Source organism: Balaenoptera physalus, assembly GCF_965194825.1.
Source record: "Balaenoptera physalus genome assembly, contig: HAP1_SCAFFOLD_1709, whole genome shotgun sequence".
Lineage (NCBI taxonomy): Eukaryota > Metazoa > Chordata > Mammalia > Artiodactyla > Balaenopteridae > Balaenoptera > Balaenoptera physalus.
Window position 1 is genome coordinate 8948 of NW_028125092.1, and position 127379 is coordinate 136326.

Consider the following 127379-nt stretch of genomic DNA (forward strand, 5'->3'; position numbering starts at 1 on the left):
AAATTGATGCCTAATAAGAACCTGCAGTATAAAACAAAGAAACAAACAAAACAACTAATACTAAACTTTCATTGGGTTATTTGTATGGAAATATGTTAATATAAATGTTTCAGACATTACATGAAATTTCTAAACATCTTATATGTTCTGGTATAATGTTATAAGTAATAATCCTAGTTATTACTTTAAAATGTATATCTCAGAAATAACTCATTTTCTTGTCAACTGCATTATTATGAACTTTCATCAAATCTTTAACTGCGGTCATTTTTAAGTCTTTTGTCATTTACAGACAGTTCTGGGTGTACTCTGATGCTTTTGCAAATATGTTCCTGTAAAAGGGTTTCATCTTCAAGAAATTCATGGAAAAGACTCTGACAAGTACAGGTTTCTGGTAACTGACTGTACTGCTGAACTGAATGAATAAGCATTTTCAGAACTCTAATGAAAAACTGATGAACTCATAAAAGTGCTAACAAAAGATCAAGATGGAAAAAAAGATTAATTACATGGGACTGAGTGAACTGATGAGGATGAGTATAATTTTTGTGACTTTCTGTCTGAATTAAAAAAAAAAAATCCCACAAGGACTCAGAGGCAAAGAATATACAAATCAATTTTCACTGCAAAGTAAAGGAGCTGTTACAGTGGAGGATTACTGGACTGAATGTCAATACTGTGACATAGTATGAGTGTGTTTCATGTTTGGTAATTGCAATCATTGTTGCTTTTGTTGTGGTCATCCATGTACAATGCTTGGTGTCAGTCTATTTATCTCTTGTAAAAATAAAATACAGTGTGTGTGTGTGAAAAAAAAAGAAAAGAAAAGAAAGGAGTCAAGAAGCTAATCTAGCGATACTGTATTTTGAAAATAGTCCTCGTGCAGCTGCTAACAGCTGCTTTCTAAGAATGTATTAGATGGATGATTTTCCATAAGGCCACCGAGACTACACAGTGGGAAAAGAATAGTCTCTTCAACAAATGGTGTTGGAAAACTGGATATCCACATGCAGAAGAATTAATTTGGACCATTACCTTTTACCATATACAAAATTAACTCAAAATGGATCAAAGATCCAAACAGAAGAGCTAAAATTATAAAACTCTTAGAAGAAAACATGGGGGGAAAGCTTCACGACATTGGATTTGGCAATGATTTCGTGGATATGACACCAACAGTATAGGCAACAAAAGCAAAAATAAATAAATTATACTATATCAGAATTTAAAACTCTGCTTCAAAGGACACAATCAACAGAGTTAAAAGACAACCTATGGAATAGGAGAAAATATTTGCAAATCATGATAAGTGATCAATATCCAGATTATATATGGAACTTCTAAAAGTCAACAACAAAGAAACCCAATTTAGAAATGGGTAAAGGGCTCGAATAGACAATTCTCCAGGGAGTATATATGAATGGCCAACAAGTATATGAAAAGATGCTTAATATCACTAATCATCAAAGAAATGCAAATCAAAACCACAATGAGATACTACTGCACACCTATTAGGATGGGTAGTATCAAAAGAACAGAAAATAACAATTGTTGGCAAGGATGCAGAGAAATTGGATCCCTTGTGCACTGCTGGTGGAAATATAAAATGGCACAGCCATTACGGAAAACAGTATGGAGGTTCCTAAAAAATTAAAAAGAGAATGACGATATGATACAGCAATCCCACTTCTGGGTGTATATCCAAAGGAATTCAAAGCAGGATCTCAGAGATATCTGCACACCCATGTTCATTGCAGCATTACTCACAATAATCAAGACACGTCCATCAGCAGATGAATGGATAAATATAATGTGATATATATACAATAGAATGTTATGCAGCCTTAAAAGAAGAAAATCCTGTCACATGCTATAACATAGGTGAATCTCCAGGACCTTGTGCTGAGTGAAATAAGCCAGTCACAAAAAGATAAGCACTGTATATTCCACCTACATGAAGTATCTGAAATAGTGAAAATCATAGAAACAAAGTAGAAAAGTGGCTGCCAACGGCTGGGGAGAGAAAGGAGGGGGAGTTCATGTTTATTGGGTATAGAGTTTCAGTGTTGCAAGATGAAGATGTTCTAGAGATCTGTTGTGCAACAGTGTGAACATACTTAACACTGCTGAACTGTATGCTTAAAAATTGGTTAAGATGGTAAATTGAATCTTCTGTGTTTATCACACACAAAAAAGAATGTGTAAGATGAAAAAACAACATTGCAACTCTGCAGTGGGTAGTCTAGGAGACATAGCTTGGAACAGAAAGATGGAACTATAACCTGCAGAAGCATACTCTAGCCCAGGCCGCACAGAGGAGGTGAGCGGCGGGCGGGCGAGCGAGAGAAACTTCATCTGCAGCTCCCTATCGCTCCCCATTCCTCACGTTACCGCCTGAACCATCCCCCACCCCCCACCCCCGTCTGTGGAAAAATTGTCTTCCATGACACCGGTCCCTGGTGGCAAAAAGGTTGGGGACCGCTGCCCTAGAGGACCCTCAAGGAGAAATGGATAATACAGAACACTAGAGAGCTTGAACACACATACTTAGCCCATGACAGACCATAGAAATGAAATTAAAAACAACAAAAAAAGCAGAGTTAGAGAAACATCTGGAAATAATGAGGTTGATGTGTATAAATGTTTGTATGCTTTTAAAAAACAACCTTTCAAATGCTCATAGAACATTTTTTTTTCAAACAGCTTTTTTAATATGTAATGCACATATATAATTCTCCCACTTAAAGTGTACCATTTAATGATTTTTACCCTATTCACAGATATGTGCAACCATCAACACAGTTGACTTTAGAACATTTGTATCACCTCAGAAAGAAACCCTATACCCCTTAGCTATCACCCCTCTATTTCCTCATCACCCACCTCCCCCCAAGCCCTAAGTCAACCACTGATCTACTTTGTCTCTATTATAAATTTTCCTATTCTAGACCTTAATACAAATTAAATGGAATCATTTAATGTGTGGACTTTTGTGACTGGCTTCTTTTAACTCAGCATGATGTTTTTGGGTTCATCCAAGTTAGGGCTTGTATCATTATTTTATTCCTTCTAATGGCTCAATAATATTTCATCGTATGTATGTATCACAGTTTGTTTATCTGTTTGTTGATGGACATTTGGTTGTTTCCACCTTTTGGCTACTATGAATAATGCTTTTATAAAATAATGATTTTATATTTATAAAATATAAATGCTTTTCTATTCATGTACAGGTTTTTATATGGACAGTATGTTTTCATTGGTCTTGGGTATGTACCCAGGAATGGAATTCCTAGATCATGTGATAACTATATTTCATCATCTGAGGAGTTGTCAGACTGTTTGCCAAAGTGGCTGCACCATTTTACATTCCCAGTAGCAATGTATGAGGATTTCAATTTCTCTACAAACTCACCAACACTTATTATCTGACTTTGTCATTGGATCTATTCTAGTGGATGTGAATTTGTATCTCATTTTGCTTTTGATTTGCATTTGCCTCATGATTATGATGTTGAACATCTTTCTGTGTGCTTATTGGCCAGTTGTGTGTTATCCTTGGAGAAATGCGTATTCAGATCCTGGCCTGGTTTTTATTTGGGCTATTTCTCTTTTTTACTGAGTTTTAAGAGTTCTATGTATTCTAGATACACATTCTTATCAAAATTTTGATTTTGATATATTCTCCCATTCTGTGAGTTAAAATTGGGAAGTATGAGTCCTCCAACATTACCTTATTTTTCATGATTGTCTTGGCTATTCTGGGTCCTTGACAATTCCATATGCTTGCAAAATTTCTACTAAGAAATCAGCTAGGATTCTGATAGGGATTGTGTTGAATTTGTGATCACTTTGGTGAGAATTGCTTTCTTAACAGTAAGTCCGTGGACTTGGGATGTTTGATTTAGATAGATATTTATTGATTTAGATATTTATTTAGATATTCTTTAATTTCTTGCAGTCATTTTTTGTAGCTTTCAGAGTAGAAGTTTTTCTCTTCTTATGTTAAATTTACATTAATATTTTAATTTTTTTGAGGCTGTTGTGAACAGAATGGTTTCCTTTTGCTTTTCTTTTTGTTTTTGGCTGTGCTGCTTGACTTGAGGGATCTTAGTTCCCCAACCAGGGATCTAACTTATGCCCTCTTGCAGTGGAATTGCAGAGTCCTAACCACTGGACTGCCAGAGAATTCCCCCAGAATGGTTTTCTTAATTTCATTTTCAGTTTGTTAATTGCAAGTATATCATAATACAATTGATTTTTTTAATATTTAACTTTTATCCTGCAACGATGCTGAACTCGTTTATTAGTTCTAAATGGTGAATGGGATTGTTTGCTTAATTTGTCTTTCTTAGCTTTCGTTGTTAGTATGTAGAAATGCAGCAGATTTCTGTGTATTAATTTCATATGCTGAAACTTTAGCGAATTCACTGATGAGCTCTAGTAGTTTTCTGGTAGCAGCTTTAGGATTTTATAGTATCATGTCATCTGTAAAAACTGACAGTTTTACTTCTTCTTTTCCAATTTGGATTCGTTTTATTTCTTTTTCTTCTCTGCTTGCTGTGACTAGGACCTTCAAAACTATGTTAAAAAAAAGTGGCGAGAGTGGACATCCTTGTCTTGTTCCTGATCTTAGGCGAAATGCTTTCAGCTTTTCACCATTGAGTATAATGTTAGCTGTGGGTTTGTCATATATGGCCTTTATTGTGTTGAGGTATGTTCTCTCTGTGCCCACTTTCTAGAGAGTTTTTATCATAAACGTGTGTTGAAATTTGTCAAAAGCTTTTTCTGCATCTATTGAGATGATCATATGGTTTTTTTTTTTAATAAATTTATTTTATTTATTTATTTTTGGCTGTGTTGGGTCTTCATTACTGTGTGCGGGCTTTCTCTAGTTGCAACGAGCGGGGGCTACTCTTTGTTGCGGTGTGCGGGCTTCTCATTGCGGTGGCTTCTCTTTGTTGCGGGGCACAGGCTCTAGGCGCACAGGCTTCAGTAGTTGTAGCACGCGGGCTCAGTAGTTGTGGCTCACAGGCTCTAGAGCACAGGCTCAGCAGTTGTGGCACATGGGCTTAGTTGCTTCACGGCATGTGGGATCTTCCGGGACCAGGGCTCGAATCCATGTCCCCTGCAATGGCAGGTGGATTCTTAACCATGGTGCCACCAGGGAAGCCTGATCGTATGGTTTTTATTCTTCAGTTTGTTAATGCGGTGTATCACACTGATTGATTTGCAGATATTGAAAAATCCTTGCATCCCTGGGATGAATCCCACGTGATCATGGTGTATGATCCTTTTAATTTATTAGTGGATTCGGTTTGCTGGTATTTTGTTGAGGATTTTTGCATCTATGTTCATCAGTGGTATTGGTCTGTAGTTTTCTTTTGTGTAATATCTTTGTCTGGTTTTGGAATCAGAGTGATGGTGGCCTCCTAGAATGAGTTCAGAAGTTTTCTTTCCTCTGCAAACTTTTGGAAGGGTTTCAGAAGGATGGGTGTTAACTCTTCTCAATGTTTGGTAGAATTCACCTGTGAAGCCATTTGGTCCTGGACTTTTCTTTGTTGGGAATTTTTAAATTGCTGATTCAATTTCAGTTCTGGTAATTGGTCTGTTCATATTTTCTGTGTCTTCCTGATTCAGTCTTGGGAGGTTGTACCTTTCTAAGAATTCATCAGTTCCTTCTAGGCTGTCCGTTTTATTGGCATGTAGTTGCTCATAGTAGTCTCTTATGATCCTTAGTATTTCTGTGGTGTCGGTTGTAACTTCTCCTTTTTCATTTCTGATTTTATTGATTGGGGCCCTCTCCCTTTTTTTCTTGATGAGTCTTCCTAAAGGTTTATCAATTTTGTTTATATTTTCAAAGAGCCAGCTTTTAGTTTCATTGATCTTTCCTATTGTTTTTTTAGTCTCTATTTCATTTATTTCTGCTCTGATATTTATGATTTCTTTCCTTCTACTAACTTTGGTTTTTATTTATTCTTCTTTCTCTACTTGCTTTAGATGTAAGTTTAGGTTGTTAATTTGAGATTTTTCTTGTTTCCTGAGGTAAGCCTGTATCACTATAAACTTCCCTCTTAGAACTGCTTTTTCTGCGTCCCATAGGTCTTGGATCATCGTGCTTTCGTTTTCATTTGTCTCTAGGTAGTTTTTGATTTCCTCTTTGATTTCTTCAGTGATCCATTGGTTGTTTAGTAGCATATTGTTTAGCCTCCACGTGTCTGTGCTTTTTGCAGTTTTTTTTTCTTGTAGGTGATTTCTAGTTCCATAGACTTGTGGTTGGAAAAGAAGCTTGATATGATTTCAGTTTTCTTAAATTTACCAAGGCTTGTTTTGTGGCCTAACATGTGATCTATCCTGGAGAATGTTCCATGTGCACTTGAAAAGAATGTGTATTCTGCTGCTTTTGGGTGGAATGCTCTATAAATATCAGTTAAGTCCCTTTGGTCTAATGTGTTATTTAAGGCCTGTGTTTCCCTATTGATTTTCTCTCTGGATGATCTGTCCATTGATGTAAGTCGGGTGTTAAAGTCCTTACTATTATTGTGCTGCTGTTGATTTCTCCTTTTATGTCTATTAATATTTTGCCTTATGTATTCAGGTGCTCCTATGTTGGGTGCATATATATTTACAGTTGTTATATCTTCTTCTTGGATTGATCCCTTGATCATTCTGTAGTGTCCTTGTCTCCTGTGACAGTTTTTATTTTAAAGTTGATTTCATCTAATATAAATATTGCTACTCTGGCTTTCCTTCGATTTTCATTTGTGTGGACTACCTTTTCCATCCCCTCACTTTTAGTCTGTATGTGTCTCTAGATCTGTAGTGAGTCTCTTGTAGGCAGCAAATACACGGGTCTTGTTCTTGTATCCATTCAGCCAGTTTGTGTCTTTTGGTTGGAGCATTCAGTCTGTTTACGTTTCAGGTAATTATCGATATGTATGTTCGTACTGTCATTTTGTTAATTGTTTTGGATTTGTTTCTGTAGGTCTTTTTTTCCCCCTTCTTTTGTTCTCTTCTCTTGTGATTTGATGACTATCTTCAGTGTTATGTTTGGATTCCTTTTTTGTGTATGTGTGTATCTGTTACAGATTTTTGGCTTGTGGTTACCTTGAGGTTATTGTATAGCAGTCTCTGTATATATATGTGTGATTCTTCTAAATTGCTGATGTCTTAATTTCAAATGCATTTGAAATTACCCTCCATGTGTACTCTCCTCCCCTCATGATTACTGTTTTTTATGTCATGTTTTACATCCAATTGTTTTGTGTATCCCTTAACTGCTTATCGTGGATACAGATGATTTTACTACTTTTGTCTTTTAATCTTCCTGCTAGCTTTGTTTGTGAATGATTTCCTACCTTTACTGTATGTTTACTGGTGAGCTTTTTTGTTCCATAATTTTCTTATATCTAGTTGTGGCCTTTTCTTTTGCACCTGGAGAAGTTGCTTTAACATTTGTTGTAAAGCTGGTTTAGTGGTGCTGAATTCTTTTAGCCTTTGCTTGTCTATACAGCTTTTGATTTCTCTGTCAAATCTGAACAAGAGCCTTGCTGAGTAGAGTATTCTTGGATGTAGGTTCTTCCCTTTCATCACTTTAAATATATCATGCCAGTCCCTTCCGACCTGCAGAGTGCCTGCTGAAAAGTCAGCTGACAGTCTTATGGGAGTTCCTTTGTATGTTACTTGTTGCTTTCCCCTTGCTGCTTTTAGTATTCTCTGTATCTTTAATTTTTGACATTTTGATTACAGCGTGTCTTGGTGTGTTCCTCTTTGGGTTATCCTGTATGGGATTTTCTGCGCTTCCTGGACTTGGATGACTATTTCCTTTCCCAGGTTAGGGAGGTTTTCAGCTATTATCTCTTCAAATATTTTCCCGGGCTCTTTCTCTCTTCTTCTGGGACCCCTGTAGTGTGAATATTAGTGCTCTTGATGTTGTCTCAGAGATCTTTTAAACCGTTCTCATTTCTTTTTTTTTTTAAATCTTTTTTCTGTTCAGTGGCAGTGATTTCCACTACTCTGTCTTCCAGCTCACTGATCCATTCTTCTGAATCCTTTAGTCTACTTTGATTCCTTGCACTGTATTTTTCATTTCAGTTACTGTATTCTTCATCTCTGGTTGTTCTTTATATTTTCTAACTCTTTTCTTAAAACTTATAACTTCTCGTTCTGTGCATCCATTCTCCTCCTGAGTTCTTTGATCATCTGTATGATCATTACTCTGAACTATTTCTTGGGTAGATTGCCTATTTCCACTTGACTTAGTTCTTCTTCTGGGATTTTATCTTGTTCCTTCATCTGAAACATATTGCTCTGCCATCTCATTTTGTCAATAAGTTACTATCTGTATTTTTATGTATGTAGTAGGTAAGTTACATCTCTCAACCTTGGAGAAGTGGCCCTCTGTAGGAGGCGTCCTGTGCATTTCAGCAGCGCACTCCCCTCTCGTTACCCAAGCTGTGTGCTCTAGGGGTTCACCCTAAGAGGGCTACTTGGGCCTTCTGTTGTGGTGGGCTAACTATGTGGGCAGTCTGGTAGGCCCCTAGTCTGGTTGGTTGCCAGGTCCTGCCTTGTGTGGATGCTGCTGGCTGCTGTTTAGCAGGGCCTGGTCACAACGTGGCTGGTTGCAGAATGCTAGGGGCCCCGGGGCTAATGCTGGCTCACTGGTGGGTGGAGTCAGGGTCCTGAAGACCCTAGGGTTATTGCCTACCCACTGGTAGTTGAAGCCAGATCATGGGGTTAGTGCTGGTCTACTGGCAGGCAGAGCTGGTCCCTGGAGTCCAGCTGCAGGGTCCTGGGATCCCAGAGCTCATTTCAGATTGTTGAGGGGGTGGTGTCGGTTCCTGACACAGTTGGGTACAGGGTCTGGAGTGTCCTGAAGGTTTCCTTGGCCTGCTAGTGGGCCAGTCCAAGGCCCAGCTGGTCCCAGGGTAGGCTCTGCATTGAGGAATCATAGTTTCCTTGCTTTTGGTGCCTGCATCCTGGTGAATGAGACTGGTCTAGAAGCGTGGCCTGGCTTCCTGGTGGGAGAGTCCTGTGCCTGTCTACTGGTGGGTGGTGCTGGATCTTGGCCCTCTGGTGGGCTGGGCCATGTCTAGGGGCTAGTCCAAAGGCAGCTGTGAGCTTTTTTGTCTTTAGGCAGCCTGTCTGCTAATGGGTGGAGCTGTGTCCTGACCCAGTTAGTTCTTTGGCCTGAGGCGTCCCAGCACTGTTGCCTGCAGGCTGTTGGGTGGGGCCGGGTTTTGGAGCTAATGAGCCAATATGTCATCCACCAACAGTATTCCCCAATATGTCTGCCACCAGTGTCTATGTCCCCAGGGTGAGCCGCAGCCACCCTCCCCCAACCCCTGCCGCTCCAGGAGACTCTCCAAGACCAGCAGGTAGGTCTGGCCCAGGCTCCTATCAAATTACTTCTTTGGCCCTGTGTCCCAGGGTATATGAGATTTCATGTGCACCCTTTAAGGGTGATATCTCTATTTTCCCCAGTCCTGAGGGGCTCCTGCAATTAAGCCTTTCTGGCCTTCAAAGCCAAATGCTCTGTGGGCTCATCTCAACAATGCCAGACCCCCAACCTGGGAGAACCTCTGGAATATATTTACTCTCCAGTTTTCGTTGCCTACATAGGGGTTATGGAATTTGATTATATTGTGAGTCTCCCCCTACTACCGGTTTTGTTGCTGTTCCTTCTTTATGTCTTTTGGTGTAGGAGATCTTTTCTGGTGGGTTCCAGTGTTTTGTGTATGTGTTTTTTTTTAATGGTTGCTCTGCGGATAGTTGTGATTTTGGTGTGCTTGTGAGAGGAGGTGAGCTCAAGGTCTTTTTACTCTGCCATCTTGCCCACTTTCCTCTATACCACATTTTCTTTTCTTTTGTTTTGTTTTAATTTTTATTGGAGTATAGTTGCTTTACAGTGTTGTGTTAGTTTCTACTGTACAGCAAAGTGAACCAGCTATACGTATATATATAGCCCCTCTTTTTTGGATTTCCTTCCCATTTAGGTCACCACAGAGCATTGAGTAGAATTCCCTGTGCTATATACAGTAGGTTCTCATCAGTTATCTATTTTATACATAGTATCAATAGTGTATATATGTCAGTCCCAATCTCCCAATTCCTCCCACCCCTCACACCACATTTTCTTTATCTATTCATCCATCAGTGGACACTTAGGTGGTTTCCATGTCTTGGCTATTTTAAATAATGCTGCAGTGAGCACAGATCTACGAATATCTCTCCAAGACCAAGCTTTCAATTGTTTTGTGTATAGACCCAGAAGCAGAATTGCTGGATCGTATGGTAGTTGCATTTTAACGCTTTGGGTAATCTCCATACTGATTTCCATAGTGGCAACACCAATTACATTCTCACTAACAGTGCACAGAAAAAGGAACCTTTAGCTCCATATCCTCACTAATGCTTGTTATTTCTTGTCTTTTTGATGATACCCGTTCTAACAGGTGTGAGGTGATATCTCATTGTGGTTTTGGTTTACATTTCCCTGATGATTATTGGTTCTGAGCATCTTTTCCTGTATTTGTTAGCCATTTGTATGTCTTCCTTACAAAAATATCTATTAAGATCCTGTGCCCATTTTTTAATTGGGTTGTTTGTTTGTTTGTTTTTATTTGAGTTGAATTCTTTGTCTATTTTGGATGTTAACCCCTTGTCAGATATGTCATTTGCAAATATCTTCTTCCATTCAGTAGTCTGATGGTTTCTTTTGCTGTGCAAAAGCCTTTCAGTTGGATGTACTCCTACTATTTACTTTTGCTTTTGTTGTCTTTGCTTTTGGCATCAAATTCAAAAAAGTATTGTTAACACCAGTGTCAAAGCTCTTACTGCCTATGTTTTCTTCTAGGAATTTTATGGTTTCAGACCTTACATTTAAATCTTCAATCCATTTAGAATTGATTTTTGTGTATGGTGTAAGATAACGTTTCAGTTTCATTCTTTTGCATGTGGCTATCGAGTTTTCCCAGTACCACTTATTGAAGAGACGATCCTTTCCCCATTGTATATTCTTGGCTGCTTTGTCATAAGGTAATTGACCTTACATGTGTGAGTTTATTTCTGGTCTCTCTATTCTTTTCCATTGATCTACATGTCTGTTTTTATGTCAGTACTATACCATTTTGATTACTGTAGCTTTGTAATATAGTTTGAAATCAGGAAGTGTGATGCCTACAGTTTTCTTCTACGTTTTTAAGATTGCTTTGGCTATTTGGAGTCTTTTGTGGTTACATACAAATTTTAGGATTGTTCAATTGTTGTGAAAAATGCCATTGGAATTTTGATAGGGATTGCATTGAATCTGTAGATTGTTTTGAGTAGTATGGACATTTTAACAATATTAATTCTTCCAATCTGTGAGCACAGAATATTTTCCCATTTGTTCATGTCTTTTTCAGCTTTTTTCATCAATGTTTTCAGTATACAGGTCTTTTACCTTCTTGGTTAAATTTATTCCTAGGTATTTTATTCTTTTGATGCAATTATGAACAGGATTGTTTTAATTTCTTATTCTGGCAGTTTATTATTAATGTATAGAAATGCAACAGATTTTTGTCTGTTAAATAATTTTGTATACTGCAACTTTACTGAATGTTTTAGTTGTAACAGTTTTTTTGGTGGCGTCTTTAGGGTTTTCTATATCTAAAACCATGTCATTTTCACATAGTGACAATTTTGCTTCTCTTCTGATTTGGGTGCCTTTTGTTTCTTTTTCTTGCCTAATTGCTCTGGCTAGAACTTCCAATACTGTGTTCAATAAACGTGATGCCGGTGGATATCCTTGTCTTGTTCCTGATCTTAGAGGAAATGCTTTCCATTTTTCACCATTGAGTATGTTAGCTATGGTGTTGTCAGAGATGGTCGTTGAGCTATGTTTCCTGTAGACCTACTTTGTTGAGAGTTTTTGTCATGAATGGATTTTGAGTTTTCTCAAATGCTTTTTCTACATCTATTGACTATATGATTTTTGTCCTTTATTTGGTTAGTGTCATGTACCACATTGATTGATTTGTAAGATGTTGAACCATCCTTGCATCCCTGGAATAAATCCCACTTGATCATAGTGTATAATCCTTTTAATATAGTATTGAATTTGGTGTGCTAATGTTTTGTTTGGTTTCTTTTTGCATCTATGTTCATCAGGGATATTGGCTTGTAATTTTCTTGTAGTGTATCTACACTGGGTATCTAGGTAACGTCTGGATAACAGGGTAATGTGGGCCTTATAAAATAAGTTTGGAAGTGTTCTCTCCTGTTCTGTTTATTGGAAGAGTTTGAGAATCTTTCATATTAATTCTTCCTTACATGTCCGGTAGAATTCAGCAGTGAAGCCACCTGGTCCTGGACTTTTGTTCATTGGGAGGTTTGAGAGTCTTTTTATCCTTTAGATATAAAAGCAGACTCCATGTATCCCACTATATTTTGGGGAAATTGTCTTAGGGATTCCCAGAGTATTTAGTGAAAATTCTGATTACCAATAATCTATAGAGAAGGTAAAATGGATCCCATAGTTACAAGTGATACTGTGTTTCATATGTATGTCTGTTTCTTCCATGACTTAGAACTCTAAAAATGTGTATGGAAACTGAATTAACGTTTACAATTATGGTTTATAGTTGTTAAGATGTTCTACATCTTAAAATGCCTATTTTGATATAGAATGACTGTCAAAATGTGAAGATGGAAGATGGTAAATTATATTAGGTGTATTTTACCACAATAAAAAAAATGGAGGGGGTGTGAAGATGGTTCAGAAAAAAAGAATTTTTCAAGGCTCTAAAACATATAAAGAGTTGGAGTTTTAAAAATTCCATCCATTTAATTACTGATGATAAAAATAAAGTCTCAGGTTTCTTAGCTGAAAATGAGATTAATAATACCTCTCTCTCAGTTTGATAAGAGGGGAAAGAAACAGATATAGAGCATATATCATAATAGCCCACACATAGCAAGCAGTAATACATAGCAGCTGCTGTTACAATCCCAAGAACCTAAATGCCCTCCTCAAGGTCATACAGCCAGTCTGTGGCAGAATCCAGCCCAGAATCTGGGTCTTTTGATCCTGAGTCTCTTAAACTATTACCATGCCAATCTGGCCACTAGGCACAAGGCATGAATCCTTTGTCCAGGCAGTGAATTTTCTGAATCTTTATATAGACCATTCTTTCCTTCAGTCTTTGTTTTGTATCTAAAGAATTAAATGTGAATACTATTTCTAAAGGGAATGCAAATATTTTGAAAGTCCTTCAAAATCTTTTTTTTTTTTTTTCGCCTTTTCAGAGTCCAGATGTCATTCAGAATTTGAAAATACCACCCATTCTGTCTTCAGGTCAGCTAAGTTTTACTTTCATCATCCAGTGCACCTACCAAGTGATCAAGATTTTTGCCATGAATCCTTAAGAAGAAGAGTGTTCATGAGGCATTCTTGGAAAGATTCCTTTCAGCATCATCCAGACAAACAAAGAGAACACACTTGTCTTCCTTCCTCTTATCAACATGTGGCAAAGACAAAGTCAGATTATACCAGAATAGAGAGCCTCAGTATCAATGTAAGCTTGGAAAACAAAGAAGTACAGCATACTACTAAAAGTCAGGCTAGAGATTTTCCAAAATATGACAAACAAGTTAATGACCTAAAAAGGGATCATAAGGCCACCCCAGAGTTAACAACTCAGCACACTGTGAGTTTAAATGAACTCTGGAACACGTATCAGGAGCGACAGAGGCAACAGAAACCTCCTGAGTTCAGTGCCAAGAAGGAACTTTCCTTGGTGGAGCGACTTGATCGTTTGGCTAAACTTCTTCAGCGTCCCATCACACATTCTCTCCAGCCCTCAGAAAGGACACAGCATGATAGCAAGGGGGAACAAGATGTTAAGGAATGGAGTGGTAGACAGCAACAGCAGAACAACAAGCTTCAGAAAAAGAAACGGTATAAAAGCCTGGAGAAATGCCGTAAAAACACAGGCGATCTTAAAAAAAAACAAGGTTCTTTCTACTCATCAAGCTGGGAGGGCCAATCAGATTACAATTGAACAGATTAAATTTGATAAATATATTCTGAGAAAACAGCCAGGTTTTCATTATATAAATAACACTTCTTCAGATTCTAGACACTCAGAGGAGAGTGAGCTGCTCACAGATACTGCCGCCAACATCCTTTCCATCACCACTTCTGTGGAATCAGATATATTGACCCAAACAGATAAGGAAGTGACTCTGCATGAGAGGGGCAGCTCTATTTCCACCATTGATACTGCCCGACTGACTGATCCATGCTTTTGGCCATGAAAGGGTTTGTTTGTCACCCAGGCGAATTAAACTAGACAGCAGCATCACCGACCATCAGAGGAGATACCTTGAGAAGCGGAGCGAGAAAAACAAGAAACCATTGAATACAGGTTACCCCCAAATTACTTCAGAGCACACCAGAAGCAAACACATCCAGCTACATGGCTACAGATTCCATCTGGCAATGTGACTGCATTTTTCATGGACTATTTAGTTAAGCTTTGCACACAGGTGAAAAATAGCCAATTGCCCTTTCCTCACTATAACATTTCTTACCAGCTGGAAAAGAGTGAGAAAGTGTAGTACAGTGCTGTTTGAGTCGTCATTCTTTTCATCAACACTCACTTACGAATTACCCTTTGGATGAAAGGCTTTGCTGCTAAATGCTTCAAAATCTGCAAAGTCTATACCTTTGGTACAGGGGAGCTTCAAGTTTAGAATGACCTCCATTCTGAACAATATTGCCTGGTTTTCTTGCCTGTTGGTTTTTGTTTATTCATTCCTCCCTGTCTTTTAAGAAATTCTGAGATGCTTTTAAGCGCGCACACACACACACGCAGACACATACATATATAAGTAATATGATATGATTGTTTTTTAAGTAAATGAAGAATTGGAATGATGGAAAATTAGACTGAAGCCAGGGAGGGGTGAGCTACAACATGATTTGAAAAATAAATACATGAAGAATTAAGAGTGACGGGAAGGCAAGTTGATACCTTGTGGATGTGGTTGCTAAAAATGAGCCACAAATTTTGCTTTATGTTTTCTAGCAATTAGTGTTGCTAGAATTTTGTGATCACTTACATAACTCTAATATAAAAGCAAGCGAAATTTTCAAAAGCATTACAGATATTTCTGGTACTGAGACTTCTTAAATTTCTCTCGTCTGTCCTCATAAAGAAGGCGTTGTGGTGTACCAAAATCCTCAACGGCGTCCTTACAGTACATTCTCAGTAACAACAATCATGTAAGGCTAATAGGGCCTTAGTTTAGGGAATTCCGTAAAGGCAGATTTCAAGGGGTCAGTAAATGCAGACCATTACTTTAACCCAAGATAAAATTGATTTGGAGAGGTGCTCTCCAAATAGGGATACTTGCAAAATGGTTCATTGGAGTATGAACCTTTTAAAATTTATATTTTTGTATATGTTTTACAGTGTATGAGTACAGCAATAATATATAATTTATAAATAAATATCTACTTTAGTAGTTTGTACTCAAAAATATTTTATCAGTGGGACCCCATGATCAAAACAATTTGGAGACCACTAGCTTAGCTGAAAGAAGGCACAAAACATTCAGACATTTAACCATAAATATTATTTCTCAATTGAGCTTTTGGTAGGTATTAAATGACAGTAATTACACATATAAATAGTACAATAAGACTCTTTTTTAAAGTAAGCCAAAAATTGGGACAGACACAGATTGAGGCTTTTTGTTCCATAGAGGAGGTAGGGGGAAAGGATGCAGATAGAGGGTTTTTTGGTGTGTGTACTAAAATACATAAACATAACACAGTTTACAGTTTTATCATTTTAAAGTATGCAGTTCAGTGGCGCTGAGTATATTCACAGTGTCTTACAACTATCACCACTATCTAGTTCCAGAGCTTTTTCATCACCCTAGTGGAAACCTCATACCCATTAAGCAGTTACTCTCTATTCCCCCTTCCTACCAGCCCCTGTCAATCACTAATCTACTTTTTGTCTCTGTGACCTTGCCTATTCTGGTTATTTCATTTAATTGGAATCATATCATATGTGGCCTTCGTGTCAGTCTTCTTTGACTCTAGAATAATCTTTCTGAGATTTATCCATGTCCCAGCATCTGTCAGTACTTCATTGCTTTTTATGGCTGAATAATATTTCATTATATGTTTAGACACATTTTATTTATGTGTTCATCCATTCATGAACATTTAGGTTGTTTCTACCTTTTGGCTATTGTGAATAGACCTGATATGAACATCTGTGTACAAGTTTTTATTTGAACAGCTACATACAGTTCTTTTGGGTATACACGTAAGAGTTGAAAATGCTGGGTCATTTGGTAGTTTTATTTGAAGCTTATTTAGGAACCATCAAACTGTTTTTCACAGTGGCCACACCATTTTACATTCCCAGCAACAATTTCTAAGGGTTCCAATTTCTCCACATTCACCAACACTCTTTGCTTACTTTTTTTTTTTTTTTTTTTTTTTTGCCATCCCAGTAGGTACAAAGTGGTATCTCACACTCATTGTCATTTTGATTGTGGTTTGTTTTGCCTTTCCCTTTGCATAATGACTAATGATGTTAAGTATCTTTTTATGTGCTTGTTGGCCATTTTAAAAATTTAATTAATTAATTAATTTTTGGCTGCATTTGGTCTTCGTTGCTGTGCATAGGCTTTCTCTAGTTGTGGCGAGCGGGGGCTACTCTTCGTTGTGGCGTGTGGGCTTCTCATTGCGGTGGCGTCTCTTGTTGCAAAGCACGAGCCCTAGGTGCGTGGGCTTCAGTAGTTGTGGCTTGCTGGCTCAGTAGTGGTGGCTCGTGGGCTCTAGAGCGCAGGCTCAGTAGTGTGGCGCCTGGGCTTAGTTGCTCCGTGGCATGTGGGATCTTCCTGGACCAGGGCTTGAACCCTGCGTTGTCAGGTGGATTCTTAACCACTGCGCCACCAGGGAAGTCCCTGCCCACTTTTTAATTAAGTTGTTTGGCCTTTTTGTTTTTGAGTTGTAAGAGTTCTTTATATATTCTGGATTGTGGAATCTTATCAGATGTGTAATTTGCAAATATTTGCTTCCACTCTCTGGGTTGTGTTTTCACTCACTACTGTTTTTTGAAGCACAGCAGTTTACTTTCAATGAAGCCCCAGTGTACCTATTTTTTCTTTTGTTGCTTGTGCTTTTGGTGTCATATTTAAGAAACCATTTGCCAAATCCAAAGTCATGAAGATTTGTCCGTATATTTTCTTTCAAGAATTTTATACTTTTAGTTCTTTCATTTGCATCTTGGATGTATATTGAGTTAATTTATTTATATGGTATGAGGTAGGGGTCAAACACTCTTTCCACATGGAATTGTCCCAAAATCAGCTGTTGAGACTGTTCTTTCTCCATTGAATGGTCTTGGCACCCTTGTCAAAAATCAGTTGACCATAGATGTGAGGGTTTATTTCTAGGCTCTCAGTTCTGTTCCATTGATCTATATGCTGATCTGTATGCCATTACTGCACTGATCTGGTTACTGGAGCTTTGTTGTAAGTTTTAAAATTGAGAAGTATGAGTCTTCCAACTTTGTTCTTTTTAAAGACTGTTTTGGCCAATCAGGGCCCTTGTGTCTCCATATGAATTTTAGGATCAGCTTTTTTTCATTTCTGCTGAAAAGGTTGTTGGGAATTTTATGTTAATTGCATTTAATATGTAGCTTGCTTTGGGGTTTATTGCCATCTTAACAACATTGTCTTCCAGCCGATGAACACAGGATGTTTTTCAATTTATTTAGGTCTTTAATTTCTTCCAGTAAGGTCTTGTAGTTGCCAATGTACAAGTGTTATACCTTCTTGTCTAAATTCATTCCTAAGTATTTGATTCTCGTGTTTTCTTTCTTTTTCTTTCTTATTTTTAATTGTGATAATATATGCATAACAAAATTTATCATCTTAACCATTTTTTCTTTGTAATTCTAGTTTATTTATTTTTCTTCCAGTTTTATTGATTTAATTGACATACAGCACTGTTTGTTTGAGTACAGCATAATGATTTGACTTACATACATCATGAAATGATTATCACAGTAAGTTTAGTGAACATCTATCATCTCATACAGATACAAAATTAAAGACATAGAAAAAAATATTTTCCTTGTGATGAGCACTCTTAGGATTTACTCTCTTAACCACTTTCATCTATAATATACAGCAGTGTTAGTTTTATTTATCGTGTTGTACGTTACATCCCTAAGAGTTGTTTACCTTATAACTGGAAGTTTGACTGCCCTCAACCAATTCCCACTCCCTCCCCCCACCCATTGCCTCTGTTAACCACAAATCTGATCTCTTTCTACGAGTTTGCTATCTTGTTTCTGAAGTATAATTAATCTACAACATTATGTTAGTTCCTGTGCACAAAATAGTGATTTGATATTTCTGTACGTTTCAAACACCACGGTAAGTCTAGTTACGATATGTCACTATGCAAAGATATTACATAGTTATTGACCGTATTCCCCACACTGTACACTTAATACCCGTGACTCATTTATTTTACAAATGGAAGTTTGGACTTCTTAATCTCCCTCACTTATTTCTTTCCTCCCTTCACCACCTCCCCTCTGACAACCACCTGTTTGTTTTCTATCTATAACTCTGTTTCTGTTTTGTTATGTTTGTTTGTTTTGGTTTTTAGATTTCACTTAGCATAATACCCTCTAGGTCCATCCATGTTGTTGCAAATGGCAAGATTTCATTCTTTTTATGGCTGAGCAATATTCCATTTCATAAATATATACACCACATTTTCTTTATCCATGGGCATTTAGGTTGCTTCCATATCTTGGCTATTGTAAATTATGCTGCAGTGACCATAGGGGTGTATATACCTTTTCGAATGAGTGTTTTTGTTTTCTTCAGAAAAATACCCATATGTTAATTGTTGGATCATGTGATAGTTCTGTTTTTAATTTTGTGAGGAGCCTCCAAACTGTTTTCCATAGTGGCTGCACCAATTTACATTCCCACCAACAGTGCACGAGTCTTCCCTTTTCTCTTCATCCTTGCCAGTACTTGTTGTATTTTGCTAATAGCCATTCTGACAAGTGGGAGGTGATATCTCATTGTGGTTTTGATTTTTATTTCCCTGATGATTAATAATGTTGAGCATCTTTTCATGTGCTTCTTGGCCATCTGTATGTCTTCTTTGCAAAAATGTCTATTCAGATCCTTTGCCCATTTTTAAAGATCAGGTTGTTTGGGTTTTTGATGTTGAGTTGTATGAGTTCTTTGTATATTCTGGGTATTAACCCCTTATCAGATAGATTGCTTGCAGATATCTTCTCCCATTCAGTAGATGATAGTTCCCTTCACTGTGGAATAGCTCTTTAGTTTGATGTAGTCCCATTTGTGTATTTTTGGTTTTGTTTCCCTTGCCTGAGGACACATATGCAAAAAAAAATTATTAAGATCAGTGTCAAAGAGCTCAGTGCCTATGTTTTCTTCAAGAAGCTTTGTCTCTTTTTTTGGTTGTGGTTTCAGTTCTTACATTTAAGTCTTTAATCCATTTTGAATTTGTTTTTGTGCATGGTGTAGTTTAATGGTATTAAATACATTCATATTGTTGTGCAGACATCACCGTCACCCATCTCTAGAACTCTTTTCATCTTGCAAAACTGAATTTCTACACTGACTCAAATAGCAACTCCCCATTCCACCTTATGCTCAAGCCCCTGGCAACCACCATTCTAAGAATTTGACTACTCTAGGTACCTCACGTAATTGGAATACAGTATTTGTCTTTAAGTAACAAGTTTACTTCACTTAGCATAATGTCCTCAAGGATCATCAGTGTTGTACCATCTGACAGGATTGTCTTTTTTTTTACGACTGAATGATACTGCGTTGTATGTACATACCACATTTTGTTTGTTCATTCATTCATCCATCCGTTAATAGATACTTGTGTTGCTTCCACCTTTAGACCATTGTGGATAATGCTGCTATGAACATGAGTGTACAAATATCCATTCAAGATCCTGCTTTCAATTTTGGGGGTTACATATCCAGAAGTGGAATGGCTGGATTATATGGTAGTTCTATTTGTAATTATTTGAGGAACCACCCTACTGTTTTCCACAGCAGCTGCCCATTTTACAGTCCCACCAACAGCACACAATGGTTCCACTTTTTCCACATCTTTGTCAACACTTGTTATTTTCTGTTTTTTTTTATAGTGGCATTCTAATGTGCATGAAGTGATATGTTTTTGATTTGCATTTCTTTCATGATTATATTGAGCATCTTTTTATATACTTCTTGGCCATTTGTATATCATCTTTGGAGAAATGTCTATTCAAGTACTTTGCCCATTCTTGAATCGCGTTATTTTTTGGTCATTGAGTTGTAGAAGTTCTTTACATATTCTGAGTATGAACCTCTTATCAGATATATGATTTATAAATTTTTCTCCCAATCAGTGGGTTGCCTTCTCACCTTTGTTGATTGTGTCCTTTGATGCCCAGAAATTTTTAATATTGATGTAGTCCCAATTGTCGAGTTTTGCTTTTGCTGCCTGTGCTTTTGGTGTCATATCTAAGAAGTCATTACCAAGTCCAATGCCATGAAGCTTTTCCCCAGTGTGTTCTTCCAAGAATGTTATGGTTTTAGGTCTTTAATCCATTTTGAGGTAATTTTTGTATACGATGTAAGATAAGGCTCCAACTTCATTCTCCCCCCCCCACCCCCCACCATTTCATTCTTTCTAAGAGCATGTGCATATCCAGTTTTCCCAGCACCATTTGTTAAGGAGACTGCTCTTTTCCTGTTGAATGGTCTTGGCCCCTTGTCAAGGGTCAGAGATCATTTGACCATGTGGCACAAAGGTTTATTTCTGGGCTCTCTATTCTAGTCCATTGATCTATTTATCTTTATGCCAGTATCACACTGTTATTGTATTACTGTTTTTTTTTTTTAAACAAATACTTTTTTAAAAATTTTTATTTATTCATTTATTTATTTATTCATTCATTTATGGCTGTGTTGGGTCTTCGTTTCTGTGCGAGGGCTTTCTCTAGTTGTGGCAAGTGGGGGCCACTCTTCATCATGGTGCGCGGGCCTCTCACTGTAGCGGCCTCTCTTGTTGCGGAGCACAGGCTCCAGACGCGCAGGCTCAGTAATTGTGGCTCACGGGCGTAGTTGCTCCGCGGCATGTGGGATCTTCCCAGACCAGGGCTCGAACCCGTGTCCCCTGCATTGGCAGGCAGATTCTCAACCACTGCGCCACCAGGGAAGCCCTGTATTACTGTTTTGAAATCAGGAAGTGTGAATCCTCCAACTTTGTTGTTCTCTTTCAAAATTGTTTTGGTTCTTCAGGGTTTCTTATCATTTTTAATGATTTCTTATTGTTTTCCATTTTTTTATTGCTATATGATTTTCTTTGAGTTGTTTTTTTGCTAACTTAGCAGCCATGTAATTAACAAATATGCTTAAGCCACTGTCTCAATGTACCACTCAGATATGAAATAGTATCTATTGACTCCATTATATGAAAAATTAAGAAACTGGTTGCACTTGCCCTACTTCTCCCCACTCTCCACCTACACACACTTCCCCCAACATAACAATATTCGTTAATTTTGTGAATGTTGTCTCAGTTCATTATGGTAGTATTACTACTGTATTGATTAGCTTTATTTTTAAGAAGTATAGCATTTTTCTTCCATGTTATAAGCAAAATCACCATTTTATGTGTTTTTTAAAGGGGGTCAATATCATCAGTCTTTTCAGTGTAACTGTTTGTGAGTTTATTAATTTAAATAATTTTATTGATTAGCTAGATTTTTCAACAGTTGTTCAGGAGTGAGCATCTCTTCAGTTCTTATAAATTTGAGATTATCATTCTGTAACCTTTGTATAGGAATAACAACTTGTTTGGGTACAAAACTTTTGAATAATAATCTTTAATTCAAAACTCAGTCAGATTTGCTCCCCCTTTCTGGACACATACAATTAATATTTCTGTGCCAGAGGCAACCCTAATATTTTTTCCCTATTGGATCCTGGATTGTTGTTGGGTTTTTAAAATTTAAGTTTTCTTACTTTCCCAGGGTATGTCTCAGCGTTGGTCAATCTCTATTGATTTTTTAAAAATAAAATTTACATACCTTACAATTCATTCTTGTAAAGTATACAATTCCGTGGTTTTCAGTATATTCAGAGGAGGTTATACAACTGTCACCACTAATTCCAGAACTTTTTGTCATACCAAAAAGAAACCCTGTGCCCCTTCACAGTCATTTCCTAGCCTTCAACCATTAATCTACTTTCTGTATCTATGGATTTGCCCATTGGGCACATTTTATATAAGCAAATCATGCAATATGTGGCCTTTTGTGTCTGGCTTCTTTTACTTAATATTTTCAAGGTCCATCCATTTTGTAGCAGGAATCAGTACTTGTTGTTTGTTATGAACAGTAACAAACAGTATTTCAAATACATATACAACATGTTTATTCATGAGTTGTTGGACATGTGGATTGTTTCTGCTTTTTTGGCCATTATGAAAAATGGTGCTGTAAACATTAATGTACAGGTTTTTGTGTGGACATGTTCCTTCAATTTTCTTACGTACATACCTAGGCGTAGAATTGCTGGATCATATGGTAACTCTGTTTAAGCTTCTGAGTAACTGCCAAAGTGTCTTCCAGAGTGGCTGCACCATTTTATATTCCCACCTGGATCATATTTCAGTTTGTCTACATCCTCATCAACACTTGTTGTCTGTCTTTTGAGAACAGCTATCTTAATGGGTGTGAAGAGGTATCTCACTTTTTAATGATTTTAATTTGCATTTCGCTAATGACTAAGATGTTGAGCATCTTTTCATATGCTTATTGGCCATTTGTTTACCTTTAGAGAAATGTCTATTCCAATCCTTTGCCCATTTTAAAATTGGCTTATTTGTCATTTTATTACTGAGTTCTGTTTCTTTGTCTATTCTGAATACAAATCCCTTATTAGGATATGTTTTGCAAACATGTTCTTTCATTCTGTGCCGTCCTTTTCACTTTCTTGATGATTTTACTTGTGGTACAAAAGTTTTAATTTTGACAAAGTACAATTTGTCTGTTTCTTCTTTTGTCACTTGTGCTTTTCATGTCATATCTAAAACTATTGTCTAACCCAAGGTTACAAAATATTGACTCTTTGTTTTCTTCTAAAAGTTTTATAATTTTAGTTCTTACTTTTAGTTCTATGATCATTTTTTAGTTAACTTTTGTATGTGGCATTGAGGTAGTACAGTTTTATTCTTTTGCCTGTGGATATCCAGTGTCTTAGTACCATTTGTTGCAAAGACTATTCTTTCTTCCATTGAATTGTCTGGGCACCCTTGGCAAAAATCAATTGATCATAAGAAAAAAAAAAATCAGAAAAATCAAAATAAACTTAAAAAATGAAAAAAAAGCGATTGATTATAAATGTAAGGGTTTATTCTAGACGATAAACCCTATTTTATTGATCTATATGTCACTCTTTATGCCACTACCACACTGTCTAACTAGTGTGACTCCTCCAACTTTGTTTTTTCTTTTTCAAGATTGTTTTATCTATTCTTAAGTCATAGGAATATTCAGATCAGCTTGTCAATTTCTGCCAAAAAGAAAAAAAAAGACAACTTGAATCTTGGGTAGGGATTGCATTGAAACTGTAGAAAAATTTAGGGAGTACTGCTGTCATAACGATATTAAATCTTCTAATCCATGAACTGGGGTGTTTTTCCATTTATTTAGGTCATCTTTAATTTCTTCAACGATGTTTGTGGGTTCCACTTCTTTGTAGTTTGGCACTTCTGTTGTTAAAAGTATCCCTGAGTATTTTATTCTTTTTGATACCAGTGTAACTAGTATTGGTTTCTTAAGTTCATTTTGGGAATTTTCCTTGTGGTACAGGAATATTACTGGTTTTTGTATGTATTTTGGTTCCTGCAACTTTGCTGAACTTGCTTATAAGTTTGAGTAATTTGTGTTTGTGTGTTCCTTAGTGTTTTCTATATAAAATATTGTGTCATTTGCAAATAGAGATAGTTTTCCTTCTTCTTTCCGATATCATGTCATTTATCTCTTTTTCTTCCCTAGTTGCCCTTGCTAGAACCTCCAGTACTGTGTTGAATAGAAGTGTTAAGAATGAGTATCCTTGTCTTGTTCCTGATTTTAAGGAGAAATCTTTCTGGTCATTAAGCATGATGTTAGCTGTGAGTTTTTTTTATAAATGCCCTTTATCAGGTTGAGGAACTTCTATTCCTGTTTTGTTGAGTGTTTTTATTATGGAAGGGTTTTGGGTTTTGCCATATGCTTGTTCTATGTATAGTGAAATGATCCTATGTTTTCTTTATGAAGATGGTGTGTTACGTTGATTGATAATCATATATTGAACCAACTTTGCCTTCTTGGGATAAATTCCTCTTGGTCTTAATGTATAATCAATCCCTCTTCTGTGTTGCTGGATTCAGTTTGCTAGTATTTTGTTGAGGATTTTCCTTCTATATTCATAAGGGGTATTGGTCTGTAGTTTTACTGTATCTTTGCCTTTTTTATCAGGGTAATAATCTCCTTATAGAAAGAATTGGGAAGTAATCCTTCTTCTCATTTTGTTTTGATGATGATGTTGTTTTTTGAGTTTGTGAATGGTTGTTGTTAATTCTACTTTAAATGTTTTTTAGAATTCACCAGTTTGGGCCTGGGCTTTTCTTTGGGGGGTGTTTTCTGATTACTGTCTCAGCCTCTGTCCTTATTATAGGTTTGTTCAGATTTTCTATTTTTGCTTGAGTCAGTTTTGCTAGGTTGTTTTTCTAGGAATTTGTCTATTTCATCTAGGTTACCTAATTTGTTGACATGTGATTGTTCATAATATTCCCTTATGATCCTTTTTAATTTCTGTGTGATTGGTAGTAACATCCCCTGGTTCATTCTTAATGTAAATGATTTGAGTTTTCCCCTTTTTGCCTTTGGTGAATTCTAGCTAAAGATTTGTCCATTTTTGTTGACCTTTTCCAAGAACCAACTTTTGATTTCTTTGATTTTTCTCTTTTTTTGATTCTCTGATTCATTTATTTTCATTCTAATCTATATAATTTCCTTCATTTTGCCTGCTTTGGGTTTTATTTGGTCTTCTTTTTCTGGTTTCTTAAGGTTGAAGGTGAGGTTATAGTTTCGAAATCTTTCTTCTTTTAATATGGACATTTACAGATACAAATATCTGTAAGCTCTGCCTTCACTGCATCCCAAAGGTTTTGGTATGTTTTGCTTTCATTTTCATTCATCTCAAAGTATTTTCTAATTGCCCTTGTGATTTCTTCTTTGAACATTGGTAGTTAAGAGTGTGTCATTTAATTTCTCTATATTTTTGAATTTCCCAAATTTCCTTATTGATTTCTAGTTTCATTCCATTGTGGTCAGAAAACATACTTTGTATAATTTGTAAATATATTGTGACTTGTTTTATGGCCTAGCACATGGTCTCTCCTGGAGAACATTATTATGTTCCCTCAGAAGAATGTGTATTCTGCTTCTGTTGGTTGGAGTATTATGTATATGTCTTTAGGTCTAGTTGGATTATAGTGTTGTTCAAGCCTTCTATTTCCTTATTGGTCTGTCGAGTTTTTCTACCCATTTTGAAAGTGTACTATTGCAGTCTCCAGCTATTACTATTGAATTGTCTATGTCTCCCTTCATTTCTGTCAGTTCTTTTCCTTTGGTACCTGTCCTTGGTTTTCCAACACATGGCAGACATTCATTAATTTTTGGATGAAGTGTGTGAATTTGTCAACTACCTTTTAGTCTCCCTGTATTGTCCTAGCTTATCTTGGATCCATTTCATTAAGTCCATGTTCTTTTTCAATTTTCTCTAGAGTGAGACTACAAATTCTTTATTGACTAAAATGGGTAAACCTTCGGGCAAAATAAATTCTTTCTCTTTCCCTTCTTTTTTTCCTTCCTTTCTTCCACTTGTTTCTTTATAAATTTATTTATTTTATTTATTTATTTTTGGCTGCGTTGGGCCTTCATTGCTGCACCCAGGCTTTCTCTAGTTGTGGTGAGCGAGGGCTACTCTTCATTGTGGTGCGGGAGCTTCTCATTGCCGTGGCTCCTCTTGTTGTGGCGCACGGGCTCTAGGCACGCAGGCTTCAGTAGTTGTGGCACGTGAGCTCAGTAGTTGTGGCTCACAGGCTCTAGAGCACAGGCTCAGTAATTGTGGCACCTTGGCTTTTTTGCTCCGTGGCATATGGGACCTTCCCAGACCAGGGCTCGAACCCGTGTCCCCTGCATTGGCAGGCGGATTCTTAACCACTGCGCCACCAGGGAAGCCCCCTTTCTTCCACTTTAATGCTATAGAATATTTTCATAAATCCTTCTCTTTTGTTTTCAGATGACCTTTGTCTCAAAACATTCTGTGGAAGCCATTTATTTGATCACAACCATTTATTTGATCACATTTGATGACCTTATTACCTATTTACAAGATACTGCTTGAGTCCCCTTCCTAGGACATGAACTTGAAGGCTCATTGTGTATGGCTTGTATTTCTTTTGCCCCTCAGAGTTTGGGAAAGGCAGAAAGATAGTAATTGATTCTAGGACTCTGGACAGCTACAGTAGGTGACATTTTTCTCTGCCATTGTTGTGAAACTCATAAATTGATGGCCACCTTATCAAGTGTGGAGGTGAGGAAAGTATCTTGTTCTATAGGACATGCCCTTGGGGTTTTGCTATTACACTACTGTAAAGTCACCTGGCAGCTGCTTTCATAGCATTGTTGTGTGGGCAGTGATATGGCTGAGGCCTTATTTTTTTCTAGCAAATCTTAGTAATAAAACTAAGATATTTAGACTTAAAAGGTTATTTCCCATCCCTTTTTCTGACTTCTTCCTGGCCAGAGCAGGCATACAGTAAACCATTCTGGCAAGGACATAAGGAGCTATTTTTTCACAGGGAACATGTCTCCAATTGGGACATTTATCTTTCTCCTGGGCCACTTATCACCTCAGTCCCTTTTCTGAGATACCAGTGGGATATTTTGAATTGTTGACTCACCTTTTACCCTTCTGCTGTATGGTCCTTTGTGTAGGAAGAGCTTTGTGGTGGCTCCTTATATTTATTCCCAGTTGTTTCTTTAGATATTATTTCTGGGATTTTGTGGTGTGAGTTGAGTCTGTTCCCTACATTCTGAATATTTTTTTACTTTTTAAATAAATTTGTTTATTTATGTAGTTAGTTATTTTGGCTGCGTTGGGTCTTTGTGCACGGGCTTTCTCTGGTTGTGGTGAGGGGGGGTTACTCTTCGTTGTGGTGCGCGGGCTTCTCATCGTGGTGGCTTCTCTTGTTGTGGAGCACGGGCTCTAGGCATGTGGGCTTCAGTAGTTGTGGCACATGGGCTCAGTAGTTATGGCTCGTGGGCTCTAGAGCGCAGGCTCAGTAGCTGTGGCACACGGGCTTAGTTGCTCCACGGCATGTGGGATCTTCCCTGACCAGGGCTCGAACCCATGTCCCCTGTCTTGGCAGGTGGATTCTCAACCACTGTGCCACCAGAGAAGCCCTGTTTCTTTTACTTTTTGATGTTTTTTGTTTGTGTCTCTCAGTTATGAAAGAAAAGGTTCATTAAGGTCTCTGTGCTGTCATATTTTCTAAAATCCATTATCTGTTTTCTCAGTTTTGTTTTCTCTCTCTCTTTTATATTCGATTTCTTCCTTTTCTGTAGGCTCCTTCCTCTCAGCTAGAACCATGCTTATGTCTCTCCTTATCATAGACTGGGGAGTGGAGGGCTTGCCTGTGGTTGATGCTTCTACCACTTTACATCTCTCTCTTCTCTTTATTACTAAATACTTTTGTCAAAAAAGATGTTTTATTACTTTTGAGTGTAAAAGTAAAAAGATAACTAAATATAAAGAGTTTAGATAATATATAAAATATAAAGACCTTGGAAATCACCCATAATTCTCACCATCCTGAAATAGTCGTGATTAACATTACAGATAAGCTTCCAGGTTTATATTTTATGATTCTCATACCTACTGCCTATCTTGGATCTATTTTATTAGGTCTGCAATCTAATGAAGCTAAATATCAAATGAAGAACTCCATGAGAGCATAAAATGAGAGCTTTTTTAATGTTTAATTAAATGTTTACCAGTGTTTCTTACACTTTTATAAAACAGGCCGATTTCATACCAGTCTTCACAATCATGTTCATATATGGAGAGAAACAACAGTCCAAAAAAATGAAATCATACTATGTATATTGTTTTGAAGCTCTGCACTTAGTATATCATAGACATCTTTCTATGCAGTAAATAAAGATTTATGTAGTCATTGTTAATAGCTTTATGGGTTCCATTGTATAAATATAATAGTTAGTTAGTTCCAAATGACAGATATTTAAGTTTTTTTGGAAATTTTCTTTATCATAATCCGCACTTCGATGGGTAGTCTTGTTACATCTTTCTGAATTTTTCAATTTCCTTGAGAAACATTTCTAAACATGGAATTTCTGGGTTACCAAGTAGGCACATTAAAAATGTTTAAGCCACACTACTAAATTGTCCTTCTGAAATGTTGATTCAATTATTTGTTCACCAGTAATGTGCAATAATATTTTGGTCAATACCTGCCAACAGCATTCTTGTTAATACTTGCCACATAGGCCAGAAATATGGTATCTATCCTGATCCACATTTCTTTAATCACACGGAGTTTTTAGTTTCTTTTGTGTGTTGATCGACCGTATTTCTTCTTTTTTGAACTGCCTATCTTATCTTTAACCCAGGTTTCCTTAGATATGCTAATGCTTTTTTTCCCTGAACATGTGTACCCAGGACATGTACATTTGAGGGGTTAAGAGTGAATATAAGGGAATAAGTGCAACTGCCTGCTTGTTCTTCCCTTCTTCCTTTGATTACACCTACTCTTTCTTTGACTCATTCTTTCTGTGCCTCTCTCTGCTGTGTCTATGCAGGCTGTCCCCAGGCTCTATAGTTCATGCTTTTCTCTTATTACAGTGTCTTTGCACCCTGTCTGCTTCTGTGTTCTTTCTCTCTGCCTCTGTGCACCCGCATTCTGTGCACTTGTGCTCTCCTCCACCCCACCCCATGCTGTCTCTTGTCTCACTGTCTCTGCTGTGTATCTCTCTTGTTCTTCTGCTTACTCCTTTTCTCCTCTCCTTCTCTCATGTTCTTGCTTGTGTTTGTCTCTGTGCTCTTTCTCTCTCTCCCTGTTTTTTCTTTCTTTCCCCCCCTCCCTTTCCCATCTTTTTCTCTCAATGTCTGGGTGTATACTGGGATCAAAGAAAAGGGATAGTTTACTACTGTCAGTACAAAAGAAGCCATATTTATCAGTTTTTGTTTACGGAGAAAAAGCTGAAGATGAATAATTTCTCTGTATTTTTGACCTCTCATTATTTCCAGTTGCCCACGTTTTCAGCAGTGGGGCAAATGAACAACACAAACTAACTACCAAACAAAGAGACCTCCATGAGAGAATAAAATGAGAGCTTTAGTAATATTTAATTAAATGTTTACCAGTGTTTCTTACATTTTTATAAAACAGGCTAATTTCGTATCACTCTTCACAATCACACATATATGGAGAGAAACAACAGTCCAAAGCAGTATCTTGGAACCCAAGGATAAATTTCATTATATGCTAAGAGGTAAAAAGCAAGATATAATATTTACATGTATTTATATGACTGGATCAAAATTAAATATTAGCAGATTATTTTAAGATTATGGGATTATACATTTTTTCTTTTTAATTTTTCATGTATTTTTTTAAACAAGCAGCACATCTTTTCTAATATGAAACCATAAAAATTTCTTTGTGACATTAATTAAAAAGTGACCTCAGCCAGACTGATCAAACATAAAACGTTAGTTATGAGCTGGAAGAGAGAATTCTCAAGTTTTCATTGTGTTCTAGTTTCTGCCTAAAGTACCTATTTGAACCTCCAATCTAGTCATAACAAATCCTTCTAGAAGCAGAGCGAAAGCATAGAATTAGTACGCAGTTTCTATGCCAAGATAAAGTTAAAAAATTTTTTTTAACTTCAGCTGCCAAGAGTTGAGTTAAGTATACTCCTAGGTTCATGGCCTCTCTTTTTAAAATTTCATTCCCAGATCCCATCCTCATTCCTGTCCTCCCATCGGAACTGGCCATGTTATGTAAATATCTTTTGGCTTACAAGAGTTCTTACAAAATATGTATTCTGTGTTGTCATGTATTTTCAACTTATATAAAAGGTATGTCATTATTTTTGTTATTTTCACTAAGCTTGTATTTTTAAGATTCATCACATTGCTATACATACATCTAATTCAGGTTTCTGATCACTGCATAGTACTCCATGGAGTGCATCTACCAATTTACCTATGCACTTTCCCTGTAATGGACACCCAGGTCGCCGTCAATTCCCAACAAGGCAAAACACCAGCAGTGCACATCCTTGTCCACATTGCCTTATGGACCTTGTGAGACTACCTTTGTTGCACAGACCCACAAGTGGAAATCTTGGATCATAAGCTATATGTATACTTAATTTTCTACATTAGTACCAAATTAATTTCCAGTCTATATTCCTCCCTGCAATGCATGAAAATTCCTATACTTCCACCTTTCTGCCAATAATTTATAGTTTTTCCGGATTAGAAATACAAGTTTCCATACCATGGAAAGGTAGGGTTTTTGGGTCATTTTTAATTAAATGTTACTTGTCTTGAGAATCTACCCTATCTCCACTCTGTAATTTCCAAGGGAAGAAAGAGTCTTTCAGACACTTCCAAAATTACTGCTGTGCTTTCAACCAGAGTGCATTCATATGTTCATCCAGACATAATTACAATATACAACGTGACAAAAGTACAAGAATGGGATATTTTCATTGTTTTTATCAGATTTTGACATATAACAGATAAAAGATATGGAAGATTTGAATAGCAATATTAAGAAGTTTGATTTAAAGTATCTATAGAAAACTTTATTCCCAAAACACAGCATCCACAGTTGTTCCAAATGCCCACGGAGTATTTACAAAAATTAACTGTACATTTAGGCAAAATGTTGATAAATCCGCAAAGTAGAACATTTCTAACTAAGCTTATATTCTCTAACCACAGTACAATAAGGTTGGAATTTAACAACTATAACTTTTTCCTTAAATAAACATTTTAAAACATTCTAAACTTCTGGGCTATAGGACAACTAAAAATTGAGATTATAGAATTTTTTTCATTAATGACAGTAAAAGCACATATCCAAAACTTACGGGATGTGACTAAATCTATATTGAGAGGAAAATGTATAGCCTTCAATGATATTTTAGTTCAACAAACTCAACTAGGAAATAATTGAAATAAGCATTCTATAAATGAGTCCCCAGAATTGATCGATTTAACCAAGATCTGGTTCTTTGAAAAAAAAAAACAGACCAAATCTCTGGTTATTCTGACCATGAGGAAAAGGATCAACACTAATAGTATGGAAGGGTATAACCACAGTCAAAGAAGTGTTTTTTTAAAAAAGATTACTGTATGCAACTTTAGGCTGATATATATTTTTTTTTCCTTTTTTTTTTTTTTTTAAATATGAATGGCTGGATTTTATTTATTTATTTATTTTATTTTTTTGGCTGTGTTGGGTCTTCGTTTCTACGCGAGGGCTTTCTCTAGTTGGGGCAAGCGGGGGCCACTCTTCGTCGCAGTGCGCGGGCTTTTCACTGTCGCGGCCTCTCTTGTTGCGAGGCACAGGCTCCAGACGCGCAGGCTCAGTAGTTGTGGCTCACGGGCCTAGTTGCTCTGCGGCATGTGGGATCCTCCCAGACCAGGGCTCGAACCCGTGTCCCCTGCATTGGCAGGCAGATTCTCAACCACTGCGCCACCAGGGAAGCCCTAGGCTGATATATTTTAAAACCTAAATTAGATGGGTGATTTTCTAAGAAAATATAAATGAACAGAATTGACCAAGAAGTTTTAAATCCTAAGTAGATCATTAATAATAGAAATTTAAAAGACTGTCAGTAATCTGTAGACCTCCCCACCTCTAACTATGTGCCCTCCAGGAATTTTGTACAAATATATGTGCCCACCAAAAGTATGAGAGGATGTGTTTCTTCATTCCTTTGCCAACTATGGGTAGTATCAGTCTTTTAAATATTTGCTAATCTAATGTGTGAAAAAACTCATTGCTTTAAGTTGCATTTTTTAAATATTAGGTTTCAGAGATTGCTCTTTACATTTCCTGTTTTGAGAATTAGCTGCTTATATCCTCTGAAGGATATAATTTACATGCCCATTTTTCTCTGAAGAATTTTTCTTATTAATTCTTGAGCATTATTTATATTGCATTAATAGTGTAATAGCATTGTTGTGTACTCAACTTCTTTCTTTTTTCCATGCTAAGAAAGATGTCCCCAACCGCAAGATTATAAAAAAGTATTCTCCTTTTTTTTTTTTTTTAATACTTATTTAGGGTGGAGGGCAATGCATTTAAACACTTAATCCACATGGAATTTATTTTGTGTGTCTAGATATAATTTTATTGCCAAATGTTTAGCTAATTGTCAGTAGAGATTTTTAAGTAAGAAAGTGATACTCATAAATTAATTTATGAGAAGAAACTAAGCTGGACTCTCGTCACTTGGACTTGGTAATTAATAGCCGTGGTTCTTTGGAAATTTCTACCCAAAGCAACTAAAATACTATGCAAACACCTTATCAAAATGGAGAGATTGGAAGAGGAAACTAATTCTGACTGAAATATGAAGGAGTTTTATTGATTAAAGTTGAAGTTAGATCAAAACATCCAAGTGAAAATATCTAAAAACATAGCTACGTATGACCTCATGAGTATGTCATGAGTGGAATAAAGATTTTAGAGCCATCCATGTAAAAAAGGTGATCATAATCCTCACAAATACTAAAGCTAAGAGGAAAGATTTCAGAGAATGCAGAGAAGAAAAGAGAGTGAGAGGGTCACTTCCAGACCATAATTTTTCAAACCTGATAGAAAATCCTTTGGGACTTAAGTCATCTAGCTCTACCACCCTCTACAAGATTTTAATGATCATTTGCTAACCTTCCAGTTTTTCCTGTATATTAATTGAGGACTTTAGCTCTTGATTTTCTTTCTTTTCTACCCCAAACCCAGCCACTATCTGGGAACCTTACCATCCTGTTAGTTTCTTGACCTCGGTTCTAATGACAAGTACTTCCATTACATTTTAACTCTACAGTCTCATGGCCATACTTTGAATTTTGGCATTATTCAGATTCGTTATGTCTCTGCAATCTTTACTCATTCATGTATGAAAAGAAATTTTCTGAGGACCATTCTGCAGGCGCAATGCATTTTTGATTTGAGGGGGAGGATATATTAGAGTTATCATCTACCACACTTGCAGAAATAATTGACCAGTTCTGATTTTCTGATGGTGACTAATAGACAGTTATCACCTTAGTTCCTGCTTTTAGAAGTTCTAATCTTGCCTTTCAGAATTAAATCTACGTCAAAATGTTATTTTGGGGGCAGACAAGCTAGTAAGTTTTGGTACTGAAACGCCAGTTGCCAGTTTGAACTGTGCATAGCTAAAAACTTTTCACAAGAAAAGACTGTCTTTTGGTGCCATCGACTGTATTTCTAATTTTGACTCTGTCTTATCAATGTGTATCTCTGGTCCTAAACTTTAGTGGTTATAAGTAAATTAGCATAAACCCATTTTTCTGAAAGAAAAGCATCTTTCGGCAGGCACCTTGCTGGCAGCAGGTCGGCAATAACAATCTTCATACATGAAGAATAGCTGTATACGGTGATGTAAGAAAATACAGCCTTTTTCCTATATTAGAGATGTTTTCCTAAGTTCAGTTTCCATCTAAGAAGTCATTATTTAATTGAAAAGCTTTCTCCCCCCCCCCCCCGGGTCTCTATGATGGTTTGTCTGATCAATGAACACGGGAATGAATTTCACCTAGATTTTAATTAAACTAAAAAGTACTACAAAAAGCCTGAAACATCTCTGAGATGGTGGCAGTTACTTTTCCCCCAGTTGTAATAAGGCATTAACAGGTGAGTTTACTCTCACAATAATAGAAATTATAACAGAAGAAGCCAGCCAGTGTGTATCTCCTTTCAAGACGCTCTGCAACAGAAAGCTTAAATCATGGTAGCTGATAATGTGAGTTGACTTGTAGTCACTTCAATCTTTATGTGTAAGCCCAGTTGCAGAGAACAGAGTGGGTTGATTCACATCCAGGCGCTCAGGGATGATGAGATCATTAGAGGAAATGCCTGAGACTCTCCCACGGACTAAGGAAAGTGGATTGTTGTGGTTTACCGACAGCATCTGTAAATGAATTCAGCAACAATTCTATGTTCTAGCCCATGGTGGGTCCTCAGCACAAATTGTCACACACAGTGCAGACCTGTGAATTGTGGTTACTGATTCAATCTGTGGAGGCCAAATTAGCGTGACGGCACGGTTCTGACGGTTTGCACTTAGCGCTAGCCGTAGTGTGTGTAGCGCTGCACCAAACGTACAATACCCAGCGCCCACATTTTTGTTCGGACTGTCCACTGTTAAATGGAAATGACGCTGTTGGTCACCTTCCATTGTTCTTGTACCCCTGATTCAGTAACAGAAGATGTAAGAACTGAGAGCCCGAGAAGCTTTTTTCTCCAAATAAGGCTTCATAATCGACATGTATTTCAGTTTGCGTACATGAATAAACACATTGTTATAGCTTTCTTGAGATCCTTAACATACCATAAAAGTCACCTATTTAAAGCGTACAGTTAAGTGTGTTTTAGTGTATTCACCGAGTTGTGCAACCATCACCCCAATTTAATTTTAAGACATTTTCAACACGTACCATAAGCACACTATGTACATTAGCAGTCACTCATTTCTCCCAATCTCCCACCGCTGCCCCAGCCCCTGCCCCGGCTGTGGTTACTAATCTGCTTTCTGTCTCTATAGATTTCATTATTCTGGACATTTCATGTAAATGGAATCATACAACATGTGATCTTTTGTGACTGGCTTCTTTCACTTAATATTTTCAGAGTTCATCTACATTGTAGCATGTATTCATTCCTTTTTATGACCAAATCATATTCCACTGTATGAATGCTCATATTTCACTTATCTATTCATCAGTTACTGGACATTTGCATTTCTTCCACTGCTTGGCTACTATTAACAAAGCTGCTGTGAACATCCATGTACAAGTTTTTGTGTGGACGTATTTTACATTTCTTTTGGGCATATGCCGACGAATGGATATACTCTGGATAATACGGTTAACTCTATATTTAACCATTTGAGGAACTACCAGACTGTTACGCAAAGTATTGTTACCATTTTGCATTCCTAGCAGCAATGTGTGAAGGTTCCCATTTCTCCACATCCTTGAAAACACTTGTTGTCGTCTGTCCTTTTGATTTTCACCATCCTAGAGGGCTAACTAGATACATTTTGTTGAGAAAGAATTTATTTTTAGACTATTTTCTATTTTTAAATGTTTACCGTTTTATAGGCAGGAATGAACTTAATCAGAAAGATTGAAACTAGAAGCAGAAACACACACACCAAGGCTCCTCATTTAATCCGATGTAAACGTGTGTGCTTTACACCCAGCGGTGCATACCATGTCCTCTGGAAGTGCCAGAGGTTCTCAGACTCGTTCTCGGAAGGGACCGTCAACACTCCCGCGGCCTCTGCTCCACAGGGTGCTCCAGCCTCTGCTTCAACAGCTCCACCACTCACTTGCCGCTCATTGGCAACTTGTTTCATTTGTCTAAGGCTCCAGCTGGCAAAGGTTTTAAAACTTAAAAAGATCCAAAATCTGCCTGTACTAGATTTCCTGGCTCTGCTTCCAGTTCTGCTCTCTGAAGGCACAAAAGAGACCTAATCTTCTACCTCTCAGGTCCCCACTTCCTTCCCTGAAGTATTTCCCCTCAGGTCTTCACTCTTTGAACCATTTCTCACAGGTCATCCTTTCTACTCCCCTTTCCTAAGTTGACAGCTTCTGGGTCTATTTGTTGACATCCTGTTTTTAAGCATGTCCCTTTGAACTAAGCATGTTGTGCTTCAGATGGTGACAGAGGATCTATCATCTTCCTTTCTGTAAGCTAGAACATTTCTATGGCCTTACATATGTTTTACTCCTATTGAACTCACCAAAGCCATTAAACCTTTATTGCCACACTCTTCCTTGTAAGTTTTTGTTTTGTTTATTCTCATTTCTTAAACTGATAATACATGGTACAAAATTAAAAATATATAAAGGAGTATTTGATAAAGTGTCTTCCCTCTCCCGTTTCCCAGGCACCCATCTTTCTTTTCCAGAGCTACTCAGTGTGACTTGTTCTTGCATATCTTTACAGAGATTTTTAAAACACTTTATAGAAGTTTAATTTACATACCATAAAATACATCCATTTTAAGTATACAATTCAATTATTTTTAGTAAATTTACAGAGCTGTGCAATCATCACCACAATCCAGTTTTAGAACACTTCTGTTACCCAGAAAAGTCCCTTATACCTGTTTGCAATCAATCCACATTCCCAGCCCCAGACAACCTCCAATCTGCCTTTTTCCTTTTCTGCACATTTCACGTAAATAGAATTATATAATATCTAGTCTTTGCATCTAGCTTCTTAGCATGATGTTTTCAAGATTCATCCTTGTTATAGTGTGTACCAGTACTCCTTTTTATTGCTGGTTAGTATTCCATTGTATAGCTCTACCACATTTTGTTTATCCCGTTGCCAGTTGTTGGACATTTGGATTGTTTCATTTTTTTTCTTTTTCGGATAACGTGAATCATGCTGCTATGAACATTTTTGTAAAAGTTTTTCTGTGGACATATGTTTTCATTTCTTTTGCATATATACGTAGGATTGGAATTGCTGGGTCATATGGTAAGTTTATGTTTAGCTTTTAAGAAAATGCCAAAGGGCAAGCCCCACAAACAGCAAGAAAGTTGAAGAATGAGGTCAGCATTCAAAAATGGGGTCACATCTACAGCTGGGAAGGGGTGTACAGACAGGTAGAATGTAGATCCTGAGCCTTTAATAAGCACTACATTGGCTCAGTGCTCTCTGTTTTTAGACTCTATATAAGAACACCTAGGGCTTCCCTGGTGGCGCCGTGGTTAAGAATCGGCCTGCCAAGGCAGGGGACACGGGTTCGAGGCCTAGTCAGGGAAGATCCCACATGCCGTGCAGCAACTAAGCGCATGTGCCACAGCTACGGAGCCTGCATTCTAGAGCCCGTGAGCCACAACTACTGAAGCCCACGCGCCTAGAGCCCATACTCCGCAACAAGAGAAGCCACCGCAATGAGACACCCGCACACCGCAACCAAGAGTAGCCCCCGCTAGCCGCAACTAGAGAAAGCCCGTGCACAGCAATGAAGACCCAGTGCAGCCAAAAAAACTAATACATAAAATAAATAAGTTCAAAAAATAAACAAATTAAAAAAAAAAAACAGTACACCTAATGCAGGTGGGAAGGTGGGAGGGACACTGTAAAGGTCATCTATGCTACATGTACAAGAACCCCGAGAGCACACCAATAGGTACCACATTTTTCACTGCTGTAGCCGAGCATTCCTCCTGTACTACCACACTGTAGCACTCCCTTCCCTGATCTACTGCTATAGTCTCTTTGGAAGGTGTTTCAGAACTCTTGTTATGAGAGTGCCAGTTGAACTGTCCTCACTTCCTTCATTTATACCAGGATATAAGACCTTGTGGTCCGAGATCCTGTCCAGAGCAAGCAGGCTAAGACTCTGTCTTTGTTTCTATATTTCATCAGAAAGGGCTCTACTCCCTCTCTTAGTTCATGGTGTGAAGTGTTCTTAGCCTCTCAGGAAAGTGGGGAGAATTGGAAGGACTCTACATGAGAATGCTAGGCTTTGTAAAACACTTCAGTTTTTTAAAAATAAGACTCATTTTGTATTGGACTTATAACAATCCTATGAAATACAAAGAAAGCCAAGAATCAGTGACATGAAATGATCACCAGTAAGAATTACAACAGTCACCGCTTATCTCGTAGCATAGGGCATTGTCCATGATCCTTAAGAAGAGTTACTAGAAATGCCTCGCCCATCCTGCCCCTAAACACCAACACAGCAATCATGTACCTTGAACGGTACATGATTGCTGTGTTGGAGTTTAGCGGGAGCATCTCACTTACCAGGGACTGACTTTTACCTTGATTTCTTTGTAGTGATGGAGACTTCCCAGGTGATGAAAAATTCCCTGGGATTGCAACCTCCAAGCCAGACATTTTGTGTGACACAAACTCAAGAACTCCCCAAGCCCTGAAGTAGCAGAAATATTCAGATACTTAAGAGTAACCCAACACCTGAACTTGGGGACATTTCAGTGACAGCTCCAGCCCAGAGTGCCAGTCGTCTCCTGGCCCTGTCTCCAGCTCCAAGCCAGGGACAAATAGAGAGTAAGAACGTGGATGATATTAAAACCAAGCTTTCAAAGATTCTGGATGCCTAACACATCCCAAAAGAAAACCAAGATCCTCCACTACTCCCTTTAGAAATCCCTGATATTCACCAGCCGCTGGCCTACACCGATCCCCTCGGCCAAGAGAAGCAGCCTGGATCTGAAAATGCTGATCTGGGAAAGAACAGCCTGAGTCGTGAGGACCTAGGGACGCTTGAAAATGGGATCGAATCTAGCAGTGGTTTTGCAGACATTACTACACTGGCGGAGGATATTCACCTTCCCCAGCTCTTTAGTTCTTGGAAAGATCTTGATCAATCCCAAGGTTCCAACGGGATCAAAGCCAAAGATACCAGAGCCTTTAAGGTGAATCAGGTGCAGGAAAAGCCAAGTGTCATAAAGGTTCCCTCTGATCAACCCAGGAAGAACAAACAGAAAGCCTCTGAGCCTATCAGTGGTGCTCCCAAGGCCAAAATCCAGCCAAAGAATCCAGAGTGCCTGTTAGGGGGAGAAGTGGTTATATGCAACGCTGCAGTCAGTGACAGGGCTCCTGTGAACACGGCCAAGCACTCTAAAGGCAAACCTCAGAAAGCTGCATCCAGAAAGATCAGCAAAACTGAGAGCCATGGGCAGGAAAAGACCAAAAGGACCAGAGGAAGAAACAAGGCTGAAGAGAACAAGCAGTCAGGGAACAAAGTCAAGGCAGAAGAGAAGCCAACTATTCCCGAGACGAAGCGAAAGAAACACCAAACTGAGCTTTCAAAAGCCTCGAACCTCCCTTGGCGTGCGCATGCTGGAGTCTGTGAAGGTTCTTCATGCGCTGGGGAAGAAGGATGATAAGAAAACTGGGCTCTCTTCCTGTCGGGTCTTGGGAAATTCAAGCAACCCCAAAGACCCCCAGCCACCCCCAGCTATCCAGCCATGGCGGCATACCCCACGTGAGGGTAAGAGTGCTGAGAAAACTCAAGTCGAAGCCCAGAAACCAGACAGCAGTGCTGAAACAGAGTGTCCATCTCCATTCCAGTATGAGCTGCCTCCTCCTGAGACGGTCAAGTTGATACCTCTGCCTTTTTCTGCCTGGGACAAGCCTCAAGCTCGACCCGCTCCTCAGAGGCCACAGTCTCTGGCCTCACATCGGCCTGCTGTGGCTTACCGTGCCCAGCCTGGTTCTACTGACTCAGCTCAACCTGCTGCAGTCAATTCATCCCAGCCAGCTCCTGCCTCTCTGCCAGGTCCTGCCAAACCAGCTCAGCCAACTGTGACCAACCCAACCCAACCGGCTTGGACCAACCATACCCAGCCTAGTGTCCCCTCAGTCTGCTGCTCCTAGGCCTGCACCCTACAAAACTTCATCTGGCGCTTCTCTCCAGCGCGAGCCTGTTCCCCCTGCTGTGACTAAGCGCCAGTCCCCACCCAAGCTCCAAACCCAACTTCTATGCCAAGACTTCAGCAAGCAACGAATTCCATGGAGGGAACCCAATGTGCCTGAGCCAGTCATGTCAAAGCCCATCGAACAAGAGCAGAGGCCAGAGCGAGAGGCCATGAAGAGGCGGGCTCAACAACGGGAGAATGCTGCCAGATACACCTCTTCGGGGAAGCTGCAATTTTTCACTGAGAGGGACAAAGAAATGGAAATTGCTGACTACTACGGATACGTCAGGTGACAGCTGCTAGGATTCTTGGTGCCACTTTGGCTACCAGCGGTTCTTCCATACATAGGTAAGATAGGTATAGAACTGAATAAGTGAATGGAATACCATTAATAGATGAGTAATAAACCTTTCGAATTTTGAGATGCTGCTAACTGGGGCGTGAGAAAGGAAGGCCTGAAAGTTGGATGGGAGAATGAAGGAAAGGGGTAAAAACTGAGGAAAGAGGAAGGAACTTGGCCCAGGTCTAGGAAGGCCAAAAGAGATGTATGGATTTAGGAAAGGAAGCAGGAGTGAGGATGAAATGGCAGAAGTAAAAAGCAGGGTCAGAGGTCTGGGTTGAAAGAACACAATTGGAGTAGAGTTGAAGGTGACAGGAGATGAGTCTAGGTTTACTAGGAGAAATAGAAACAAAGTCTCTCGGGGAGGTTGGCCTTAAGTCTCACAACCACCAGATAGGTATTTCAGAAAACAAGAGGTTCACGACACATCTCTGAAAGGTTTGAGTTGCCCTATTCAGGTGTGATTATAGTGGGGGAATAGGGAAATCTACCAGAGAAGTGGCTAGGGCTCAGAGTTATCCTAGGGGCAGCTGACGACAGGGGCAGAGCCAAGGGAACTGCTGCATCAGGAGGCCCACGAATAGGGCCTGGTATGTAAATCACGATGTACTCAACACCTAAGCACGAGGGGAGCGAATGCACTATTCAGTTAACCTTGGCAACGACGGGCAAGGCCGGTATTCCTGTGCCACTTCACTTACAGAGGTGCAGCAAAGGGCTGAGGTCACATCCCATGTGGAGGTACAAGGACTCAACTTGAGGCCCAAATGCCTCTGAAGTCCTCTGTATTTGCAGATGCCCGTAGGCGGCCAACCTGGCTTTCAGAGCACAGCATCCTGAGGTTACTGGTGGACGAGATCAAACTTCTGCACGCGCCTAAATATTAACTTGAGGGGCTTCCTCCATTGAGCAGGGCACGTGCCGCCTTTTGTAAACATCACCATCAACTGAAACGCATGAGAAAAAATCCGACGGAAGCGTCCACTCTCACGGGTGAGAGTGGTGGGGGCACGCGCACTGGGCAGCAGCTCCAACAGCCACAGGACGCAGGCGCCCAGGGGTTCAGAGGCTCCCTGGGAGGCCTCGTGGGGCAGCTCGAGGGAGTGACGATGGGAGAGAGCGGCAGGGGTGGGCGTGAAAAGGAATGCAGTGGGGAGAAGGGAGAGATGGAGACAGTGGATAGTGACTATGGGAAAACGGGCAATTTTCATTTTCAAAATTATTTTTTTGAGATGTCATTCACATGCCATAAAATTCACCTTCTGAAACTGCAAATTCAGTGTCATTTAGTACATCCACAAGCCTATGCAACCATCACCGGCATCTAACCCATCACGTTTTCATCACCCCAAAAAGAAGCCCCCTTAAGCATCAGCAGGCACTCTTCATCCCCTCTTCCTTCAGTCCTGGCAACCATTAATTTGCTTTCTGTCGCTATGGTTTTTGCCTTTTCTGGACATTTCATGAAATAATACAAATGTGACCGCTGTCTCTGGCTTCTTTCACTTAGCATAATGTTTTCAAGTTCGTCCATGTTGTAGCATGTGTTAGTACTTCATTCCTTTTTATGGCTGTATAATATTTCACATATACACCACATTTTAAAAATCCATTCATCCACTGATGGGCATTTGGGCTTTTTTCACTAATAATGTCCATTTTTTGAGAGTTTATTCTGTGCCAGGCAGCACCAGGCTAAGTTACTGACCTTACTTCACAGATAAAGAGGCTTGGAGAGTGTGAAGAGTTTGCCCAAGATTAAGAGCTAGCAATTGGGGGAACTGGGGTTTGAACTCAGGCAAACTTCACAGGTAATAGATTCACATGACAGAACACTAGAAAAGGTACACAAGGGTATTCAATGAAAAGTGACCCTTTTCCCCACGTTCCCCAGCCACACATTTCCCTCCTCAGAGACATCTGCTTTGGCCGTGCTGTGGATCCTTCCAGAGAAATATTTATACCCCAACATTTATGTATCACAATTTACTGACTAATCTGTCCCACTGATTTGAAATGTCACTTTTATGGTATAACAGATTCTTATACATACATATATATATATATATATATATATATATAAATGTATTTATTTATTTATTTTTGGCTGCTTTGGGTCTTTGTTGCTGTGCGCAGGCTTTCTCTAGTTGCGGCAAGCGGGCTTCTCATTGCGGTGGCTCCTCGTGTTGCCGAGCACGGGCTCTAGGCGCGTGGGCTTCAGTAGTTGTGGCACACAGGCTCAGTAGTTGTGTCTCACGGGCTTAGCTTCTCCACGGCATGTGGGATCTTCCTGGGCCAGGGATCGAACCCATATCCCCTGCATTGGCAGGAGGGTTCTTAACCACTGCACCACCAGGAAAGCCCCTTATACGTATTTACTCTTTTCAGAGCTGTCCTGACTCTTTTTTGCCTATCTGTTATGTTTGCCATTTCTCTAAAATTCTTTTTATCTTCTTTTAGATTTAAAAAAATTTTTTCCTCTTCTTGTTTGTTTCTCTTAAGGCATTATCCATTATGTTCATTCACTCGTATTATTTTATTTAATTTAATTAATTAACTTATTTATTTTTGGAGGTGTCGGGTATTAGTTGCAGCACGTGGGCTCTTTGTTGCAGTGCGTGGGCTCTTCCTTGCGGCTCGTGGGCTCTCCAGTTGTGGCGCGTGGGCTCCAGAGCACGTGGGCTCAGTAGTTGCGGCGTGCGGGCTTAGTTGCCCTGCAGCATGTGGGATCTCAGTTCCCCAACCAGGGACCGAACCTGCATCCCCTGCATTGCAAGGTGGATTCTTAACCACTGGACAACCAGGGAAGTCCCCACTCTTGTATTATTTTAAATTTAGTCCTCACTTCTGAAACTTTTTTCTTTTATTTTGAATTCTGTCTTGAGTTCTATCATCTTACCTAATTCTGGTTTATGCTGTTCTTTCATCTTTTTTTTATTATGGTAAAATATACATAAAACAAAATTTATTATTTCAACCATTTTCAAGTATACAATTCAGTGACATTAAATACATTCACAATGCTGTGCAACCATCACCACTGTGCAAATTCAAAATAATTATGTCAAAAGATTGAGCAGGACATCAGAAAGATGGAGGCAGCAGCATAGTTTCTGAATCTCTCCAAACCCTTTCATGGAAGAAGATCAACTAAAACCAAACACCCATAGGTGGCATTTATCAGCATTTACCATTTCCAGAACTTTTTCACCATCCCAAACAGAGACTCTATAGCCACTAAACAATAACTTCCCATTCCCTCCTCGATCCATGTTCTTTCATCTTTCGCATTGTTTTTCCTAACGTCTTTTAGCCTACTTTGAAATAATAGGTTACAGTTTTGATCTGTTTTGTGGACCTGTCTTTTCCAACTTGATTTTATTGTCTGAAGACATGCTATTCTGCTCCTTATTCTCTTTTTTCTTACACTACCTCTGTACGGGATTTGATCCCAATCCTTTTCTGTTACTGATTTTTGGGTGAAAAAAGTTTTACAGCACTTTGAAAAGGTGGTGCGAGGCCATGTGGAAACATGTTCTTCATGGCTGTTTCATCAATGCTTCACTTATACTGCTTTGGAATAACTGTTTTCCAGGAGGCATAAACCAGTGGGCTTTATCATTGGACAGAGTGCAGAGAAAGGACCCCACGAAAGCTGATCACCTTAGCAGAAATGACTTAGTTATGATTTCACCCAAGATTGGTCACAAACCAGCCTGGGAAACTCAAGGAACCAGAGACAAGGCATAATGCCATCTTTCCTTCTCTCTGCCTCAGCTCTCAAGGATTGGTCACCTCCATGTTATTAGTAACTATTATTTGGTTTCTGTTCATAATTACTATCAGAAGACACAGCACTTAGGGGCCTAATTACACTGCCCAGCTACGCACCATTCTTCTTCATTTTGGCTTCCTGTCCACCAGCAGGAACCTGATTTAGTTTTGTTCTCCCTTCACCACAGCCCAGTAATTTTTGTGCATGACTCTCAGTCTCACCAGAATCTGTATCTCTCACTCTGCCCCAACATTCCACCCCATCATTCGCTCCCTGAAGTGTACTCTAGAAATTTCGGTCAACTCGATATTTTACCACTGTTCACCATCTCTTATGAAACCAGAAGACGAGCAGCTTTCTTATGGAATGATGGAGAACTTGTAAAGATAAAACACCAGTCTGCAGGAGAAAGGGAAGAAGAGAATGATGGAAATCGTTTCTGGAAAACTAGTTTTACATTACGTTTTGTTTGTTCCTGGTAAAGAAACTGAAATCTTCTAAACATTAAAAAAAAAACTAAACCACTAAATTCAATAATACAGGAATATAACTTTTAAAAAAAATTTCTTTGGCTGCGTAGCACGTGGGATCTTAGCTCCCCAACTAGGGACTGAACCCAGGCCTGCTGCATTGGAAGCGCAGAGTCTTCACCACTGGACGACCAGGGAAGTCCCAGGAATATAACTTTTAAAGGAGAAGTTATAAACCCCTTGGTTACATGAACTGGAGATTTTTAGTGAGAAGTCATGTATTTTAAATGACTTGGAGCTTTAAAGGAAGGAAGGAAGGAAGAAAAAGGGACTTCCTTGGTGGGGCAGTGGATATAATATCAAAAGTAAATTAATTAATTAAATAAATTTAAAAAAGAAAAAAAATGCTGAAATCCACTGACTAATTATTCAGGCTATTATATCTTGCTATTTCCAGATACATCCCTTTATAAACTTTTGGTAAAAGGTTATCGTATATCAGAACAAATGAATTACAGACTTTTCTATTTTTCCAAAATTTGAGAAATTCCCTTACATTTCTCCCTTCAAATTTTATAACAAGGGAAAAGTAGTGACAACCCTTATACTTACATTCAATTGCATCATCTGGCCACATGCCTTCTACATCAATCAAATATCTACAAAACAACAAAATTCGAGTCATTTGTAAATAAAAAGGAAAGAAAATCAAGTTTTTACAAAAAAGGGTCCAATTGTGCTTTACAAATATAGATAGAAAAATCCTAAGAAAATATCAGCATATCTAATCAATAATTATTAAAGAATGATATATACCATGACTACAAAAAGGCTTTATTCCGGAGTTTCCCTGGTGGCGCAGTGTTGAGAATCTGCCTGCCAATGCACGGGACACGGATTCGAGCTCTGGTCTGGGAAGATCGCACATGCCCCGGAGCGACTGGGTCCGTGAGCCACAACTACTGAGCCTGCGCGTCTGGAGCCTGTGCTCTGCAACAAGAGAGGCCGCGATAGTGAGAGGCCCGCCCACCGCGATGAACAGTGGCCCCCGCTTGCCGCAACTAGGGAAAGCGCTCGCATAGAAACAAAGACCCAACACAGCCAAAAAAAAAAAAAAAAAAAAAAAAAAAAAAGGCTTTATTCCAAGGACCAAGGATGCAAGGATAACGCAACTTTAGAAAATCTATTAATATAGTTATTTACATTAATACAACAATTTAATTAATAAATGAAAGAGAATAAAATACAGGACCAAACTGGCAGATGTTAAAAAGTTATCTGATAACATACAACGGGTCAGTTTCGGTCAAAATGCTTTGTACACTAAAAACAGGAGACTTAATATGACAGAGTATTCATCAAGAACCAACAAATAACAAAAGACAAATTAGGACAAATATTAACATCATATCTAAAAAAACCCCATCTAACCAACCATAGGAGCCAGAAACTTAGGCATCACCATCACTGACAGCTATTTCTCCCTCACCCTCATCCTCAACCCACCACCAGTGCTGACAATGATACTGCCTACATACCTCTAGAATCTGTCCACATCTTTCCACCAAAATGACCACCATACCCTGGTCCAAGCCACCATTATGCCCAATTTCTACACAAGTCTCCTAACTTGTTTCCTCGCTTCCACTCTTTCTCCCTGCAGTGTATTCTCCACTCGGTAGCAAAACGATAGGTTGAAAATGCAACTGGGTATGTTCCACACACTCACCTTCAACAAAAAAAAGTTCAATGGTTTTCTATTACTCTTCAAGTCTGAAACCTTAAACATAAGCCTGCACGATCGAGCTCCTACCCACACTTGCAGCTCCATTATAATGACATGCTCCCCCAACGGCCCCACCTTCCTGGCCAGTTCCTCCAACACAGCATATGCTTTCCTCTTATAGGGTCTTTTGCTATTCCTTATGCTCAGAAATCTCTCCCCAACGTCCCTATCGGGTTAATACCTACTCATCCTTCAGATATCAGCTGAAACATCCCTAAACCTTCTCTAATCTCCATGATGAGATCAAATCCTCCCTAAAATATGCTCTCATGGTACCATGTCCCTCTCCTTGGCACTTGTCAGAGTTGTAATTCTACATGCAGAGTGTGATACTTGAATATCTATTCCCTCTCTGGACTGCTAGAATTCACAAAGGGCAGGTCAAGTCTCCTCACTCACAAAATTTCTCAAGTCTTTTTGCTAGCACCCAGCACAGTGCTTAAACATAACAGATGCTCAATAAGTATTTCCTGCACGAACAACCATACATTGGTACAGTGTAGCAACACCCACAAAAAGCATAAGGGCATAAACTCCTTGATGCAGAAGTCCCATTCTGAGTGAAGTTAACTGAGACAAAGCATATATATTCAAAGATGTTCACACAGGAATGTTCATTACTTTGACGTTTTATAATATCAAAAACTTCTGACTTGTACATGTTCATCAGTAAGCAAAGGAACAATGCAGCCTTAAAAAAATAATAAATAAACCAATCAACAGACAAAGGATTAATCTCCAAAATATATAAATAGGTCATGCAGCTCACTATTAAAAACACAAACAACCCAATCAAAAAATGGGCAGAAGACCTAAATAGACATTTCTCCAAAGAAGACATACAGATGGCCAAGAGGCACACGAAAAGCTGCTCAACATCACTAATTATTAAAGAAATGCAAATCAAAACTACAATGAGGTATCACCTCACACCGCTTAGAATGGGCATCATCAGAGAATCTACAAACAGCAAATGCTGGAGAGGATGTGAGGAAAGGGAACCCTCTTGCACTGCTGGTGGGAATGTAAACTGATACAGCCACTATGGAGAACAGTATGCAGGTTCCTTAAAAACTAAAAATAGAATTACCATATGACCCAGCAATCCCACTACTGGGCATATACCCAGAGAAAACCATAATTCAAAAAGACATATGCACCCCAATGTTCACTGCAGCACTATTCGCAATAGCTAGGTCACGGAAGCAACCTAAACGCCCATCGACAGATGCACGGACAAAGAAGATGTGGTACGCATATACAATGGAATATTACTCAGCGATAAAAAAGAACGAACTTGGGTCATTTGTAGAGACGTGGATGGACCTAGAGACTGTCATACAGAGTGAAGTAAGTCAGAAAGAGAAAAACAAATATTATATATTAATGCATATATGTGGAATCTAGAAAAGTGGTACAGAAGAACCGGTTTGCAAGGCAGAAATAGAGACACAGATGTAGAGAACAAACGTATGGACATCAAGGGGGGAAAGCGGGGCAGGGCGGGGGCCGGTGGTGGTGAGATGAATTGGGAGATTGGGATTGACATATATACACTAATATGTATAAAACAGATAACTAATAAGAACCTGCTGTATAAAAAATAAATAAATTTTAAAAATTCAAAAATAAATAAATAAATAAACTAATTAATTAAAAAAAAAAAAAAAAAAAAAAGAATGAGGTTGGGAGACTGTCAAAACAGCACACAGATCACACACTCAAGTCCCGGAAGATGGGGAACTGCCTTAAGTCCCCCACTTCGGATGACATCTCCCTGCCTCACAAGTCTCAGTCCGACTGGGCTAGCTTTGGCAAGGGGACGGAGCTGGATCAGGAGCTGCTGCTGCCATATCTGGATCAAGTTCCAGTTTTGGTCTCTCATCCAACACCTAGTCAGACTCGCCTAGCACCTCAGCTGAGAGGAGCAAATTAGGATAGCTCAAAGAATAGGCCTCATACAGCATCAGCCTGAAGGAGTTTATGACCCTGGAAGAAACGGATCAGAAAAAAGGATCCGGGGGACTTCCCTGGTGGTGCAGCGGCTAAAGACTCCACACTCCCAATGCAGGGGGCCCGGGTTCGTTCCCTGGTCAGGGAACTAGATCCCACATCCATGCCGCAACTAAGAGTTTGCATGCCACAACTAAGGAGCCCACCGACTGCAATTAAGACCCGGCGCAACCAAATAAATGAATAAATAAAATAAAACAAATATTTAAAAAACAGATCGGGGAGTGTGTGATCTGTATGATGCACTTTGTTTATGAGAACCCAATTTGATTTCTGCTGTGTATGCAGATCACCTGGGCTGTACAGATGACTGGCTGATGAGATCCTTCACGTGCCCCTCCTGCATGGAGACAGTTGATGCAGCACTGCTTTTGTCCTACGAGACTAACTGAGCCAGTGTCTCTCACCTGACTTCAAGTGAACCATCATTTTTGGTGGTTTTGATCTTTTGTCGTTGAGCCCAAAGAGCCAGGGATTAGGAATTAAGATCATGCATGAAAGTTTCCTAAAAATTCCTGAACGGCTGCAGATGTTGGGGAAAAGCACGTGATATTTTAGAAATTTAGGGGGAAAAAGTAGGATGGTATTTTTATGTAAAGCCTTCACCCCGTGTTGAAAAATATAATTGTTATTTAGATCTTGTTATTCCTCCAGTACATAGGAATTGTGTAAAGTGTTACAGCAGCTATATATGTTTCAATTGTGTGTCAAAGATTAGGATAAAGATAGTGGTTGTTTTTCCTAAGTGAGATAACTTTCTTCTTCCCCCTACCCAAATTCTTTTCTGAAGTTGCTGGCATTTGGGTCAAGGTTTTATTAAAAGCCACATTTTAGAACACTGGCACAAAAAAAGGAGTTTTAAGCTGGTTTGCATAGTTCTTTTTTTGTTTTAGAATAAACATAGAGCACTTATTTTTTACTTTATAGGAACTCTACAAGTTAAGGTCCCATTGTTCTTTTGCTGTGATTGTTGTTACTACTGATGTTGCTGTTTTCTGTCTTTGCTGGTTCTTTCTAATCTACCATTTGTCATTATTGGCATATGATCATCTCAGGGTCACAAGATGGCTGCTGTAAAACCAAATATCATATTCTCACAAAACAAGGAGGAAGCAGAAAAAGAGCCCAAATGGTCATTTTCCTAATGCCTATTTATCTTTTGTCAGAGAAAAATATCATTCTCATAAGCACAATAACAGCCTTCCCTTAATTACTCATTTGCCAAAACAGACTGATATGACCATTCATAAGACAATTCATGGCAAAGAGGGATATGATAATGATTGTCTTAGCCTAACAAGGATTTATCCACTCAAGCTGAATGCTTCACTCCTCAAAAAAGTCATAAAGTTCTATGAGCAAGGAAGAACTACTAAGTGACTGTTAAGTGAACCATCAGAATTGTTTGTCCAAGACCATACGATTCTTTCTTTCCACTGGAAATGGAATTCATTGCCTTAGGTCTTTTTAAATAGTGTACTATTACTGTTGGGGCTGGCTCTGTGCTTGAAAACCAGCTGAAAACCAGTTATAACCTGTTACAAGTGCTGTATCTGTTTGCAGTTAAGAAATGCAGAATTCAAAGTGATCTCCTAGCTTGTAGGCAAACTGAGATTCACTGTCCCTCTTCTATAAAAAAAATGAGCTAATGTGTCCAGAAACTAACTCTAGTAAAGTGGGGTTTAACATTACCCTTTCTTATGAGTTTCGTCAAATTATTTTGGTGGTTAACATGGTGATAATTAAAAGTCAAGGTAAATTTTAAATATTAAGAATTCTGATGTATGGAGCTTGACTTATGCCACCATGCTTATGTAAAAATGAAAGTGGCACCATGGTTAAACTGAGAAAAGTTTCTCAGTTGTAACAATTTTGATTTATTCTTTCCTGTGACCTCCTTCCCTGTTGTCTTGAAGCACAGCAAAAGGATACTGCATGTCTTCTTACGGTAGTGCTGAGGTTATTGAAGTTATATAAAACACATCTCAGTCTCTGTTTCTTGGAAGGAAAGTCCTGCTAGTTGACTGACAATTCTAAGCAGGGAGAATTTAGAGAAATGTGTTTCATGTTTCGCACACAAATGAAGAATCTGTATAATCACGACTTCACAGCTGTGATCTCAAAAAAGAAGGAATTTCTCTCTTTCTATTTTTCTTGCACATAACGTAAGAACACTCTGAATCTCTAAGCTTCTGAAGCGTTAGTAGAGATGGTCTAGTAAAGATGTAGTTGTAATGTTTTACCCATTTAGCATGTGTTTATTTTTCCTTATGTACTCCAAGGTGACATATTTGTTCAGCTCAGTGATATTACAGCTAAAAAAATCATTCATTAGTAAAAGGAGAAGCAATCTCAACCTAACAAATCAGAAGTGTTTCTTATTATTTTATATTGAGTTGAATATTTGACTCTTAACACTTTTTGCTACATACAAAACACAAGTCCCTTGAAGGGTTCTTCATAAGTGCATTATACAAGGATTTAGTATGTCATAAGCACTTAAAGATTTGACATTCAACTGTAGTAGTATCCATGTTGGTTACTTTTCTTACGAGCCCCATGATGAGTTGGAGAAACACTGAAAGAATTAGAGTATCAGGTTCTATTAAATTGTTACATGTATCTTGCTTAAGTTTGTGCTCATTTATTTATATCCAACTACATAAAGCAAATTTGGAGGAAAAAAAAGAATAATAAATAAATAAGAATGAGGTCTCCAAATATTGTCAGAGGAAGATGTCCTCCATATATTAAATTATAAACCAGAATGTCTAAAACACTATACCATTAAATCACATGTACAGTCAGTTCTGTATATCCAACGGTTCCATAACCTGCAGATATGGAAGCCCGACTGTACTACACCATTTTACATACGGGACTTGAGCATCCGAGGATTTTCGGATCCATGGGGAGTCCTAAAACCAATCCCCCTGCAGATACCAAGGGACCATTGTATATGCTTATATCTGCATTTTTTACGTCTGAAAAAATATGTGCTAAATTATTACTGGTGGTAACATCTGAGTAGGGGGCAAAATTGCCTTCCACTTCATACACTTCTCTGACTGCATTTTTTGCATTCAGCTTACATTAGCTTACATTACTATTGTAAACAGAACAATTTAAACATGCTCTGCCTCTTGGGGTTGGCAACTCACCTGCACATGAGGTAGCCAGTCCTGTTGAAACCATGGGTACAGTGGACACCAAGAAGTCTGTCTAGAAAACAGGGAATATGGAATTAAGTAAGCGAAGTAGATACACTAAAAACAAGTTAGACAATTTTCTCAAGAGTAGCCTTTATTAGTTACCACAACACTACCACTATCCTGAAAAGGAAAAACTCTGAAGAAAAGAGTGTTTTTGCAGGAACGTACTATAAAGAATTAACTACTATACAGTCAAAATTCATTGTCTCTGGGAAATTTTGCATAGCCTCCAATCAGATGCAATAGTGTGGACTGGAGAATGCCCATCAGGAACTGATCTGACTACAGAAAAAGGGAGTGGAAAAAAAAAACAGGCTATCAGAAGAACAGAATTTGTTTCTGAGTGAAACAAATGGAATGCCTTCACTTTTAATGCTCAATAATAAAAAGAACAAACGGTTTCTGAAGGGCTCTTGGGGTCCCCCAAAGCACTTCCATTCCTTCTCTCCTTCACTGCTCCTCACACGCCACGGGTTTATGTGCCTGTGGAGTTCTCGGGTTAAGTAGCACTGTTCTTGTTTCACAATGAAAAAGTAAGGCTCGAGACGTAAGCCCAAGCTGCACAGCAGGCAAACAGAAAAAAGACTAGAATCGAGTCTCAGATTTTTCCAACTATGCCACAGTATTTTGTGGTCCAGGACTTAAAAAAAATTATATGAGAGAGTAAATAAAAAACAACAACATGTAGCTGATCGCTGCAAAAGCTATGTCTGTGACTAGGTGGTGTCTGGCATTCGTCATCTCCTGCCTGGATTACTACCACCCTACAATTCTAACAATCTCTTCTATTTCAACTGATCCTCCATATGGAAGATGTTCTCTCTCTAAAATATAAACTTGGCTGGATTGCTCTGTTGCTGAAAAATCTGTTGTAGCAATGCAACTTCCCTAACACGAAGCGTCTGCAACTTCTCCAGAGTCCCTGCTCCTGCCGTCAGTTCGGCATCGGCTACCGGTACCTCTTTCCAGACACTCATGGGTAGTGCCTACCTTTACCAACATTCTAGCACGACTATGTTACCTGGAGTTACTGACCACAGCCAGATCTCCACTTCAGCTCCTTCCTATCTAGCTGTTCTTGAGTGGGACATCACAGGAAGCACTGAAAAGAATTCCTCTTCACTCGGAGACTTTACTCTGGCACTCACTGACCGGCACCCAGCTGCTTCCTCCATGTTTATGGCAGCCCAGTATGATAAAACTTCAGATGCCAATAACATGGTCCCTCTATATCCATCACTTACTGCCAGGCTTGCTTAGGTAACACCATCTCAGATTCCAAATCAGGAGCATAGCCGCCTGTCACTTCCCTACCAGGAAGGAAGCCAGGTATATTACTATAACCAAGGCACACTGGGGTCTTCACTGTATGGAGAACTTGGCTCCTGCCCGCAATCCTATGGCTCCGCGTCATACACAGGAAGTAGGGCCTCTGCGCAACCAGAAATGGGAATGGGACTGAAGGAGATTCAGCCCGCAAATATCCGACCACCAGCTTCCACCTCTGCAATCTGCCACCCTGTGTCTGCTCAACGCATCACAGAAACAAGTTTTCAAGGTGAGTATACAAACGGCAGAGCAAGTTGAAGAATGAGGTCGGCATTCACAAACGGGGTCAAATCGACAGCTGGGAAGGGGTGTAGAGACAGGTAGAATTTAGATCCTGAGCCTTTAATAACCACTACCTTCTCTCAGTGCTCTCTGTTTTTAGACTCTATGTAAGAACAGCTAGGGCTTCCCTGGTGGCGCCTGCCAATGCAGGGGACACGGCTTCGAGCCCCGGTCTGCGAAGATCCCACATGCCGTGCAGCAACTAAGCGCATGTGCCACAACGACTGAGCCTGCATTCCAGAGCCCGTGAGCCGCAACTACCGAAGCCCACGCGCCTACAGCCCATGCTCCGCAACAAGAGAGGCCACCGCGATGAGAAGCCCGCACACCGCAACCAAGAGTAGACCCCGCTAGCCGCAACTAGAGAAAGCCCGTGCACACCAATGAGGACCCAGTGCAGCCAAAAAAATAAATACGTAGAATAAATAAGTTCAATCAATCAATCAATCAATAAACGTAAATTAAAAACAAACAAACAAACAAAAAAACAGAACACCTAATGCAGGTGGGAAGGTGGGAGGGACACTGTAAAGGTCATCTATGCTACATGTACAAGAACCCCGAGAGCACACCAATAGGTACCACATTTTTCACTGCTGTAGCCGAGCATTCCCCCTGTACTACCACACTGTAGCACTCCCTTCCCTCGTCTACTGCTACAGTCTCTTTGGAAGGTGTTTCAGAACTCTTGTTATGAGAGTGCCAGTTGAACTGTCCTCACTTCCGTCATTTATACCAGGATTTAAGACCTTGTGGTCCGAGATCCTGTCCAGAGAGCAAGCAGGCTAAGACTCTGTCTTTGTTTCTATATTTCATCAGAAAGGGCTCTACCCCCTCTCCTAGTTCATGGTGTGAAGTGTTCTTAGCCTCTCGGGAAAGTGGGGAGAATTCAAAGGACTCTCTATGAGAATGCTAGGCTTTGTAAAACATTTCAGTTTTTTAAAAAGAAGACTCATTTTGTATTGGACTTAACAACAGTCCTATGAGATACAAAGAGAGCCAAGGATCAGTGACATGAAATGATCACCAGTAAGAATTACAACAGTCACCGCTTACCTCGTAGCATAGGGCACACTGTCCATGATCCTTAAGAAGAGTTAGTAGAAATGCCTTGCCCATCTTGCCCCTGAACCCCTTGAAAGGTACACGACTGCTGTGTTGGTGTTTAGGGGGAGCATCTCACTTACCCGGGACTGACTTCAACCTTGATTCCTCTGTAGTGATGGAGACTTCCCCGCTGATGAAAAATTCCCTGGGATTGCAACCTCCAAGCCAGACCGCTTTCCTATGGAATGACAGAGAACTTCAGAGAACTTGTCAAGATGAAACACCAGTCAGTCTGCGGGAGAAAGGGAAGAAGAGAACGATGGAAATCGTTTCTGGGAAACTATTTTTACATTATGTTTTGTTTGTTCCTGGTAAATAAACTGAAATCTTCTTAACATTCAAACAAAATCTAAACCACTAAATTCAACAACACAGGAGTATAACTTTTGAAAAAAATTTCTTTGGCTGCGCAGCATGTGGGATCTTAGCTCCCCAACCAGGGATTGAACCCACGCCTGCTGCATTGGAAGCGCAGAGTCTTCACCACTGGACCACCAGGGAAGTCCCAGGAATAGAACTTTTAAAGGAGAAGGTATAAACCCCTGGGTTATATGAACTGGAGATTTTTAGTAAGAAGTCAATAGATCTTTTGTTAGGCACATTTTATGTTAGGCTGTCTCCCTGCACAGGACGCAGGCGCCTTGAAAATGGAAATCACATCCCTCTATAGTACGTCCCTCTTCTTTCTGCTTTGCAGTTTGCTGCTCCACTTGTTCAACCCCACCTAGTAATAACCTATACTTCCCTTGTTCCTGTTTTCCCATCTGGAAAACAGACAAAAGGCAACCAAACAACGCAAAGGTCTCAACAAATAAGGGATACCCAAAACCAGAGATGGCCAGAACTTCTGTATCCCTCATGAAACCTAGCCCGGTGTTCAATACTTAGGTATCATTAATACATGCGTGTTGACTGAAACAGTTGAAACGCAATTCTTCCACTTCCCAGTTTAGTTTTAGTCCTCATACAAAACCTGATCATCAAATTCCTTAATGCTAGGAATCACAGTGAAAAATAATTTCTCAACTGACTTCTGTCAGATGAGTGAGAACTAAGGTTAATTCAGTGTATCTGAAGCATAGAAAGTGAGGGCAAACGTGGCACAAGATGGGGCTAGAGAAGCAGAGAGGATTCTAGAGCACGCAGAGTCTTAAAGGCCACCAGTGTGTTTTCTATTCTCAAAACAATGTTTGTGAGCGATGTTTATGAGCAATGTTCCAACTTGCTTTGAAGCTTTCTTGTGTGAAGAATGGATTGGAGGGAAACAAGATATATGGACACTAGTTAGGACCTAATCGCAACAGACAGGCAAGTTCAGTATTAGGATGTTGAGGGAGAGCTGACAGATTCCAAAGAAATTCAGGAGATAAACTGAAGCGGGCTTCATGGGGTATGAGATGGAGGAAAGGAAGGTCTTAGGGAATTAAAGGGTTTACTGCACACATGAGCAGAGTCTCAAAATTAATCATTTGAATGTACAGAGGGGGATCGATCTCCCAAATGACACCGGTTAGGAAGCAACGGTACGCCCTGTAGAATTCCTAGAGACAGCACAAATCAACTGTTTCGATGGAAAATTCGGCGGGACCCTTGATTTCCATGGGAATATAGAGAAAAGAGACACTGATCTGGCTTGCAGGTATTTAGGAAGTTGTTAGCCTGACATCACATACTAGTCTCATGTAAGTAGGCCGTCTGAAGTATGAAGCTTAGGGGAAAAACCTTGAAGAAAACTTAAAAGCTTAAGCCACACCTCTATACTACACCACCTTTCACAGTTTCTTCTCAGATAAGCAGCATCCCCATCAGTGAAGAAACTCACATCCCATAATAGGAACAACAGGCCTAAAAATAAAATGTGTGTCTTTGGAGGTCCCATCTATGCGATATCTTCCTGGTACCAGAAAAGTCCCCAGGAAGATCGATCTTTGCACCCCTGAAAGCTTACCACCAAGGAAAATGACTAGGTCCATAGATTTCCTCCCTCAAACCAGCCTACCTCACACATAAATCACTAGCAACTCAGCCCTTAACTCACATTATCACAGTCACAAGAGTGGTTAGGGAGAAAAGCACTAACCAGGGGAACTAACACAGAGGCAATCCAGGCCAAGCTGGGCTGGTGGCAGATATCTGCTCCTTACGCTCGGGTGCATAATGCGACTCACCACAATGCCTTTTTCACAGACCCTTTTTAAAGTTTCTCCACAAAATCCAACAGCTCAAGTTAGTTCATGACGCTTCAAGGTAAACAATCGTCAAGAGAAAAACATGCAATATGTCTTACAATGTTGGATTCCTTACAAATAGGACAAGGAAATAACCATGTAGACAAAACCAGAGCATTTGAAAACATCTGCGTTCTACAAACATACCAGTGAATGCTATAAATAAGGTAATATGACATAAAACAAAATGAAAACTAGATGTGAGACTGTTCTCTTCAGTGTACAGACTTCATGGCAGTTGCTGCACGATCTAGCTACTTATATCTACAACTCTCTGTTCTGTTAATACAAAATGAGGCCCAAGTGTGTCAACTTGTTTCCCACAGAAACCAAAAAACCTACATGCATCTCTTTTCTCCGGTGCCCTTTCACCTTACCTGCTCCCAGTTCTCCACCAATGTCCTCCTCTTTCTCTAATTATTCTCCTCTTCATTGTGCTTGGCCTTGCACCCAAGCATGCAAGACAGAGAGTCCTAGAGGTCCGAGATTCTAGAGGGGCTGTTTGCAAGGGGGAGGAGATTACGGTAACTGCCACACTGTATATACTTCTGTGCAAAGAAAGAGGGACAGTGTTCAGAATGTCTCTCACATATAAAAAGAGCTGGATGGCAGGATACCTGTGTGGCCCAAGGAACTAGAGCTAGCAAATCATGGGCAAAACAATTGCAACCAAAGGCTGGAAGAGGAAAGGTCTGCAACCAGCTCTGTCTCCTGGCTCTCTGGTATTTGCTGCCAATGGGCAGAGTCTATTTCGTGAAGCATCAAGCACTGAAAAGAAGACTCCTGCTGCTGGAAGTTGACAGGAAGGAACATCCAATGCAAGACCAAGGCTTGTCCTAGAAGCAATGCCCATAATGGAAGAAAAAAAAAAAAAAAAAAGAAAGCGGAAGAGAAATGTTAAGTCGCAAGTCCAACCTGGCCCCCAGCCTAGCCCAGCCCAAGGAAGGTAGGAGTCAAGGAGAAGAAACTAAAAGAGAAGAGCCTTGGACCACAACATTCTCCACAGGGTACACTCAACAAACTTCACCCTGCTCTTTAACCAAGTTACAACTGTAATAGTTCAAACTACATGGCTCTTTCCTTCCTAAGGATACTAGTTAAATAAGATCTATATAGCTCTAAGTATATGATACATAAAATAGAATACTCTGTAGAATATAAGTAACTGTTAGTTAATTATATTAATGAACGTCTGTAAGAAATGTTGCAATGATTTCCCTAATGGAAGAGCCTGGGGGAGGTAAATCTGTCTTCTAGGATTTCCTCCCCAGAGCTCAGAAATTGAGGGGTTGTTTTAGCTCTCCTACGCTCTCTTCACCCAAGCCCGCCCTCCTGTTGGGGATCGGACCTCCCTATTGGCTAGCTCATACCTTTCAACTGCCTGCTTTGTGACATCACTCTCCTACCAAACCTACTACCACTTGGTAGAGGTCTTGGGGTTTCCGTGGAGCCGTTTGGACCAGTAACCAGTGACCTTTGTACTGGACACGTGCGCCGTTCAGCTGCAGCCACTCAGACATCCTCTAGTGTTGTCTCCTCATCCCTTGTACCTGCAGTTGATGTCTCCTCTTCTCTGACCATGTCAGGTAAGAAAAGAAACTTTGGAAAGTTTTGCGTTCGATTTCTTTTGCCCCTAAATTGAGGAGGAGATTCAAAATAGCGTGGAATAATGAGGGAAAGTATTGAACTACAAGTCTGGAGACCTAATTTCAGTTTTGACATTGACGTTTACTGTCTGTGTGACTTTGGACAAATCACTGACTGCCTCACAAAGCCTGCTGCTTTCCTTATCTGTTACGTTAGGATACCACATTGGGTTGATCACTCTGATCCCCTTCTTTTCCAATATTGAGCCTTAAAGGGTACCCATGTAGAAAATGAAATCAGAGACTTCTCAAAAGAGTGTTTCAACAGAAACATAGAAAAGCCAGGTGACACAGAAAACTAGCGATATATACCAAGATGTTTCATCTCCAATGGTCTCCCTCCACTAGTATTTCGACTAGTTGAAAAGAGAGAATAGGGAGAGAGGATGGAGAGTACTGGGCTATATAGGGAGGCACAGAGTCAAACGTAAGCAAGTTTAGGATTGTTTTCATTAGCACAGGCCAACAGGAACCAAGAGATGGGAAAAAAATATAAGAATGAAGAGGGAAAGCATAGAGGAGCTCTCAAGAAAGAGGCAGTTTGCCATGGAATGTTGATGGGAGCCAAAGATTTTAAATTAAAGCAGAAACAGCACAGAGGGAAATCTGCTCAGAGCAGGGCAAAACAAAGTTGATGGTAGCAAATCCTTACATTAACAGACTAAGAAGGAAAGTAAGGCCAGAACAGGGGATCACCAGGAAAGGCAGCCTATCAGAAAAGTCATACTCCGTTTTCTTTCTTTTATTGCCTCTCTGAATACAGCTGGCACTTGACAGTTTGGAATAGAAACACTTTAGAAGTATGTTTTAGAAATGATGCTTCCTAGAAACCAGAAACCAAAGTGGTTATCTAGGGGGCTGCTTTTCAGTGTTCTATTCTTTCTAATTTTTAAACTAGGTAGACATTTGACCAATTAAACATTTTAAATGATATCTTCTACATTGAATCAGAAGGACTATTTCCTTTGTGTGATATGTAGCTTCTAAGGCAAGGTTGCTTTTCATTTTTACAGTTATTTCCTTCCTAACACAGAGAGCACATTGATCAACAGCCATCGTTCGCTTGTAGATCTTAGCTACCGGAGAAGAAAAAGAAAAAGTCAAGCCCCACATCTCTAATTCCCCATTTAGGGAATTCCCTGGCGGTCCAGCGCTTTAGGACTCGGTGCTTTCACGGCCAGGGCCACGCGGCGCGGCAAAAGAAAAAAAGAAAACACAAACATCCACATTTATCTAAAACAATATTGTGGAGTCCTTTGGATTTTCTTACATTTGAAAATCTTTTTTAATTGGATTCTAGGGATGATGGTTTTTTGAGGTCTTGGGATGTCATCTTCTTGGATGTGGAAGATGATTCTAAGTTCTAGGATAAATACAAAAACCTTCTTGATACTTTTTAAGCTTCCTTTCTGCTTATTATATGAGTTATATTCATGGAAAGATATATTTCTCCTAGGCTTAATACCTGTTACTTGCTGGGTAAAAATATGAATGAGCACAATAATGAAACTCTTTTACACTTACTATTTTGCTGTCTGCTTTGTACCGGTTTTCATTGAAATACTTGTCTATATATGTTGTGGCTACCTATACATTCACATTTGTTGCATTCTGTTGCTTGTTATGCATTTTTTACTGATTTATCGTCTCTGTCTGTATGCATTGGCTAGGAATTCATTCACCTCTATCACCTCCATCGTGTTTTTTGGTTAATAGTATTCACTAAAATAGAGTGGGCAAAATTCACTTTCATAATATTGCATGTATGGTACAGAATGTCATTTGTTAGTAAATTCATTAGGCTTTGATACTTGCCCACATACCCCAGTTTTCATTAATATCTATGGATTTCTTTTTCGTTACGTAACATGTTTTTCATGATTTTTCTTTGTCTTTCTAGAACTTATTGTATCTTCCTCCATATAAATCATACGCAATAGATCAGCTTATTCATCTATTAATTATTACTGCTATTATTATTGGTGGTGGTGTTATAACCACTTTATAGATGAGTAATCTGAAGTAATCAGATAACTTTTCTCTTTCCAAAAGCACTTAAGAAATCCACTTTCGGGTAATCATTTTGAGGTAGGATGAGAAACCAGGCTTGAAGAGGGCAAAAATGACTCTTTCAGTTCACCAGTTGGACTGAGCTATACGTCAACTCTAGGTAATAGCGTGGGAACTGCACAAGCAAAGGGAGACACTGAAGATGACAATGGTAATGGCCGTACTGTTTTCTAATGGACAAAAAAAATGCTTATATTATAAGTTCTATTTCTCCTGCTTTCTGGCACTATCATGCTCAGAGTGGAGTCCTGGCAAGGAAGTCAGGATACTTAGGTTCTGAAACCTGGTAATGACACTAACATAATGAGAGAACCTGAACAAGTCAACCCGACCTCTCTGAGCCTCAGTTTCCTTACTCGTGAAATGAGACTGAAAAAAGAGAAAGTTCTCTAAGGGCCTCCTAGTTCTAAAATGCTTCCAGTCTAGGAAACAGCATAGAAGTCAATACGAGTGCAGGCTGAAGGGAAAGACAGGGCAGGGAGAAGGTTGCTTCCAGCCTAGAGAACAATGTCTGAACCATACCACTTGGCTCTTCTGCCCATCTGTGCCCAAGATGGGAGCACAGGCAGTTAATACAGAAGAGTGGAAAACTGCTCAGTCCTTACAGCCATCATTAACTGTCTGATTTTGGGTTTCTCAGGAAGGGTCGATAGTAGAGGTGTCCTGAGAGCAAGAACCTTAAGATAATGCTGTTCCTCAAACGTAGTGAGAATTTCTCAACCTCCCTGAGTTTTTCATGACCCTCTTGTTCTTACAGAAAATTTCCAAAATCCATCTCTACTTGGAACTCTAAATTCTCTGCAGCATTGTCTTCCTGTGGTGAGCAATGCAACTTCCCTAACACGAAGTGTCTGCAACTTCTCCAGAGTCTCTGCCCCTGCCGTCAGTTCGGCATCGGCTACCGGTACCTCTTTCCAGACACTCATGGGTAGTGCCTACCTTTACCAACATTCCAGCACGACTATGTTATCTGGAGTTACTGACCACAGCCAGATCTCCACTTCAGCTCCTTCCTATCCAGGTGTTCTTGAGTGGGACATCACAGGAAGCACTGAAAAGAATTCCTCTTCACTCGGAGACTTTACTCTGGCACTCACTGACCGGCACCCAGCTGCTTCCTCCATGTTTATGGCAGCCCAGTATGATAAAACTTCAGACGCCAATAACATGGTCCCTCTATATCCATCACTTTCTGCCAGGCTTGCTCAGGGAGCACCATCTCAGATTCCAAATCAGGGGCATAGCCGCCTGTCACTTCCCTACCAGGAAGGAAGCCAGGTATATTACTATAACCAAGGCACACTGGGGTCTTCACTGTATGGAGAACTTGGCTCCTGCCCGCAATCCTATGGCTCCGCGTCATACACAGGAAGTAGGGCCTCTGCGCAACCAGAAATGGGAATGGGACTGAAGGAGATTCAGCCCACAAATATCCGACCACCAGCTTCCACCTCTGCAATCTGCCACCCTGTGTCTGCTCAACGCATCACAGAAACAAGTTTTCAAGGTGAGTATACAAACGGCAGAGAAAGTTGAAGAATGAGGTCGGCATTCACAAATGGGGTCAAATCGACAGCTGGGAAGGGGTGTAGAGACAGGTAGAATTTAGATCCTGAGCCTTTAGTAACCACTACCTTCGCTCAGTGCCCTCTGTTTTTAGACTCTATATAAGAACACCTAGGGCTTCCCTGGTGGCGCCGTGGTTAAGAATCCGCCTGCCAATGCAATGCGGGGGACACGGGTTCGAGCCCTGGTCTGGGAAGATCCCACATGCCGTGGAGCAACTAAGCCCATGTGCCACAACGACTGAGCCTGCATTCTAGAGCCCGTGAGCCGCAACTACCGAAGCCCACGCTCCTAGAGCGCATGCTCCGCAACAAGAGAAGCCCGCACACCGCAACCAAGAGTAGACCCCGCTAGCCGCAACTAGAGAAAGCCCGTGCACAGCAATGAAGACCCTGTGCAGCCAAAAAAATAAATACGTAGAATAAATAAGTTCAAACAATCAATCAATAAATAAACGTAAATTAAAAAAACAAAAAAACAAAAAGAACACCTAATGCAGGTGGGAAGGTGGCAGGGACACTGTAAAGGTCATCTATGCTACATGTACAAGAACCCCGAGAGCACACCAATAGGTACCACATTTTTCACTGCTGTAGCCGAGCATTCCCCCTGTACTACCACACTGTAGCACTCCCTTCCCTCGTCTACTGCTACAGTCTCTTTGGAAGGTGTCTCAGAACTCTTGTTATGAGAGTGCCAGTTGAAGTGTCCTCACTTCCGTCATTTATACCAGGATTTAAGACCTTGTGGTCCGAGATCCTGTCCAGAGAGCAAGCAGGCTAAGACTCTGTCTTTGTTTCTATATTTCATCAGAAAGGGCTCTACCCCCTCTCCTAGTTCATGGTGTGAAGTGTTCTTAGCCTCTCGGGAAAGTGGGGAGAATTGAAAGGACTCTATATGAGAATGCTAGGCTTTGTAAAACATTTCAGTTGTTTAAAAAGAAGACTCATTTTGTATTGGACTTACAACAGTCCTATGAGATACAAAGAGAGCCAAGGATCAGTGACATGAAATGATCACCAGTTAAGCATTACAACAGTCACCGCTTACCTCGTAGCATAGGGCACTGTCCATGATCCTTAAGAAGAGTTAGTAGAAATGCCTTGCCCATCTTGCCCCTGAACCCCTTGAAAGGTACACGACTGCTGTGTTGGTGTTTAGGGGGAGCATCTCATTTACCAGGGACTGACTTCTCCCTTGATCCCTTTGTAGTGATGGAGACTTCCCTGGTGATGAAAAATTCCCTGGGATTGCAACCTCCAAGCCAGACGTTTTGTGTGACACAAACTCAAGAACTCCCCAAGTCCTGCAGTAGCAGAAACAGTCACATACTTGAGAGTAACCCACCATCTGAACTTGGGGACATTTCAGTGACAGCTCCAGTCCAGAGTGCCAGGCGTCTCCTGGCCCTGCCTCCAGCTCCAAGCCAGGGACAAACAGAGAGTAAGAACGTGGAGGATATCAAAACCAAGCTGTCAAAGCCTCTGGAGGCCTACCAGATCCCAATAGAAAACCAAGATCCTCCACTACTCCCTTTGGGAATCCCTGATATTCCCCAGCCGCTGGCCTGCACCGATCCCCTCAGCCAAGAGGAGCAGCCTGGTTCTGAAAATGCTGATCTGGGAGAGAACAGCCTGAGTCGTCAGGACCTAGGGACACTTGAAAATGGGACTGAACCTAGCAGTGGTCTTGCAGACATTACTACACTGGCGGAGGATATTCACCTTCCCCAGCTCTTTAATTCTTGGAAAGATCTTGATCGATCCCAAGGTCCCAACGTGATCAAAGCTGAAGACACCAGAGCCATTAAGGTGAATCAGGTGCAGGAAAAGCCAAGTGTCGTAAAGGTTCCCTCTGATCAACCCAGGAAGAACAAACAGAAAGCCTCTGAGCCTATCGGTGGTGCTCCCAAGGCCAAAATCCAGCCAAAGGATCCAGAGTGCCTGTTAGGGGGAGAAGCGGTTATATGCACTGCTGCAGTCAGTGACAGGGCTCCTGCGAACACGGCCAAGCACTCTCAAGGCAAACCTCAGAAAGCTGCATCCGGAAAGATCAGCAAAACTGAGAGCCATGGGCAGGAAAAGACCAAAAGGACCAGAGGAAGAAACAAGGCTGAAGAGAACAAGCAGTCAGGGAACAAAGTCAAGGCAGAAGACAAGCCAGCAATCCCCAACACGAAGCGAAAGGAACACCAAACTGAGCTTCGCCAAGAGAGCTTTCAAAAGCCTCGAACCTCCCTTGGCGTGCGCATGCTGGAGTCTGTGAAGGTTCTTCATGCGCTGGGGAAGAAGAATGAGACGAAAACTGGGCTCTCTTCCTGTCGGCTCTTGGGAAATTCAAGCAACCCCAAAGACCCCCAGCCACCCCCAGCGATCCAGCCACGGCGGCATACCCCACGTGAGGGTAAGAGGCCTGAGAAAACGCAAGTCCAAGCCCAGAAACCAGACAGCAGTGCTGAAACAGAGTGTCCATCTCCATCCCAGTGTGAGCGGCCTCCTCCTGGGAAGGTCAAGTTGATACCTCTGCCTTTTTCTGCCTGGGACAAGCCTCAAGCTCGACCCGCTCCTCGGAGGCCACAGTCTCTGGCCTCACATCGGCCTGCTGTGGCTTACCGTGCCCAGCCTGGTTCTACTGACTCAGCTCAACCTGCTGCAGTCAATTCATCCCAGCCAGCTCCTGCCTCTTTGCCAGGTCCCGCCAAACCAGCTCAGCCAACTGTGGCCAACCCAACCCAACCGGCTTGGACCAACCATACCCAGCCTCGTGTCCCTCAGCCTGCTGCTCCTAGGCCTGCACCCTACAAAACTTCATCTGGCGCTTCTCTCCAGCGCGAGCCTGTTCCCCCTGCTGTGACTAAGCGCCAGTCCCCACCCAAGCTCCAAACCCAACTTCTACTCCAAGACTTCAGCAAGCAACGAGTTCCATGGAGGGAACCCAACGTGCCTGAGCCAGTCATGTCAAAGCCCATCGAACAAGAGCAGAGGCCAGAGCGAGAGGCCATGAAGAGGCGGGCTCAACAACAACGGGAGAATGCTGCCAGATACACCTCTTCGGGGAAGCTGCAATTTTTCACCCAGAGGGACAAAGAAATGGAAATTGCTGACTACTACGGATACGTCAGGTGACAGCTGCTAGGATTCTTGCTGCCACCTTGGCTACCAGCGGTTCTTCCATACATAGGTAAGATAGGTATAGAACCGAATAAGTAAATGGAATAGAATTAATAGATGAGTAATAAACCTTTCGAATTTTGAGATGCTGCTAACTGGGGCGTGAGAAAGGAAGGCCTGAAAGTTGGATGGGAGAATGAAGGAAAGGGGTAAAAACTGAGGAAAGAGGAAGGAACTTGGCCCAGGGCTAGGAAGGCCAAAAGAGACGTATGGATTTAGGAAAGGAAGCAGGAGTGAGGATGAAATGGCAGAAGTAAAAAGCAGGGTCAGGGGTCTGGGTTGAAAGAACACAATTGGAGTAGAGTTGAAGGTGACAGGAGATGAGTCTAGGTTTACTAGGAGAAATAGAAACAAAGTCTCTCGGGGAGGTTGGCCTTAAGTCTCACAACCACCAGATAGGTATTTCAGAAAACAAGAGGTTCACGACACATCTCTGAAAGGTTTGAGTTGCCTTATTCAGGTGTGATTATAGTGGGGGAATAGGCAAATCTACCAGAGAAGTGGCTAGGGCTCAGAGTCCTCCTAGGGGCAGCTGACGACAGGGCCAGAGCCAAGGGAACTGCTGCATCAGGAGGCCCACGAACAAATCAGGGGCATAGCCGCCTGTCACTTCCCTACCAGGAAGGAAGCCAGGTATATTACTATAACCAAGGCACACTGGGGTCTTCACTGTATGGAGAACTTGGCTCCTGCCCGCAATCCTATGGCTCCGCGTCATACACAGGAAGTAGGGCCTCTGCGCAACCAGAAATGGGAATGGGACTGAAGGAGATTCAGCCCGCAAATATCCGACCACCAGCTTCCACCTCTGCAATCTGCCACCCTGTGTCTGCTCAACGCATCACAGAAACAAGTTTTCAAGGTGAGTATACAAACGGCAGAGCAAGTTGAAGAATGAGGTCGGCATTCACAAACGGGGTCAAATCGACAGCTGGGAAGGGGTGTAGAGACAGGTAGAATTTAGATCCTGAGCCTTTAATAACCACTACCTTCTCTCAGTGCTCTCTGTTTTTAGACTCTATGTAAGAACAGCTAGGGCTTCCCTGGTGGCGCCTGCCAATGCAGGGGACACGGCTTCGAGCCCCGGTCTGCGAAGATCCCACATGCCGTGCAGCAACTAAGCGCATGTGCCACAACGACTGAGCCTGCATTCCAGAGCCCGTGAGCCGCAACTACCGAAGCCCACGCGCCTACAGCCCATGCTCCGCAACAAGAGAGGCCACCGCGATGAGAAGCCCGCACACCGCAACCAAGAGTAGACCCCGCTAGCCGCAACTAGAGAAAGCCCGTGCACACCAATGAGGACCCAGTGCAGCCAAAAAAATAAATACGTAGAATAAATAAGTTCAATCAATCAATCAATCAATAAACGTAAATTAAAAACAAACAAACAAACAAAAAAACAGAACACCTAATGCAGGTGGGAAGGTGGGAGGGACACTGTAAAGGTCATCTATGCTACATGTACAAGAACCCCGAGAGCACACCAATAGGTACCACATTTTTCACTGCTGTAGCCGAGCATTCCCCCTGTACTACCACACTGTAGCACTCCCTTCCCTCGTCTACTGCTACAGTCTCTTTGGAAGGTGTTTCAGAACTCTTGTTATGAGAGTGCCAGTTGAACTGTCCTCACTTCCGTCATTTATACCAGGATTTAAGACCTTGTGGTCCGAGATCCTGTCCAGAGAGCAAGCAGGCTAAGACTCTGTCTTTGTTTCTATATTTCATCAGAAAGGGCTCTACCCCCTCTCCTAGTTCATGGTGTGAAGTGTTCTTAGCCTCTCGGGAAAGTGGGGAGAATTCAAAGGACTCTCTATGAGAATGCTAGGCTTTGTAAAACATTTCAGTTTTTTAAAAAGAAGACTCATTTTGTATTGGACTTAACAACAGTCCTATGAGATACAAAGAGAGCCAAGGATCAGTGACATGAAATGATCACCAGTAAGAATTACAACAGTCACCGCTTACCTCGTAGCATAGGGCACACTGTCCATGATCCTTAAGAAGAGTTAGTAGAAATGCCTTGCCCATCTTGCCCCTGAACCCCTTGAAAGGTACACGACTGCTGTGTTGGTGTTTAGGGGGAGCATCTCACTTACCCGGGACTGACTTCAACCTTGATTCCTCTGTAGTGATGGAGACTTCCCCGCTGATGAAAAATTCCCTGGGATTGCAACCTCCAAGCCAGACCGCTTTCCTATGGAATGACAGAGAACTTCAGAGAACTTGTCAAGATGAAACACCAGTCAGTCTGCGGGAGAAAGGGAAGAAGAGAACGATGGAAATCGTTTCTGGGAAACTATTTTTACATTATGTTTTGTTTGTTCCTGGTAAATAAACTGAAATCTTCTTAACATTCAAACAAAATCTAAACCACTAAATTCAACAACACAGGAGTATAACTTTTGAAAAAAATTTCTTTGGCTGCGCAGCATGTGGGATCTTAGCTCCCCAACCAGGGACTGAACCTACGCCTGCTGCATTGGAAGCGCAGAGTCTTCACCACTGGACCACCAGGGAAGTCCCAGGAATAGAACTTTTAAAGGAGAAGGTATAAACCCCTGGGTTATATGAACTGGAGATTTTTAGTAAGAAGTCAATAGATCTTTTGTTAGGCACATTTTATGTTAGGCTGTCTCCCTGCACAGGACGCAGGCGCCTTGAAAATGGAAATCACATCCCTCTATAGTACGTCCCTCTTCTTTCTGCTTTGCAGTTTGCTGCTCCACTTGTTCAACCCCACCTAGTAATAACCTATACTTCCCTTGTTCCTGTTTTCCCATCTGGAAAACAGACAAAAGGCAACCAAACAACGCAAAGGTCTCAACAAATAAGGGATACCCAAAACCAGAGATGGCCAGAACTTCTGTATCCCTCATGAAACCTAGCCCGGTGTTCAATACTTAGGTATCATTAATACATGCGTGTTGACTGAAACAGTTGAAACGCAATTCTTCCACTTCCCAGTTTAGTTTTAGTCCTCATACAAAACCTGATCATCAAATTCCTTAATGCTAGGAATCACAGTGAAAAATAATTTCTCAACTGACTTCTGTCAGATGAGTGAGAACTAAGGTTAATTCAGTGTATCTGAAGCATAGAAAGTGAGGGCAAACGTGGCACAAGATGGGGCTAGAGAAGCAGAGAGGATTCTAGAGCACGCAGAGTCTTAAAGGCCACCAGTGTGTTTTCTATTCTCAAAACAATGTTTGTGAGCGATGTTTATGAGCAATGTTCCAACTTGCTTTGAAGCTTTCTTGTGTGAAGAATGGATTGGAGGGAAACAAGATATATGGACACTAGTTAGGACCTAATCGCAACAGACAGGCAAGTTCAGTATTAGGATGTTGAGGGAGAGCTGACAGATTCCAAAGAAATTCAGGAGATAAACTGAAGCGGGCTTCATGGGGTATGAGATGGAGGAAAGGAAGGTCTTAGGGAATTAAAGGGTTTACTGCACACATGAGCAGAGTCTCAAAATTAATCATTTGAACGTACAGAGGGGGATCGATCTCCCAAATGACACCGGTTAGGAAGCAACGGTACGCCCTGTAGAATTCCTAGAGACAGCACAAATCAACTGTTTCGATGGAAAATTCGGCGGGACCCTTGATTTCCATGGGAATATAGAGAAAAGAGACACTGATCTGGCTTGCAGGTATTTAGGAAGTTGTTAGCCTGACATCACATACTAGTCTCATGTAAGTAGGCCGTCTGAAGTATGAAGCTTAGGGGAAAAACCTTGAAGAAAACTTAAAAGCTTAAGCCACACCTCTATACTACACCACCTTTCACAGTTTCTTCTCAGATAAGCAGCATCCCCATCAGTGAAGAAACTCACATCCCATAATAGGAACAACAGGCCTAAAAATAAAATGTGTGTCTTTGGAGGTCCCATCTATGCGATATCTTCCTGGTACCAGAAAAGTCCCCAGGAAGATCGATCTTTGCACCCCTGAAAGCTTACCACCAAGGAAAATGACTAGGTCCATAGATTTCCTCCCTCAAACCAGCCTACCTCACACATAAATCACTAGCAACTCAGCCCTTAACTCACATTATCACAGTCACAAGAGTGGTTAGGGAGAAAAGCACTAACCAGGGGAACTAACACAGAGGCAATCCAGGCCAAGCTGGGCTGGTGGCAGATATCTGCTCCTTACGCTCGGGTGCATAATGCGACTCACCACAATGCCTTTTTCACAGACCCTTTTTAAAGTTTCTCCACAAAATCCAACAGCTCAAGTTAGTTCATGACGCTTCAAGGTAAACAATCGTCAAGAGAAAAACATGCAATATGTCTTACAATGTTGGATTCCTTACAAATAGGACAAGGAAATAACCATGTAGACAAAACCAGAGCATTTGAAAACATCTGCGTTCTACAAACATACCAGTGAATGCTATAAATAAGGTAATATGACATAAAACAAAATGAAAACTAGATGTGAGACTGTTCTCTTCAGTGTACAGACTTCATGGCAGTTGCTGCACGATCTAGCTACTTATATCTACAACTCTCTGTTCTGTTAATACAAAATGAGGCCCAAGTGTGTCAACTTGTTTCCCACAGAAACCAAAAAACCTACATGCATCTCTTTTCTCCGGTGCCCTTTCACCTTACCTGCTCCCAGTTCTCCACCAATGTCCTCCTCTTTCTCTAATTATTCTCCTCTTCATTGTGCTTGGCCTTGCACCCAAGCATGCAAGACAGAGAGTCCTAGAGGTCCGAGATTCTAGAGGGGCTGTTTGCAAGGGGGAGGAGATTACGGTAACTGCCACACTGTATATACTTCTGTGCAAAGAAAGAGGGACAGTGTTCAGAATGTCTCTCACATATAAAAAGAGCTGGATGGCAGGATACCTGTGTGGCCCAAGGAACTAGAGCTAGCAAATCATGGGCAAAACAATTGCAACCAAAGGCTGGAAGAAGAAAGGTCTGCAACCAGCTCTGTCTCCTAGCTCTCTGGTATTTGCTGCCAATGGGCAGAGTCTATTTCGTGAAGCATCAAGCACTGAAAAGAAGACTCCTGCTGCTGGAAGTTGACAGGAAGGAACATCCAATGCAAGATCAAGGCTTGTCCTAGAAGCAATGCCCATAATGGAAGAAAAAAAAAAAAAAAAAAGAAAGCGGAAGAGAAATGTTAAGTCGCAAGTCCAACCTGGCCCCCAGCCTAGCCCAGCCCAAGGAAGGTAGGAGTCAAGGAGAAGAAACTAAAAGAGAAGAGCCTTGGACCACAACATTCTCCACAGGGTACACTCAACAAACTTCACCCTGCTCTTTAACCAAGTTACAACTGTAATAGTTCAAACTACATGGCTCTTTCCTTCCTAAGGATACTAGTTAAATAAGATCTATATAGCTCTAAGTATATGATACATAAAATAGAATACTCTGTAGAATATAAGTAACTGTTAGTTAATTATATTAATGAACGTCTGTAAGAAATGTTGCAATGATTTCCCTAATGGAAGAGCCTGGGGGAGGTAAATCTGTCTTCTAGGATTTCCTCCCCAGAGCTCAGAAATTGAGGGGTTGTTTTAGCTCTCCTACGCTCTCTTCACCCAAGCCCGCCCTCCTGTTGGGGATCGGACCTCCCTATTGGCTAGCTCATACCTTTCAACTGCCTGCTTTGTGACATCACTCTCCTACCAAACCTACTACCACTTGGTAGAGGTCTTGGGGTTTCCGTGGAGCCGTTTGGACCAGTAACCAGTGACCTTTGTACTGGACACGTGCGCCGTTCAGCTGCAGCCACTCAGACATCCTCTAGTGTTGTCTCCTCATCCCTTGTACCTGCAGTTGATGTCTCCTCTTCTCTGACCATGTCAGGTAAGAAAAGAAACTTTGGAAAGTTTTGCGTTCGATTTCTTGTGCCCCTAAATTGAGGAGGAGATTCAAAATAGCGTGGAATAATGAGGGAAAGTATTGAACTACAAGTCTGGAGACCTAATTTCAGTTTTGACTTTGACGTTTACTGTCTGTGTGACTTTGGACAAATCACTGACTGCCTCACAAAGCCTGCTGCTTTCCTTATCTGTCACGTTAGGATACCACATTGGGTTGATCACTCTGATCCCCTTCTTTTCCAATATTGAGCCTTAAAGGGTACCCATGTAGAAAATGAAATCAGAGACTTCTCAAAAGAGTGTTTCAACAGAAACATAGAAAAGCCAGGTGACACAGAAAACTAGCGATATATACCAAGATGTTTCATCTCCAATGGTCTCCCTCCACTAGTATTTCGACTAGTTGAAAAGAGAGAATAGGGAGAGAGGATGGAGAGTACTGGGCTATATAGGGAGGCACAGAGTCAAACGTAAGCAAGTTTAGGATTGTTTTCATTAGCACAGGCCAACAGGAACCAAGAGATGGGAAAAAAATATAAGAATGAAGAGGGAAAGCATAGAGGAGCTCTCAAGAAAGAGGCAGTTTGCCATGGAATGTTGACGGGAGCCAAAGATTTTAAATTAAAGCAGAAACAGCACAGAGGGAAATCTGCTCAGAGCAGGGCAAAACAAAGCTGATGGTAGCAAATCCTTACATTAACAGACTAAGAAGGAAAGTAAGGCCAGAACAGGGGATCACCAGGAAAGGCAGCCTATCAGAAAAGTCATACTCCGTTTTCTTTCTTTTATTGCCTCTCTGAATACAGCTGGCACTTGACAGTTTGGAATAGAAACATTTTAGAAGTACGTTTTAGAAATGATGCTTCCTAGAAACCAGAAACCAAAGTGGTTATCTAGGGGGCTGCTTTTCAGTGTTCTATTCTTTCTAATTTTTAAACTAGGTAGACATTTGACCAATTAAACATTTTAAATGATATCTTCTACATTGAATCAGAAGGACTATTTCCTTTGTGTGATATGTAGCTTCTAAGGCAAGGTTGCTTTTCATTTTTACAGTTATTTCCTTCCTAACACAGAGAGCACATTGATCAACAGCCATCGTTCGCTTGTAGATCTTAGCTACCGGAGAAGAAAAAGAAAAAGTCAAGCCCCACATCTCTAATTCCCCATTTAGGGAATTCCCTGGCGGTCCAGCGCTTTAGGACTCGGTGCTTTGACGGCCAGGGCCACGCGGCGCGGCAAAAGAAAAAAAGAAAACACAAACATCCACATTTAGCTAAAACAATATTGTGGAGTCCTTTGGATTTTCTTACATTTGAAAATCTTTTTTAATTGGATTCTAGGGATGATGGTTTTTTGAGGTCTTGGGATGTCATCTTCTTGGATGTGGAAGATGATTCTAAGTTCTAGGATAAATACAAAAACCTTCTTGATACTTTTTAAGCTTCCTTTCTGCTTATTATATGAGTTATATTCATGGACAGATATATTTCTCCTAGGCTTAATACCTGTTACTTGCTGGGTAAAAATATGAATGAGCACAATAATGAAACTCTTTTACACTTACTATTTTGCTGTCTGCTTTGTACCGGTTTTCATTGAAATACTTGTCTATATATGTTGTGGCTACCTATACATTCACATTTGTTGCATTCTGTTGCTTGTTGTGCATTTTTTACTGATTTATCGTCTCTGTCTGTATGCATTGGCTAGGAATTCATTCACCTCTATCACCTCCATCGTGTTTTTTGGTTAATAGTATTCACTAAAATAGAGTGGGCAAAATTCACTTTCATAATATTGCATGTATGGTACAGAATGTCATTTGTTAGTAAATTCATTAGGCTTTGATACTTGCCCACATACCCCAGTTTTCATTAATATCTATGGATTTCTTTTTCGTTACGTAACATGTTTTTCATGATTTTTCTTTGTCTTTCTAGAACTTATTGTATCTTCCTCCATATAAATCATACGCAATAGATCAGCTTATTCATCTATTAATTATTACTGCTATTATTATTGGTGGTGGTGTTATAACCACTTTATAGATGAGTAATCTGAAGTAATCAGATAACTTTTCTCTTTCCAAAAGCACTTAAGAAATCCACTTTCGGGTAATCATTTTGAGGTAGGATGAGAAACCAGGCTTGAAGAGGGCAAACATGACTCTTTCAGTTCACCAGTTGGACTGAGCTATACGTCAACTCTAGGTAATAGCGTGGGAACTGCACAAGCAAAGGGAGACACTGAAGATGACAATGGTAATGGCCGTACTGTTTTCTAATGGACAAAAAAAATGCTTATATTATAAGTTCTATTTCTCCTGCTTTCTGGCACTATCATGCTCAGAGTGGAGTCCTGGCAAGGAAGTCAGGATACTTAGGTTCTGAAACCTGGTAATGACACTAACATAATGAGAGAACCTGAACAAGTCAACCCGACCTCTCTGAGCCTCAGTTTCCTTACTCGTGAAATGAGACTGAAAAAAGAGAAAGTTCTCTAAGGGCCTCCTAGTTCTAAAATGCTTCCAGTCTAGGAAATAGCATAGAAGTCAATACGAGTGCAGGCTGAAGGGAAAGACAGGGCAGGGAGAAGGTTGCTTCCAGCCTAGAGAACAATGTCTGAACCATACCACTTGGCTCTTCTGCCCATCTGTGCCCAAGATGGGAGCACAGGCAGTTAATACAGAAGAGTGGAAAACTGCTCAGTCCTTACAGCCATCATTAACTGTCTGATTTTGGGTTTCTCAGGAAGGGTCGATAGTAGAGGTGTCCTGAGAGCAAGAACCTTAAGATAATGCTGTTCCTCAAACGTAGTGAGAATTTCTCAACCTCCCTGAGTTTTTCATGACCCTCTTGTTCTTACAGAAAATTTCCAAAATCCATCTCTACTTGGAACTCTAAATTCTCTGCAGCATTCTCTTCCTGTGGTGAGCAATGCAACTTCCCTAACACGAAGTGTCTGCAACTTCTCCAGAGTCTCTGCCCCTGCCGTCAGTTCGGCATCGGCTACCGGTACCTCTTTCCAGACACTCATGGGTAGTGCCTACCTTTACCAACATTCCAGCACGACTATGTTATCTGGAGTTACTGACCACAGCCAGATCTCCACTTCAGCTCCTTCCTATCCAGGTGTTCTTGAGTGGGACATCACAGGAAGCACTGAAAAGAATTCCTCTTCACTCGGAGACTTTACTCTGGCACTCACTGACCGGCACCCAGCTGCTTCCTCCATGTTTATGGCAGCCCAGGATGATAAAACTTCAGACGCCAATAACATGGTCCCTCTATATCCATCACTTTCTGCCAGGCTTGCTCAGGGAGCACCATCTCAGATTCCAAATCAGGGGCATAGCCGCCTGTCACTTCCCTACCAGGAAGGAAGCCAGGTATATTACTATAACCAAGGCACACTGGGGTCTTCACTGTATGGAGAACTTGGCTCCTGCCCGCAATCCTATGGCTCCGTGTCATACACAGGAAGTAGGGCCTCTGCGCAACCAGAAATGGGAATGGGACTGAAGGAGATTCAGCCCACAAATATCCGACCACCAGCTTCCACCTCTGCAATCTGCCACCCTGTGTCTGCTCAACGCATCACAGAAACAAGTTTTCAAGGTGAGTATACAAACGGCAGAGAAAGTTGAAGAATGAGGTCGGCATTCACAAATGGGGTCAAATCGACAGCTGGGAAGGGGTGTAGAGACAGGTAGAATTTAGATCCTGAGCCTTTAGTAACCACTACCTTCGCTCAGTGCCCTCTGTTTTTAGACTCTATATAAGAACACCTAGGGCTTCCCTGGTGGCGCCGTGGTTAAGAATCCGCCTGCCAATGCAATGCGGCGGACACTGGTTCGAGCCCTGGTCTGGGAAGATCCCACATGCCGTGGAGCAACTAAGCCCATGTGCCACAACGACTGAGCCTGCATTCTAGAGCCCGTGAGCCGCAACTACCGAAGCCCACGCGCCTAGAGCGCATGCTCCGCAACAAGAGAAGCCCGCACACCGCAACCAAGAGTAGACCCCGCTAGCCGCAACTAGAGAAAGCCCGTGCACAGCAATGAAGACCCTGTGCAGCCAAAAAAATAAATACGTAGAATAAATAAGTTCAAACAATCAATCAATAAATAAACGTAAATTAAAAAAAACAAAAAAACAAAAAGAACACCTAATGCAGGTGGGAAGGTGGCAGGGACACTGTAAAGGTCATCTATGCTACATGTACAAGAACCCCGAGAGCACACCAATAGGTACCACATTTTTCACTGCTGTAGCCGAGCATTCCCCCTGTACTACCACACTGTAGCACTCCCTTCCCTCGTCTACTGCTACAGTCTCTTTGGAAGGTGTCTCAGAACTCTTGTTATGAGAGTGCCAGTTGAAGTGTCCTCACTTCCGTCATTTATACCAGGATTTAAGACCTTGTGGTCCGAGATCCTGTCCAGAGAGCAAGCAGGCTAAGACTCTGTCTTTGTTTCTGTATTTCATCAGAAAGGGCTCTACCCCCTCTCCTAGTTCATGGTGTGAAGTGTTCTTAGCCTCTCGGGAAAGTGGGGAGAATTGAAAGGACTCTATATGAGAATGCTAGGCTTTGTAAAACATTTCAGTTGTTTAAAAAGAAGACTCATTTTGTATTGGACTTACAACAGTCCTATGAGATACAAAGAGAGCCAAGGATCAGTGACATGAAATGATCACCAGTTAAGCATTACAACAGTCACCGCTTACCTCGTAGCATAGGGCACTGTCCATGATCCTTAAGAAGAGTTAGTAGAAATGCCTTGCCCATCTTGCCCCTGAACCCCTTGAAAGGTACACGACTGCTGTGTTGGTGTTTAGGGGGAGCATCTCATTTACCAGGGACTGACTTCTCCCTTGATCCCTTTGTAGTGATGGAGCCTTCCCTGGTGATGAAAAATTCCCTGGGATTGCAACCTCCAAGCCAGACGTTTTGTGTGACACAAACTCAAGAACTCCCCAAGTCCTGCAGTAGCAGAAACAGTCACATACTTGAGAGTAACCCACCATCTGAACTTGGGGACATTTCAGTGACAGCTCCAGTCCAGAGTGCCAGGCGTCTCCTGGCCCTGCCTCCAGCTCCAAGCCAGGGACAAACAGAGAGTAAGAACGTGGAGGATATCAAAACCAAGCTGTCAAAGCCTCTGGAGGCCTACCAGATCCCAATAGAAAACCAAGATCCTCCACTACTCCCTTTAGGAATCCCTGATATTCCCCAGCCGCTGGCCTGCACCGATCCCCTCAGCCAAGAGGAGCAGCCTGGTTCTGAAAATGCTGATCTGGGAGAGAACAGCCTGAGTCGTCAGGACCTAGGGACACTTGAAAATGGGACTGAACCTAGCAGTGGTCTTGCAGACATTACTACACTGGCGGAGGATATTCACCTTCCCCAGCTCTTTAATTCTTGGAAAGATCTTGATCGATCCCAAGGTCCCAACGTGATCAAAGCTGAAGACACCAGAGCCATTAAGGTGAATCAGGTGCAGGAAAAGCCAAGTGTCGTAAAGGTTCCCTCTGATCAACCCAGGAAGAACAAACAGAAAGCCTCTGAGCCTATCGGTGGTGCTCCCAAGGCCAAAATCCAGCCAAAGGATCCAGAGTGCCTGTTAGGGGGAGAAGCGGTTATATGCACTGCTGCAGTCAGTGACAGGGCTCCTGCGAACACGGCCAAGCACTCTCAAGGCAAACCTCAGAAAGCTGCATCCGGAAAGATCAGCAAAACTGAGAGCCATGGGCAGGAAAAGACCAAAAGGACCAGAGGAAGAAACAAGGCTGAAGAGAACAAGCAGTCAGGGAACAAAGTCAAGGCAGAAGACAAGCCAGCAATCCCCAACACGAAGCGAAAGGAACACCAAACTGAGCTTCGCCAAGAGAGCTTTCAAAAGCCTCGAACCTCCCTTGGCGTGCGCATGCTGGAGTCTGTGAAGGTTCTTCATGCGCTGGGGAAGAAGAATGAGACGAAAACTGGGCTCTCTTCCTGTCGGCTCTTGGGAAATTCAAGCAACCCCAAAGACCCCCAGCCACCCCCAGCGATCCAGCCACGGCGGCATACCCCACGTGAGGGTAAGAGGCCTGAGAAAACGCAAGTCCAAGCCCAGAAACCAGACAGCAGTGCTGAAACAGAGTGTCCATCTCCATCCCAGTGTGAGCGGCCTCCTCCTGGGAAGGTCAAGTTGATACCTCTGCCTTTTTCTGCCTGGGACAAGCCTCAAGCTCGACCCGCTCCTCGGAGGCCACAGTCTCTGGCCTCACATCGGCCTGCTGTGGCTTACCGTGCCCAGCCTGGTTCTACTGACTCAGCTCAACCTGCTGCAGTCAATTCATCCCAGCCAGCTCCTGCCTCTTTGCCAGGTCCCGCCAAACCAGCTCAGCCAACTGTGGCCAACCCAACCCAACCGGCTTGGACCAACCATACCCAGCCTCGTGTCCCTCAGCCTGCTGCTCCTAGGCCTGCACCCTACAAAACTTCATCTGGCGCTTCTCTCCAGCGCGAGCCTGTTCCCCCTGCTGTGACTAAGCGCCAGTCCCCACCCAAGCTCCAAACCCAACTTCTACTCCAAGACTTCAGCAAGCAACGAGTTCCATGGAGGGAACCCAACGTGCCTGAGCCAGTCATGTCAAAGCCCATCGAACAAGAGCAGAGGCCAGAGCGAGAGGCCATGAAGAGGCGGGCTCAACAACAACGGGAGAATGCTGCCAGATACACCTCTTCGGGGAAGCTGCAATTTTTCACCCAGAGGGACAAAGAAATGGAAATTGCTGACTACTACGGATACGTCAGGTGACAGCTGCTAGGATTCTTGCTGCCACCTTGGCTACCAGCGGTTCTTCCATACATAGGTAAGATAGGTATAGAACCGAATAAGTAAATGGAATAGAATTAATAGATGAGTAATAAACCTTTCGAATTTTGAGATGCTGCTAACTGGGGCGTGAGAAAGGAAGGCCTGAAAGTTGGATGGGAGAATGAAGGAAAGGGGTAAAAACTGAGGAAAGAGGAAGGAACTTGGCCCAGGGCTAGGAAGGCCAAAAGAGACGTATGGATTTAGGAAAGGAAGCAGGAGTGAGGATGAAATGGCAGAAGTAAAAAGCAGGGTCAGGGGTCTGGGTTGAAAGAACACAATTGGAGTAGAGTTGAAGGTGACAGGAGATGAGTCTAGGTTTACTAGGAGAAATAGAAACAAAGTCTCTCGGGGAGGTTGGCCTTAAGTCTCACAACCACCAGATAGGTATTTCAGAAAACAAGAGGTTCACGACACATCTCTGAAAGGTTTGAGTTGCCTTATTCAGGTGTGATTATAGTGGGGGAATAGGCAAATCTACCAGAGAAGTAGCTAGGGCTCAGAGTCCTCCTAGGGGCAGCTGACGACAGGGCCAGAGCCAAGGGAACTGCTGCATCAGGAGGCCCACGAACAAATCAGGGGCATAGCCGCCTGTCACTTCCCTACCAGGAAGGAAGCCAGGTATATTACTATAACCAAGGCACACTGGGGTCTTCACTGTATGGAGAACTTGGCTCCTGCCCGCAATCCTATGGCTCCGCGTCATACACAGGAAGTAGGGCCTCTGCGCAACCAGAAATGGGAATGGGACTGAAGGAGATTCAGCCCGCAAATATCCGACCACCAGCTTCCACCTCTGCAATCTGCCACCCTGTGTCTGCTCAACGCATCACAGAAACAAGTTTTCAAGGTGAGTATACAAACGGCAGAGCAAGTTGAAGAATGAGGTCGGCATTCACAAACGGGGTCAAATCGACAGCTGGGAAGGGGTGTAGAGACAGGTAGAATTTAGATCCTGAGCCTTTAATAATCACTACCTTCTCTCAGTGCTCTCTGTTTTTAGACTCTATGTAAGAACAGCTAGGGCTTCCCTGGTGGCGCCTGCCAATGCAGGGGACACGGCTTCGAGCCCCGGTCTGCGAAGATCCCACATGCCGTGCTGCAACTAAGCGCATGTGCCACAACGACTGAGCCTGCATTCCAGAGCCCGTGAGCCGCAACTACCGAAGCCCACGCGCCTACAGCCCATGCTCCGCAACAAGAGAGGCCACCGCGATGAGAAGCCCGCACACCGCAACCAAGAGTAGACCCCGCTAGCCGCAACTAGAGAAAGCCCGTGCACAGCAATGAGGACCCAGTGCAGCCAAAAAAATAAATACGTAGAATAAATAAGTTCAATCAATCAATCAATCAATAAACGTAAATTAAAAACAAACAAACAAACAAAAAAACAGAACACCTGATGCAGGTGGGAAGGTGGGAGGGACACTGTAAAGGTCATCTATGCTACATGTACAAGAACCCCGAGAGCACACCAATAGGTACCACATTTTTCACTGCTGTAGCCGAGCATTCCCCCTGTACTACCACACTGTAGCACTCCCTTCCCTCGTCTACCGCTACAGTCTCTTTGGAAGGTGTTTCAGAACTCTTGTTATGAGAGTGCCAGTTGAACTGTCCTCACTTCCGTCATTTATACCAGGATTTAAGACCTTGTGGTCCGAGATCCTGTCCAGAGAGCAAGCAGGCTAAGACTCTGTCTTTGTTTCTATATTTCATCAGAAAGGGCTCTACCCCCTCTCCTAGTTCATGGTGTGAAGTGTTCTTAGCCTCTCGGGAAAGTGGGGAGAATTCAAAGGACTCTCTATGAGAATGCTAGGCTTTGTAAAACATTTCAGTTTTTTAAAAAGAAGACTCATTTTGTATTGGACTTACAACAGTCCTATGAGATACAAAGAGAGCCAAGGATCAGTGACATGAAATGATCACCAGTAAGAATTACAACAGTCACCGCTTACCTCGTAGCATAGGGCACACTGTCCATGATCCTTAAGAAGAGTTAGTAGAAATGCCTTGCCCATCTTGCCCCTGAACCCCTTGAAAGGTACACGACTGCTGTGTTGGTGTTTAGGGGGAGCATCTCACTTACCCGGGACTGACTTCAACCTTGATTCCTCTGTAGTGATGGAGACTTCCCCGCTGATGAAAAATTCCCTGGGATTGCAACCTCCAAGCCAGACCGCTTTCCTATGGAATGACAGAGAACTTCAGAGAACTTGTCAAGATGAAACACCAGTCAGTCTGCGGGAGAAAGGGAAGAAGAGAACGATGGAAATCGTTTCTGGGAAACTATTTTTACATTATGTTTTGTTTGTTCCTGGTAAATAAACTGAAATCTTCTTAACATTCAAACAAAATCTAAACCACTAAATTCAACAACACAGGAGTATAACTTTTGAAAAAAATTTCTTTGGCTGCGCAGCATGTGGGATCTTAGCTCCCCAACCAGGGATTGAACCCACGCCTGCTGCATTGGAAGCGCAGAGTCTTCACCACTGGACCACCAGGGAAGTCCCAGGAATAGAACTTTTAAAGGAGAAGGTATAAACCCCTGGGTTATATGAACTGGAGATTTTTAGTAAGAAGTCAATAGATCTTTTGTTAGGCACATTTTATGTTAGGCTGTCTCCCTGCACAGGACGCAGGCGCCTTGAAAATGGAAATCACATCCCTCTATAGTACGTCCCTCTTCTTTCTGCTTTGCAGTTTGCTGCTCCACTTGTTCAACCCCACCTAGTAATAACCTATACTTCCCTTGTTCCTGTTTTCCCATCTGGAAAACAGACAAAAGGCAACCAAACAACGCAAAGGTCTCAACAAATAAGGGATACCCAAAACCAGAGATGGCCAGAACTTCTGTATCCCTCATGAAACCTAGCCCGGTGTTCAATACTTAGGTATCATTAATACATGCGTGTTGACTGAAACAGTTGAAACGCAATTCTTCCACTTCCCAGTTTAGTTTTAGTCCTCATACAAAACCTGATCATCAAATTCCTTAATGCTAGGAATCACAGTGAAAAATAATTTCTCAACTGACTTCTGTCAGATGAGTGAGAACTAAGGTTAATTCAGTGTATCTGAAGCATAGAAAGTGAGGGCAAACGTGGCACAAGATGGGGCTAGAGAAGCAGAGAGGATTCTAGAGCACGCAGAGTCTTAAAGGCCACCAGTGTGTTTTCTATTCTCAAAACAATGTTTGTGAGCGATGTTTATGAGCAATGTTCCAACTTGCTTTGAAGCTTTCTTGTGTGAAGAATGGATTGGAGGGAAACAAGATATATGGACACTAGTTAGGACCTAATCGCAACAGACAGGCAAGTTCAGTATTAGGATGTTGAGGGAGAGCTGACAGATTCCAAAGAAATTCAGGAGATAAACTGAAGCGGGCTTCATGGGGTATGAGATGGAGGAAAGGAAGGTCTTAGGGAATTAAAGGGTTTACTGCACACATGAGCAGAGTCTCAAAATTAATCATTTGAACGTACAGAGGGGGATCGATCTCCCAAATGACACCGGTTAGGAAGCAACGGTACGCCCTGTAGAATTCCTAGAGACAGCACAAATCAACTGTTTCGATGGAAAATTCGGCGGGACCCTTGATTTCCATGGGAATATAGAGAAAAGAGACACTGATCTGGCTTGCAGGTATTTAGGAAGTTGTTAGCCTGACATCACATACTAGTCTCATGTAAGTAGGCCGTCTGAAGTATGAAGCTTAGGGGAAAAACCTTGAAGAAAACTTAAAAGCTTAAGCCACACCTCTATACTACACCACCTTTCACAGTTTCTTCTCAGATAAGCAGCATCCCCATCAGTGAAGAAACTCACATCCCATAATAGGAACAACAGGCCTAAAAATTAAATGTGTGTCTTTGGAGGTCCCATCTATGCGATATCTTCCTGGTACCAGAAAAGTCCCCAGGAAGATCGATCTTTGCACCCCTGAAAGCTTACCACCAAGGAAAATGACTAGGTCCATAGATTTCCTCCCTCAAACCAGCCTACCTCACACATAAATCACTAGCAACTCAGCCCTTAACTCACATTATCACAGTCACAAGAGTGGTTAGGGAGAAAAGCACTAACCAGGGGAACTAACACAGAGGCAATCCAGGCCAAGCTGGGCTGGTGGCAGATATCTGCTCCTTACGCTCGGGTGCATAATGCGACTCACCACAATGCCTTTTTCACAGACCCTTTTTAAAGTTTCTCCACAAAATCCAACAGCTCAAGTTAGCTCATGACGCTTCAAGGTAAACAATCGTCAAGAGAAAAACATGCAATATGTCTTACAATGTTGGATTCCTTACAAATAGGACAAGGAAATAACCATGTAGACAAAACCAGAGCATTTGAAAACATCTGCGTTCTACAAACATACCAGTGAATGCTATAAATAAGGTAATATGACATAAAACAAAATGAAAACTAGATGTGAGACTGTTCTCTTCAGTGTACAGACTTCATGGCAGTTGCTGCACGATCTAGCTACTTATATCTACAACTCTCTGTTCTGTTAATACAAAATGAGGCCCAAGTGTGTCAACTTGTTTCCCACAGAAACCAAAAAACCTACATGCATCTCTTTTCTCCGGTGCCCTTTCACCTTACCTGCTCCCAGTTCTCCACCAATGTCCTCCTCTTTCTCTAATTATTCTCCTCTTCATTGTGCTTGGCCTTGCACCCAAGCATGCAAGACAGAGAGTCCTAGAGGTCCGAGATTCTAGAGGGGCTGTTTGCAAGGGGGAGGAGATTACGGTAACTGCCACACTGTATATACTTCTGTGCAAAGAAAGAGGGACAGTGTTCAGAATGTCTCTCACATATAAAAAGAGCTGGATGGCAGGATACCTGTGTGGCCCAAGGAACTAGAGCTAGCAAATCATGGGCAAAACAATTGCAACCAAAGGCTGGAAGAGGAAAGGTCTGCAACCAGCTCTGTCTCCTGGCTCTCTGGTATTTGCTGCCAATGGGCAGAGTCTATTTCGTGAAGCATCAAGCACTGAAAAGAAGACTCCTGCTGCTGGAAGTTGACAGGAAGGAACATCCAATGCAAGATCAAGGCTTGTCCTAGAAGCAATGCCCATAATGGAAGAAAAAAAAAAAAAAAAAAGAAAGCGGAAGAGAAATGTTAAGTCGCAAGTCCAACCTGGCCCCCAGCCTAGCCCAGCCCAAGGAAGGTAGGAGTCAAGGAGAAGAAACTAAAAGAGAAGAGCCTTGGACCACAACATTCTCCACAGGGTACACTCAACAAACTTCACCCTGCTCTTTAACCAAGTTACAACTGTAATAGTTCAAACTACATGGCTCTTTCCTTCCTAAGGATACTAGTTAAATAAGATCTATATAGCTCTAAGTATATGATACATAAAATAGAATACTCTGTAGAATATAAGTAACTGTTAGTTAATTATATTAATGAACGTCTGTAAGAAATGTTGCAATGATTTCCCTAATGGAAGAGCCTGGGGGAGGTAAATCTGTCTTCTAGGATTTCCTCCCCAGAGCTCAGAAATTGAGGGGTTGTTTTAGCTCTCCTACGCTCTCTTCACCCAAGCCCGCCCTCCTGTTGGGGATCGGACCTCCCTATTGGCTAGCTCATACCTTTCAACTGCCTGCTTTGTGACATCACTCTCCTACCAAACCTACTACCACTTGGTAGAGGTCTTGGGGTTTCCGTGGAGCCGTTTGGACCAGTAACCAGTGACCTTTGTACTGGACACGTGCGCCGTTCAGCTGCAGCCACTCAGACATCCTCTAGTGTTGTCTCCTCATCCCTTGTACCTGCAGTTGATGTCTCCTCTTCTCTGACCATGTCAGGTAAGAAAAGAAACTTTGGAAAGTTTTGCGTTCGATTTCTTGTGCCCCTAAATTGAGGAGGAGATTCAAAATAGCGTGGAATAATGAGGGAAAGTATTGAACTACAAGTCTGGAGACCTAATTTCAGTTTTGACTTTGACGTTTACTGTCTGTGTGACTTTGGACAAATCACTGACTGCCTCACAAAGCCTGCTGCTTTCCTTATCTGTTACGTTAGGATACCACATTGGGTTGATCACTCTGATCCCCTTCTTTTCCAATATTGAGCCTTAAAGGATACCCATGTAGAAAATGAAATCAGAGACTTCTCAAAAGAGTGTTTCAACAGAAACATAGAAAAGCCAGGTGACACAGAAAACTAGCGATATATACCAAGATGTTTCATCTCCAATGGTCTCCCTCCACTAGTATTTCGACTAGTTGAAAAGAGAGAATAGGGAGAGAGGATGGAGAGTACTGGGCTATATAGGGAGGCACAGAGTCAAACGTAAGCAAGTTTAGGATTGTTTTCATTAGCACAGGCCAACAGGAACCAAGAGATGGGAAAAAAATATAAGAATGAAGAGGGAAAGCATAGAGGAGCTCTCAAGAAAGAGGCAGTTTGCCATGGAATGTTGACGGGAGCCAAAGATTTTAAATTAAAGCAGAAACAGCACAGAGGGAAATCTGCTCAGAGCAGGGCAAAACAAAGCTGATGGTAGCAAATCCTTACATTAACAGACTAAGAAGGAAAGTAAGGCCAGAACAGGGGATCACCAGGAAAGGCAGCCTATCAGAAAAGTCATACTCCGTTTTCTTTCTTTTATTGCCTCTCTGAATACAGCTGGCACTTGACAGTTTGGAATAGAAACATTTTAGAAGTACGTTTTAGAAATGATGCTTCCTAGAAACCAGAAACCAAAGTGGTTATCTAGGGGGCTGCTTTTCAGTGTTCTATTCTTTCTAATTTTTAAACTAGGTAGACATTTGACCAATTAAACATTTTAAATGATATCTTCTACATTGAATCAGAAGGACTATTTCCTTTGTGTGATATGTAGCTTCTAAGGCAAGGTTGCTTTTCAATTTTTACAGTTATTTCCTTCCTAACACAGAGAGCACATTGATCAACAGCCATCGTTCGCTTGTAGATCTTAGCTACCGGAGAAGAAAAAGAAAAAGTCAAGCCCCACATCTCTAATTCCCCATTTAGGGAATTCCCTGGCGGTCCAGCGCTTAGGACTCGGTGCTTTCACGGCCAGGGCCACGCGGCGCGGCAAAAGAAAAAAAGAAAACACAAACATCCACATTTATCTAAAACAATGTTGTGGAGTCCTTTGGATTTTCTTACATTTGAAAATCTTTTTTAATTGGATTCTAGGGATGATGGTTTTTTGAGGTCTTGGGATGTCATCTTCTTGGATGTGGAAGATGATTCTAAGTTCTAGGATAAATACAAAAACCTTCTTGATACTTTTTAAGCTTCCTTTCTGCTTATTATATGAGTTATATTCATGGACAGATATATTTCTCCTAGGCTTAATACCTGTTACTTGCTGGGTAAAAATATGAATGAGCACAATAATGAAACTCTTTTACACTTACTATTTTGCTGTCTGCTTTGTACCGGTTTTCATTGAAATACTTGTCTATATATGTTGTGGCTACCTATACATTCACATTTGTTGCATTCTGTTGCTTGTTGTGCATTTTTTACTGATTTATCGTCTCTGTCTGTATGCATTGGCTAGGAATTCATTCACCTCTATCACCTCCATCGTGTTTTTTGGTTAATAGTATTCACTAAAATAGAGTGGGCAAAATTCACTTTCATAATATTGCATGTATGGTACAGAATGTCATTTGTTAGTAAATTCATTAGGCTTTGATACTTGCCCACATACCCCAGTTTTCATTAATATCTATGGATTTCTTTTTCGTTACGTAACATGTTTTTCATGATTTTTCTTTGTCTTTCTAGAACTTATTGTATCTTCCTCCATATAAATCATACGCAATAGATCAGCTTATTCATCTATTAATTATTACTGCTATTATTATTGGTGGTGGTGTTATAACCACTTTATAGATGAGTAATCTGAAGTAATCAGATAACTTTTCTCTTTCCAAAAGCACTTAAGAAATCCACTTTCGGGTAATCATTTTGAGGTAGGATGAGAAACCAGGCTTGAAGAGGGCAAACATGACTCTTTCAGTTCACCAGTTGGACTGAGCTATACGTCAACTCTAGGTAATAGCGTGGGAACTGCACAAGCAAAGGGAGACACTGAAGATGACAATGGTAATGGCCGTACTGTTTTCTAATGGACAAAAAAAATGCTTATATTATAAGTTCTATTTCTCCTGCTTTCTGGCACTATCATGCTCAGAGTGGAGTCCTGGCAAGGAAGTCAGGATACTTAGGTTCTGAAACCTGGTAATGACACTAACATAATGAGAGAACCTGAACAAGTCAACCCGACCTCTCTGAGCCTCAGTTTCCTTACTCGTGAAATGAGACTGAAAAAAGAGAAAGTTCTCTAAGGGCCTCCTAGTTCTAAAATGCTTCCAGTCTAGGAAATAGCATAGAAGTCAATACGAGTGCAGGCTGAAGGGAAAGACAGGGCAGGGAGAAGGTTGCTTCCAGCCTAGAGAACAATGTCTGAACCATACCACTTGGCTCTTCTGCCCATCTGTGCCCAAGATGGGAGCACAGGCAGTTAATACAGAAGAGTGGAAAACTGCTCAGTCCTTACAGCCATCATTAACTGTCTGATTTTGGGTTTCTCAGGAAGGGTCGATAGTAGAGGTGTCCTGAGAGCAAGAACCTTAAGATAATGCTGTTCCTCAAACGTAGTGAGAATTTCTCAACCTCCCTGAGTTTTTCATGACCCTCTTGTTCTTACAGAAAATTTCCAAAATCCATCTCTACTTGGAACTCTAAATTCTCTGCAGCATTCTCTTCCTGTGGTGAGCAATGCAACTTCCCTAACACGAAGTGTCTGCAACTTCTCCAGAGTCTCTGCCCCTGCCGTCAGTTCGGCATCGGCTACCGGTACCTCTTTCCAGACACTCATGGGTAGTGCCTACCTTTACCAACATTCCAGCACGACTATGTTATCTGGAGTTACTGACCACAGCCAGATCTCCACTTCAGCTCCTTCCTATCCAGGTGTTCTTGAGTGGGACATCACAGGAAGCACTGAAAAGAATTCCTCTTCACTCGGAGACTTTACTCTGGCACTCACTGACCGGCACCCAGCTGCTTCCTCCATGTTTATGGCAGCCCAGGATGATAAAACTTCAGACGCCAATAACATGGTCCCTCTATATCCATCACTTTCTGCCAGGCTTGCTCAGGGAGCACCATCTCAGATTCCAAATCAGGGGCATAGCCGCCTGTCACTTCCCTACCAGGAAGGAAGCCAGGTATATTACTATAACCAAGGCACACTGGGGTCTTCACTGTATGGAGAACTTGGCTCCTGCCCGCAATCCTATGGCTCCGTGTCATACACAGGAAGTAGGGCCTCTGCGCAACCAGAAATGGGAATGGGACTGAAGGAGATTCAGCCCACAAATATCCGACCACCAGCTTCCACCTCTGCAATCTGCCACCCTGTGTCTGCTCAACGCATCACAGAAACAAGTTTTCAAGGTGAGTATACAAACGGCAGAGAAAGTTGAAGAATGAGGTCGGCATTCACAAATGGGGTCAAATCGACAGCTGGGAAGGGGTGTAGAGACAGGTAGAATTTAGATCCTGAGCCTTTAGTAACCACTACCTTCGCTCAGTGCCCTCTGTTTTTAGACTCTATATAAGAACACCTAGGGCTTCCCTGGTGGCGCCGTGGTTAAGAATCCGCCTGCCAATGCAATGCGGCGGACACTGGTTCGAGCCCTGGTCTGGGAAGATCCCACATGCCGTGGAGCAACTAAGCCCATGTGCCACAACGACTGAGCCTGCATTCTAGAGCCCGTGAGCCGCAACTACCGAAGCCCACGCGCCTAGAGCGCATGCTCCGCAACAAGAGAAGCCCGCACACCGCAACCAAGAGTAGACCCCGCTAGCCGCAACTAGAGAAAGCCCGTGCACAGCAATGAAGACCCTGTGCAGCCAAAAAAATAAATACGTAGAATAAATAAGTTCAAACAATCAATCAATAAATAAACGTAAATTAAAAAAAACAAAAAAACAAAAAGAACACCTAATGCAGGTGGGAAGGTGGCAGGGACACTGTAAAGGTCATCTATGCTACATGTACAAGAACCCCGAGAGCACACCAATAGGTACCACATTTTTCACTGCTGTAGCCGAGCATTCCCCCTGTACTACCACACTGTAGCACTCCCTTCCCTCGTCTACTGCTACAGTCTCTTTGGAAGGTGTCTCAGAACTCTTGTTATGAGAGTGCCAGTTGAAGTGTCCTCACTTCCGTCATTTATACCAGGATTTAAGACCTTGTGGTCCGAGATCCTGTCCAGAGAGCAAGCAGGCTAAGACTCTGTCTTTGTTTCTGTATTTCATCAGAAAGGGCTCTACCCCCTCTCCTAGTTCATGGTGTGAAGTGTTCTTAGCCTCTCGGGAAAGTGGGGAGAATTGAAAGGACTCTATATGAGAATGCTAGGCTTTGTAAAACATTTCAGTTGTTTAAAAAGAAGACTCATTTTGTATTGGACTTACAACAGTCCTATGAGATACAAAGAGAGCCAAGGATCAGTGACATGAAATGATCACCAGTTAAGCATTACAACAGTCACCGCTTACCTCGTAGCATAGGGCACTGTCCATGATCCTTAAGAAGAGTTAGTAGAAATGCCTTGCCCATCTTGCCCCTGAACCCCTTGAAAGGTACACGACTGCTGTGTTGGTGTTTAGGGGGAGCATCTCATTTACCAGGGACTGACTTCTCCCTTGATCCCTTTGTAGTGATGGAGCCTTCCCTGGTGATGAAAAATTCCCTGGGATTGCAACCTCCAAGCCAGACGTTTTGTGTGACACAAACTCAAGAACTCCCCAAGTCCTGCAGTAGCAGAAACAGTCACATACTTGAGAGTAACCCACCATCTGAACTTGGGGACATTTCAGTGACAGCTCCAGTCCAGAGTGCCAGGCGTCTCCTGGCCCTGCCTCCAGCTCCAAGCCAGGGACAAACAGAGAGTAAGAACGTGGAGGATATCAAAACCAAGCTGTCAAAGCCTCTGGAGGCCTACCAGATCCCAATAGAAAACCAAGATCCTCCACTACTCCCTTTAGGAATCCCTGATATTCCCCAGCCGCTGGCCTGCACCGATCCCCTCAGCCAAGAGGAGCAGCCTGGTTCTGAAAATGCTGATCTGGGAGAGAACAGCCTGAGTCGTCAGGACCTAGGGACACTTGAAAATGGGACTGAACCTAGCAGTGGTCTTGCAGACATTACTACACTGGCGGAGGATATTCACCTTCCCCAGCTCTTTAATTCTTGGAAAGATCTTGATCGATCCCAAGGTCCCAACGTGATCAAAGCTGAAGACACCAGAGCCATTAAGGTGAATCAGGTGCAGGAAAAGCCAAGTGTCGTAAAGGTTCCCTCTGATCAACCCAGGAAGAACAAACAGAAAGCCTCTGAGCCTATCGGTGGTGCTCCCAAGGCCAAAATCCAGCCAAAGGATCCAGAGTGCCTGTTAGGGGGAGAAGCGGTTATATGCACTGCTGCAGTCAGTGACAGGGCTCCTGCGAACACGGCCAAGCACTCTCAAGGCAAACCTCAGAAAGCTGCATCCGGAAAGATCAGCAAAACTGAGAGCCATGGGCAGGAAAAGACCAAAAGGACCAGAGGAAGAAACAAGGCTGAAGAGAACAAGCAGTCAGGGAACAAAGTCAAGGCAGAAGACAAGCCAGCAATCCCCAACACGAAGCGAAAGGAACACCAAACTGAGCTTCGCCAAGAGAGCTTTCAAAAGCCTCGAACCTCCCTTGGCGTGCGCATGCTGGAGTCTGTGAAGGTTCTTCATGCGCTGGGGAAGAAGAATGAGACGAAAACTGGGCTCTCTTCCTGTCGGCTCTTGGGAAATTCAAGCAACCCCAAAGACCCCCAGCCACCCCCAGCGATCCAGCCACGGCGGCATACCCCACGTGAGGGTAAGAGGCCTGAGAAAACGCAAGTCCAAGCCCAGAAACCAGACAGCAGTGCTGAAACAGAGTGTCCATCTCCATCCCAGTGTGAGCGGCCTCCTCCTGGGAAGGTCAAGTTGATACCTCTGCCTTTTTCTGCCTGGGACAAGCCTCAAGCTCGACCCGCTCCTCGGAGGCCACAGTCTCTGGCCTCACATCGGCCTGCTGTGGCTTACCGTGCCCAGCCTGGTTCTACTGACTCAGCTCAACCTGCTGCAGTCAATTCATCCCAGCCAGCTCCTGCCTCTTTGCCAGGTCCCGCCAAACCAGCTCAGCCAACTGTGGCCAACCCAACCCAACCGGCTTGGACCAACCATACCCAGCCTCGTGTCCCTCAGCCTGCTGCTCCTAGGCCTGCACCCTACAAAACTTCATCTGGCGCTTCTCTCCAGCGCGAGCCTGTTCCCCCTGCTGTGACTAAGCGCCAGTCCCCACCCAAGCTCCAAACCCAACTTCTACTCCAAGACTTCAGCAAGCAACGAGTTCCATGGAGGGAACCCAACGTGCCTGAGCCAGTCATGTCAAAGCCCATCGAACAAGAGCAGAGGCCAGAGCGAGAGGCCATGAAGAGGCGGGCTCAACAACAACGGGAGAATGCTGCCAGATACACCTCTTCGGGGAAGCTGCAATTTTTCACCCAGAGGGACAAAGAAATGGAAATTGCTGACTACTACGGATACGTCAGGTGACAGCTGCTAGGATTCTTGCTGCCACCTTGGCTACCAGCGGTTCTTCCATACATAGGTAAGATAGGTATAGAACCGAATAAGTAAATGGAATAGAATTAATAGATGAGTAATAAACCTTTCGAATTTTGAGATGCTGCTAACTGGGGCGTGAGAAAGGAAGGCCTGAAAGTTGGATGGGAGAATGAAGGAAAGGGGTAAAAACTGAGGAAAGAGGAAGGAACTTGGCCCAGGGCTAGGAAGGCCAAAAGAGACGTATGGATTTAGGAAAGGAAGCAGGAGTGAGGATGAAATGGCAGAAGTAAAAAGCAGGGTCAGGGGTCTGGGTTGAAAGAACACAATTGGAGTAGAGTTGAAGGTGACAGGAGATGAGTCTAGGTTTACTAGGAGAAATAGAAACAAAGTCTCTCGGGGAGGTTGGCCTTAAGTCTCACAACCACCAGATAGGTATTTCAGAAAACAAGAGGTTCACGACACATCTCTGAAAGGTTTGAGTTGCCTTATTCAGGTGTGATTATAGTGGGGGAATAGGCAAATCTACCAGAGAAGTAGCTAGGGCTCAGAGTCCTCCTAGGGGCAGCTGACGACAGGGCCAGAGCCAAGGGAACTGCTGCATCAGGAGGCCCACGAACAAATCAGGGGCATAGCCGCCTGTCACTTCCCTACCAGGAAGGAAGCCAGGTATATTACTATAACCAAGGCACACTGGGGTCTTCACTGTATGGAGAACTTGGCTCCTGCCCGCAATCCTATGGCTCCGCGTCATACACAGGAAGTAGGGCCTCTGCGCAACCAGAAATGGGAATGGGACTGAAGGAGATTCAGCCCGCAAATATCCGACCACCAGCTTCCACCTCTGCAATCTGCCACCCTGTGTCTGCTCAACGCATCACAGAAACAAGTTTTCAAGGTGAGTATACAAACGGCAGAGCAAGTTGAAGAATGAGGTCGGCATTCACAAACGGGGTCAAATCGACAGCTGGGAAGGGGTGTAGAGACAGGTAGAATTTAGATCCTGAGCCTTTAATAATCACTACCTTCTCTCAGTGCTCTCTGTTTTTAGACTCTATGTAAGAACAGCTAGGGCTTCCCTGGTGGCGCCTGCCAATGCAGGGGACACGGCTTCGAGCCCCGGTCTGCGAAGATCCCACATGCCGTGCTGCAACTAAGCGCATGTGCCACAACGACTGAGCCTGCATTCCAGAGCCCGTGAGCCGCAACTACCGAAGCCCACGCGCCTACAGCCCATGCTCCGCAACAAGAGAGGCCACCGCGATGAGAAGCCCGCACACCGCAACCAAGAGTAGACCCCGCTAGCCGCAACTAGAGAAAGCCCGTGCACAGCAATGAGGACCCAGTGCAGCCAAAAAAATAAATACGTAGAATAAATAAGTTCAATCAATCAATCAATCAATAAACGTAAATTAAAAACAAACAAACAAACAAAAAAACAGAACACCTGATGCAGGTGGGAAGGTGGGAGGGACACTGTAAAGGTCATCTATGCTACATGTACAAGAACCCCGAGAGCACACCAATAGGTACCACATTTTTCACTGCTGTAGCCGAGCATTCCCCCTGTACTACCACACTGTAGCACTCCCTTCCCTCGTCTACCGCTACAGTCTCTTTGGAAGGTGTTTCAGAACTCTTGTTATGAGAGTGCCAGTTGAACTGTCCTCACTTCCGTCATTTATACCAGGATTTAAGACCTTGTGGTCCGAGATCCTGTCCAGAGAGCAAGCAGGCTAAGACTCTGTCTTTGTTTCTATATTTCATCAGAAAGGGCTCTACCCCCTCTCCTAGTTCATGGTGTGAAGTGTTCTTAGCCTCTCGGGAAAGTGGGGAGAATTCAAAGGACTCTCTATGAGAATGCTAGGCTTTGTAAAACATTTCAGTTTTTTAAAAAGAAGACTCATTTTGTATTGGACTTACAACAGTCCTATGAGATACAAAGAGAGCCAAGGATCAGTGACATGAAATGATCACCAGTAAGAATTACAACAGTCACCGCTTACCTCGTAGCATAGGGCACACTGTCCATGATCCTTAAGAAGAGTTAGTAGAAATGCCTTGCCCATCTTGCCCCTGAACCCCTTGAAAGGTACACGACTGCTGTGTTGGTGTTTAGGGGGAGCATCTCACTTACCCGGGACTGACTTCAACCTTGATTCCTCTGTAGTGATGGAGACTTCCCCGCTGATGAAAAATTCCCTGGGATTGCAACCTCCAAGCCAGACCGCTTTCCTATGGAATGACAGAGAACTTCAGAGAACTTGTCAAGATGAAACACCAGTCAGTCTGCGGGAGAAAGGGAAGAAGAGAACGATGGAAATCGTTTCTGGGAAACTATTTTTACATTATGTTTTGTTTGTTCCTGGTAAATAAACTGAAATCTTCTTAACATTCAAACAAAATCTAAACCACTAAATTCAACAACACAGGAGTATAACTTTTGAAAAAAATTTCTTTGGCTGCGCAGCATGTGGGATCTTAGCTCCCCAACCAGGGATTGAACCCACGCCTGCTGCATTGGAAGCGCAGAGTCTTCACCACTGGACCACCAGGGAAGTCCCAGGAATAGAACTTTTAAAGGAGAAGGTATAAACCCCTGGGTTATATGAACTGGAGATTTTTAGTAAGAAGTCAATAGATCTTTTGTTAGGCACATTTTATGTTAGGCTGTCTCCCTGCACAGGACGCAGGCGCCTTGAAAATGGAAATCACATCCCTCTATAGTACGTCCCTCTTCTTTCTGCTTTGCAGTTTGCTGCTCCACTTGTTCAACCCCACCTAGTAATAACCTATACTTCCCTTGTTCCTGTTTTCCCATCTGGAAAACAGACAAAAGGCAACCAAACAACGCAAAGGTCTCAACAAATAAGGGATACCCAAAACCAGAGATGGCCAGAACTTCTGTATCCCTCATGAAACCTAGCCCGGTGTTCAATACTTAGGTATCATTAATACATGCGTGTTGACTGAAACAGTTGAAACGCAATTCTTCCACTTCCCAGTTTAGTTTTAGTCCTCATACAAAACCTGATCATCAAATTCCTTAATGCTAGGAATCACAGTGAAAAATAATTTCTCAACTGACTTCTGTCAGATGAGTGAGAACTAAGGTTAATTCAGTGTATCTGAAGCATAGAAAGTGAGGGCAAACGTGGCACAAGATGGGGCTAGAGAAGCAGAGAGGATTCTAGAGCACGCAGAGTCTTAAAGGCCACCAGTGTGTTTTCTATTCTCAAAACAATGTTTGTGAGCGATGTTTATGAGCAATGTTCCAACTTGCTTTGAAGCTTTCTTGTGTGAAGAATGGATTGGAGGGAAACAAGATATATGGACACTAGTTAGGACCTAATCGCAACAGACAGGCAAGTTCAGTATTAGGATGTTGAGGGAGAGCTGACAGATTCCAAAGAAATTCAGGAGATAAACTGAAGCGGGCTTCATGGGGTATGAGATGGAGGAAAGGAAGGTCTTAGGGAATTAAAGGGTTTACTGCACACATGAGCAGAGTCTCAAAATTAATCATTTGAACGTACAGAGGGGGATCGATCTCCCAAATGACACCGGTTAGGAAGCAACGGTACGCCCTGTAGAATTCCTAGAGACAGCACAAATCAACTGTTTCGATGGAAAATTCGGCGGGACCCTTGATTTCCATGGGAATATAGAGAAAAGAGACACTGATCTGGCTTGCAGGTATTTAGGAAGTTGTTAGCCTGACATCACATACTAGTCTCATGTAAGTAGGCCGTCTGAAGTATGAAGCTTAGGGGAAAAACCTTGAAGAAAACTTAAAAGCTTAAGCCACACCTCTATACTACACCACCTTTCACAGTTTCTTCTCAGATAAGCAGCATCCCCATCAGTGAAGAAACTCACATCCCATAATAGGAACAACAGGCCTAAAAATTAAATGTGTGTCTTTGGAGGTCCCATCTATGCGATATCTTCCTGGTACCAGAAAAGTCCCCAGGAAGATCGATCTTTGCACCCCTGAAAGCTTACCACCAAGGAAAATGACTAGGTCCATAGATTTCCTCCCTCAAACCAGCCTACCTCACACATAAATCACTAGCAACTCAGCCCTTAACTCACATTATCACAGTCACAAGAGTGGTTAGGGAGAAAAGCACTAACCAGGGGAACTAACACAGAGGCAATCCAGGCCAAGCTGGGCTGGTGGCAGATATCTGCTCCTTACGCTCGGGTGCATAATGCGACTCACCACAATGCCTTTTTCACAGACCCTTTTTAAAGTTTCTCCACAAAATCCAACAGCTCAAGTTAGCTCATGACGCTTCAAGGTAAACAATCGTCAAGAGAAAAACATGCAATATGTCTTACAATGTTGGATTCCTTACAAATAGGACAAGGAAATAACCATGTAGACAAAACCAGAGCATTTGAAAACATCTGCGTTCTACAAACATACCAGTGAATGCTATAAATAAGGTAATATGACATAAAACAAAATGAAAACTAGATGTGAGACTGTTCTCTTCAGTGTACAGACTTCATGGCAGTTGCTGCACGATCTAGCTACTTATATCTACAACTCTCTGTTCTGTTAATACAAAATGAGGCCCAAGTGTGTCAACTTGTTTCCCACAGAAACCAAAAAACCTACATGCATCTCTTTTCTCCGGTGCCCTTTCACCTTACCTGCTCCCAGTTCTCCACCAATGTCCTCCTCTTTCTCTAATTATTCTCCTCTTCATTGTGCTTGGCCTTGCACCCAAGCATGCAAGACAGAGAGTCCTAGAGGTCCGAGATTCTAGAGGGGCTGTTTGCAAGGGGGAGGAGATTACGGTAACTGCCACACTGTATATACTTCTGTGCAAAGAAAGAGGGACAGTGTTCAGAATGTCTCTCACATATAAAAAGAGCTGGATGGCAGGATACCTGTGTGGCCCAAGGAACTAGAGCTAGCAAATCATGGGCAAAACAATTGCAACCAAAGGCTGGAAGAGGAAAGGTCTGCAACCAGCTCTGTCTCCTGGCTCTCTGGTATTTGCTGCCAATGGGCAGAGTCTATTTCGTGAAGCATCAAGCACTGAAAAGAAGACTCCTGCTGCTGGAAGTTGACAGGAAGGAACATCCAATGCAAGATCAAGGCTTGTCCTAGAAGCAATGCCCATAATGGAAGAAAAAAAAAAAAAAAAAAGAAAGCGGAAGAGAAATGTTAAGTCGCAAGTCCAACCTGGCCCCCAGCCTAGCCCAGCCCAAGGAAGGTAGGAGTCAAGGAGAAGAAACTAAAAGAGAAGAGCCTTGGACCACAACATTCTCCACAGGGTACACTCAACAAACTTCACCCTGCTCTTTAACCAAGTTACAACTGTAATAGTTCAAACTACATGGCTCTTTCCTTCCTAAGGATACTAGTTAAATAAGATCTATATAGCTCTAAGTATATGATACATAAAATAGAATACTCTGTAGAATATAAGTAACTGTTAGTTAATTATATTAATGAACGTCTGTAAGAAATGTTGCAATGATTTCCCTAATGGAAGAGCCTGGGGGAGGTAAATCTGTCTTCTAGGATTTCCTCCCCAGAGCTCAGAAATTGAGGGGTTGTTTTAGCTCTCCTACGCTCTCTTCACCCAAGCCCGCCCTCCTGTTGGGGATCGGACCTCCCTATTGGCTAGCTCATACCTTTCAACTGCCTGCTTTGTGACATCACTCTCCTACCAAACCTACTACCACTTGGTAGAGGTCTTGGGGTTTCCGTGGAGCCGTTTGGACCAGTAACCAGTGACCTTTGTACTGGACACGTGCGCCGTTCAGCTGCAGCCACTCAGACATCCTCTAGTGTTGTCTCCTCATCCCTTGTACCTGCAGTTGATGTCTCCTCTTCTCTGACCATGTCAGGTAAGAAAAGAAACTTTGGAAAGTTTTGCGTTCGATTTCTTGTGCCCCTAAATTGAGGAGGAGATTCAAAATAGCGTGGAATAATGAGGGAAAGTATTGAACTACAAGTCTGGAGACCTAATTTCAGTTTTGACTTTGACGTTTACTGTCTGTGTGACTTTGGACAAATCACTGACTGCCTCACAAAGCCTGCTGCTTTCCTTATCTGTTACGTTAGGATACCACATTGGGTTGATCACTCTGATCCCCTTCTTTTCCAATATTGAGCCTTAAAGGATACCCATGTAGAAAATGAAATCAGAGACTTCTCAAAAGAGTGTTTCAACAGAAACATAGAAAAGCCAGGTGACACAGAAAACTAGCGATATATACCAAGATGTTTCATCTCCAATGGTCTCCCTCCACTAGTATTTCGACTAGTTGAAAAGAGAGAATAGGGAGAGAGGATGGAGAGTACTGGGCTATATAGGGAGGCACAGAGTCAAACGTAAGCAAGTTTAGGATTGTTTTCATTAGCACAGGCCAACAGGAACCAAGAGATGGGAAAAAAATATAAGAATGAAGAGGGAAAGCATAGAGGAGCTCTCAAGAAAGAGGCAGTTTGCCATGGAATGTTGACGGGAGCCAAAGATTTTAAATTAAAGCAGAAACAGCACAGAGGGAAATCTGCTCAGAGCAGGGCAAAACAAAGCTGATGGTAGCAAATCCTTACATTAACAGACTAAGAAGGAAAGTAAGGCCAGAACAGGGGATCACCAGGAAAGGCAGCCTATCAGAAAAGTCATACTCCGTTTTCTTTCTTTTATTGCCTCTCTGAATACAGCTGGCACTTGACAGTTTGGAATAGAAACATTTTAGAAGTACGTTTTAGAAATGATGCTTCCTAGAAACCAGAAACCAAAGTGGTTATCTAGGGGGCTGCTTTTCAGTGTTCTATTCTTTCTAATTTTTAAACTAGGTAGACATTTGACCAATTAAACATTTTAAATGATATCTTCTACATTGAATCAGAAGGACTATTTCCTTTGTGTGATATGTAGCTTCTAAGGCAAGGTTGCTTTTCAATTTTTACAGTTATTTCCTTCCTAACACAGAGAGCACATTGATCAACAGCCATCGTTCGCTTGTAGATCTTAGCTACCGGAGAAGAAAAAGAAAAAGTCAAGCCCCACATCTCTAATTCCCCATTTAGGGAATTCCCTGGCGGTCCAGCGCTTAGGACTCGGTGCTTTCACGGCCAGGGCCACGCGGCGCGGCAAAAGAAAAAAAGAAAACACAAACATCCACATTTATCTAAAACAATGTTGTGGAGTCCTTTGGATTTTCTTACATTTGAAAATCTTTTTTAATTGGATTCTAGGGATGATGGTTTTTTGAGGTCTTGGGATGTCATCTTCTTGGATGTGGAAGATGATTCTAAGTTCTAGGATAAATACAAAAACCTTCTTGATACTTTTTAAGCTTCCTTTCTGCTTATTATATGAGTTATATTCATGGACAGATATATTTCTCCTAGGCTTAATACCTGTTACTTGCTGGGTAAAAATATGAATGAGCACAATAATGAAACTCTTTTACACTTACTATTTTGCTGTCTGCTTTGTACCGGTTTTCATTGAAATACTTGTCTATATATGTTGTGGCTACCTATACATTCACATTTGTTGCATTCTGTTGCTTGTTGTGCATTTTTTACTGATTTATCGTCTCTGTCTGTATGCATTGGCTAGGAATTCATTCACCTCTATCACCTCCATCGTGTTTTTTGGTTAATAGTATTCACTAAAATAGAGTGGGCAAAATTCACTTTCATAATATTGCATGTATGGTACAGAATGTCATTTGTTAGTAAATTCATTAGGCTTTGATACTTGCCCACATACCCCAGTTTTCATTAATATCTATGGATTTCTTTTTCGTTACGTAACATGTTTTTCATGATTTTTCTTTGTCTTTCTAGAACTTATTGTATCTTCCTCCATATAAATCATACGCAATAGATCAGCTTATTCATCTATTAATTATTACTGCTATTATTATTGGTGGTGGTGTTATAACCACTTTATAGATGAGTAATCTGAAGTAATCAGATAACTTTTCTCTTTCCAAAAGCACTTAAGAAATCCACTTTCGGGTAATCATTTTGAGGTAGGATGAGAAACCAGGCTTGAAGAGGGCAAACATGACTCTTTCAGTTCACCAGTTGGACTGAGCTATACGTCAACTCTAGGTAATAGCGTGGGAACTGCACAAGCAAAGGGAGACACTGAAGATGACAATGGTAATGGCCGTACTGTTTTCTAATGGACAAAAAAAATGCTTATATTATAAGTTCTATTTCTCCTGCTTTCTGGCACTATCATGCTCAGAGTGGAGTCCTGGCAAGGAAGTCAGGATACTTAGGTTCTGAAACCTGGTAATGACACTAACATAATGAGAGAACCTGAACAAGTCAACCCGACCTCTCTGAGCCTCAGTTTCCTTACTCGTGAAATGAGACTGAAAAAAGAGAAAGTTCTCTAAGGGCCTCCTAGTTCTAAAATGCTTCCAGTCTAGGAAATAGCATAGAAGTCAATACGAGTGCAGGCTGAAGGGAAAGACAGGGCAGGGAGAAGGTTGCTTCCAGCCTAGAGAACAATGTCTGAACCATACCACTTGGCTCTTCTGCCCATCTGTGCCCAAGATGGGAGCACAGGCAGTTAATACAGAAGAGTGGAAAACTGCTCAGTCCTTACAGCCATCATTAACTGTCTGATTTTGGGTTTCTCAGGAAGGGTCGATAGTAGAGGTGTCCTGAGAGCAAGAACCTTAAGATAATGCTGTTCCTCAAACGTAGTGAGAATTTCTCAACCTCCCTGAGTTTTTCATGACCCTCTTGTTCTTACAGAAAATTTCCAAAATCCATCTCTACTTGGAACTCTAAATTCTCTGCAGCATTCTCTTCCTGTGGTGAGCAATGCAACTTCCCTAACACGAAGTGTCTGCAACTTCTCCAGAGTCTCTGCCCCTGCCGTCAGTTCGGCATCGGCTACCGGTACCTCTTTCCAGACACTCATGGGTAGTGCCTACCTTTACCAACATTCCAGCACGACTATGTTATCTGGAGTTACTGACCACAGCCAGATCTCCACTTCAGCTCCTTCCTATCCAGGTGTTCTTGAGTGGGACATCACAGGAAGCACTGAAAAGAATTCCTCTTCACTCGGAGACTTTACTCTGGCACTCACTGACCGGCACCCAGCTGCTTCCTCCATGTTTATGGCAGCCCAGGATGATAAAACTTCAGACGCCAATAACATGGTCCCTCTATATCCATCACTTTCTGCCAGGCTTGCTCAGGGAGCACCATCTCAGATTCCAAATCAGGGGCATAGCCGCCTGTCACTTCCCTACCAGGAAGGAAGCCAGGTATATTACTATAACCAAGGCACACTGGGGTCTTCACTGTATGGAGAACTTGGCTCCTGCCCGCAATCCTATGGCTCCGCGTCATACACAGGAAGTAGGGCCTCTGCGCAACCAGAAATGGGAATGGGACTGAAGGAGATTCAGCCCACAAATATCCGACCACCAGCTTCCACCTCTGCAATCTGCCACCCTGTGTCTGCTCAACGCATCACAGAAACAAGTTTTCAAGGTGAGTATACAAACGGCAGAGAAAGTTGAAGAATGAGGTCGGCATTCACAAATGGGGTCAAATCGACAGCTGGGAAGGGGTGTAGAGACAGGTAGAATTTAGATCCTGAGCCTTTAGTAACCACTACCTTCGCTCAGTGCCCTCTGTTTTTAGACTCTATATAAGAACACCTAGGGCTTCCCTGGTGGCGCCGTGGTTAAGAATCCGCCTGCCAATGCAATGCGGCGGACACTGGTTCGAGCCCTGGTCTGGGAAGATCCCACATGCCGTGGAGCAACTAAGCCCATGTGCCACAACGACTGAGCCTGCATTCTAGAGCCCGTGAGCCGCAACTACCGAAGCCCACGCGCCTAGAGCGCATGCTCCGCAACAAGAGAAGCCCGCACACCGCAACCAAGAGTAGACCCCGCTAGCCGCAACTAGAGAAAGCCCGTGCACAGCAATGAAGACCCTGTGCAGCCAAAAAAATAAATACGTAGAATAAATAAGTTCAAACAATCAATCAATAAATAAACGTAAATTAAAAAAAACAAAAAAACAAAAAGAACACCTAATGCAGGTGGGAAGGTGGCAGGGACACTGTAAAGGTCATCTATGCTACATGTACAAGAACCCCGAGAGCACACCAATAGGTACCACATTTTTCACTGCTGTAGCCGAGCATTCCCCCTGTACTACCACACTGTAGCACTCCCTTCCCTCGTCTACTGCTACAGTCTCTTTGGAAGGTGTCTCAGAACTCTTGTTATGAGAGTGCCAGTTGAAGTGTCCTCACTTCCGTCATTTATACCAGGATTTAAGACCTTGTGGTCCGAGATCCTGTCCAGAGAGCAAGCAGGCTAAGACTCTGTCTTTGTTTCTGTATTTCATCAGAAAGGGCTCTACCCCCTCTCCTAGTTCATGGTGTGAAGTGTTCTTAGCCTCTCGGGAAAGTGGGGAGAATTGAAAGGACTCTATATGAGAATGCTAGGCTTTGTAAAACATTTCAGTTGTTTAAAAAGAAGACTCATTTTGTATTGGACTTACAACAGTCCTATGAGATACAAAGAGAGCCAAGGATCAGTGACATGAAATGATCACCAGTTAAGCATTACAACAGTCACCGCTTACCTCGTAGCATAGGGCACTGTCCATGATCCTTAAGAAGAGTTAGTAGAAATGCCTTGCCCATCTTGCCCCTGAACCCCTTGAAAGGTACACGACTGCTGTGTTGGTGTTTAGGGGGAGCATCTCATTTACCAGGGACTGACTTCTCCCTTGATCCCTTTGTAGTGATGGAGCCTTCCCTGGTGATGAAAAATTCCCTGGGATTGCAACCTCCAAGCCAGACGTTTTGTGTGACACAAACTCAAGAACTCCCCAAGTCCTGCAGTAGCAGAAACAGTCACATACTTGAGAGTAACCCACCATCTGAACTTGGGGACATTTCAGTGACAGCTCCAGTCCAGAGTGCCAGGCGTCTCCTGGCCCTGCCTCCAGCTCCAAGCCAGGGACAAACAGAGAGTAAGAACGTGGAGGATATCAAAACCAAGCTGTCAAAGCCTCTGGAGGCCTACCAGATCCCAATAGAAAACCAAGATCCTCCACTACTCCCTTTAGGAATCCCTGATATTCCCCAGCCGCTGGCCTGCACCGATCCCCTCAGCCAAGAGGAGCAGCCTGGTTCTGAAAATGCTGATCTGGGAGAGAACAGCCTGAGTCGTCAGGACCTAGGGACACTTGAAAATGGGACTGAACCTAGCAGTGGTCTTGCAGACATTACTACACTGGCGGAGGATATTCACCTTCCCCAGCTCTTTAATTCTTGGAAAGATCTTGATCGATCCCAAGGTCCCAACGTGATCAAAGCTGAAGACACCAGAGCCATTAAGGTGAATCAGGTGCAGGAAAAGCCAAGTGTCGTAAAGGTTCCCTCTGATCAACCCAGGAAGAACAAACAGAAAGCCTCTGAGCCTATCGGTGGTGCTCCCAAGGCCAAAATCCAGCCAAAGGATCCAGAGTGCCTGTTAGGGGGAGAAGCGGTTATATGCACTGCTGCAGTCAGTGACAGGGCTCCTGCGAACACGGCCAAGCACTCTCAAGGCAAACCTCAGAAAGCTGCATCCGGAAAGATCAGCAAAACTGAGAGCCATGGGCAGGAAAAGACCAAAAGGACCAGAGGAAGAAACAAGGCTGAAGAGAACAAGCAGTCAGGGAACAAAGTCAAGGCAGAAGACAAGCCAGCAATCCCCAACACGAAGCGAAAGGAACACCAAACTGAGCTTCGCCAAGAGAGCTTTCAAAAGCCTCGAACCTCCCTTGGCGTGCGCATGCTGGAGTCTGTGAAGGTTCTTCATGCGCTGGGGAAGAAGAATGAGACGAAAACTGGGCTCTCTTCCTGTCGGCTCTTGGGAAATTCAAGCAACCCCAAAGACCCCCAGCCACCCCCAGCGATCCAGCCACGGCGGCATACCCCACGTGAGGGTAAGAGGCCTGAGAAAACGCAAGTCCAAGCCCAGAAACCAGACAGCAGTGCTGAAACAGAGTGTCCATCTCCATCCCAGTGTGAGCGGCCTCCTCCTGGGAAGGTCAAGTTGATACCTCTGCCTTTTTCTGCCTGGGACAAGCCTCAAGCTCGACCCGCTCCTCGGAGGCCACAGTCTCTGGCCTCACATCGGCCTGCTGTGGCTTACCGTGCCCAGCCTGGTTCTACTGACTCAGCTCAACCTGCTGCAGTCAATTCATCCCAGCCAGCTCCTGCCTCTTTGCCAGGTCCCGCCAAACCAGCTCAGCCAACTGTGGCCAACCCAACCCAACCGGCTTGGACCAACCATACCCAGCCTCGTGTCCCTCAGCCTGCTGCTCCTAGGCCTGCACCCTACAAAACTTCATCTGGCGCTTCTCTCCAGCGCGAGCCTGTTCCCCCTGCTGTGACTAAGCGCCAGTCCCCACCCAAGCTCCAAACCCAACTTCTACTCCAAGACTTCAGCAAGCAACGAGTTCCATGGAGGGAACCCAACGTGCCTGAGCCAGTCATGTCAAAGCCCATCGAACAAGAGCAGAGGCCAGAGCGAGAGGCCATGAAGAGGCGGGCTCAACAACAACGGGAGAATGCTGCCAGATACACCTCTTCGGGGAAGCTGCAATTTTTCACCCAGAGGGACAAAGAAATGGAAATTGCTGACTACTACGGATACGTCAGGTGACAGCTGCTAGGATTCTTGCTGCCACCTTGGCTACCAGCGGTTCTTCCATACATAGGTAAGATAGGTATAGAACCGAATAAGTAAATGGAATAGAATTAATAGATGAGTAATAAACCTTTCGAATTTTGAGATGCTGCTAACTGGGGCGTGAGAAAGGAAGGCCTGAAAGTTGGATGGGAGAATGAAGGAAAGGGGTAAAAACTGAGGAAAGAGGAAGGAACTTGGCCCAGGGCTAGGAAGGCCAAAAGAGACGTATGGATTTAGGAAAGGAAGCAGGAGTGAGGATGAAATGGCAGAAGTAAAAAGCAGGGTCAGGGGTCTGGGTTGAAAGAACACAATTGGAGTAGAGTTGAAGGTGACAGGAGATGAGTCTAGGTTTACTAGGAGAAATAGAAACAAAGTCTCTCGGGGAGGTTGGCCTTAAGTCTCACAACCACCAGATAGGTATTTCAGAAAACAAGAGGTTCACGACACATCTCTGAAAGGTTTGAGTTGCCTTATTCAGGTGTGATTATAGTGGGGGAATAGGCAAATCTACCAGAGAAGTAGCTAGGGCTCAGAGTCCTCCTAGGGGCAGCTGACGACAGGGCCAGAGCCAAGGGAACTGCTGCATCAGGAGGCCCACGAACAAATCAGGGGCATAGCCGCCTGTCACTTCCCTACCAGGAAGGAAGCCAGGTATATTACTATAACCAAGGCACACTGGGGTCTTCACTGTATGGAGAACTTGGCTCCTGCCCGCAATCCTATGGCTCCGCGTCATACACAGGAAGTAGGGCCTCTGCGCAACCAGAAATGGGAATGGGACTGAAGGAGATTCAGCCCGCAAATATCCGACCACCAGCTTCCACCTCTGCAATCTGCCACCCTGTGTCTGCTCAACGCATCACAGAAACAAGTTTTCAAGGTGAGTATACAAACGGCAGAGCAAGTTGAAGAATGAGGTCGGCATTCACAAACGGGGTCAAATCGACAGCTGGGAAGGGGTGTAGAGACAGGTAGAATTTAGATCCTGAGCCTTTAATAATCACTACCTTCTCTCAGTGCTCTCTGTTTTTAGACTCTATGTAAGAACAGCTAGGGCTTCCCTGGTGGCGCCTGCCAATGCAGGGGACACGGCTTCGAGCCCCGGTCTGCGAAGATCCCACATGCCGTGCTGCAACTAAGCGCATGTGCCACAACGACTGAGCCTGCATTCCAGAGCCCGTGAGCCGCAACTACCGAAGCCCACGCGCCTACAGCCCATGCTCCGCAACAAGAGAGGCCACCGCGATGAGAAGCCCGCACACCGCAACCAAGAGTAGACCCCGCTAGCCGCAACTAGAGAAAGCCCGTGCACAGCAATGAGGACCCAGTGCAGCCAAAAAAATAAATACGTAGAATAAATAAGTTCAATCAATCAATCAATCAATAAACGTAAATTAAAAACAAACAAACAAACAAAAAAACAGAACACCTGATGCAGGTGGGAAGGTGGGAGGGACACTGTAAAGGTCATCTATGCTACATGTACAAGAACCCCGAGAGCACACCAATAGGTACCACATTTTTCACTGCTGTAGCCGAGCATTCCCCCTGTACTACCACACTGTAGCACTCCCTTCCCTCGTCTACCGCTACAGTCTCTTTGGAAGGTGTTTCAGAACTCTTGTTATGAGAGTGCCAGTTGAACTGTCCTCACTTCCGTCATTTATACCAGGATTTAAGACCTTGTGGTCCGAGATCCTGTCCAGAGAGCAAGCAGGCTAAGACTCTGTCTTTGTTTCTATATTTCATCAGAAAGGGCTCTACCCCCTCTCCTAGTTCATGGTGTGAAGTGTTCTTAGCCTCTCGGGAAAGTGGGGAGAATTCAAAGGACTCTCTATGAGAATGCTAGGCTTTGTAAAACATTTCAGTTTTTTAAAAAGAAGACTCATTTTGTATTGGACTTACAACAGTCCTATGAGATACAAAGAGAGCCAAGGATCAGTGACATGAAATGATCACCAGTAAGAATTACAACAGTCACCGCTTACCTCGTAGCATAGGGCACACTGTCCATGATCCTTAAGAAGAGTTAGTAGAAATGCCTTGCCCATCTTGCCCCTGAACCCCTTGAAAGGTACACGACTGCTGTGTTGGTGTTTAGGGGGAGCATCTCACTTACCCGGGACTGACTTCAACCTTGATTCCTCTGTAGTGATGGAGACTTCCCCGCTGATGAAAAATTCCCTGGGATTGCAACCTCCAAGCCAGACCGCTTTCCTATGGAATGACAGAGAACTTCAGAGAACTTGTCAAGATGAAACACCAGTCAGTCTGCGGGAGAAAGGGAAGAAGAGAACGATGGAAATCGTTTCTGGGAAACTATTTTTACATTATGTTTTGTTTGTTCCTGGTAAATAAACTGAAATCTTCTTAACATTCAAACAAAATCTAAACCACTAAATTCAACAACACAGGAGTATAACTTTTGAAAAAAATTTCTTTGGCTGCGCAGCATGTGGGATCTTAGCTCCCCAACCAGGGATTGAACCCACGCCTGCTGCATTGGAAGCGCAGAGTCTTCACCACTGGACCACCAGGGAAGTCCCAGGAATAGAACTTTTAAAGGAGAAGGTATAAACCCCTGGGTTATATGAACTGGAGATTTTTAGTAAGAAGTCAATAGATCTTTTGTTAGGCACATTTTATGTTAGGCTGTCTCCCTGCACAGGACGCAGGCGCCTTGAAAATGGAAATCACATCCCTCTATAGTACGTCCCTCTTCTTTCTGCTTTGCAGTTTGCTGCTCCACTTGTTCAACCCCACCTAGTAATAACCTATACTTCCCTTGTTCCTGTTTTCCCATCTGGAAAACAGACAAAAGGCAACCAAACAACGCAAAGGTCTCAACAAATAAGGGATACCCAAAACCAGAGATGGCCAGAACTTCTGTATCCCTCATGAAACCTAGCCCGGTGTTCAATACTTAGGTATCATTAATACATGCGTGTTGACTGAAACAGTTGAAACGCAATTCTTCCACTTCCCAGTTTAGTTTTAGTCCTCATACAAAACCTGATCATCAAATTCCTTAATGCTAGGAATCACAGTGAAAAATAATTTCTCAACTGACTTCTGTCAGATGAGTGAGAACTAAGGTTAATTCAGTGTATCTGAAGCATAGAAAGTGAGGGCAAACGTGGCACAAGATGGGGCTAGAGAAGCAGAGAGGATTCTAGAGCACGCAGAGTCTTAAAGGCCACCAGTGTGTTTTCTATTCTCAAAACAATGTTTGTGAGCGATGTTTATGAGCAATGTTCCAACTTGCTTTGAAGCTTTCTTGTGTGAAGAATGGATTGGAGGGAAACAAGATATATGGACACTAGTTAGGACCTAATCGCAACAGACAGGCAAGTTCAGTATTAGGATGTTGAGGGAGAGCTGACAGATTCCAAAGAAATTCAGGAGATAAACTGAAGCGGGCTTCATGGGGTATGAGATGGAGGAAAGGAAGGTCTTAGGGAATTAAAGGGTTTACTGCACACATGAGCAGAGTCTCAAAATTAATCATTTGAACGTACAGAGGGGGATCGATCTCCCAAATGACACCGGTTAGGAAGCAACGGTACGCCCTGTAGAATTCCTAGAGACAGCACAAATCAACTGTTTCGATGGAAAATTCGGCGGGACCCTTGATTTCCATGGGAATATAGAGAAAAGAGACACTGATCTGGCTTGCAGGTATTTAGGAAGTTGTTAGCCTGACATCACATACTAGTCTCATGTAAGTAGGCCGTCTGAAGTATGAAGCTTAGGGGAAAAACCTTGAAGAAAACTTAAAAGCTTAAGCCACACCTCTATACTACACCACCTTTCACAGTTTCTTCTCAGATAAGCAGCATCCCCATCAGTGAAGAAACTCACATCCCATAATAGGAACAACAGGCCTAAAAATTAAATGTGTGTCTTTGGAGGTCCCATCTATGCGATATCTTCCTGGTACCAGAAAAGTCCCCAGGAAGATCGATCTTTGCACCCCTGAAAGCTTACCACCAAGGAAAATGACTAGGTCCATAGATTTCCTCCCTCAAACCAGCCTACCTCACACATAAATCACTAGCAACTCAGCCCTTAACTCACATTATCACAGTCACAAGAGTGGTTAGGGAGAAAAGCACTAACCAGGGGAACTAACACAGAGGCAATCCAGGCCAAGCTGGGCTGGTGGCAGATATCTGCTCCTTACGCTCGGGTGCATAATGCGACTCACCACAATGCCTTTTTCACAGACCCTTTTTAAAGTTTCTCCACAAAATCCAACAGCTCAAGTTAGCTCATGACGCTTCAAGGTAAACAATCGTCAAGAGAAAAACATGCAATATGTCTTACAATGTTGGATTCCTTACAAATAGGACAAGGAAATAACCATGTAGACAAAACCAGAGCATTTGAAAACATCTGCGTTCTACAAACATACCAGTGAATGCTATAAATAAGGTAATATGACATAAAACAAAATGAAAACTAGATGTGAGACTGTTCTCTTCAGTGTACAGACTTCATGGCAGTTGCTGCACGATCTAGCTACTTATATCTACAACTCTCTGTTCTGTTAATACAAAATGAGGCCCAAGTGTGTCAACTTGTTTCCCACAGAAACCAAAAAACCTACATGCATCTCTTTTCTCCGGTGCCCTTTCACCTTACCTGCTCCCAGTTCTCCACCAATGTCCTCCTCTTTCTCTAATTATTCTCCTCTTCATTGTGCTTGGCCTTGCACCCAAGCATGCAAGACAGAGAGTCCTAGAGGTCCGAGATTCTAGAGGGGCTGTTTGCAAGGGGGAGGAGATTACGGTAACTGCCACACTGTATATACTTCTGTGCAAAGAAAGAGGGACAGTGTTCAGAATGTCTCTCACATATAAAAAGAGCTGGATGGCAGGATACCTGTGTGGCCCAAGGAACTAGAGCTAGCAAATCATGGGCAAAACAATTGCAACCAAAGGCTGGAAGAGGAAAGGTCTGCAACCAGCTCTGTCTCCTGGCTCTCTGGTATTTGCTGCCAATGGGCAGAGTCTATTTCGTGAAGCATCAAGCACTGAAAAGAAGACTCCTGCTGCTGGAAGTTGACAGAAAGGAACATCCAATGCAAGATCAAGGCTTGTCCTAGAAGCAATGCCCATAATGGAAGAAAAAAAAAAAAAAAAAAGAAAGCGGAAGAGAAATGTTAAGTCGCAAGTCCAACCTGGCCCCCAGCCTAGCCCAGCCCAAGGAAGGTAGGAGTCAAGGAGAAGAAACTAAAAGAGAAGAGCCTTGGACCACAACATTCTCCACAGGGTACACTCAACAAACTTCACCCTGCTCTTTAACCAAGTTACAACTGTAATAGTTCAAACTACATGGCTCTTTCCTTCCTAAGGATACTAGTTAAATAAGATCTATATAGCTCTAAGTATATGATACATAAAATAGAATACTCTGTAGAATATAAGTAACTGTTAGTTAATTATATTAATGAACGTCTGTAAGAAATGTTGCAATGATTTCCCTAATGGAAGAGCCTGGGGGAGGTAAATCTGTCTTCTAGGATTTCCTCCCCAGAGCTCAGAAATTGAGGGGTTGTTTTAGCTCTCCTACGCTCTCTTCACCCAAGCCCGCCCTCCTGTTGGGGATCGGACCTCCCTATTGGCTAGCTCATACCTTTCAACTGCCTGCTTTGTGACATCACTCTCCTACCAAACCTACTACCACTTGGTAGAGGTCTTGGGGTTTCCGTGGAGCCGTTTGGACCAGTAACCAGTGACCTTTGTACTGGACACGTGCGCCGTTCAGCTGCAGCCACTCAGACATCCTCTAGTGTTGTCTCCTCATCCCTTGTACCTGCAGTTGATGTCTCCTCTTCTCTGACCATGTCAGGTAAGAAAAGAAACTTTGGAAAGTTTTGCGTTCGATTTCTTGTGCCCCTAAATTGAGGAGGAGATTCAAAATAGCGTGGAATAATGAGGGAAAGTATTGAACTACAAGTCTGGAGACCTAATTTCAGTTTTGACTTTGACGTTTACTGTCTGTGTGACTTTGGACAAATCACTGACTGCCTCACAAAGCCTGCTGCTTTCCTTATCTGTTACGTTAGGATACCACATTGGGTTGATCACTCTGATCCCCTTCTTTTCCAATATTGAGCCTTAAAGGGTACCCATGTAGAAAATGAAATCAGAGACTTCTCAAAAGAGTGTTTCAACAGAAACATAGAAAAGCCAGGTGACACAGAAAACTAGCGATATATACCAAGATGTTTCATCTCCAATGGTCTCCCTCCACTAGTATTTCGACTAGTTGAAAAGAGAGAATAGGGAGAGAGGATGGAGAGTACTGGGCTATATAGGGAGGCACAGAGTCAAACGTAAGCAAGTTTAGGATTGTTTTCATTAGCACAGGCCAACAGGAACCAAGAGATGGGAAAAAAATATAAGAATGAAGAGGGAAAGCATAGAGGAGCTCTCAAGAAAGAGGCAGTTTGCCATGGAATGTTGACGGGAGCCAAAGATTTTAAATTAAAGCAGAAACAGCACAGAGGGAAATCTGCTCAGAGCAGGGCAAAACAAAGCTGATGGTAGCAAATCCTTACATTAACAGACTAAGAAGGAAAGTAAGGCCAGAACAGGGGATCACCAGGAAAGGCAGCCTATCAGAAAAGTCATACTCCGTTTTCTTTCTTTTATTGCCTCTCTGAATACAGCTGGCACTTGACAGTTTGGAATAGAAACATTTTAGAAGTATGTTTTAGAAATGATGCTTCCTAGAAACCAGAAACCAAAGTGGTTATCTAGGGGGCTGCTTTTCAGTGTTCTATTCTTTCTAATTTTTAAACTAGGTAGACATTTGACCAATTAAACATTTTAAATGATATCTTCTACATTGAATCAGAAGGACTATTTCCTTTGTGTGATATGTACCTTCTAAGGCAAGGTTGCTTTTCAATTTTTACAGTTATTTCCTTCCTAACACAGAGAGCACATTGATCAACAGCCATCGTTCGCTTGTAGATCTTAGCTACCGGAGAAGAAAAAGAAAAAGTCAAGCCCCACATCTCTAATTCCCCATTTAGGGAATTCCCTGGCGGTCCAGCGCTTAGGACTCGGTGCTTTCACGGCCAGGGCCACGCGGCGCGGCAAAAGAAAAAAAGAAAACACAAACATCCACATTTATCTAAAACAATGTTGTGGAGTCCTTTGGATTTTCTTACATTTGAAAATCTTTTTTAATTGGATTCTAGGGATGATGGTTTTTTGAGGTCTTGGGATGTCATCTTCTTGGATGTGGAAGATGATTCTAAGTTCTAGGATAAATACAAAAACCTTCTTGATACTTTTTAAGCTTCCTTTCTGCTTATTATATGAGTTATATTCATGGACAGATATATTTCTCCTAGGCTTAATACCTGTTACTTGCTGGGTAAAAATATGAATGAGCACAATAATGAAACTCTTTTACACTTACTATTTTGCTGTCTGCTTTGTACCGGTTTTCATTGAAATACTTGTCTATATATGTTGTGGCTACCTATACATTCACATTTGTTGCATTCTGTTGCTTGTTGTGCATTTTTTACTGATTTATCGTCTCTGTCTGTATGCATTGGCTAGGAATTCATTCACCTCTATCACCTCCATCGTGTTTTTTGGTTAATAGTATTCACTAAAATAGAGTGGGCAAAATTCACTTTCATAATATTGCATGTATGGTACAGAATGTCATTTGTTAGTAAATTCATTAGGCTTTGATACTTGCCCACATACCCCAGTTTTCATTAATATCTATGGATTTCTTTTTCGTTACGTAACATGTTTTTCATGATTTTTCTTTGTCTTTCTAGAACTTATTGTATCTTCCTCCATATAAATCATACGCAATAGATCAGCTTATTCATCTATTAATTATTACTGCTATTATTATTGGTGGTGGTGTTATAACCACTTTATAGATGAGTAATCTGAAGTAATCAGATAACTTTTCTCTTTCCAAAAGCACTTAAGAAATCCACTTTCGGGTAATCATTTTGAGGTAGGATGAGAAACCAGGCTTGAAGAGGGCAAACATGACTCTTTCAGTTCACCAGTTGGACTGAGCTATACGTCAACTCTAGGTAATAGCGTGGGAACTGCACAAGCAAAGGGAGACACTGAAGATGACAATGGTAATGGCCGTACTGTTTTCTAATGGACAAAAAAAATGCTTATATTATAAGTTCTATTTCTCCTGCTTTCTGGCACTATCATGCTCAGAGTGGAGTCCTGGCAAGGAAGTCAGGATACTTAGGTTCTGAAACCTGGTAATGACACTAACATAATGAGAGAACCTGAACAAGTCAACCCGACCTCTCTGAGCCTCAGTTTCCTTACTCGTGAAATGAGACTGAAAAAAGAGAAAGTTCTCTAAGGGCCTCCTAGTTCTAAAATGCTTCCAGTCTAGGAAATAGCATAGAAGTCAATACGAGTGCAGGCTGAAGGGAAAGACAGGGCAGGGAGAAGGTTGCTTCCAGCCTAGAGAACAATGTCTGAACCATACCACTTGGCTCTTCTGCCCATCTGTGCCCAAGATGGGAGCACAGGCAGTTAATACAGAAGAGTGGAAAACTGCTCAGTCCTTACAGCCATCATTAACTGTCTGATTTTGGGTTTCTCAGGAAGGGTCGATAGTAGAGGTGTCCTGAGAGCAAGAACCTTAAGATAATGCTGTTCCTCAAACGTAGTGAGAATTTCTCAACCTCCCTGAGTTTTTCATGACCCTCTTGTTCTTACAGAAAATTTCCAAAATCCATCTCTACTTGGAACTCTAAATTCTCTGCAGCATTCTCTTCCTGTGGTGAGCAATGCAACTTCCCTAACACGAAGTGTCTGCAACTTCTCCAGAGTCTCTGCCCCTGCCGTCAGTTCGGCATCGGCTACCGGTACCTCTTTCCAGACACTCATGGGTAGTGCCTACCTTTACCAACATTCCAGCACGACTATGTTATCTGGAGTTACTGACCACAGCCAGATCTCCACTTCAGCTCCTTCCTATCCAGGTGTTCTTGAGTGGGACATCACAGGAAGCACTGAAAAGAATTCCTCTTCACTCGGAGACTTTACTCTGGCACTCACTGACCGGCACCCAGCTGCTTCCTCCATGTTTATGGCAGCCCAGGATGATAAAACTTCAGACGCCAATAACATGGTCCCTCTATATCCATCACTTTCTGCCAGGCTTGCTCAGGGAGCACCATCTCAGATTCCAAATCAGGGGCATAGCCGCCTGTCACTTCCCTACCAGGAAGGAAGCCAGGTATATTACTATAACCAAGGCACACTGGGGTCTTCACTGTATGGAGAACTTGGCTCCTGCCCGCAATCCTATGGCTCCGTGTCATACACAGGAAGTAGGGCCTCTGCGCAACCAGAAATGGGAATGGGACTGAAGGAGATTCAGCCCACAAATATCCGACCACCAGCTTCCACCTCTGCAATCTGCCACCCTGTGTCTGCTCAACGCATCACAGAAACAAGTTTTCAAGGTGAGTATACAAACGGCAGAGAAAGTTGAAGAATGAGGTCGGCATTCACAAATGGGGTCAAATCGACAGCTGGGAAGGGGTGTAGAGACAGGTAGAATTTAGATCCTGAGCCTTTAGTAACCACTACCTTCGCTCAGTGCCCTCTGTTTTTAGACTCTATATAAGAACACCTAGGGCTTCCCTGGTGGCGCCGTGGTTAAGAATCCGCCTGCCAATGCAATGCGGCGGACACTGGTTCGAGCCCTGGTCTGGGAAGATCCCACATGCCGTGGAGCAACTAAGCCCATGTGCCACAACGACTGAGCCTGCATTCTAGAGCCCGTGAGCCGCAACTACCGAAGCCCACGCGCCTAGAGCGCATGCTCCGCAACAAGAGAAGCCCGCACACCGCAACCAAGAGTAGACCCCGCTAGCCGCAACTAGAGAAAGCCCGTGCACAGCAATGAAGACCCTGTGCAGCCAAAAAAATAAATACGTAGAATAAATAAGTTCAAACAATCAATCAATAAATAAACGTAAATTAAAAAAAACAAAAAAACAAAAAGAACACCTAATGCAGGTGGGAAGGTGGCAGGGACACTGTAAAGGTCATCTATGCTACATGTACAAGAACCCCGAGAGCACACCAATAGGTACCACATTTTTCACTGCTGTAGCCGAGCATTCCCCCTGTACTACCACACTGTAGCACTCCCTTCCCTCGTCTACTGCTACAGTCTCTTTGGAAGGTGTCTCAGAACTCTTGTTATGAGAGTGCCAGTTGAAGTGTCCTCACTTCCGTCATTTATACCAGGATTTAAGACCTTGTGGTCCGAGATCCTGTCCAGAGAGCAAGCAGGCTAAGACTCTGTCTTTGTTTCTGTATTTCATCAGAAAGGGCTCTACCCCCTCTCCTAGTTCATGGTGTGAAGTGTTCTTAGCCTCTCGGGAAAGTGGGGAGAATTGAAAGGACTCTATATGAGAATGCTAGGCTTTGTAAAACATTTCAGTTGTTTAAAAAGAAGACTCATTTTGTATTGGACTTACAACAGTCCTATGAGATACAAAGAGAGCCAAGGATCAGTGACATGAAATGATCACCAGTTAAGCATTACAACAGTCACCGCTTACCTCGTAGCATAGGGCACTGTCCATGATCCTTAAGAAGAGTTAGTAGAAATGCCTTGCCCATCTTGCCCCTGAACCCCTTGAAAGGTACACGACTGCTGTGTTGGTGTTTAGGGGGAGCATCTCATTTACCAGGGACTGACTTCTCCCTTGATCCCTTTGTAGTGATGGAGCCTTCCCTGGTGATGAAAAATTCCCTGGGATTGCAACCTCCAAGCCAGACGTTTTGTGTGACACAAACTCAAGAACTCCCCAAGTCCTGCAGTAGCAGAAACAGTCACATACTTGAGAGTAACCCACCATCTGAACTTGGGGACATTTCAGTGACAGCTCCAGTCCAGAGTGCCAGGCGTCTCCTGGCCCTGCCTCCAGCTCCAAGCCAGGGACAAACAGAGAGTAAGAACGTGGAGGATATCAAAACCAAGCTGTCAAAGCCTCTGGAGGCCTACCAGATCCCAATAGAAAACCAAGATCCTCCACTACTCCCTTTAGGAATCCCTGATATTCCCCAGCCGCTGGCCTGCACCGATCCCCTCAGCCAAGAGGAGCAGCCTGGTTCTGAAAATGCTGATCTGGGAGAGAACAGCCTGAGTCGTCAGGACCTAGGGACACTTGAAAATGGGACTGAACCTAGCAGTGGTCTTGCAGACATTACTACACTGGCGGAGGATATTCACCTTCCCCAGCTCTTTAATTCTTGGAAAGATCTTGATCGATCCCAAGGTCCCAACGTGATCAAAGCTGAAGACACCAGAGCCATTAAGGTGAATCAGGTGCAGGAAAAGCCAAGTGTCGTAAAGGTTCCCTCTGATCAACCCAGGAAGAACAAACAGAAAGCCTCTGAGCCTATCGGTGGTGCTCCCAAGGCCAAAATCCAGCCAAAGGATCCAGAGTGCCTGTTAGGGGGAGAAGCGGTTATATGCACTGCTGCAGTCAGTGACAGGGCTCCTGCGAACACGGCCAAGCACTCTCAAGGCAAACCTCAGAAAGCTGCATCCGGAAAGATCAGCAAAACTGAGAGCCATGGGCAGGAAAAGACCAAAAGGACCAGAGGAAGAAACAAGGCTGAAGAGAACAAGCAGTCAGGGAACAAAGTCAAGGCAGAAGACAAGCCAGCAATCCCCAACACGAAGCGAAAGGAACACCAAACTGAGCTTCGCCAAGAGAGCTTTCAAAAGCCTCGAACCTCCCTTGGCGTGCGCATGCTGGAGTCTGTGAAGGTTCTTCATGCGCTGGGGAAGAAGAATGAGACGAAAACTGGGCTCTCTTCCTGTCGGCTCTTGGGAAATTCAAGCAACCCCAAAGACCCCCAGCCACCCCCAGCGATCCAGCCACGGCGGCATACCCCACGTGAGGGTAAGAGGCCTGAGAAAACGCAAGTCCAAGCCCAGAAACCAGACAGCAGTGCTGAAACAGAGTGTCCATCTCCATCCCAGTGTGAGCGGCCTCCTCCTGGGAAGGTCAAGTTGATACCTCTGCCTTTTTCTGCCTGGGACAAGCCTCAAGCTCGACCCGCTCCTCGGAGGCCACAGTCTCTGGCCTCACATCGGCCTGCTGTGGCTTACCGTGCCCAGCCTGGTTCTACTGACTCAGCTCAACCTGCTGCAGTCAATTCATCCCAGCCAGCTCCTGCCTCTTTGCCAGGTCCCGCCAAACCAGCTCAGCCAACTGTGGCCAACCCAACCCAACCGGCTTGGACCAACCATACCCAGCCTCGTGTCCCTCAGCCTGCTGCTCCTAGGCCTGCACCCTACAAAACTTCATCTGGCGCTTCTCTCCAGCGCGAGCCTGTTCCCCCTGCTGTGACTAAGCGCCAGTCCCCACCCAAGCTCCAAACCCAACTTCTACTCCAAGACTTCAGCAAGCAACGAGTTCCATGGAGGGAACCCAACGTGCCTGAGCCAGTCATGTCAAAGCCCATCGAACAAGAGCAGAGGCCAGAGCGAGAGGCCATGAAGAGGCGGGCTCAACAACAACGGGAGAATGCTGCCAGATACACCTCTTCGGGGAAGCTGCAATTTTTCACCCAGAGGGACAAAGAAATGGAAATTGCTGACTACTACGGATACGTCAGGTGACAGCTGCTAGGATTCTTGCTGCCACCTTGGCTACCAGCGGTTCTTCCATACATAGGTAAGATAGGTATAGAACCGAATAAGTAAATGGAATAGAATTAATAGATGAGTAATAAACCTTTCGAATTTTGAGATGCTGCTAACTGGGGCGTGAGAAAGGAAGGCCTGAAAGTTGGATGGGAGAATGAAGGAAAGGGGTAAAAACTGAGGAAAGAGGAAGGAACTTGGCCCAGGGCTAGGAAGGCCAAAAGAGACGTATGGATTTAGGAAAGGAAGCAGGAGTGAGGATGAAATGGCAGAAGTAAAAAGCAGGGTCAGGGGTCTGGGTTGAAAGAACACAATTGGAGTAGAGTTGAAGGTGACAGGAGATGAGTCTAGGTTTACTAGGAGAAATAGAAACAAAGTCTCTCGGGGAGGTTGGCCTTAAGTCTCACAACCACCAGATAGGTATTTCAGAAAACAAGAGGTTCACGACACATCTCTGAAAGGTTTGAGTTGCCTTATTCAGGTGTGATTATAGTGGGGGAATAGGCAAATCTACCAGAGAAGTAGCTAGGGCTCAGAGTCCTCCTAGGGGCAGCTGACGACAGGGCCAGAGCCAAGGGAACTGCTGCATCAGGAGGCCCACGAACAAATCAGGGGCATAGCCGCCTGTCACTTCCCTACCAGGAAGGAAGCCAGGTATATTACTATAACCAAGGCACACTGGGGTCTTCACTGTATGGAGAACTTGGCTCCTGCCCGCAATCCTATGGCTCCGCGTCATACACAGGAAGTAGGGCCTCTGCGCAACCAGAAATGGGAATGGGACTGAAGGAGATTCAGCCCGCAAATATCCGACCACCAGCTTCCACCTCTGCAATCTGCCACCCTGTGTCTGCTCAACGCATCACAGAAACAAGTTTTCAAGGTGAGTATACAAACGGCAGAGCAAGTTGAAGAATGAGGTCGGCATTCACAAACGGGGTCAAATCGACAGCTGGGAAGGGGTGTAGAGACAGGTAGAATTTAGATCCTGAGCCTTTAATAATCACTACCTTCTCTCAGTGCTCTCTGTTTTTAGACTCTATGTAAGAACAGCTAGGGCTTCCCTGGTGGCGCCTGCCAATGCAGGGGACACGGCTTCGAGCCCCGGTCTGCGAAGATCCCACATGCCGTGCTGCAACTAAGCGCATGTGCCACAACGACTGAGCCTGCATTCCAGAGCCCGTGAGCCGCAACTACCGAAGCCCACGCGCCTACAGCCCATGCTCCGCAACAAGAGAGGCCACCGCGATGAGAAGCCCGCACACCGCAACCAAGAGTAGACCCCGCTAGCCGCAACTAGAGAAAGCCCGTGCACAGCAATGAGGACCCAGTGCAGCCAAAAAAATAAATACGTAGAATAAATAAGTTCAATCAATCAATCAATCAATAAACGTAAATTAAAAACAAACAAACAAACAAAAAAACAGAACACCTGATGCAGGTGGGAAGGTGGGAGGGACACTGTAAAGGTCATCTATGCTACATGTACAAGAACCCCGAGAGCACACCAATAGGTACCACATTTTTCACTGCTGTAGCCGAGCATTCCCCCTGTACTACCACACTGTAGCACTCCCTTCCCTCGTCTACCGCTACAGTCTCTTTGGAAGGTGTTTCAGAACTCTTGTTATGAGAGTGCCAGTTGAACTGTCCTCACTTCCGTCATTTATACCAGGATTTAAGACCTTGTGGTCCGAGATCCTGTCCAGAGAGCAAGCAGGCTAAGACTCTGTCTTTGTTTCTATATTTCATCAGAAAGGGCTCTACCCCCTCTCCTAGTTCATGGTGTGAAGTGTTCTTAGCCTCTCGGGAAAGTGGGGAGAATTCAAAGGACTCTCTATGAGAATGCTAGGCTTTGTAAAACATTTCAGTTTTTTAAAAAGAAGACTCATTTTGTATTGGACTTACAACAGTCCTATGAGATACAAAGAGAGCCAAGGATCAGTGACATGAAATGATCACCAGTAAGAATTACAACAGTCACCGCTTACCTCGTAGCATAGGGCACACTGTCCATGATCCTTAAGAAGAGTTAGTAGAAATGCCTTGCCCATCTTGCCCCTGAACCCCTTGAAAGGTACACGACTGCTGTGTTGGTGTTTAGGGGGAGCATCTCACTTACCCGGGACTGACTTCAACCTTGATTCCTCTGTAGTGATGGAGACTTCCCCGCTGATGAAAAATTCCCTGGGATTGCAACCTCCAAGCCAGACCGCTTTCCTATGGAATGACAGAGAACTTCAGAGAACTTGTCAAGATGAAACACCAGTCAGTCTGCGGGAGAAAGGGAAGAAGAGAACGATGGAAATCGTTTCTGGGAAACTATTTTTACATTATGTTTTGTTTGTTCCTGGTAAATAAACTGAAATCTTCTTAACATTCAAACAAAATCTAAACCACTAAATTCAACAACACAGGAGTATAACTTTTGAAAAAAATTTCTTTGGCTGCGCAGCATGTGGGATCTTAGCTCCCCAACCAGGGATTGAACCCACGCCTGCTGCATTGGAAGCGCAGAGTCTTCACCACTGGACCACCAGGGAAGTCCCAGGAATAGAACTTTTAAAGGAGAAGGTATAAACCCCTGGGTTATATGAACTGGAGATTTTTAGTAAGAAGTCAATAGATCTTTTGTTAGGCACATTTTATGTTAGGCTGTCTCCCTGCACAGGACGCAGGCGCCTTGAAAATGGAAATCACATCCCTCTATAGTACGTCCCTCTTCTTTCTGCTTTGCAGTTTGCTGCTCCACTTGTTCAACCCCACCTAGTAATAACCTATACTTCCCTTGTTCCTGTTTTCCCATCTGGAAAACAGACAAAAGGCAACCAAACAACGCAAAGGTCTCAACAAATAAGGGATACCCAAAACCAGAGATGGCCAGAACTTCTGTATCCCTCATGAAACCTAGCCCGGTGTTCAATACTTAGGTATCATTAATACATGCGTGTTGACTGAAACAGTTGAAACGCAATTCTTCCACTTCCCAGTTTAGTTTTAGTCCTCATACAAAACCTGATCATCAAATTCCTTAATGCTAGGAATCACAGTGAAAAATAATTTCTCAACTGACTTCTGTCAGATGAGTGAGAACTAAGGTTAATTCAGTGTATCTGAAGCATAGAAAGTGAGGGCAAACGTGGCACAAGATGGGGCTAGAGAAGCAGAGAGGATTCTAGAGCACGCAGAGTCTTAAAGGCCACCAGTGTGTTTTCTATTCTCAAAACAATGTTTGTGAGCGATGTTTATGAGCAATGTTCCAACTTGCTTTGAAGCTTTCTTGTGTGAAGAATGGATTGGAGGGAAACAAGATATATGGACACTAGTTAGGACCTAATCGCAACAGACAGGCAAGTTCAGTATTAGGATGTTGAGGGAGAGCTGACAGATTCCAAAGAAATTCAGGAGATAAACTGAAGCGGGCTTCATGGGGTATGAGATGGAGGAAAGGAAGGTCTTAGGGAATTAAAGGGTTTACTGCACACATGAGCAGAGTCTCAAAATTAATCATTTGAACGTACAGAGGGGGATCGATCTCCCAAATGACACCGGTTAGGAAGCAACGGTACGCCCTGTAGAATTCCTAGAGACAGCACAAATCAACTGTTTCGATGGAAAATTCGGCGGGACCCTTGATTTCCATGGGAATATAGAGAAAAGAGACACTGATCTGGCTTGCAGGTATTTAGGAAGTTGTTAGCCTGACATCACATACTAGTCTCATGTAAGTAGGCCGTCTGAAGTATGAAGCTTAGGGGAAAAACCTTGAAGAAAACTTAAAAGCTTAAGCCACACCTCTATACTACACCACCTTTCACAGTTTCTTCTCAGATAAGCAGCATCCCCATCAGTGAAGAAACTCACATCCCATAATAGGAACAACAGGCCTAAAAATTAAATGTGTGTCTTTGGAGGTCCCATCTATGCGATATCTTCCTGGTACCAGAAAAGTCCCCAGGAAGATCGATCTTTGCACCCCTGAAAGCTTACCACCAAGGAAAATGACTAGGTCCATAGATTTCCTCCCTCAAACCAGCCTACCTCACACATAAATCACTAGCAACTCAGCCCTTAACTCACATTATCACAGTCACAAGAGTGGTTAGGGAGAAAAGCACTAACCAGGGGAACTAACACAGAGGCAATCCAGGCCAAGCTGGGCTGGTGGCAGATATCTGCTCCTTACGCTCGGGTGCATAATGCGACTCACCACAATGCCTTTTTCACAGACCCTTTTTAAAGTTTCTCCACAAAATCCAACAGCTCAAGTTAGCTCATGACGCTTCAAGGTAAACAATCGTCAAGAGAAAAACATGCAATATGTCTTACAATGTTGGATTCCTTACAAATAGGACAAGGAAATAACCATGTAGACAAAACCAGAGCATTTGAAAACATCTGCGTTCTACAAACATACCAGTGAATGCTATAAATAAGGTAATATGACATAAAACAAAATGAAAACTAGATGTGAGACTGTTCTCTTCAGTGTACAGACTTCATGGCAGTTGCTGCACGATCTAGCTACTTATATCTACAACTCTCTGTTCTGTTAATACAAAATGAGGCCCAAGTGTGTCAACTTGTTTCCCACAGAAACCAAAAAACCTACATGCATCTCTTTTCTCCGGTGCCCTTTCACCTTACCTGCTCCCAGTTCTCCACCAATGTCCTCCTCTTTCTCTAATTATTCTCCTCTTCATTGTGCTTGGCCTTGCACCCAAGCATGCAAGACAGAGAGTCCTAGAGGTCCGAGATTCTAGAGGGGCTGTTTGCAAGGGGGAGGAGATTACGGTAACTGCCACACTGTATATACTTCTGTGCAAAGAAAGAGGGACAGTGTTCAGAATGTCTCTCACATATAAAAAGAGCTGGATGGCAGGATACCTGTGTGGCCCAAGGAACTAGAGCTAGCAAATCATGGGCAAAACAATTGCAACCAAAGGCTGGAAGAGGAAAGGTCTGCAACCAGCTCTGTCTCCTGGCTCTCTGGTATTTGCTGCCAATGGGCAGAGTCTATTTCGTGAAGCATCAAGCACTGAAAAGAAGACTCCTGCTGCTGGAAGTTGACAGAAAGGAACATCCAATGCAAGATCAAGGCTTGTCCTAGAAGCAATGCCCATAATGGAAGAAAAAAAAAAAAAAAAAAGAAAGCGGAAGAGAAATGTTAAGTCGCAAGTCCAACCTGGCCCCCAGCCTAGCCCAGCCCAAGGAAGGTAGGAGTCAAGGAGAAGAAACTAAAAGAGAAGAGCCTTGGACCACAACATTCTCCACAGGGTACACTCAACAAACTTCACCCTGCTCTTTAACCAAGTTACAACTGTAATAGTTCAAACTACATGGCTCTTTCCTTCCTAAGGATACTAGTTAAATAAGATCTATATAGCTCTAAGTATATGATACATAAAATAGAATACTCTGTAGAATATAAGTAACTGTTAGTTAATTATATTAATGAACGTCTGTAAGAAATGTTGCAATGATTTCCCTAATGGAAGAGCCTGGGGGAGGTAAATCTGTCTTCTAGGATTTCCTCCCCAGAGCTCAGAAATTGAGGGGTTGTTTTAGCTCTCCTACGCTCTCTTCACCCAAGCCCGCCCTCCTGTTGGGGATCGGACCTCCCTATTGGCTAGCTCATACCTTTCAACTGCCTGCTTTGTGACATCACTCTCCTACCAAACCTACTACCACTTGGTAGAGGTCTTGGGGTTTCCGTGGAGCCGTTTGGACCAGTAACCAGTGACCTTTGTACTGGACACGTGCGCCGTTCAGCTGCAGCCACTCAGACATCCTCTAGTGTTGTCTCCTCATCCCTTGTACCTGCAGTTGATGTCTCCTCTTCTCTGACCATGTCAGGTAAGAAAAGAAACTTTGGAAAGTTTTGCGTTCGATTTCTTGTGCCCCTAAATTGAGGAGGAGATTCAAAATAGCGTGGAATAATGAGGGAAAGTATTGAACTACAAGTCTGGAGACCTAATTTCAGTTTTGACTTTGACGTTTACTGTCTGTGTGACTTTGGACAAATCACTGACTGCCTCACAAAGCCTGCTGCTTTCCTTATCTGTTACGTTAGGATACCACATTGGGTTGATCACTCTGATCCCCTTCTTTTCCAATATTGAGCCTTAAAGGGTACCCATGTAGAAAATGAAATCAGAGACTTCTCAAAAGAGTGTTTCAACAGAAACATAGAAAAGCCAGGTGACACAGAAAACTAGCGATATATACCAAGATGTTTCATCTCCAATGGTCTCCCTCCACTAGTATTTCGACTAGTTGAAAAGAGAGAATAGGGAGAGAGGATGGAGAGTACTGGGCTATATAGGGAGGCACAGAGTCAAACGTAAGCAAGTTTAGGATTGTTTTCATTAGCACAGGCCAACAGGAACCAAGAGATGGGAAAAAAATATAAGAATGAAGAGGGAAAGCATAGAGGAGCTCTCAAGAAAGAGGCAGTTTGCCATGGAATGTTGACGGGAGCCAAAGATTTTAAATTAAAGCAGAAACAGCACAGAGGGAAATCTGCTCAGAGCAGGGCAAAACAAAGCTGATGGTAGCAAATCCTTACATTAACAGACTAAGAAGGAAAGTAAGGCCAGAACAGGGGATCACCAGGAAAGGCAGCCTATCAGAAAAGTCATACTCCGTTTTCTTTCTTTTATTGCCTCTCTGAATACAGCTGGCACTTGACAGTTTGGAATAGAAACATTTTAGAAGTATGTTTTAGAAATGATGCTTCCTAGAAACCAGAAACCAAAGTGGTTATCTAGGGGGCTGCTTTTCAGTGTTCTATTCTTTCTAATTTTTAAACTAGGTAGACATTTGACCAATTAAACATTTTAAATGATATCTTCTACATTGAATCAGAAGGACTATTTCCTTTGTGTGATATGTACCTTCTAAGGCAAGGTTGCTTTTCAATTTTTACAGTTATTTCCTTCCTAACACAGAGAGCACATTGATCAACAGCCATCGTTCGCTTGTAGATCTTAGCTACCGGAGAAGAAAAAGAAAAAGTCAAGCCCCACATCTCTAATTCCCCATTTAGGGAATTCCCTGGCGGTCCAGCGCTTAGGACTCGGTGCTTTCACGGCCAGGGCCACGCGGCGCGGCAAAAGAAAAAAAGAAAACACAAACATCCACATTTATCTAAAACAATGTTGTGGAGTCCTTTGGATTTTCTTACATTTGAAAATCTTTTTTAATTGGATTCTAGGGATGATGGTTTTTTGAGGTCTTGGGATGTCATCTTCTTGGATGTGGAAGATGATTCTAAGTTCTAGGATAAATACAAAAACCTTCTTGATACTTTTTAAGCTTCCTTTCTGCTTATTATATGAGTTATATTCATGGACAGATATATTTCTCCTAGGCTTAATACCTGTTACTTGCTGGGTAAAAATATGAATGAGCACAATAATGAAACTCTTTTACACTTACTATTTTGCTGTCTGCTTTGTACCGGTTTTCATTGAAATACTTGTCTATATATGTTGTGGCTACCTATACATTCACATTTGTTGCATTCTGTTGCTTGTTGTGCATTTTTTACTGATTTATCGTCTCTGTCTGTATGCATTGGCTAGGAATTCATTCACCTCTATCACCTCCATCGTGTTTTTTGGTTAATAGTATTCACTAAAATAGAGTGGGCAAAATTCACTTTCATAATATTGCATGTATGGTACAGAATGTCATTTGTTAGTAAATTCATTAGGCTTTGATACTTGCCCACATACCCCAGTTTTCATTAATATCTATGGATTTCTTTTTCGTTACGTAACATGTTTTTCATGATTTTTCTTTGTCTTTCTAGAACTTATTGTATCTTCCTCCATATAAATCATACGCAATAGATCAGCTTATTCATCTATTAATTATTACTGCTATTATTATTGGTGGTGGTGTTATAACCACTTTATAGATGAGTAATCTGAAGTAATCAGATAACTTTTCTCTTTCCAAAAGCACTTAAGAAATCCACTTTCGGGTAATCATTTTGAGGTAGGATGAGAAACCAGGCTTGAAGAGGGCAAACATGACTCTTTCAGTTCACCAATTGGACTGAGCTATACGTCAACTCTAGGTAATAGCGTGGGAACTGCACAAGCAAAGGGAGACACTGAAGATGACAATGGTAATGGCCGTACTGTTTTCTAATGGACAAAAAAAATGCTTATATTATAAGTTCTATTTCTCCTGCTTTCTGGCACTATCATGCTCAGAGTGGAGTCCTGGCAAGGAAGTCAGGATACTTAGGTTCTGAAACCTGGTAATGACACTAACATAATGAGAGAACCTGAACAAGTCAACCCGACCTCTCTGAGCCTCAGTTTCCTTACTCGTGAAATGAGACTGAAAAAAGAGAAAGTTCTCTAAGGGCCTCCTAGTTCTAAAATGCTTCCAGTCTAGGAAATAGCATAGAAGTCAATACGAGTGCAGGCTGAAGGGAAAGACAGGGCAGGGAGAAGGTTGCTTCCAGCCTAGAGAACAATGTCTGAACCATACCACTTGGCTCTTCTGCCCATCTGTGCCCAAGATGGGAGCACAGGCAGTTAATACAGAAGAGTGGAAAACTGCTCAGTCCTTACAGCCATCATTAACTGTCTGATTTTGGGTTTCTCAGGAAGGGTCGATAGTAGAGGTGTCCTGAGAGCAAGAACCTTAAGATAATGCTGTTCCTCAAACGTAGTGAGAATTTCTCAACCTCCCTGAGTTTTTCATGACCCTCTTGTTCTTACAGAAAATTTCCAAAATCCATCTCTACTTGGAACTCTAAATTCTCTGCAGCATTCTCTTCCTGTGGTGAGCAATGCAACTTCCCTAACACGAAGTGTCTGCAACTTCTCCAGAGTCTCTGCCCCTGCCGTCAGTTCGGCATCGGCTACCGGTACCTCTTTCCAGACACTCATGGGTAGTGCCTACCTTTACCAACATTCCAGCACGACTATGTTATCTGGAGTTACTGACCACAGCCAGATCTCCACTTCAGCTCCTTCCTATCCAGGTGTTCTTGAGTGGGACATCACAGGAAGCACTGAAAAGAATTCCTCTTCACTCGGAGACTTTACTCTGGCACTCACTGACCGGCACCCAGCTGCTTCCTCCATGTTTATGGCAGCCCAGTATGATAAAACTTCAGACGCCAATAACATGGTCCCTCTATATCCATCACTTTCTGCCAGGCTTGCTCAGGGAGCACCATCTCAGATTCCAAATCAGGGGCATAGCCGCCTGTCACTTCCCTACCAGGAAGGAAGCCAGGTATATTACTATAACCAAGGCACACTGGGGTCTTCACTGTATGGAGAACTTGGCTCCTGCCCGCAATCCTATGGCTCCGCGTCATACACAGGAAGTAGGGCCTCTGCGCAACCAGAAATGGGAATGGGACTGAAGGAGATTCAGCCCACAAATATCCGACCACCAGCTTCCACCTCTGCAATCTGCCACCCTGTGTCTGCTCAACGCATCACAGAAACAAGTTTTCAAGGTGAGTATACAAACGGCAGAGAAAGTTGAAGAATGAGGTCGGCATTCACAAATGGGGTCAAATCGACAGCTGGGAAGGGGTGTAGAGACAGGTAGAATTTAGATCCTGAGCCTTTAGTAACCACTACCTTCGCTCAGTGCCCTCTGTTTTTAGACTCTATATAAGAACACCTAGGGCTTCCCTGGTGGCGCCGTGGTTAAGAATCCGCCTGCCAATGCAATGCGGCGGACACTGGTTCGAGCCCTGGTCTGGGAAGATCCCACATGCCGTGGAGCAACTAAGCCCATGTGCCACAACGACTGAGCCTGCATTCTAGAGCCCGTGAGCCGCAACTACCGAAGCCCACGCGCCTAGAGCGCATGCTCCGCAACAAGAGAAGCCCGCACACCGCAACCAAGAGTAGACCCCGCTAGCCGCAACTAGAGAAAGCCCGTGCACAGCAATGAAGACCCTGTGCAGCCAAAAAAATAAATACGTAGAATAAATAAGTTCAAACAATCAATCAATAAATAAACGTAAATTAAAAAAAACAAAAAAACAAAAAGAACACCTAATGCAGGTGGGAAGGTGGCAGGGACACTGTAAAGGTCATCTATGCTACATGTACAAGAACCCCGAGAGCACACCAATAGGTACCACATTTTTCACTGCTGTAGCCGAGCATTCCCCCTGTACTACCACACTGTAGCACTCCCTTCCCTCGTCTACTGCTACAGTCTCTTTGGAAGGTGTCTCAGAACTCTTGTTATGAGAGTGCCAGTTGAAGTGTCCTCACTTCCGTCATTTATACCAGGATTTAAGACCTTGTGGTCCGAGATCCTGTCCAGAGAGCAAGCAGGCTAAGACTCTGTCTTTGTTTCTGTATTTCATCAGAAAGGGCTCTACCCCCTCTCCTAGTTCATGGTGTGAAGTGTTCTTAGCCTCTCGGGAAAGTGGGGAGAATTGAAAGGACTCTATATGAGAATGCTAGGCTTTGTAAAACATTTCAGTTGTTTAAAAAGAAGACTCATTTTGTATTGGACTTACAACAGTCCTATGAGATACAAAGAGAGCCAAGGATCAGTGACATGAAATGATCACCAGTTAAGCATTACAACAGTCACCGCTTACCTCGTAGCATAGGGCACTGTCCATGATCCTTAAGAAGAGTTAGTAGAAATGCCTTGCCCATCTTGCCCCTGAACCCCTTGAAAGGTACACGACTGCTGTGTTGGTGTTTAGGGGGAGCATCTCATTTACCAGGGACTGACTTCTCCCTTGATCCCTTTGTAGTGATGGAGCCTTCCCTGGTGATGAAAAATTCCCTGGGATTGCAACCTCCAAGCCAGACGTTTTGTGTGACACAAACTCAAGAACTCCCCAAGTCCTGCAGTAGCAGAAACAGTCACATACTTGAGAGTAACCCACCATCTGAACTTGGGGACATTTCAGTGACAGCTCCAGTCCAGAGTGCCAGGCGTCTCCTGGCCCTGCCTCCAGCTCCAAGCCAGGGACAAACAGAGAGTAAGAACGTGGAGGATATCAAAACCAAGCTGTCAAAGCCTCTGGAGGCCTACCAGATCCCAATAGAAAACCAAGATCCTCCACTACTCCCTTTAGGAATCCCTGATATTCCCCAGCCGCTGGCCTGCACCGATCCCCTCAGCCAAGAGGAGCAGCCTGGTTCTGAAAATGCTGATCTGGGAGAGAACAGCCTGAGTCGTCAGGACCTAGGGACACTTGAAAATGGGACTGAACCTAGCAGTGGTCTTGCAGACATTACTACACTGGCGGAGGATATTCACCTTCCCCAGCTCTTTAATTCTTGGAAAGATCTTGATCGATCCCAAGGTCCCAACGTGATCAAAGCTGAAGACACCAGAGCCATTAAGGTGAATCAGGTGCAGGAAAAGCCAAGTGTCGTAAAGGTTCCCTCTGATCAACCCAGGAAGAACAAACAGAAAGCCTCTGAGCCTATCGGTGGTGCTCCCAAGGCCAAAATCCAGCCAAAGGATCCAGAGTGCCTGTTAGGGGGAGAAGCGGTTATATGCACTGCTGCAGTCAGTGACAGGGCTCCTGCGAACACGGCCAAGCACTCTCAAGGCAAACCTCAGAAAGCTGCATCCGGAAAGATCAGCAAAACTGAGAGCCATGGGCAGGAAAAGACCAAAAGGACCAGAGGAAGAAACAAGGCTGAAGAGAACAAGCAGTCAGGGAACAAAGTCAAGGCAGAAGACAAGCCAGCAATC

The 127379-nt window shown here is 42.6% G+C and overlaps 1 protein-coding gene, 1 long non-coding RNA gene and 1 pseudogene across 14 annotated transcripts; 2 read left to right on the top strand and 1 right to left on the bottom strand.

The window, feature by feature from the left end:
• Positions 1 to 43166: 43166 nt before the first annotated feature.
• On the bottom strand, positions 43167 to 62965 carry LOC309654019. 12 transcript variants are annotated; one of them, XR_014259725.1, is made up of 5 exons: positions 62880 to 62965; positions 51422 to 51482; positions 45278 to 45451; positions 45074 to 45120; positions 43167 to 44390 (listed from the first exon to the last, which is right to left on the bottom strand). It is a non-coding gene; the product is annotated as an uncharacterized lncRNA (long non-coding RNA). The 12 variants fall into 12 exon arrangements; XR_014259727.1 differs by having other exon boundaries at positions 51422 to 51478; positions 62880 to 62896; XR_014259728.1 differs by lacking the exon at positions 62880 to 62965 and adding an exon at positions 62751 to 62765.
• LOC309654018 (RING finger protein 11-like) lies at positions 47281 to 50225 on the top strand (annotated as a pseudogene). The gene is made up of 3 exons: positions 47281 to 48262; positions 48477 to 49986; positions 50122 to 50225. The product of its transcript is annotated as an RING finger protein 11-like (transcript).
• Positions 62966 to 70585: 7620 nt separating the features above from the next.
• On the top strand, positions 70586 to 115634 carry LOC309654020 (uncharacterized protein; the record flags this gene model as incomplete). Its single annotated transcript, XM_082478688.1, has 9 exons — positions 70586 to 70706; positions 73594 to 74285; positions 75624 to 77519; positions 83273 to 83408; positions 86296 to 86987; positions 88326 to 90221; positions 108677 to 108812; positions 111700 to 112391; positions 113730 to 115634. Coding segments are annotated over 9 exons (8166 nt in total), but the record flags the coding sequence as incomplete, so codon positions are not given.
• Between the last annotated feature and the right edge of the window lie 11745 nt (positions 115635 to 127379).